Here is a 144,179-nt window from a genome sequence, read left to right on the forward strand (position 1 = left end):
AGTCCTCTGGTATCTCTTCTCATAAAGGCGCTAACTTTACTGCCTAGGGTCCTAACTTTACGATTTCATTTCACCTTAATTATTTCCTTGCTGCAAGTACAGACACATGGGGAACAGAACGTCAACACAGGAATTTGGAGAGCAGACAGCACCCTGCTCATGGCACGTGTAAGCATGCATACTGAATGTGTGTGTGCATGTGTGTGAATGGAACGATTGGAAACCTCATTCATAGCACATATATGCATGTATACCGTGTGTGTGCATGTGTGTCTGTATGGAAAGATAGGAAACCTCATTATCTAAATGCCTAGCCTTTTGGGGGAGCTACGTTTTGTTGTGTATGCATTCAATTGAGTAATTTAGCTTCTCAAAGGCTGCCTCTCTTTGTTGGGCTCTCTGCCAGGTGCTGAGGTACAAACAAAGATGTGACTGCTCCACAGCTTATTGGGAGGCTCAGATAAACACGAATAAATCTAAATGAACACACATAAATTAAGGGCTATTAAAATAAACACTTGCTGCTCCCAGAAGCAGAGCCACAGCTGTTTGATTCTACTGCTGTATCCCACAGAGCAGATACTCAAAAAGCTTTGTGGAGGCCGGGCATGGTGGCTCCTCCCTGTAATCCTAGGACTTGGGGAGGGCTGAGACTGGGGGATTGCTTGAGGCCAGGAGTTTGAGACCAGCCTGGGCAATATAGTGAGAGCCCATCTCTAAAATAAAATAACCTGGGCATGGTGGTGCAGTCCTGTGGTCCCAGCTACTCAAGAGGCTGAGGTCAGAGGATCACTTGGGCCCAGGAGTTTGAGACCAGCCTGGGTAACACAGAGAGACCCCATCTCTAAAATTATAAAATGAGCCGGACATGGTGGCACATTCCTGTGGTCCCAGATACTCGGGAGGCTGAGATGGTAGGATCTCTTGAGTCCAGGAGTTTGAGACCAGCCTGGGCAACAGAGAGAGACCTTGTCTCTACAAAAAATAAAAATAAGCAAAAATAAATAAAATATTTTTTAAAACGTGAAAAAGCTTTGTTGAATAACTGGGCATGTTGAGAAATCACCAAGAATAGAGCACTGTAGGAACCTGAGGAGAAAAAAACTGAGTTGGTGGTGCAGGAGCCAAGCAGTTAGGGGTACATGGAAGAAAATTGCGAGTGGGCTATACCCTGGCAAATGCAGCTAGACAAAAGATCTGATGCTACTCGTTCCCCAAGATCACATTCTTAAGCTCGAATGGGTGGCAGAGTTGACCTGACTCAGGGTAATGGTACAGGAATATACATGTGCATATATTTCATACTGCAAATGTATCGGTTTTGAATCTGACTCTCTAAGAATAATCTAGAGGCCGGATACGGTGGCTCCCGCCTGTAATCCCAGCACTTTGGGAAGCCGAGGAGGGTGGATCACCTGAGGTCGGGAGTTCAAGACCAGCCTGACCAACATGGAGAAACCCTGTCTCTACTAAAAATACAAAATTAGCTGGGCATGGTGGTGCATGCCTGTAATCCCAGCTACTCGGGAGGCTGAGGCAGGGCAATCACTTGAACCCGGGAAGTGGAGGTTGCGGTGAGCTGAGATCACGCCATTGCACTCCAGCCTGGGCAACAAGAGCAAAACTCTGTCTAAAAAAAAAAAAAAAAAAAAAAAAAAAAAAGCCGGGCATGGTGGCTCACACTTGTAATCCCAGCACTTTGGGAGGCCGAGGTGAGCAGATCACGAGGTCATGAGATCGAGACCACCTTGGCTAACACAGGGTGAAAACCCGTCTCTACTAAAAATACAAAAAATTAGCCGGCCGTGGTGGCAGGCACCTGTAGTCCCAGCTACTCGGGAGGCTGAGGCAGGAGAATGGTGTGAACCCAGGAGACAGAGCTTGCAGTGAACCGAGATCGCGCCACTTCTTTCCAGCCTGGGTGACAGAGTGAGACTCTGTCTCAAAAAAAAAAAAAAAAAAAAAAAAGATAATCTAGACATCAGGAGAACATCTGTTGGTCACAATTTGAGAGAACAGGGAGATAAGAATATCCAGCCACCTATCCATCTATTCATCCGTCTGTCCATCCATGCACCCACCCACCCATGTATTTATCCATCCATCCATCCATCCATCCATCCACCCACCCACCCACCCATACATACATACATCCACCGCCCCATTCATCCAACCCTTCATCTATCCACTCATTCATCCATCCATTCGTCCACCCACAATCCACTCCATCCACCCACCCACCCTCAATTCATCCACCCACACATCCATGCACACATCTACCCATCCATCCATCCACCTATCCATCCATCCATCCATCCACTCACCCATCAATTAGCCCACGCATCCTATCTGAATTATGTCTGTGAGGTTCCTCCATAGTGAAATTATTCTTTTCCTAATTTTTTAATGTCATACACTTTGGAAGAAGTGGGGATTTGTGTCCACCTCCTTGATGGTTAGAGCAGCAGTCCCCAACCTTTTTGGTACCAGGGACCAGTTTCATGCAAGACAATTTTTCCATGGGACCAAGGGTGGGAGGGATGGTTTCAGGATGATTCAAGCACATGACATTGATTGTGCACTTTATTTCCATTATTATTATTATATTGTAATGTGTAATGAAATAATTCTACAACTCACCATAATGTAGAAACAATGGGAGCTTATATGAGCCCATTCTCGCACCGCTATGAAGAGCTACCTAAGACTAGGTAATTTATGAAGGAAAGAGGTTTAATTGAGGGGGGCGGTGCAAAACCATTCATGAAGGATCTGACCCCATGATCCAGTCACCTCCCACCAGGCCCCCACCTCCAACACTGGGGATTTCAGTTTGACGAGTTGGGCAGGGACACAGAGGCAAACTGTATCACCACCAGCACAGCACCTAGCATCTTGCCACTCAGAAAGAATGCCAACATTTCTCTCTAGACATATTTTCTTTTTCTTTTATTTATTTATCTTTTGAGACAGAGTCTCTCTCTGTTACCCAGGTCGGAGTGAAGAGGCACGATCTCGGCTCACTGCAACCTCTGCCTCCCAAGTTCAAGTGATTCTCGTGCCTCAGCCTCCAGAGTAGCTGAGATTACAGGCACTCACCACCACGCCCTGTAAATTTTTTCTGTAATTTTAGTAGAGATGGTGTTTCACCATGTTGGCCAGGCTGGTCTTGAACTTCTGACCTCAGGTGATCCACCCACCTCAGCTTCCCAAAGTGCTGTGATTACAGGTGTGAACCACCGTGCCCAGTCTAGACATATTGACATATTTCCTTGTTCTCTTTCTTTCTTTTTTTTTTGAGACAGAGTCTTTTTCTGTCACCCAGGCTGGAATGTAGTGGCGTGATCTTGGCTCACTGCAACCTCCACCTCCTGGGTTCAAGTGACTCTCCTGCCTCAACCTCCCAAGTAGCTGAGATTACAGGTGTGCACCACCACACCAGGCTAATTTTGTATTTTTAATAGGGACGGGGTTTCTCCATGTTGGTCAGGCTGGTCTCAAACTTCTGACCTCAGGTGATCCGCCCGCCTCAGCCTCCCGAAGTGCTGGGATTACAGGTGTGAGCCACCGTGCCCAGTCTAGACATATTTTCTTCAAGGATGCACTTATCATTGGAAATGGTTCCTTCTGACAACCCCCTGCCCCGATGCTTTCTTTTCTGTTCCATGGAGTTCCGTGTTCTGTGCAGCGTAGTTTGATTCTCAGTCCTCCTTTGAATTCTGCAGCTGTGTATTTAGACCCATTTCCCAGACCAGTAAACAAAGCCCCGTGGGCAAGAAACCACAGATCCCCCCTAGAAAGTGGGAGAAAAAGCCAGTCTGCAATAGTGTGTGCATGTATGTGTGTGCGTGCATGCATGTGTGTGTGCATGCACGTGCATGTGTGTGCATGAGGATGGAATATAATTATAACCCACGTGTGTGTGCAGTATAAAACATATAAAACTGGTTTGGAGAGCAGGGTATGAAAAGTCCAAAGTCAGAAGAACTAATCTTTGGCCGGGGGTGGTGGCTCACACCTGTAATACCAGCACTTTGGGAGGCCGAGGCTGGTGGATCACTTGAGGTCAGGAGTTCGAAACCAGCCTGGCCAACATGGTGAAATCCCATCTCTACTAAAAATACAAAAATTAGCCAGGCATGGTGATGAGCACCTGTAGCCACAGCTACTCAGGAGACTGAGGCACAAGGAGTGCTTGAACCTGGGAGGTGGAGGTTGCAGTGAGCTGAGATCGCACCACTGCACTCCAGCCTGGACGACAGAGTGACACTTGGTCTCAATAAATAAATAAACAGAAGAAGAACTAATTCTTAAAAATTAAAGACACATGGAAGGTTTCCGCAGGAGGCCGGGAGCTACCAAGGGTTAGGTTGAAAGGTGCAGCGTGGCCACTTGGGTCCCTTGGAAATGGTCAGAACGTCGTTATTTCTTGGGGTTCCACTGGTGAAATAAATGGGAAACATGGAGACTGCCCCAGCGGTGAGTTCCCCATCCCTTCCTCAGCCTAGCTTGTGGCCTTCAAAAGATGCTTCCCATGGCACCTGGACACAATTCAGAAGACTTTTTCAATTAATTTAATTTTCGTTCTGGAGGTTACAGCCTCTTGGTGCCAGTTCCAGAGTGTCTGCAGAATATTATGGAAATTCGTATTTGGAGCCAAAGAATGGTAGCGTTAAAAAAAAAAAAAGAAAGAAAAAAGGCAAAAGGCATCTAACTAAATGAATTAGAAACAGAAGTCTTCCAAATGCTTATCTGTGTGAACGCAAAGAAAAAGCCTCAAAGCCTGGCCTTCAGAAGCTGATGTTGCGTCTTTATTATGGCTGGCAAGAGTGACCTGCGCCCTCCCTGAAAGGCAGCCAGAGTCTAGACTCTACTGGAACATAATGGACGGTCAGAGGAGGGAAGCTTCACCTGCACTGCAGTGCCGTCCAAATGTCAGAGGCTGGAGATTGTCCAGGGTAGGGCCTTTCTTTTGGAGGTAATGGGGGGGAAGCAGGAAGTTCACAGGGAGAGGGGTCTCTGGAGTATGAGACGGCAGAAAGACCCTGCTTTCTTTGCATCTCTGCTTCATCCCAAGTCGGACTTGCCTCAGGGTGCCAAAATGCCCAGGCAGCTCCAGCATCCCCTTTCTCCTCAAAAGGAGCCCCCAGGGTCCTCCTGCTTACCCTGACCTAGGGTCCACACCCTCCCTCGATCCCAGCCCAGGACTGTGGCCAGGGAAAAAGAAAGTGCTAATTGGTAGAGTCAATGCCACATGGGGAGGTCGGGGGAGAGGTGCAGGAGAAAATACCACGGAAGGAGCTCTGGTTGGGTAATTCATCCGGATTCACTCCAAGAGGTAACACTTTAAAGATGGTGTTCCCATGAAGAATGATTACATTTTCCTCATGCCTCTAAAGTGCAATTATGTTGCTGGGGTTTTGCTGGCTGAAAAGAAAACAAAAAAGAAAAGAAAAAACCTTCCGGTGTGCAAGCTCACCCTGTTACTTCTGAAGATATGCATCACTCACACCACCTGGGGCACAGGCCCAGCCCCTCTAGCCTTGCAGGTTTCTGACCTAGGGGTGCAGATGACCTAGGGAGGGGTGGGTATGGCCACAGGCAGGGGACAGCTCAAGACCATTTGACCCAGCAAGCCCATTACTGGGTATATACCCAAAGGATTATAAATCATTCTACTATAAAGACACATGCACACGTACGTTTATTGCAGCACTAGTCACAGCAGCAAAGACTTCGAACCAACCCAAGTGTCCATCAATAATAGACTGGATAAAGAAAATGTGGCACATAGACACCATGGAATACTATGCAGCCATAAAAAAGGATCAGTTAATGTCCTTTGCAGGGACATGGATGAAGCTGGAAACCATCCTTCTCAGCAAACTATCACAAGAACAGAAAACCAAACACCACATGTTCTCACTCAGAAGTGGGAAAGCACATGGACACAGGGAGGGGAGCATCACACACCGGTGCCTATTGGTGGGGGGGGGGGGGGGCTAGGGGAGGGACAGCATTAGGAGAAATACCTAATGTAGATGATGGTTGATGGGTTCAGCAAACCACCATGGCACGTGTATACCTATGGAACAAACCTGCACGTTCTGCACATGTGCCTGCCCCAGAACTTAAAGTATAACAATAATAATAATAATAATAATAATAATAATAATAAAAAGACAGTTGTTATCTCAGAGCCCCTGACTCAGCTGGCCAGGCAGCAAGTCTGCCAGCCCAGGAATGGGCCAATAGATGAGGCAGGGTTTTGTAAACCAAAAATAAAATTCTTTGGGAGGCTGAGGTGGGCGGATCACTTGAGGTCAGGAGTTCCAGACTAGCCTAGCCAACATGGTGAAACCCCGTCTCTACTAAAAATACAAAAATTAACCAGGTGTGGTAGCAGGTGCCTGTAGTCCCAGCTACTCAGGAGGCTGAGGCAGGAGAATCGCTTGAACCTGGGAGGTGGAGGTTGCAGTGAGTTGAGATGGCGCCACAGCACTCTAGCCTGGCCGACAGAGTTAGACTCCGTCTCAAAAACTCAATAAATTAATACAATAAAATAAAATCCTAAGCCCCCCACCTCCCCACCTTCAAAACATCTGAATGGACTTCCTCCTCGGCCAGAGCTTTTTAAAAATTTAACCTCAGAGACTGTTTCAGGCCGTGATGCGAAGCAGGGGTCGAACATGCCTCATGATGCCTCTCCGGGGTTAACATCCACACAGGCTTTAAGTCTGAGAAGAAACATTTTACAACCTCTTCTCTCTGACCCTAGCACCCAAAGGCTCCTGTTCAAATAAGAACTTGATTCTTCACAATTCTTTATCTTAACCCAGACATTCTTTTCTATTGATCCCAGGACTTTAAAGAAACTCAAGCAATTGCCAATCAGAAAATTCTAAAATCTACCTGTAAGCTGGAAGCCTCCTGCTTTAAGTTGTCCCGCCTTTCTGGACAAAACCAATGTGTCTTACATTTCATTGATGCCTCACGCCTCCCTAAAACGTATAAAACCAAGCTACACCCCGACCACGTTGGGCACACGTTCTCAGGACCTCCTGAGGGCTGTGTCACAGGCCATGGTCACTCATATTTGGCTCAGATTAAATCTCTTCAAGTATTTTAGAGTTGGACTCCTTTTTCTTTTCTTTTTTTTTCTTTTTCTTTTCTTTCTTTTTTTTTTTTTTTTTGAGACGGAGTCTCGCTCTGTCACCCAGGCAGGAGTGACAGAGTGCAGTGGCCTGATCTTGGCTCACTACAACCTCCACCTCCCGGGTTCAAGCGATTCTCCTGCCTCAGCCTCCTGAGTAGCTGGGACTACAGGTGCCCGCCACCACATGCGTCTAATTTTGTATTGTAGAAGACAGGGTTTCACCTTGTTGGTCAGGCTGGTCTCCAACTCGACCTCAGGTGATCTGCCTGCCTCGGTCTACCAAAGTGCTGGGATTACAGGCGTGAGCCACTACGCCGGGCCTAGTTTGACTCTTTTCGTGAACAGTTGGAAACGTGGAATGCAAGAATATTCAGGGTTATTTGTCAGGCTGCAAAGTTGTTCCACCACCCTACAGGAAAATGGATACAATTTTAGGCTTGGGTGTTAACAAAAAACATATAGTTAGTGTGGGAAGGGCGACAACTGCACTGCAGCTGTGGCCGGTGGTGCGGGAGGGTCTCTAACCTCGAAGCCCACTTCGGAAGGCGAGTCGCCCGTGACCAGGACTAGGGCCTAGGCACCCCAGATAGGAGAAGGGACCTCGTTCCCTATTGTTCCCCACTAACCCCCATGACCAGGAGTCCCCACTCCCAGCCTCGTCCTGGGGATTCTGGGGAGAAACTGCCCCAGCGCAGAGGCTCCTCCAAGGGTCGTCCTTGGTCCCGCGCAAAGGGGGCGTCCGCCACCCTCCCGGCTGCGCACCCCCAGCTCCCCAGCTCGGACGCTTTAGAAAGGACATGAGGCGGGGGTTGCCCGTGGAGCGGGGGCCACGCTTCCTGAGCAGGAAGGGGATTGCCCTTTGCTCCCCTTGGGGAACTCCCTGAGGTGAGCATCTGGGAGGGGCCCCCATAATTTTCCCAGCAGGGGAGCCGGGAGAGTTTCCTTTGCTCCCATTGCAGAGCAGGGGAGGGTCCCTGTTAGGGTCAGAGAAGGGGCGCAGGGGCGAGTAGGGAGAGTGGGGCCACACATTTCCACTAAGGGCGGCAGTTTCGTGTCGCTACAGTTAGAGGCGTGCATTTAGGAGGCTGTAGACAGGGAGCGACCCGCACTTTCCCGAGCAGGGGAGCTGCTGGGAAAGTTTATTTTGCTCCCACTGGAGACCAGGGGGTGAGGGGGTCCTTGTTAAAGGGAAGGGGAAGTGGCTGCACGGGCGAGCGGGGAAGGGGGAGCTCTGTGTTTCCAAGAAGGGCGGCAGTTTTATGCCACTACAGTTAAGAGCTGCCCTGGGGCGTGCATTCAGGGGGCTGTAATCTGGGAGGGACCCGCACTTTCCCGAGAATGTTGTAGTCCACTTTGCTCCGGGTCGGCGCCGCCCTGGCTACGGCCTTGTGGGTGGGGGAGGGGGCGTGGGCAGCTTCTCGAAAAGGGAGGGGGGTGTCCCGTGCTCCCCTCGGTGCTGCCTGGGGCCATCCCCTCCCGCCTCCCCGTTCTGTCCCCTCCCCAGGCCCGGCGTTCCCGCCCCTTCTGTGCGCGCGTGGAGGCCGGGGCGGGGCGGGGCGGGGCGGGGCGGGCGCAGCCGGGGCTGAGCTTGCAGGGCCGCTCCCCTCACCCGCCCCCTTCGAGTACTCCTCGGGCTTCGCACCACCCGGCCCGTGGGGGAGTATCCGTCCCGCCGCCTTCGCCCACGCGCTGCATTCGGGGACAGTCCCTGCGCGCTCTGGGCGCACCATGGCCCGCGGGGCTGCGCTGGCGCTGCTGCTCTTCGGCCTGCTGGGTGCTCTGGTCGCCGCCCCGGGTGAGCGAGCGGAGGGATCCGGGTGGCGGGACGCAGAGGGCGCGGACCGGGCCTGGGGATCCGCTTGGGATGCGGGGTTGCTGGGACACCCGCACCCTCCTCCCTGCCTAGCGGGACGTGCTGTGCCCGCGGGGGCCCAGGCCCGGAGGAGGCCCCCACTTTCTCCCTAACGCTTTTCCTGGAGCCATTTCACAGAGAAAAGTCAGCGTTTGTTGTCGGAGTTGTAAACTCTTAAATTTGGGGGGGCCTTGGGAGAGGTGGCATACGATTCTTCCCAATCTAGGGGACTTTCTTACGGATCTCTGCCCCTTTGGATAAGCCCCTCACCCCACCCCGTTATCTCCCCGCAGGGTTTGGGGACCTGCGTCTTTAGGCCGCGCGCGGAAGCCGCCCTGGAGTTGCCTGTCAGAGCCACGCCCTGCGTCCCGGGCCTAAATTTGGAATCGCTGGGAGCCGGAGACCCGGGTGGTGGGGGGAAGGGAAGGAAAAGTTAGAAAAACACTTTGAGCCCTGAATATGTTCCAAAATACTGTGGATGCAGGCTCTGGGCATTTCAGCGCGTGTGCGCCAGGCAACACGGGGCGCCGAAAGAAACGTGTGCTTACCAAATTGTCCATCTGTGGCGGTGGAGAATTCGGGAAACAAAAAGTATCCAGGGAAGAGCGAGCCACGGTCACCCTCCCACGCACGGCCTAAACCGGGCCTATTTCTAATTGTTACTCTAATCATGTTTTTCTGTTTCCCTCCCTTTGAAAGGGAAACGGGACCCTGCTGGATGTGGTGTGTTATCAATTCTTTTTTCCAGTGGCCAGTGCATTTTTGCTTTTAAGTAGGCAGGCTTTTAAGTAGACCGGCTTGCAGGTGGTGTAGACTTCAGGACCGGCCTTATCAGGGTTGGACATATTTAGGAAGGAGAGGCGGGAACGCCCAGCTCTGGGGAGGACAGAGGCGGCCCGGTTTGTGTTGAGGGGATCTAGCTCAGCCTGGAGCTGTGGTGACTAGACCGGGTCTGTATTTTTAGGGAGGAGTTGCTAATGGGTTTACACCCTGTTTAAAGGGGTCCCGGGTATCCTAGAAATTGTGGTTTCACTCGGTAGAGGTTAGAGATAATGAAGCCTGCTCTGTAGAGGAAAACTGGGAGGATTTTCCAGCCTGCAGGGGAGGTTCCAAGCAGAGCTTCCTGTTTCTCCCTTTTCTTCCTAAATGGCCTTCCTTCTTGCCGGCAAGCTGCCACCACGAACGGGATGGCTCTGTAGGGTTTTATCAGCTGCATTTATTCCCAAGGCACCCTTTAGATGAAAGGGTTTTTTCTTGTCTCTCTGCGAATGCATTTCTTCATCCTTCATGTGTTCCTTCCTTTCTTTGCATCTACTGTGTGCTTGGGGTCAGGGAAAAATATATCCAAGGGAGTTCTGGTGGCCTAAGAATTCAGTTTCCTGGAGAACAGAGGCATCTGAACAGGCAGATGGGAGACAGGGCGACAGGCACCATTATAGTTCCATCACAAAATAACTCCGGGGTTCCCAGTGGTCAGTCTTGGTGAGGGGCTGGGCTACGTTTTGAAGCCCTGGGGACAGTTTTGCCGGCTGGTCTGGCATTCCAGGTCATTGGAGGAGAGTGGGTGGAAAGCCTTATATTCTCTGAGCCCCAAACAAGTCGTTGCACAGTTTTTTTGTTTGTTTTTGTTTTGTTTTGTTTTTTGAGACGGAGTCTCTGTCGCCAGGCTGGAGTGCAGTGGCGCGATGTCGGCTCACTGCGTTGCACAGTTTTTAAACCCATGGCAGTGTTCATCTGGAACTCCTGATTTTGGAGGCATACTGGGCTTAGGAACTCCAAGCTGCTGATGTTTGAGTAAAGGGAAGCGTAGCTGTCTATGGGGTGGGTGGGTAGGGAAGGGCAGTGGGACAGGGGGATAACAGGGGCCAATCTGTCCTTCAATTGCAGAGGAAGGCCTGGCCGTCGGCACTGATGGATCTCCCTGAGGGACCCTTCTCACCTCGTCTTTCCAGTCTGACCCTGCTAGAGATGGAGACAGAAACAGCCTGTCCCAGTAATATTAGTACACATGTTGTTTCATTAGGAAAGTTGACTTTTGAGTTGATGATGCTCAGAACACACTTTCCTATCGAGCGATATGCATCAGGTGCACAACCCCGTTGAGCCTGGAGTAGGTTCTCACACTGGTGCTGATAGCCCTGGCCTGATCTCAGAGGGTTGGGGACGCTGTGTTCCTTGGTGTCTTCATAAATTCTCAGGGGTACAGGTGGGATGTGGCGAGGGGTGGATGGACAGTGGGAAGTGTATAGAGGAAAAGAGGAGGCTTCAGCTTTGTAGAGAGCAGGACGTCCCCACAGGGCGACGCTGGCCCGGAGGAGACACTTTGTGATGGTTGCAGACATTTTTGGTTGCCACCCTGGGGTGGGACCTCCTACCATCCTGCAATGGGTGGGGCAGCTTAGGGAAGCTGCTCAGAATCTTTCAAGGGCCAGAACGGCCCCCAGCACAAATAATTCATCTAGTCCCAAATGCCAAAAGTGTTGAAGGTGGAAAACCTTGAGGAGGGCTTGGGAGTTGTATGGATGCGCTGATTCAGGGCTGCCCCGTCCCAGACAGTAGAGCAGCTCACATCCAATGCATCCGTGCTCTCCAGCAAAGGCTGATTTCCACCCCCGGGCAAAGGCACAGCGGCCTGTGCAGTTTGAAAAACTCCAAACACCCACGGAACTGCCATCTCTTGAACAATACCAGGCCTCTTCAGGATTCCTTCACCCCAGTGGAGCAAGCGTGGGCTTCGTTTTTTTACTCTCCAGAGCTCTTGTCTCCTGCCCGTGTGGGTGTGTGTGGAAGTTATTAGGAGAATGTTTCTGGGCAGAGGAAGTGGGTTTTATCATCCCGCGAGTTTGCCTTGATTTTCCACCAGCATGTTTGGCTCTGATAAAAGTTGATTGCTTTGCATTTAACTCCCTACTAAAGGCCGGGCATGGTGATTCAGGCCTGTAATCCCAGCACTGTAGGAGGCCAAGGCCTGTGGATCACATGAAGCTAAGAGTTCGAGACCAGCCTGACCAACATGGCAAAACCCCGACTCTATTAAAAATACAAAAATTACCTGGGTGTGGTGGTGAGCTCCTATAATCCCAGCTACTCAGGAGGCTGAGGCAGGAAAATCACTTCAGCCCAGGAAGCAGAGGTTGCCATGACGTGAGCTGAAATCTTGTCGCTGCACTACAGCCTCGGTGACAGAGACTCAGTCTTAAAGAAAAAAAAAAACAAAGAAAACTTCCTGCTTTAGCTCTTTCTCCTTTCTTCTGTGTATGAGACACTGTTCAAATACAAATACATGTCTTTACACTGTGGAGATATTCAAGTAAATGATTGTTTGTCTGGAAATCACTTTTCTTCCGGAAGGTTGTGTGGTGGGTACATGCTGTCATTGAGAAAAAAATGCAGCTCATACAACACTTCTCCCAATTCAGCATTTAGGAATCATGGCGGGATTTCATGGATACTGTCTGTCTGGAATGTTTTCAGACTTAGATATCTTCCCCCAGAGAGATAGACGTCTCAGTAGCCACATGGGCCTTGTGCTGGTTTTCAGTCCTGCTGAAAATTTTCTAATTACTCTTGTTACTTTAGGGGAAAAGAATTACATGTCCTTTGTGATTTATAGACACAGTAAGAAATAAGACCCGTGTGTCTTTAGGGGTGTGAAGGAGGAAAAGTCTTTTTTTTTTTTTTTTTTTTTGAGATGGAATTTTCCTCTGTTGCCCAGGCTGGAGTACAGTGGCACGATCTCAGCTCATGGCAACCTCTCCATCTCAGGTTCAAGTGATTCTCCTGTCTCAGCCTCCCAGTTAGCTGGGACTATAGGTATGCGCCACCATGTCTGGCTAATTTTTGTATATTTAGTAGAGATGGGGTTTTGCTATGTTGACCAGGCTGAAAAGTATTTTTTTGAGGTGGGGTCTCATTCTGTTGTCCAGACTGGAGTGCGGGGGTGCAATCAGGGCTCACTGCAGCCTCTACCTCCTGGGCTCAAGCAATCTTTCCACCTCAGCCTCTGCAGTAGCTGGGACTGCAGGCACATACCACTGTGCCTGACCACTTTTAAATTTTTTTGTAGAGACAGGGTCTTGCTATGTTGCCCAGACTGAAAAAAATATATATATTTTTTTTTGGAGACAGAGTCTTGCTCTGTCACCCAGGCTGGAGTACAATGGCAGGATCTCGGCTCACTGCAGCCTCTGCCTCCCGTGCTCAGGCAATTCTCCTGTGTCAACCACCTGAATAGCTGGGAGTACAGGCACATGTCACCATACCTGGCTATTTTTTGTACTTTTAGTAGAGGCAGGGTTTCACCATGTTGGCCAGGCTGGCCTCGAACTCCTGGCCTCAAGTGATCTGCCCACCTTGGCCTCCCAAAGTGCTGGGATTACAGGCGTGAGCCACCTGAAAAATCATTTAAAAAATCAACTGTCCTGCGTTCTTACTTGGAAGGGACTCCTGTAACCAAAGACGGGAAGAACAAACCAAACTTTATTAACATGCATTTTTCATTGATACACCTAGAAATGGGTAGTTTTCAAGGAGGTGGCTTGGATTCTAGCTGCTCTAGCATCCTCAACAAAGAACAGTCCATTTTTAGAGAACTGGCAGAGAAAGACAAAAGACTTTGAGTCTTCAGGGGCAGCAACTAAATAGCAGAGAAAGGCTGGTTAGTGAAGCTTGTTCATTCCGAATCCTGTGGTTCCGAGTCCAGGCCCATGAGGATTTTCCGCTGTCTTCCGTGGTTCACCTCTGTCCTCCCAGTTGGGGAGGTGGGGTTCGGATTGCTTGTGAATGTGGTCTCATCATTGCTGGTATAGCTTCAGGCTGCAGGCTGTCCAGGGCTTGAGGATTTGCTGATACTCTTTTTTTTTTTTTTTTTTTTTTTGAGATGAAGTCTCGCTCTTGTCCCCCAGGGTGGAGTGCAATGGTGCGATCTTGGCTCACTGCAACCTTCGCCTCCTGGGTTTGAGCAATTCTCCTGCCTCAGCCTCCTGAGTAGCTGGGATTACAGGTGCCCACCACCATGCCTGGCTAATTTTTGTATTTTTAGTAGAGACGGGGTTTCACCATCTTGGCCAGGCTGGTCTCGAACTCCTGACCTCAGGTGATCCACCCACCTCGGCCTGCCAGAGTGTGTTCTTTTTTGATTTATCCCAGTCTCTTGTCTGAAACATGGTAGCTCACCAAAATTTCTACTCCCGTTTGTCCAACTGATAGTATCTTTTCACATCTCTAAGAGACCAGAACGACTTCCTCTTCTTGAATTTCCTGTTCAGTATTCTTTCTTGGCTTGGTTCCTTGGTGAGTTTTGAGGAGATGGTGCATGGGTGTGTTTTTCAGCTTTGTTTTAGTATGACTCAGGGTTGCCACCACGCCTTGTACGGTCTCCTAGTCATAGTATTAAAATTTCCCCTGAGCAGGAAACCAGAAAGTTCCTTTCTTCTCCCCCAGAGTCAGATTCAAACCAGTGTTTCTCAAGTGGGCTGTGAAAGTAGCATGCAGCCACCCGCCTGACAGAGAAGAAAATTCAACAGAGGAGAGGATAAAACGCCCACAGGGTGCATGGAAAGCCTTGCTAAAGAAGCCACATGGGCAAAGCTTTTGTTCCGCTCCCTCTGCCCTGGTGGACTGGGCTGGGCTGAGATATAATACATGTTTGTCATTGTGGACGGCATTTGGATGGGTCTGAAAGCGATTGCAAACCCCTTTAATTCGCTTTGATTTCTCAACTGAGTGGTGTCATGGGCTGGGGTGGGTCCCCTGTTTTTGAGAAGCACTCGAAAGACTCTGATTTTCTGCAGCTTTTCGGGGAGCAAAGCCGTTGCTCCAAGAGCGCTCTTTAAAAGCTGACAATAATGTATTTGGTTGAACTAACAGCCCTTCTTGAGGAGGCAGCAGACTGGCCAGAGCTGTTACATTCCAGGGGTTCTGCAGGCATTACTCATCAGAGGCACCTGAGCCTGGATAGCCTGACTCTTGTTTGTTTCTGCTTTGCCTGACCCTGCAAAATTATTGTCCCAATGCACCCTGGCAAGCATTGATCCACGAGGGGATGCTGAGCAGAAGGAGCTTTCGTTTCTGCAGGAACACGATGGACTGGAATGATGACAAGAATAAACACACTGCATTGTCTTTTAGGGCCAATGGGCTTACAATTAGGCATACAGATGTTATAACTACCGCCAGAAGCCAAATATTGCCAGTCGGCGTCTTCCTATCTTCTTCTGGGGGAAATGGGTTGGGTTCTAAATATGAATTCACATAGGGCTGTCTTCGATGAATTCAGCACAAAATAGTCTCAGCAATTGAAGGGACACACTCAGAGAGAAGTGTTAGGCACTTAATAGAATAGCAGGACAGGGAAGGGTTTGGATCTGGGCAAGCAGGAGATGGGTATGAACACCTGACTTTCGAGACCCTGCCGAGGTGGCCTTGAAGGTAGAGGCCCTCTATGTTGATATCTTTACTCAAGAGGCTGTGGTCCTTTGGTGCTAACATAGCATCCAATAGACAGACAAGATGGACAGCTATAGCCACCTATGGGAAGCGGTTTCTACTCTTAAACTACAAGCCCCTAGACACTCATCATATCATAAACATATCACTGGGCAGTGGCTTGCAATCTTTTTTCTTTTCTTTATTTTTTAGACTTGCCCAGGCCGGAGTGCAGTGGCACGATTGTAGCTCACTGTAGCCTTGACCTCCTGGGTGCAGGTGCATCTCTCACCTCAGCCTTCCGAGGAGCTGGACCACAGGCATGTGCCACCCTCAGCTCATTTTAAAAATCTTTTTGTAGAATCGGGGTCTCACTATGTTGCCCAGGCTGGTCTTGAACTCCTGGGCTCAAGCAAACCTCCTGCCTCAGCTTCCCAAAGTGCTGGGGTTACAGGTGTGAGCCACCATGCTCAGCCTGCAATCTTTTTTTTTTTTTTTTTTTTTTTGAGGCAGGCTCTCACTCTGTCGCCCAGGCTGAAGTGGTGTGATCTCAGCTCACTGCAGCCTCGAACCCCCAGGCTCAGGTGATTTGCCCACCTTAGCCTTCTGTGTAGTTGGGACTACAGGCACGTGCCACCACACTCAATTAATTTTTATCTTTTTTGTAGATACAGAGTTTCGTTCTGTTGTCCAGGCTGGTGGACATATTTTAATCCTACAGAGTCCAGGCTAAAAACACACCAGTAACTGTGATGCCCATCCCTCCTGCATTCCTGATTTCTGAGTGACGGTTTGAGACACAGACCTGCTTGACCACCCTCCAGTGGCTCTTGCTGATCTAGACCCGAGGTTCTCAGCTTTGACTCCATTGCAGGAAGCTTGGAAACGTCACTCTTGCCCAGGGTTACCTGGGTAGTCTGGTTTATAGACATGTTAGGCGTTTTAATTTTTTTAAAAATATTTTTGAGAAAAGATTTTGCTCTGTCACCCAGGCTGGAGTACAGTGGTACAATCATAGCTCACTGCAGCCTCAACTTCCTAGGTTCAAGTAGTCCTCCCACCTCAGCCTGGAAAGTAGCTGGGACCACAGGCATGCCTCACCATACCTGGCTAATCTTTTCTTTTCCTTTCTCTTTTCTTTTCCTGTCCTGTCCCTTCCTTTTCCCTTCCTTATCCCTTCCTTTTCCTTCCCCTCCCCTCCCTTCCCCTCCCCTCCTCTTCTCTCCTCCTCCTCCTCCTCCTCGTCCTCCTCATCTTGACAGAGTCTTGACAGAGTCTTGCTCTGTTGCCCAGGCTGGAGTACACTGGTGCAATCATGGCTCACTGCAACCTCCGCCTCCCTGGTTCAAGCGATTGTCTTGCCTTAGCCTCCTGAGTAGCTGGGACTACAGGCACGCACCACCACGCCCGGCTAATTTTTGTATTTTTAGTAGAGACGGGGTTTCACCATGTTGGCCAGAATGGTCTCGAACTCCTGACCTCATAGTCTGCCCGCCTCGGCTTCCCAAAGTGCTGGGATCACAGGCGTGAGCCACCCTGCCCAGCCTATTTATTTTTTATTTTTTATTTATTTTTTATTTTTTATTTTTTTTGAGACGGAGTCTAGCTCTGTTGCCCAGGCTGGAGTGCAGTGGCCGGATCTCAGCTCACTGCAAGCCCCGCCTCCCAGGTTCACGCCATTCTCCTGCCTCAGCCTCCCGAGTAGCTGGGAGTACAGGCGCCCACCACCTCGCCCGGCTAATTTTTTTTGTATTTTAGTAGAGACGGGGTTTCACCGTGTTAGCCAGGATGGTCTCGATCTCCTGACCTCGTGATCCGCCCGTCTCGGCCTCCCAAAGTGCTGGGATTACAGGCTTGAGCCACCGCGCCCGGCCTTCATTTTTTGTAGAGACAGGGTCTCCCTATGTTGCTGGTCCTGAACTCCTGGGTTCAAGCCATCCACCTGCCTTGGCCTGGCAAAGTCTTGGGTTTACAGGCAGGAGCCACTGCATCCCGCTATTAGGAATTTTTTAAAAGCCCCTCGGAGGGTCTTCATGTGTGACTGAGTTGTCAAGAATCATTGTTATTTTGCTGGATATTCTGTTTCTTCCCTCCTACACGAGATTTCCCACGACTGCTTCTCGGATGTGAACGTCTGTGCCATGGATTACATTTTTCAAAGAGCATTCAGTTTGTTATTTCATCTTCAGTGAGCCCTTAAGATATTTCTCATGGGTCTTTGGTAGATAAAGACACTGGGGTCAGAGAGTTCAGGAGCTTGCTGCTGACCACGTGGTCAGCATGGGGAAAAATGCATGTGGGCATGAGCTCTGTCGGTGGCGAGACCTGGGCACAGGGGCTGCTGGGCCTGGGACTTGGTGGCTGCGTGTGTGGGCTGAACAGAGCTCCCCAGGCACGGCCTTGTGGACCTTGAGGGATGCCTGCCTTCACCACTAGTGTGACTTGAAGGGGAGGAGAATGTCCAGTGATGGGCATTTTGATATGGAAGAGAACTCCCATGAATCCTGATGGTGAACTTGTCTCAGACCAGTCACTGAGGCCTCTCCAGCTCCTCGGGGTCTCCATGTTCTAGGTATTCATGTGTCCTTTCATCCATTTACCCATCCATTTATGTATCTATGCATCCATCCATCCATGCATCCTCCATTTATCCATCCATCCATCAACCCATCCTCCCATTCATTTACCCATTCATCCATTCATCCATGCATGCATGCATCCATCCATCCATCCATCCTCCCAGTCATTTATCCATCCATCCATCCACCCACCCATCCATCCATCCTCCCATTCATTTATCCATCCATCCATCCATCCACCCACCCACCCACCCACCCACCCATCCATCCATCAACCCATCCATCCGTCAACCCATCCTCCCATTCATTTACCCATCCATCCATCCACCCATCCTCCCATTCATCCATCCATCCATCCATCCATCCATCCATCGTCTCATTCCTTTACCCATCCATTCATGCACCTGTCCATCCATCCATCCATTCTCCATTCATCTTTCCATCCATGCATACATCCATTCATCCATCCTTTTAGTTCATCCAGCCACTCATCAATTGATACATCCACCTATCTACCATCCACTCATCTGTCCATCCATTCACCCATCCTTTCATCAATTTACCCATCCACCATCCATCCATTTATCCATTCACCCATTCATCCATCCATCCATCCATCCATCCACCCACCTATCTATTCACCCTTCCATCCATTCATCTATCCATCTATCCACCTACCCACCCACCCACCCAACCATCCATCCACCTGTCCACCCATACCTCCATCCATCCACCCACCCACTCATCCACTTAACTAGCCATCCATCCACTTATCCATCATTCATCCATCCGTCCACCCATCCACCTACCTAGTCACCCACCTAAACTCGTCCATCCACTCAACCATCCATCTGCCTATCCACCCGTACCTCCATCCATCCCCTTACTGCCCATCCTTCCACTCGTCTACCCAATTACCCATCCATCTGCCCAGCTATCCACCCAACCATCCACCCACTCATTAATTTATCCACTCACCCAGCCATGCATCCAACTATCTGTCCATCCATCCATCCATCCATCCATCCATCCATCCATCCATCCATCCATCCATCCCATCCATCCATCCATCCATCCATCCATCCATCCATCCATCCATCCATCCATCCATCCGTTCACCCACCCACCCACCCATCCATCCACTTACCTGCCCGTCCATCCACCCTCCCAGTCCATGGCTTTCTCATGCATTCCTTCAGCCAACATAGGTTGAAGTTAAATGTGCTCTTGGTGCTATTTGCTGTGGGCCCAGAGAAGACATACCTGGTCCCTGTTTTTTGTTCTCTGCCTGGGAGGTAACAACCAGAGCATCAATTTGGGCATAAAAGCGCCATTGTGGATGGAAGGCCTGGATGTGTGGAGGCACAGAGCAGGGACCATACTTGCTCAGGGGGTCAGAGAGAGTTCTCCCATGAGGGGCCCTCCCTGGACACTGAGCTTCCAAGAGTGAGCAGAGCAAGCCAGATGTAAGGAAGAGGAAGGGTGTCTCAGCCTGATAGCGAAGCAGTAAGAGTGATGATGGGGCAGCTGCAGTTCATCTCAGGCTAGAGGAGCTGCAGGGGCCAGTTGGTGGGCAGCCTCTGTTGCCATTGCTGAGGAGTGCAGATTTAGGCTCCCCTGAAGGGTTTGACGCAGAAAACTGTGCAGGGACACTTAACTTGCTGAAGGCCCCTCTTTGGATAACAGCATGGAGAACAGGTGGGAGGGGCTGGGGCTATTTTTGGCAGAGCCTGGATAAGTCAGCGGAGATAGAAGAAAAGAGACAAGCTATTTTAAGAGATATTAAGGAAGTTAAGATCTGTAACAGGTCCCTGCCTGCAGAGTTGACCACATGTTTGTATCACGTGGGTAGGCTTATAGACACCTGCATCTCACCTTGGAAAGTTTCTGATTTAATTAGCCTGGGCATGAGGACTTAGGAAAACCCCACAGATATGTGTAATTTGCTACTGGAGTTAAGAACTGGGGTCTGGAGCTGTGCTCCTTAAACTGTAATATGCTTACAAATCGCCTCTGGTAATGCTTGTGAGAAAGTGCTTCAGGTTGGCCAGGGAGAGGATCACGGAGGGCTTCCTGGAGAAGGTGACATTCTCCTAGGGCCTTGAGGGGTGAATAGAAGTTTTCCGGGTTCGGAAAGAAGGAATAGGCTTTCATGGCCAGGTAGAGGATCCAGTGAGGCAGATGGGGGGCCCAAATTCTGTGACCCCCTCCCCCCACCGCACCCCCAGGATACCCCTGTATCAGTCCCATGGTGTAACAGCCTAATTCACAAGATGCTGCAGAGGGGAAGGGATTTTAAATTTTCCGAGAAAGACAATGATATATTTTGAACTCCATGAGAAGTACTGTTACTAACTTGTTTTAACCTATGTACATGCAATCTTCATCATTCAAGGATTCTGTATTTGTGAACTTGCCTACTTGCTAAAATGTATTTGTCATCCCCACATCAACATTCCCGGCATTTAAATTTTTATTTTTATTTATTTATTTTTTTGAGACAGAGTCTCACTCTCTTGCCAGGCTGGAGTGCAGTGGCGTGATCTCGGCTCACTGCAACCTCCGCCTCCCGGGTTCAAGTGATTCCCCTGCCTCAGCCTCGCAAGTAGCTGGGATTACAGGCACGCGCCATCATGCCTGGCTAATTTTTTGTATTATAGTAGAGACGGGGTTTTACCATGTTGGCCAAGATGGGCTTTATCTCCTGACCTTGTCATCCACCCGCCGCAGCCTCCCAAAGTGCTGGGATTACAGGCGTGAGCCACTGCACCCGGCCTTTTCTAAATTTTTATTTATTTATTTTTTAACTTTCATTTTAGGTTCGGGGATACATGTGAAAGTTTGTAACTTAGGTAAACACATGTCATGAGGGTTTGTTGTACAGATTATTTCATCACTGTGGTATTTAGCCCAGGACCCAATAGTTACCTTTTATATTCCTCTCCTTATCCTTGGCGATTTTGTTCATGCACAGAACAGCAAAAAAATTGAACTTCTTTTTTCTTTCTTATTTTTTTTGAGATGGAGTCTCCCTCTGTAACCAAGGCTGGAGTGCAGTGGCATGATCTTGGTTCACTGCAACCTCTGCCTCCTGTGTTCAAGTGATTTTCCTGCCTCAGCCTCCCAAGTAGCTGGGATTACAGGCATGCACTACCATGCCTGGCTAATTTTTGTGTTTCTAGTAGAGACGGGGTTTCACCGTGTTGTCCAGGCTGGTCTTGAACTCCTGGCCTCAAGTGACCCACCCACCTTGGCTTCCTGAAGTGCTGGGATTACAGGCGTGAACCACCGCGCCCGGCCAGAATTGAGCTTCTCAGTAGCTCATGTTCTCAGTTGAGGTTCAGCAAAGCCAGACACTGCCTTCTCAGGCCAGCACATACTGTCAACAGGGTTCTTTTCAGGTCTATTCGGTGTCCTGTGTTTTGTGTTTTCGTGCTTTTTGTCAGTGATTTTGCGCTTTCAAATATCCCCAAATCAGTGCTGACATGCTACTTAGCGTCCCTAAGTACAGGAAAGTGGCACAGTCTCATGGGGAAAATACACATTTGATGAGCGTCATTTAGGCACGAGTTATAGTGAAGTTGGCTTCGAGATCAATATGAGTGACTCCACAATGTCTATTCACTACGTTGTCTTTAAACAGAAACCCACATAAAACGCACTTAGGTAGTGATTGGTTGATGACCTCTGGGAACGCAATCCTGTCTTTTCGTAGGAGCAATAGTTCACTATTCACTAATTCAGTGTTCACTGAGACTTTATAAAATGTAACTACTTTGAATAACAAAGCTGTAGTCAACAAACTGAGCTGTTAAATGTGTGTGTGTGTGTGTGTGTGTGTGTGTGTGTGTGTGTGTGTGTGTGTGTGTGTGTGTGTGTGTGTGTGTGTGTGTGTGTGTGTGTGTGTGTGTGTGTGTGTGTGTGTGTGTGTGTGTGTGTGTGTGTGTGTGTGTGTGTGTGTGTGTGTGTGTGTGTGTGTGTGTGTGTGTGTGTGTGTGTGTGTGTGTGTGTGTGTGTGTGTGTGTGTGTGTGTGTGTGTGTGTGTGTGTGTGTGTGTGTGTGTGTGTGTGTGTGTGTGTGTGTGTGTGTGTGTGTGTGTGTGTGTGTGTGTGTGTGTGTGTGTGTGTGTGTGTGTGTGTGTGTGTGTGTGTGTGTGTGTGTGTGTGTGTGTGTGTGTGTGTGTGTGTGTGTGTGTGTGTGTGTGTGTGTGTGTGTGTGTGTGTGTGTGTGTGTGTGTGTGTGTGTGTGTGTGTGTGTGTGTGTGTTGGCCTTGCGTCATTTTTTTTTTTTTTTTTTTTGAGACGGAGTCTCACTCTGTCGCCCAGGCTGGAGTGCAGTGGCCGGATCTCAGCTCACTGCAAGCTCCGCCTCCCGGGTTTACGCCATTCTCCTGCCTCAGCCTCCCGAGTAGCTGGGACTACAGGCGCCCGCCACCGCGCCCGGCTAGTTTTTTGTATTTTTAGTAGAGACGGGGTTTCACCGTGTTAGCCAGGATGGTCTCGATCTCCTGACCTCGTGATCCGCCCGCCTCGGCCTCCCAAAGTGCTGGGATTACAGGCTTGAGCCACCGCGCCCGGCCTGGCCTTGCGTCATTTTACAGAGACACACAGGGCTCCGTGAACTGCTAATAGTTGGGACCGGCGGAGGGTTTATTTCGAGCAAGCCCCGAACTGCAGGGCAGAGACCACTTTGAAAGGAGACCAGCAGTCGGGGAGTGACTGGCATGAAGTTGGAAAAAGTGCTGAGGCTGCTAAGTCAGTTTCCGGTGTTTCCACGTTAGCGTTGGGGGGTAATGACTCAGTTTCCTGTAGGAATGGGATCTGGGCTAGCATCTGCCTGCGGAAGGGGTGACTGGGACAGAGAGCAGGGAACCCCGAGCAGCCCTGCCTTGCTGTTCTCTGAGCCCCAGAACTCCTGAAGGCAGGGTCCTTCAGCATCACCCTGGAGTTTGTTAAAGATGCAGGCTCATGAGCCTCACCCCACACCACAGAATGAAGATGTCTGGGGGTGAGACCTGGGGTTCCACATCTCCCCAGGTCCCTGGCAGGGTGATTCTGAGAACTGCCGGTGTGAGGTGTGCTCAGCCCAGCCCAAACATTCACACCATTCTTTGGCCTCTTGTGAAACTTGGCATAGCTCAGGGGACATTCCCAGAATTATGGCACAAGAACAAAAGAAAGTTTCCCACTTCTTACCAGACATATTGTAAAATTACAGAAAAGAGCTTGTTCCATCACGTCTACACCCTCGTGCTGTTGTCTCAGTTAGGATGAAGCCGAGATGATACCTTGTACGTTAGGCCACCCCAGACAAGGAAGCGTGTGCAGCTTAACCACCTGCATATAATGCAGTTTAACCACCTGCATATCATTTTTTTTTCTTTTTTCTTTCTTTCTTTCTTTTTTTTTTTTTTTGAGACACAGTCTCATTCTGTCACCCAGGCTAGAGCACAGTGGTGCAATCTCGGCTCACCGCAACCTCCACCTGCCGAGTTCAAGAGATTCTCTTGTGCCTCAGCCTCCCAAGTAGCTGGGACTACAGGTGCATGCTACCACGCCCAGCGAATTTAGTAGACATGGGTTTTGCCATGTTGGCCAGGCTGGTCTCGAACCCCTGACCCCAATGATCTGCCTGCCTCGACCTCCCAAAGTGTTGGGATTATGGGAGTGAGCCACCACGCCCTGCCTATTTTTTTGAGGCAGAGTGTGTCTCTGTTGCCCAGGCTGCAGTGCCATGGTGCAGTCTCAGCTCCCTGCAATCTCAACCTCCCCCCCAGGCACAGGCCATCCTCCCACCTCAGCCTCCCAAGTAGCTGGGACCACGGGTGTGTACCACTTCACCTGTCTAATTTTTGCATTTTTTGTAGAGACGGAGTTTCATCATGTTGCCCAGGCTGCTGTTGAACTCCTGGGCTCATGCGATCCTCCCACCTTGGCCTCCCAAAGTGTTGGAATTATAGGTGTGAGCCACTGCACCCAGCCACCTATATATAATTTTCAAGCTAAGAAGACAGACGAGTTTATTGCTAGAAACACGAATCCCTTTCCTTTCCATAGTTCACCAGCAGAGAATGTTTCCAGGCACAGTGGCCACTGTCACCCACTGCGTTCATAGCTTTCCATGAGGGGAACAGATTGTGCTGGACTCAGCGGTTCAGTCGAAAGTGTAGGGTGTTCGGTGAACTTGGAGTTCCTTGCACTTGTCCATAATTCCTTGCACTTGTGTTTTCTGTACTCAGATATTTAGTCACTGGCACACATCCTGGACCCAGCACTGGAGTGTTTCTGAGACTATGACACTCCAGTGTATTCCTGAAGCAATTTATCACACTATTAAGCTCTTTTCTGTAATTTTACAATAAAGACCTCAGAGCTAGATTTTTTTAAATGATGTGTTAATTTCTTTTAATTGACAAATACTCATTGTATCTATTTATGCGGTTGCACGTGGTGTCTTGATGTATGTATCCATGGTGAAATGGATTTAAATATGCATAACCTCACAGACTTCCCAGCACTTTTTTGTGTGGTGAGAACACTTAAGAATGGGCTCCTTTAGTCGTTTTCGAATATTCAAGCCATTGTTACTAATTGCAGTCCCCATGGTGTCTCTGAGCTTTCCTCAAGTTATTTCTCCTGTCTCATGGAGACTTTGTATCCTGTGACCAATCATCTCCCCTGTGTTAAATGATACATCTTGAAAAAGAGAACAATACTTCCAGAGCAATTTGGTTTTAAGCAACAGAAAAATAAGGGTGTTTGGACCATCTGAATAAAACGGTAAAATGAAATGTATCAGCTGCCTCCTGCTGTTCCCACACAGGAGGACTTCTGGTACTCGCTCCAATGTGGAGGCATTTTCTCTTGCACCGTTCTGAGCTTTCTTTGTACTGCAGTTATCTCTAGGTTGGGGACCCTTCCTGAGGCCCCTCAAACCTAGAATGAAAGTTTTTAGGGGCAGACCATGTGACTGGTTCCACCGACCTCCAAAAAAATAAAAAAAAGAGCTGGGCACAGTGGCTCTCGCCTGTCATCCCAACACTTTGGGAGGCCGAGGCAGGCGGATCACGAGGTCAGGAGCCACCTTGGCTAACATGATGAACCCCGTCTCTACTAAAAATACAAAAAATTAGCCAGGCGTGGTAGCGGGCGCCTGTAGTCCCAGCTACTCGGGAGGCTGAGGCAGGAGAATGGCGTGAACCCAGGAGGTGGAGCTTGCAGTGAGTCGAGATCGCGCCACTGCACTCCAGCCTGGGTGACAGAGAGAGACTCCGTTTCAAAAAAAAAAAAAAAAAAAAAAAGACTCAGCAATGAGTAAAGAGCACATATGTGCCCTCTGCACCTCCTCCCCCTCCTTTTCTACAATGTCCTGAAAGTTTGTGTTTAGAGGGCTTTGGAAAAGGGCGTGGAAAAGCAGCAGGAGCAGATGAATACTGGAGTGGCCATCAGCAGGTGTGAGCACCCCGGGGTGATGGTGGGGCTGAGTGAATCGGACATTTTCCAGCAGGCATACCCAGGCCAGTGGCGGGATCTTCATCCTCCCACCCTTAATGAAGATTAACAGTATTATTGAGAACGCTGCAGGCACACACACAGCACTGCATAAATGACATCCCTGGCTGCTGCTGTTACTATGTAGTGATTGTGTTATTCTTATGAAAATCTGAAAGTTATAAGAATCTTGGAACTGCCTAATTTTTATTTTTAACTAATTAATTTATTTATTTTGAGATGGAGTCTCACTCTGTCACTCAGGCTGGAGTGCAGTGGTGTGATCTCGGTTCACTGCACCCTCCACCTCCCGGGTTCAAGCATTTCTCCTCCCTCAGCCTCCCAAGTAACTGGGACTACGGGCGTGTGCCACCACACCCAGATAACTTTTAATTTTATGTGAAACACCTGAATGGTGTGATGATGGGGGTTTAAGATATCCCAAGTGTCCGGGCGCAGTGGCTCACACCTGTAATCCCTGCACTTTGGGAGGCCAAGGCAAGCAGATCACTTGAGGCCAGGAGTTTGAGACCAGCCTGGCCTACATGGTGAAACCCCATCTCTATTAAAAACAGAAGAATTAGCTGGAAGTGGTGGCACATGCCCGTAATCCCAGCTACTTGGGAGGCTGAGGAAGGAGAATCACTTGAACCCAGGAGGTGGAAGTTGCAGTGAGTTGAGATCGTGCCACTGCACTCCAGCCTGGGCAACAGAGCAAGATTCTGCCTCAAAAAAAAAAAAAAAAAAAAAAAAAGAAAAAAAAGAAAAAGAAAAAAGAGAACCCAGGTACCGGCTCTCCTCCCGAGTTTGCCACGGTTGAGCGCATTCCTACATAGTGCAAGCCCTGGTCACATTTCGGAGGAACTCACACACCCCATGTGGCCTCAGGGACTTCACTCTAGGTTCATCCTGTTTTTCGAGTTGCCTGGCTGATGTGAAAAAGAAAACACGGTTTGAATCAGTAGAAAGTGTCTTGTCAGACTGACTCATGCCATCTGTGGTCCGTTCTGCCTTGTCCTGATGAGTCATTGCCCTGTCCCCAAAACATCTGGAGCTTTGAGAGGGCCGGGTGGAAACCGCAGTGGCAGTAGGGGGTTCTGCCGAGGGTGTGGTCTCTTTGCAATTTTGCAGAGAAGCTGAACACCGTGAACATTCAACATGGGCACCTGAGTTCTCCACCAGGCTCCTTCTCTAAGGGCATGGTTGCAGCTCCTGCTGGGTGGGTTTTGATGGTGTTTTCTTCACATTTGCAGCCCCGGAGGTCGTTTTCAGGAGCAAAAAAAGAAAGTGGGGGTGTCTGCTGTGAGCCCACAATTTCCTGCCTACCACCTGAAAGCTCAGGGAATGTGATGAATTGGGAGATGAGTCCTAGGAAATAAAGAGACCAGTGGACTGAGTTAGGAGACGACAGCTTCATTTACAGAGGTTCCTTTACTGCCTCATGATCATTGATTGGGTTTGCTTCCCCATGAGGCTTCAAGCCAGTAGCATGTGCATTTGTATACACCTGGGGGACTGCCTCCCTCACACACCTGGGGGACTGCGTCCCTCACACACCTGGGGGACTGCCTCCCTCACACACCTGGGGGACGGCCTCCCTCACACACCTGGGAGACTGCGTCCCTCACACACCTGGGGGACGGCCTCCCTCACACACCTGGGGGACTGCGTCCCTCACACACCTGGGAGACTGCGTCCCTCACACACCTGGGAGACTGCGTCCCTCACACACCTGGGAGACTGCGTCCCTCACACACCTGGGAGACTGCGTCCCTCACACACCTGGGGGACGGCCTCCCTCACACACCTGGGAGACTGCGTCCCTCACACACCTGGGGGACGGCCTCCCTCACACACCTGGGAGACTGCGTCCCTCACACACCTGGGGGACTGCGTCCCTCAGACACCTGGGAGACTGCGTCCCTCACACACCTGGGAGACGGCGTCCCTCACACACCTGGGGGACGGCCTCCCTCACACACCTGGGGGACGGCGTCCCTCACACACCTGGGGGACGGCGTCCCTCACACACCTGGGAGACTGCGTCCCTCACACACCTGGGAGACTGCGTCCCTCACACACCTGGGAGACTGCGTCCCTCACACACCTGGGGGACGGCCTCCCTCACACACCTGGGAGACTGCGTCCCTCACACACCTGGGAGACTGCCTCCCTCACACACCTGGGGGACGGCCTCCCTCACACACCTGGGGGACTGCCTCCCTCACACACCTGGGGGACGGCGTCCCTCACACACCTGGGGGACGGCCTCCCTCACACACCTGGGGGACGGCCTCCCTCACACACCTGGGGGACGGCCTCCCTCACACACCTGGGGGACGGCCTCCCTCACACACCTGGGGGACGGCCTCCCTCACACACCTGGGGGACGGCCTCCCTCACACACCTGGGGGACGGCCTCCCTCACACACCTGGGGGACGGCCTCCCTCACACACCTGGGGGACGGCCTCCCTCACACACCTGGGGGACGGCCTCCCTCACACACCTGGGGGACGGCCTCCCTCACACACCTGGGGGACTGCCTCCCTCACACACCTGGAAAATTAGCCTCAGAGGTGTCTGCAGTACCAGATTTTACCAGGGAGTGAACGCTTGATCATGGGTGATTCAGAGGCCCACCTTTGTATGAAATCAAGAGCTGGTCACCCCCCTTTCCTCCCTACTCTCTGTGGGGTGGTGTTTGGGAAGCTGTCTTAAGTGTTAGTCACCCGAGGAGAAAATGGTGAGGGTGGGACTCTGTGTCCCACACCTACACATGCACACACAAACCCACAAATGCACACACCTACACATGCGCACACACAAAGCCTGGCCAACATGGTGAAACCCTGTCTCTACAAAAAATACAAAAAATTAGCTGGGTGTGGTGGCGGGTACCTGTAATCCCAGCTACTCAGGAGGCTGAGGCAGGAGAATTGCTTGAACCCGGGAGGCGGAGGTTGCAGTGAGCCAAGATTGCACCATTGCACTCCAGCTTGGGCAACAGAGTGAGACTCTGTCTCAAAAAAAAAAAAAAAAAAAAAAAAAAGGAAGTCCTGACATTTGCACCAACATGGATGGAACTGGAGGACATGATGTTAAGTGCAGTAAGCTGGGCACAGAAAGACAAATACCGTCTGACCCAAACACACTTACGTGGAATCTAAAAACATTGAACTCATAGAAGCAGAGTGGAATGGCGTGACCAAGGGCTTGGGAGTGAGGGGTGAGGGAAACGGGGAAATGATGGGTAAAGGGTACAACATTTCCGTCAGATAGGAAGGGATAAGTTCAGGGGTCTTCTGTACTCAGGGTGACTGTGGTTAGCAAGAATGCATTGCATGCTTGAAAATGCCTAAGACAGTAGCTTTGAACTGTGTGCACCACAAATAAATACGTGAGGTAAGATGTAAATAAAGAAAAAGTAATACAACTTCAAAAAATACAGTTATAGATTTCTATGGAAACATATGAACATGAATGCATATATATATGCGTGTGTGTGTACATGCCTTATGGTTTATTCCAGATCAGTAGGATCCTCCCTTGCTACTGTCTAAAGATCTGCCGCATGCTGCAGGAGGAGCTGTAATTGCATTTGTTATGTCTGGCAAACGTCCTGTTGTAGAAAAAGCCATTTCAGGGCTCTGAGGTTGTGGAAACAACTCCACTCTGGTTGCTGGCATGGGGCCCACAGAGCTGTTCTGAGGATTTAGTCTACTTTCTACTTACTGTTGACACACACAGAAACACACCAGCAGCCATGGGTACACACACACAGACATACAAGCAGACATAGACACACCTACCTGTATGTACATACTCAATACACGCCTTCACACTATGCACACCTACCCATACGCACACGTGCACACAACTACATGTGTGCACACAGCACGTGCATACATGCACCTACGCATATGCACACATGGAAACACACCACACTACACACGCACACACAAACCCACAAATGCACACACCTACACATGCACGCACAAACCCACAAATGCACACACCTACACACGCACACACAAACCCACAAATGCACACACCTACACACGCACGCACAAACCCACAAATGCACACACCTACACACGCATGCACAAACCCACAAATGCACACACCTACACATGCACGCACAAACCCACAAATGCACACACCTACACACGCACACACAAACGCACCTACACATACACACATTGACACATGCACACACACATGCATGCAACTGCACACATGCACATGAAAAACATACACACTACATCTGCCTACACATACACACACAAACCCACATATACATGCACCTACACATATGCATACATAACACCTACACATTTGCACACAGAACCCACACATACATGCAACTATCCATAGGCACACAGAAGCAGCTACACACTACGCACACCTGCATATGCACACACAAACCTACACGAACATGCACTGACACATATGCACACAGAAAACACTGACACACTGCGTACACACACACACAGGCACAAACCCACAAAATGCACCTCCACAGTTACACAAAACACGCCCACACATATGCACATATGCAAACCCACTCATACATGCACTTGTATATATGCACACACAACACATACATACACATATACACACAGAGAACCCACCTACACACCCCATGCATGCACACAAAACCCACAAATACATACATTTGCACTGCAAATGCCCAAATATACATGCACACGCACACACACAGCCCTGTGATATATGCATGCACTCTTCATTTATACACACAGGAGCATGGCCCGGTCACTTGCACCTGCTGTGGAACTGGACACATTTCTGTTGTTCACAGGGCTCCCGCGGGTTGTTCTTGGACCCCTCAGCACCCACTGCAGGTGCTTCCTGACGGTTGAGAGGTGTTGCACCCCTTTGGTGCTGAGGAATGGGGACGCTGGATGTTGACGATTATCCTAACTCTTCCTCCAGTTAACCAAACAGTCCAAGTCGACTTTTCCAAATTTTCCTGAATTTGGCTTTTCTTCAGTGCGCCAGAGATGGCCACGTTGAACTAGCATTGAAATTCTTGTAATTAAAAACTGTAGAAACAGGATAGCCTATCAATAATTGAGCGTGACAGTTTCCTCATTCTGTGAGATTCCATGAGATTTTTTTTTTTTAATGCATAATGCATGTGTCTTTCTGGGTTGTTGAGTGTTTCCGCTATATTTTGGTTTGTAATTACAGGACAGTTGCCAATAAAAAATGGAGAATTTTGTTCCCCATGTTCTTTTCAGTACATGTTCAAAATTGTTACTCCTTTGTTTCAAAGGAACTGCCTTTTAAGAATAATACACAAAATGATCACGTTTTCCCACTATTTTAATTTCTACTAAGCTCGAAGGTCATTGTTTCTTTAAAACCTAGGCTAACATATTCTTACTTTTAGGAATGAAAGTGAATATTTAGAATGAAAAGAGAAATCACAGCACCTTGTAAATTTTTTTAAGTTGCCGTTTTAAATGTCACAAAAGTCAAAATCACCTACCATTTTTTATCTCTATAATTTTCAAATTTATTTTTATTTTTCTTGTTTGTAAGTTGACTCTTTTTTTCCCTCTTAGATGATGGTTTCGATTTATCTGATGCCCTTCCTGGTGAGTAACAACATCAATTTTTAAAATCCTGTCAATATTTTATGTTAACATAGTAAATACAGGCATATCCTAGACATTTCCGGCTCGGTTCTAGAACACCGCAGTACTGGGAGTCATAGCAATTTTTGGCTTCCCAGTACATATAAGTGTTATATTTACTCTGGACTGTAGTCTGTTAAGTATGCAATAGCATTACTTCTAAAAACAGTTTACTCTAATTGAAAATAACTTATTGCTAAACAATGCAGATACAGAGACAGGAAGTGGGGCATGTGCTGTTGGAAAAAATGATGCCGAGAGTCTGGCTTGGCGCAGAGTTGCTGCAGACCTTCTGTTTGTAAAACACATAGTATTTGCAAAGCACCTTAAGACAAAGTGCAGTGAAGGAGGTCTGCCTGTATGTGTCCACCTGCCTTATTATAAAAACTAGATTCATAGATGACAAGGAAAAGCAAGATGCCCTCGTTAAGATAAACGAACCACCCTGGTGGAATAATTCACACTCCTGTGATGGTCGAAGGCCGAGCGAAAACTTGCCAGGTGCTTGGGGAAGGGGCTAGAGGAGGTGAGCAAATGGAGGTCCCCCTGGAGAGAGGGGCGTCCAGTCCTGGCATCCTCCCTCTCAAAATCGGCACCCACTCTCTCCATGGGGCCACTCCTTCCTTTTTCTGCAGCTCTTCCTGTCTCCTGCTCCTCACCCAGAGCCCTCGGTGAAGGGCATGGGAAAAGGAATTGAAGGAATCCGTCTTATTACTCTATCTGCTTCTGGGTCTTGTCATCCCTTTGTATTTGTTTTCTGGGGCTGCCATAAAAAGGTACCACCAACTGGGGGCTTAAACCACAGGGATTTACCATCTTCCAGACCTGGACAACGGAAGTCTGAGATCAAGGTGTAGACAGACCCATGCTCCCTCTAGGGAGCTCTAGGGGAGGGTCCTTCCTGCCTTTCCCAGCTCCTGGGGACTCCAGGTGTCCCTGGGCTTGTGGCCGCATCACTCCAGTCTCTGCCTCCTTCTCCATGGGGCCGCCTCCTCTGTGTCTCTGTCTCCTTTTCTTTCTTTTACAAGGACACTTGTGATTGGGTTTAGGGCCACCATACTCCAGGATAACCTCATCTCAAGATCCTTCTCAAGCACATCTGCAAAGACCCTATTTCCAAATAAAGTCTCAATACGAGGTTCTAGGCTTAGGATGTAGATATGTCTTTTGGGGGAACCACTGCTCAATCCACTGCAGTTATATCCAGTTCTTTTTGGTGGCTCTAGGGGAGGATCCTTCCTGCCTCTCCCAGCTTTTGAGGGCTCCAGGTGTCCCTGTGCTTGTGGCCGCATCAGTCTAGGCTCTGCCTTTGTCTACACTAGTCTCTTCCCTGTGTCTCCATGTATCCAAATTTCCTTCTTATAAGGGCACCAGTCATTAGGATCTATCCTAATCTGTTCTAACTTCATCTTAAGTAATTACAACTGCAAAGACCCTGTTTCCAAATAAGAGCACCTATTGAGGTTTGGGGTGGATGTGGATTTCGGAGGAATGCTCTTCAACCCAGGACAGCCCTCTTCACTTTTTTTTTTGTTTGTTTGTTTTTGAGATGGAGTCTCTCTCTCTTGCCCAGGCTAGAGCGCAGTGGCGCGATCTTGGCTCACTGCAACCTCCACCTCCCAGGTTCAAGTGATTCTCCTACCTCCACCTCCTAAGTAGCTAGGATTATAGGCATGCACCACCATGCCTGGCTAGTTTTTGTATTTTCAGTAGAGATGGGGTTTCACCACGTTGGTCAGGCTGGTCTCGAACTCCTGACCTCGTAATCTGCCCACCTTTGCCTCCCAAAGTGCTGGGATTACAGGCATGAGCCACTGAGCCTGGCCACCCTCTTCACTTTTTTATGTTTTACTTTTTTTTTTTTTTTTTTGAGACACTGTCTCACTGTGTTGCTCAGGTTGGAGTGCAGTGTTGGGATCTTGGCTCACGGCAGCCTTGACCGTCTGGGCTCAAGCAGTTCTCCCACCTCAGCCTCCTGAGTAGCTGGGACTACAGGCATGTGCCACCTCACCTGGTACAGTAAGCAATACGGGGTCTCACTGCGTTGCTCAGGTTGGAGTGCCATGGTGGGATCTTGGCTCACTGCAGCCTTGACCACGTGAGCTCAAGCAGTCCTCGCACCTCAGCCTCCCAAAGTGCTGAGGTGTGAGAGGATTGCAGACGCGAGCCACTGCACGTGGCCAGCTTTTAATTTTATGTCCTGTGGTGCAATGCCGATGGTTTGAGAGAAACAGTGCTAATGGGGATCATCTCTTTCCTGATCACCTACCCCTTCTTAGCCCTTGGGAACAGGGGTTCACTGCAGTGGGAGGTGCCCTTAGTCTTAAAACCTCCACCTGATTTGCCTGAGACTTCCATTCCCAGAGGGGGCAGCCTAGGCAGAGGCCTGACGGAGCCAAAAGTGTGTTTCATATGAGAAATGTGAACAGCCTTTCAACCATCAATCCGGTGTCTCCTTCTCATGCATAGATCTTGGGCTCTGAAAGGGCAGTTTTTCTCCTAACTTTGCCATTCTCCTGCCTTCCTGGCTTACATCTCGGTCACAGTCCCATTTAATGTCAAGAAGTGGAAAAGGGCTGGGCGCGCGGTGGCTCACGCCTGTCATCCCAGCACTTTGGGAGGCTGAGGTGGGTGGATCACCTGAGGTCAGGAGTTCGAGACCAGCCTGGCCAAAATGGTGAAACCCCATCTCTAGTAAAAATACAAAAAATTAGCCGAAAGTGATGGCATGCGCCTGTAAACCCAGCTACTCGGGAGGCTGAGGCGGGAGAATTGCTTGAACCCAGGAGGCAGAGGTTGCGGTGAGTGGAGACCATACCATTGTACTCCAGCCTGGGTGACAGAGCAAGACTTGGTATCAAAAAAAAAAAAAAAAAAAAGTGGAGAAGGGGCCCCTGGTCTCTGTGGAAACCATGGCTGGTAGCAGCCTCTGTGCCTGTCTTCTGGGCTCAAGAGTCATCCTGTGAAGCTCAGCGCACTTGGGCTGGAGAGGAAAAACAATGCTAAAAACATTCTCCAGCTGTTTCCAAGAAAATGAAACAGCCTTCACCACAAAAGAGTTGACACTTGTTTTCCCAGCCGCAACTTTGACTGACTAAAATGTCTTCTCTCTTTAGACAAAGAAGGCAAGAAACCCACTGCAACCCCCAAGAAGCCCAGTGCTGGTGAGAAGGACTTGTTCCTAGTATGCAAAGAAAAAGAACAAATCATTTTCTGTCACAGCAGGACGGGACTTAGGCAACTAGAAAGAAGAGAGAAGTGATTGGAGTGCTCCGGGCGGAGTCTGGTTCATGCTGGAATTGTGTTAAGATGTGGACATTGCATCTGATGATTCCAGGAGAGAATGGTTGCTGATGTGAAATGTTTTGGGGTCATTGGGACAATATCTCCGGGTGCTTTTATTCTAAGGATCTGAGTTACTCTGTCTTTAGATTTTCTTCTCCCTTTTTTTTTCCGGCTAATTTTTTGTATTTTTACAAAATACAAAAGGCAGAAACAAAAGTCAGAAACAAGGGCCACATGATGGAATTGCCCAAGGGTCAACCCCACTGGTGGATAAACAGAGTAAAAATGATGCCCAAACTTACGGCATCACTGTCTTGTCTTAGCACTTCTGAGTTTTCTAATATAAAACATGAATAGCTCCACTTCATTATTGGACTTCCTGTCTAGAGTGTCAGCTCATGAGCAAAGGGACCCGTGTCCCCAGATCCTTGAACTATGCAGTCGTGCAGACAGCAGCCAATGAGTAGGTGTTGAACGTCTGGATTTGTACTATTACAGTCTCCTTGAGGAAGGGACTGGAAATTCCCATATGTGACTCAGGATGGCTCAGTACGTGCTGTTGGGTGGATGCCAGCAACCATTCCTCCATCTTAGTTGGGTATTCAAAATCATTCTTCCTACTAGAAGACAAGATCTGAGGCCATGGTGAATTGTCACGTCCATTGCAGAGCACATGTGGGTTGCCAGAGCCGCATTTTAGACACCCTCTAGCCTAAATCTAATCACAGTCATCTGTCCTCTTCTCTTGGGGTCTGCCTTTCAAAAGTTGTTAGGGACCTGGAGGAGAGGGTAATGGGATGGGGAGTCAACAGGAGAAAATCATGTGCAGGCGGAATTGGAATTTCACCTTGGTCCAGGCAACACAATTCATTTATAAATTACTTTATTTCTGTCTCTCTCTCCCCTGCCCCTCCTCTGAGAGCTTCTCTCCTAGCTCTTTGTCTCTCTGTGTCTCTTTTTGTTTTTTACTCTTTTAGTCTGAGAGAATAGTGATGTAAAAATGGTCAGGAATTCACTTTTTCTAATGAGATCCCGGTCAAGCTGATATTCAGAAAAGTATTCAGGAATGTGGGGCTGTGGTGGTTTTTCGATCTGTTCATGATCATTCCTTCCTCGTTTCTCTCTGAAATTTGGTATTAACTGCTTTTTTCCCTCTTTTAGGGGATGACTTTGACTTAGGAGATGCTGTTGTTGATGGAGGAAATGGTGAGTATTATCCTTTAATCTCTTCTGCTGCTGGCCTGCTTATTATCACCCAATTATGATCATTTCAGAGAGAATTCTCCCATTTAAATTATAAAGGGAGCCAGCTTTCACAGTGGAAACCTAGGGAATAGGTATGTTGGTTTGTTCTTGCTGTTGTCGTTGGGTTTTTCTTTACAACCAGTACATGTGCTTTTATTTTAAAACTGTTACAGCCTTTGGAAGGACATGAGACACATGTGCCTACCCTGGCCAGGGCTGGCCTCACGAGCATGTGACCTGTGCAGTGGCACGGGACCCCATGGCATGTTGGTTTGACATGGGCACCATACTGGTTTACTGTTCTGGTGCCGCCGTCTTGGAATACTTAACAGAATTTGAAAAATGGGTCCCACCTTTTTATTTTGGCCCCAGAAATTCTGCAGCTGGTGTGGATACCCGCTTTAATTTTTATTGAACATACTTGAAATTAAGAACTGTGGCTCAAAGTTGATGGGAGGAAATTGGCAGGAGACTGTGTGTATGGGTATCCCCACCAGGACAAAGGCCAAGGTCCAGTTTCTGCTGAGGGAACCGTCTGTATGTAAACTGATGTTTCATTTTCTTTACTGCAAGGCACTTATCATTGCAACTCTCATCTTTCACAAACAGACGACCCACCACCACCGAACCCACCCAAGCCGAAGCCAAATCCAAACCCCAACCAGGCTGGTTCCTCTGGTAAGAGTCTCTGACCCTGTGAGCTGTCTCCATGTGGTTCAGAATTCAGTGATATTTATGTCAGCTGAGACGAGGTGATTTCAGATGAGTGTGTGCTTACTGTTGACTGCCTGTGCAGTGTAATGCCCGTGTTCATGTAGTGGAAAATGTACCTTTCAAAAATAGATATTCAGCTTGGATTTTATTTTTAATTTGCTTTTTTTTTTTTGAGACAGAGTCTCGCTCTGTCACCCAGGCTGGAGTGCAGTGGTGCCATCTTGGCTCACTGCAACCTCCACCTACTGGGTTCAAGTGATTCTCCTGCATCAGCCTCCTGAGTAGCTGGAATTACAGGCACACACTGCCATGCCCAGCTAATTTTTGTATGTTTAGTAGAGTCAGGGTTTTGCTGTGTTGGCCAGGCTGGTCTCGAACTCCTGACCTCAAGTGATCCGCCCACCTTGGCTTCCCGAAAGTGCTGGGATTACAGATATGAGCCACTGTGCCTGGCCTAGTATCCCGGCCCACGGGATAGTCAGAGCAGGCCCTGGAGGAGGGGGTGGGAATTTGGGGAACAAGAGACATGAGAAATGGAGACAAGACAGTGCTCTGATCAAGTCTCGTTTAATGGCGGTAATGCACTGCCTTATATACACTTGGAAGGGAAGGGGTTGGGCTAAGGCGGAAATGATCTCATTGCCGAGGGCGTGGCCAGGTTAGTTTCGGTTTCTCCGGTCGGACGTCATGTTGTGCTTGCGCTATTAAGTAACAATTTTCCCGGGCGCGGGAAAAGTGAGTGAAGAAGAAGCAGGAAGAGCGCCATCTTTAACGAGGTATTAGTACAGGGGAAAAAAGGCAAAGATAGGGAGAAGGTGTGGGGTGGAAATGAATATAGCTCAGGCGTTTAATCCTCAATTATTATTCGCTATGGCCGGGGCGTGCAGCTCCGGACAGGTCCCCCTTTTTATATTTTTATGAGAAAACCCCTTGGGAACTGCGCCTGTCTTAGGTTGGGTCAACTCACCCCCACCTTCTAGGCCCGTCATGGGATAAGGCAGCAGCAAGGGCGGCCCTCCTGTCTTAGGCTCCGATGGAGATAGTGTCCTCTTACCCGTGATTGACTGTCCAGTTCAGCACACAGGGGAGGTGGTCGTATTAAGGTAAATAAGACTCACCATTTTCAGTCATCTCAAGGCGATGATAATGGACCTGTATAGATTTGGCCTGGAAGGCCTCAATTTGTTGTCTGACAAATGCCATAAGCTTATTAAGGATTATAGGCCTGAGAGTAAGGAAGAGTAGAAGAGTGAGTAAAGGACCAAGAAATGGCAGGAGATAGGGGAGAAGTCCATCGAGTCCAGTCCATAGTGGATTGGCGGCCAAGCCTTTTCTGCGCTTTTCTAGTTCTTCTTGCAAAGTTTTTATCTTATCTCTGACGATTCCGGATTTGTTGGCGTAAAGACAACACTTTTCCTGTAAGGCCAAACATATCCCTCCCTGTTCTGCCGTTAACAAATCTAGACCTCTTCTATTCTGGAGAACTACTTCAGCTAACGAGTCTACTTGGTCTTGTAAGTCTTGTATAGTACTGGATAAGGTCTGTACATCTGAAATTAATTGATTGGATAATTTAGTATATTGGGTTAGTGAGACTCCTAGGCCTGTGGCTCCTGTAGTAAAAGCAGTGGTGATTCCTAGTCCAGCCAACAAGGGAATAAATTGTATGGCTTGTTTCGGTCTATAAATAAAATGTTCAATAGCGGGGATGGGGATAGGTTCATCTCCAGGGATGATATCAATGTCGGGGAGAAGAGTGGCCAGAACACAAAGCCCTGTCCAATTTGTAGGTAGATACGTATATGCCATGTTGTTTCCACAAACGAAAACCGAGCCATTTATAGCACACAAAGGGTTGGTGGCATTGATTATGGAAGTACAGTTGCCAAACACAACATAGCCTAAATCAATTTCTTTAGTGTTATTATATGATGGTGAAAAGAGGCAAGTGGAATTAGAAAATATCATCGGTTGAACTAAGTGGGGGGGGTAATAGGACAGGAATTATTTACTAAGGATTCATTTGAGTAATTGACATAGGGCAATGAAAGGTTAGGTATGGCTAGAGGAATAGGGGGGCCCATTTTAAGACAAAGCCAACAATCGTGGGCCAGGCTTGTATTGGACATTTGAAGTAAATTGTAAGTAGCATTGAGGATATCAAAGGTTTGGGCATCGAGCCTAAAATTACCTCTAAGCTCAGGCAGGGCTAAAGGGTGATATTGAAGTTCAGGATATGAAGCTTTATGAATTTCTTCTAATTTTTTCTGGACGGTTTTAATCCTTGCAATATCTAATGGGCCTCCTCCATCAGAAATGTGAATGGGGGCGGTAGTGCTCCAACAAACAGGCTTTCCTTTTTGGCCGTTACAAGGAGATTATACAAGTTTATTAGTGGATCCTAATACTTGTACGTCATTGATGCCTCCAGTTTGTGTTTTTAGTAACGTGGCCGTATAATATGTTCTATTGCCTGATTTGCATTGTTGATAGGATGTATAACAGGAACTATGTACAGAAGATTGGAAAGAACTACAAGGGCATTCTAGGAGCGGCCCGTTAGGTGAGGTATCTCTTGGGGTAGACTTACATTTCCATAACTGGTTTGGCATTATAGGTAAGCTGTCTTGCCCGTGCAGGTCACCTGGGTGATTCTATCTGACGGAGGTTCAGATATTTGTCCCCCTCTGCAGTCACAAGGCTGGCCGTATTGTTTTCGTAATAATTCTCTTGCCTTACGAGGGTCACCAAAACCTGCATAGACTGTCACTATGTTATATAGAGCGATTATTCTCCAAAGGAATTTCATGTTAGGCTTCATTTTCTGAAAAACAAGAAGGAAAGAACTTCTCAGGGAGATTTATCTTCCCTGGACTGACAATGGTTATGATTTATTTGTCTTACCAATCTTTCAGGCAGCCATCTGGCTGCATCATTTTTTTGTGAGAAGATGCACACTGAGCCTCTTCCCCAAATTAAAACTGGATCGGGGCCATGCCATGAACTATCAAGTGGATCTTTCCATTTTACCATTGCAAACTGTTTTTGAGATTCAGGATGCCAGAAACGGTCGGCAGCCGATTTTCCATGACTGTCCAAATTTAAAAAATTAAGGATAAACAGGGCATGATTGAGTATGTTTCTGGGGGTACCCTTCACGGGGTACCAGCTCCCCCCTTTTAATTTTGTGATAATAGTTTTTAATGACAGATGAGCTCTTTCTACTATACCTTGTCCTTGGGGATTATAGGGAATGCCTGTGGTATGTTTAATTTGTAGGGTATTACAAAATTGTAAGAAGGTTTTGGCTGTATAACCGGGGCCATTGTCTGTTTTGATTTGTTTGGGTATTCCTAAAATAGAAAAGCAGTGTAATAAATGAGCTATGACATGTTTGGTGGCCTCTCCTGTTTGGAGAGTTGCACTGATGAATCCACTATAGGTGTCTATGCATACATGGATATATTTTAGTTGACCGAATTCTAAGTGGTGAGTAACGTCCATTTGCCAAATTTCGTTGGGGATGAGTCCTCGGTGGTTAACTCCTAGATGGGGAACAGGTAAATATGTTATGCAGTTGGCGCATTGTTTAACTATTTGTCGAGCTTGTTCTCTGGTAAGTTTAAACATAAGCCTTAAGGTCTGGGCGTTTAAATGATGTAAGGCATGTGCTTTTTGCGCTTGTTGCAAATTGTCTGTAGTGACTGTGGCTATGGTTTTTGTTGCCGTGTCAGCTGTTGCGTTACCTTGTGTTTGAGGTCCCGGTAATCCTGAATGTGCTCTAATATGCCCAAGAAAAAAGGGAGTAGTCCTTTTTCGGATAAGTTGTTGACATTGTAAAAATAGGTTAGCTGTGTCTGAAATATGTTTAATTTGAGACACGGTCTCTAAGAGGGGTATTGAATGAGCCAGGTAGGCGCTGTCTGTATAAATGTTAAGTGGCTGACAAGGAAAAGCTGATAGTGCTGCAATTATAGCTTGCAATTCGACCAGCTGAGCTGATGTATAAGTGGTCTGGAATTTAACGACTACATTATTGTAAGTGTAAGCGGCAAGTCCTGTGGAGGATCCATCAGTGAAAATTAGTAATGCGTCATTGAGAGGTTCTTTACTGGTAATATGGGGAAATACAAACGCATGAAGTTTGCAAAATTGAATAAGTTTGTTAGGTGGGTAATGGTTGTCAATCGTGCCAGTGTAAGAAGCGCAAGCAATTGGCCAGGCTTCCGTATTTTGTAACAGCCAATGGATGCGTGATTGAGTGTAGGGCTGTATAATGGTAGAGGGTTCTATTCCAAAGTATTTTCTACTGTTCTCTCTTCCCAAGATAATTAGATCAGCTATGGCATCATAATAAGGCAACAAAACCTTTTTAGGGGAGGAGGAAGGTGTACCCACATAATGGGATTGTTCTGCCAAAATAGGCCAGTAGGGGTTATTGTTGTGTTAAAAATAAGGAATATTAATGGCTGAGAATAATCAATACCGGTAACAAATTGTGTTGCAATGGCATGTTCTACCTGTTGGAGTGTTATTAATGCTTCTTTAGTAATGGACCTGGGGGATTTTGGATTAGAGTCTCCTTTTAATATATCAAAAAGAGGTTTTAACTCTCCTGTGGTGAGCTTTAAGTACGGTCGAAGCCAATTTATGTCTCCCAGTAATTTTTGGAAATCATTTAAAGTTTTTAAATGATCACGACGTATAACGGCCTTTTGATTAATGATTTTGGGTCCATTAATTTGGAAACCAAGATAAGTGTATGGATCTTGTAATTGTACTTTTTCTGGGGCTATTTGTAGTCCGGCTGCTGTTAACTCTTGTTTGAGTTGGGCGAAGCACTGTAAGACTTGTTCGCCAATTTCTCCTGCTATTAAAATATCATCCATATAATGTATAATATACATTTGTGCCCATGTTTTTCTGACTGGCTCTATAGCGGCAGCTACATATTTTTGACACAAGGTAGGACTATTGGCCATACCCTGAGGTAAGACTTTCCATTGATAACGCTTCATTGGTTGTTTAAAATTTGTAGATGGAAGACTAAAGGCAAATCTTTTCTGGTCAGCAGGGTGAAGGGGAATTGTAAAAAAGCAATCTTTAAGGTCAATAACAATTTTAATATATTTTTGAGGAATCGCAACCGGTGAAGGCAATCCTGGTTGTAAGGCACCCATAAGGATCATAGTGATATTTACTGCTCTTAAATCTTGTAAGAGTCTCCATTTACCAGACTTCTTTTTAATAACAAAAATAGGTGTATTCCAAGGGGAATTACTTTCCTCAATATGTCCTGCTGCTAGTTGTTCCTGCACTAACTGTTGGGCAGCACTTAGTTTATCATTGAGTAAAGGCCACTGATCAACCCAAACGGGCTCATCTGACTTCCAAGTAATGGGGTCAGCGCACCTTTGGGGTGCAGGTATGTCAGTGGCCTGAGCTAAAAATTTCCAAACCCCTTTTTATCAAGTTGTCCTGAAACCAGTATAGGCTGTGGGATACCGTTCTCTCCTTTTCCAAGACCTTTACCAGGGGTGTATCCTTGAGTCAACATTTGTGCAGTAACTATATCATTTGGACTACACATTATAATTTTCATTTGAGAGAGTAGATCTCGCCCCCAAAGGTTAACAGGTAGGTAAGGGATGACAAATGGCTTAATGAGGCCTGAATTGTTTTCTTTATCTGTCCATGTTAGGTATTTAGAACTTTGTTTAGGATTACTGCTTTGTCCAATTCCTCTCAAGTGAGTTAAAGTTTCTGTGGTAGACCAATGAGAGGGCCAATCTTCCTCTTTAATGATAGTTACGTCAGCCCCTGTGTCTATTAGTCCAGTGAATGCCTTCCCGTCTAACCATAAGGTTAGAGAGGGTTTTTGATTTGTAATTGGTTGCACCCAATATATATCTGATGATCCGAAACCTTTTATATTTCTATTAGAGTATTGGATATTATTATCTGTTTTAACCAAAGGTAGCAGGAGTAACTGAGCTATTCTAACTCCTCGAGAGACAGTAATAATACTATCAATAGCTCTGGCCATGATTTTAATTTCTCCTTCATAATCATTATCGATAACTCCAGGGAGGACTTGTAAGCCTCTCATGGTGACACTACTTCTTCCTAAAAGTAGCCCAAAAGTGTTAGGTGGTAAGGGTCCATATATTCCGGTATTTAAGGTTTGCGGTCCCATTTCAGGTGTTAGTATTGTGTGGGAGGTGGAACTGAGGTCCAATCCTGCACTTCCTGGGGTTGCTCTGCTAAGTTTTGAAATGGATTGCTGTTGCTGGCTGGAACAAAACTGACTGCCCCATATGCTTGTTTCGGGGCCTGAGGCTGGCCCCTCATCCCGTTTCCCTGCCTGGGGGGTAAAGGATTTCCTTGACTGTCAGTTTTAGATTTACATTCGTTTGCCCAGTGCCTTCCTCTTTTACACCTTGGGCAAAGGCCTGGGATTTTTGCTTCTGGACTCTTATTTTGGTTTTCACAGCAATCTTTTGCAAAGTGTCCCCTTTTACCGCATCTAAAACATCCCCCTTTATCTTTACCTTTGTTAATGAGGAAATCTCTTACTGTTTGGCCGCTAAAAGCGGCGGCCATTGCTAGGCCTTGTTGATATGAGGGCCCAATATCTGAACAAAGGCGAATGTATCCTGTTAAATCTGTTTTCTTTCGATAAGGTCTGATTGCCGCTTGGCAGGCGGGGTTAGCATTTTCATAAGCTAACTGTTTAACATAATCTACACCCGTTTCTGCATTTCCAAAGATTCTACCTGCCGTGGTCATAAGTCTATGCACAAAGTCTGAAAATGGCTCATCGGGTCCTTGTTTAACCGCTGTGAGCGAGGCCCCCTGGATCTCCTTTAACGGGAAGTTTTCTCCAGGCTTTTGTAGCAGCAGCCTGGATTTGTGAGAACAGTCCAGGGTCATATTGCATTTGGGCCTGAGTGTCCACATAATTACCTGAACCAGTTAACATATCAAAATCCCAACTGTTTCCTGCCTGTTGATTTCTTTTAGCTGTATCTCTACAATTTTCAAAGAACTCTGACTTCCAAATTAAGTGGTCTCCCCCAGAAAGAACTGCCCTGACTAAGGTATTCCAGTCTGTAGGAGTGAGCCAATTCTCAGCTACAGATTCCACTATAGCAAGAGTATATGGAGCAGTAGCCCCATACTGAGAGGCAGCAGTCTTTAACTCTTTTATAATAGTAAAATCAAATCCAGTATGATGCCTCCAAGCCTGTCCCTGTTCATCTATGGTTTCCGTGACCGGAAAAACGTCTTTGGGGGAGGAGTCTTCTCTATGTCGGCTAGCAACTAACCCCCCTCTTGGAACATGTTGTCCAGGCCGCTGAAGTGGGCACAAGGAACCCTCCATAGCGTCTGAGTTAGGTTTTTCATTTCCTGTTTTTAGCTTTTGGAGCCTAATTATCAATGATTGATGTAACTCTTCAAGTTTAATCTGTTCTTCTAGTTGAGCAATTTTTTGCTTTAATTCTTCTTTAGGATCTATTGCTGCCATAATAATGGGCGCAGAAGCCTCATTATGTGTCTTATTATATGGGGGTGGGTATGAAGTAAAGGGAGGCAAATCAGGGTTGTGATATTTAGCCGCCTCTTCCTCTAAATCATCCCAATTGATATCCAATTGATTAGGCTTATTAATTTCCTCCTCCTTTTGAAGCATCTGTAAAATTGGGTATTTTTTTTGGTTTGTTTTCGTGTGGTGTTTCTTTATCTGTTACAGAAGGAGACTTGATTTCCTCATGATCACTTTCGAGGGAAATGAGATCCTCCTCCGTATCTTGTGGAGGCTTTGCGAGGTTAGAGCGGGAGCTAACCTTTAAAATATGCTCTGTCTGAGCGACCGCAGCCATGGCTTGTGGATCGGCCTCCTTCTTATCTATTAAATCTCTAATGAGGTTCCAATAAGAGAAGGCGGTTACAGGAATTTTTTCTGGCCCAAAAGTATTATAATAGTCCTGAAGACAATCCCCTACTCTACGCCATCTTTTAATATCAATAGTTCCTTCCTGTGGGAACCAAGGGCAAGTGTCTTTTACAAAATCAAAAAATTTAACCAAATCATTACCTTTAACCTTTACTCCTCGTATCTTTAAAGCCTCTTTTAATTGTCCTACATATATTTGATGTTGGCTTAATTCTTGTCCCATTTCGGACGCGCCACTTACCTTCGATCCTGACGCGGCAGGTTCCCGCAGTGATCGGAAGAGTTTGACTCCTTTTGTCTTCGTTAGCGGTCGACCGTCCTTTGGCGTCCTTTTCCTCACGGAGTCCCTCGTTTCCAGGTCCCTGTTCGGGCGCCACGTATCCCGGCCCGCGGGATAGTCAGAGCAGGCCCTGGAGGAGGGGGTGGGAATTTGGGGAACAAGAGACACGAGAAATGGAGACAAGACAGTGCTCTGATCAAGTCTCGTTTAATGGCGGTAATGCACTGCCTTATATACACTTGGAAGGGAAGGGGTTGGGCTAAGGCGGAAATGATCTCATTGCTGAGGGCGTGGCCAGGTTAGTTTCGGTTTCTCGGGTCGGACGTCATGTTGCGCTTGCGCTATTAAGTAACAATTTTCCCGGGCGCGGGAAAAGTGAGTGAAGAAGAAGCAGGAAGAGCGCCATCTTTAACGAGGTATTAGTACAGGGGAAAAAAGGCAAAGATAGGGAGAAGGTGTGGGGTGGAAATGAATATAGCTCGGGCGTTTAATCTTCAATTATTATTCGCTATGGCCGGGGCGTGCAGCTCCGGGCAGCCTAGTTTGCTACTTTTACTTCCAAGTTCCATCTTATGGAACTTCTAAAAAATTGAATACAAGAATTTAAATATAGACTTAATAAAGAGAAAAGTATTGGCATACACATTCCTTATGGAGAAGCTAGTGTGTTTTAAATCTTTTTGCCCTTAAATATTTAAGAAAAAAGTATTTTCTGACATATTACAGCATTTTCAGTGTAATTTGAATAGCACCAGTTTTTTTTTTAGCTGAATGATTGTTGAAAGTTTATATGCTTAGGGTTTTTTTGTTTACATATTTAATTTTTAACACAGAAATATATTAATGATGTCCACATCTTGTTGACATTTTGATGGCGATTAGTGCTAGTATTTTATGTATCTTTTTTTTTTTTTTGAGACAGGGTCTCACTGTGTTGTCCAGGCTAGAGTACAGTGGTGTGATCATATTAAACATAGGAGCATACCACAGCCTCCAACTCCTGGGCTAGAGAGATCCCCCTGCCTCAGTCTTTCAAGAAGCTGGGGCTACAGGCACGCAGCACCGTGACCAGTTAGTTTTGTCATTTTTTGTAGAGATGGGGTCTCAGTATGTTGCCCAGGCTGGTCTGAAACTCCTGGCCTCAAGCAATCCTCTTGCCTCAGCGTCCCAAATCTCTTGAGATTATAGGCACGAGCCACCTCACCCAGCCTATATATTAATCTAAATGAAATAAATTTTAAGCAAAGTTCCAAGTCTTTTGTTTATACTGCATTGCAACATTACTTTTTGCTTACTGATATTCCATGAACATTTTTTCATGTCACATAATCATTTCTATCGTATGACTTTTACCGATAATCATGTACTATTACATACTACATATATAATTATATACTTCCTTTAATTCTGAAAATGTTGTGTTTCTTCTGGCATTTTAGAATTATGAATTAACAAAGCAAATCTGAGTCAACTCCATGCACTATTTTTATTCCTTCGAAGAAATTTCTAGCATTCAAGTTGTTTAGATCAATGTGTATGAGTACTTGTATAGCTTTTGACTTGGTTTTTAATTTGCTGCAGAATTTTAGCAATTTATTTTGATGCCAGGGGTGTGTGCAAATGTCCCTGTCTTCACACCATCTCCAATATTAGTTATCACCTGGGAAACCTTTGCAAATAGTGTGAAATATTCCGTCAACTTTCTCCTGGTTTCATGACTTTACTTCTAAAATTAAAAAAAAAAAAAAACCTGCATCCATTGGCCGTGGGTACTTCTTATTTTGTGTATTGTATGCTTTGCCTTTTATTCTTATATTCTGATATGACATTATTGATTTATAAACCTTCTTCATTTATTTACAGACATTAAATATTGCCAGCATGCAATATTATGCTCACGTTTTTCCACTTTATTTATGATTTTTTGTTTTGTTTTGTTTTGAGACTGAGTTTAGCTCTTGTTGCCCAGGCTGGAGTGCAGCGGTGCCATCTTGGCTCACTGCAACTTCCACCTCCAGGGTTCAAGTGATTCTCCTGCCTCATCCTCCCAAGTAGCTGGGATTACATGTGCCTGTCACCACACCCAGCTAATTTTTATATTCTTAGTAGAGATGGGGTTTCACTATGTTGATGAACAGGCTGGTTTTCCTGAGTTTTTCCTTTATTCTAAGACATGAAGACCCTTGGAGGAGTTCCAGGTTGACAGATGATGCTGTATTTTCTTTCCTAGGTAGCTTCTCAGATGCTGACCTTGCGGATGGCGTTTCAGGTGGAGAAGGTACAGTTACCTTGTTTTCTGTCTCTTTTCTCTCTCCATCCCATGATGCCCACCTGCTCTGCAGAATCACTACAGGGTCTAAACTCTCAGCCCTCTGTGAACTCACAGTGAAATGTTCAGTCATTTCTGTGGGAACTGCCCGTTTGCTGAGGCTTCAAGATTGTGGGAAGTAAAGGCTGCCCCATAGAGGATTGGTCCTGGGGGAAGAGTTCAGGGCCCAGGCAGCTGTCCCACTTTTCTGAGGGACAGGGCCTGTCGAATGGGCCCTTCTCACCACCTCCTCACCCATCCATTCGCCTGTGTATTCTTTCGAATAGCTAGTGTTGTTTCAGCTTCGTTTTATTGGGCTGTTTTCTGTAATTTAAGGAACGTGAATATTAAAGCCCTAAGAATAAAGAGAGAATGCCTGGGAGTACAGGTTCTCAGAGTACCCCTGGAGTGTAACAGGCAGCACCCCAGCTCTGTAGCTGGGTAACATGCACCCCCACAGAGTGTAACAGGCAGCATCCCAGCTATACAGCTGTGTAACATGCACCCCCACAGAGTGTAACAGGCAGCACCCCAGCTCTGTAGCTGTGTAACATGCACCCCCACAGTGTAATAGGCAGAGGCAGGACTCCAGCTCTGTAGCTGGGTAACATGTATCCCCGTAGAGTGTAAGAAACAGGACCCCAGCCTCTTCACGGTCCTGGCTGTGAATTTTTCCTTGATCCCGAATCTTCCAGATGCAGATTGTCAGCAGATGTTGCTTTTGTGTTGCAGGAAAAGGAGGCAGTGATGGTGGAGGAAGCCACAGGAAAGAAGGGGAGGAGGGTAGGTGCACCTGGCTTCTGCCATTTTTCTTCTTGTCTCTCCCATGTGGTGGTGAGAAGGGGAAGCAGAATGTCTGAGAGCTGGCGGACTACACTGGCATCGGCCTCCTGAAGCTACTGGCAGGAGACACGGGTGTTCTGTGCCCAGTGCTCCCAAGCGGTATAGCCACAGAGGTCCCCCCAGCAAACCAGCCCTGCTCCAGGTGCCCACGTGACCCAGATTTTACATTTGGTCACCTGCCCATGATGTTCTGGCTGGCGATCTGATCCCTACATCATGCTTAGCCTTGTCCTTGTGTTTACTAAAGCTCCTACACTCACCCTAACGATCAGAAGCTTGTGACGCGGCATCCTCCATTGCGCTTGGCCCTTGAGAACATCAGTGACCAGGTGGGAGGTGGGAATGTGGATTGCTCCCATCCTGGCTGTAACAGGCATTGTGTTCTCCATGAAAGTGCCGGTGATGTATCTCCTGTCTCCTTTTTCATAACCTTTTCCCTTAGATGGGACAAGAAAATAACAACAGAAAGAATTCCTTTTAAAACTGTAAAGAAAAAAAAAATGAGGTAAGAGAAAGAGAAAGTAGGGAGGAAGGAAGAAGGGAAGGAAAGAAGGAAGGAGGGATGGAGAGAGAGAAGGAAGGAAGGAGGAAAGAAGGGAAGAAGGAAGGAAGAGAGGGAAGGGAGGAAGGAAGGGAGGAGGAAGGGAGGGTGGGAGGAAGGAAGGAAGGAAAAGAGGAAGGGAGGGAGGGAGGGAGGAAGGAAGGACAAGAAAGACGGAGGGAGGGAAAAGAGGGAGGGATGAGGAAGAAGGGAGGGAGGGAAGGAAGGGAAAGAGGGGAGGAAGGAAGGGAAAGAGGGGAGGGAGGGAGGGAGGGAAAGAAGGAAGGAAAGCAGGAGAAGGGAGGAGGAAAGGAAGGAATGAAGGAGAAGGGAGGAAAGGAATGAAGAAGAAGGGAGGAAAGGAAGGAAGGAGAGAGGGAAACAGAAGAAAAGAAGGAAAAGAAGGAAAGAGGGAAGGAGAGAGGAGAGACAGAAGAGAGGGAGGGGCGAGGACAATAGCTTCGTATTTTAGTATCTCACATCTCTAAAATTCTCAGGGACTTTGCTTCTAGAAAAATGCCTGGTTTTAAGCAGCTTCTTTGGCAGAAGAGGTACTAACTTGGCCAAAGATTTTAATACCTGTTTGCCATTTTAATCGCTGATAAAATGTGAATTATTAAAATACGCAACGAATGTTTGTGGAAAAAGAAAAGTGGGTAGTCTACCCTTGTTTTAGGTAGTTATGATTTTTATGGATACAGTTCTTGAATTCTAGGCTTTCTTTGAAGAGGTAGTAATCTGTCTGTAGCCCTCACCTGGGACTACAAGGTCATTTAAAAAAAAATAGCTAAGAAAACCCATGTCTGGCATGTTTATGGCAGGCCGTTGCTCTTGGCCTTCTGAAGAGTTCATGTTTACTATGCCACTTCATCAGGGAGGGGTAGTTAAGCTCAAAAAATCTTTCCATGACATGACTGTGTCTTGCACATATTAAAGACTGGCCGAATGAACACACCACCCACAGACCATGTTTGGAGCCAGTGTTTTTGCTGAAAGTCAGACAATTCTCCTTCCCCGTCACGGAGGGCAGAGAAGATTCTATCTGGAGAAGGGTCCTCTAAAGCTCACATCTGGCATTTGGAATTAAGAATCTCTTCATCGGCTGGGCGCCATGGCTCACACCTGTCATCCCAGCACTTTGGGAGGCTAAGGCGGGAGGATTGCTTGAGACCAAGAGTTCGAAATCAGCCTGGCCAACATGGTGAAACCCCTTCTCTACAAAAAATACAAAAATTAGGCCAGGTGTGGTGGCTCACGCCTGTAATCCCAGCACTTCGGGAGGCCAAGGTGGGTGGATCACTTGAGATCAGGAGTTTTGAGACCAGCCTGGTTAACATGATGAAACCCCATCTCTACAAAAAATACAAAAATTAGTAGGGCGTGTAGCATGCACCTATAGTCCCAGCTACTCGAGAGGCACAAGAATTGCTTGAACCCGGGAGGCAGAGGCTGCAGTGAACTGAAATCGTGCCACTACACTCCGGCCTGGGTGACAAAGTAAGACTGCATTTCAAAAAAAAAAAAAAAAAAAAATGGCCGGGCACGGTGGCTCAAGCCTGTAATCCCAGCACTTTGGGAGGCCGAGACGGGCGGATCACGAGGTCAGGAGATCGAGACCATCCTGGCTAACACAATGAAACCCCGTCTCCACTAAAAATACAAAAAAATTAGCCGGGCGTGGTGGCGGCGCCTGTAGTCCCAGCTACTCAGGAGGCTGAGGCAGGAGAATGGCGGGAACCCGGGAGGCGGAGCTTGCAGTGAGCCGAGATCGCGCCACTGCACTCCAGCCTGGGCGACAGAGCAAGACTCCGCCTCAAAAAAAAAAAAAAAAAAAAATTAGCCAGTGGTGGTGGCACATATCTGTAATCCCAGCTACTTGGGAGGCTGAGGCAGGAGACTAGCTGGAACCCGGGACGCAGAGGTTGCAGTGAGCCGAGACTGCACCATTGCACTCCAGCCTGGGCAATACAGCAAGACTCTGTCTCCCAAAAACAAAAAAGAATTATTGCTGGAATGACATTTTTTTAAAAAATAGGCTGGGTGTGGTGGCTCATGCATGTAATCTCAGCATTTTGGGAGGCCTAGGCAGGCAGGTTGCTTTAGGCTGGGAGTTCGAGATCAGACTGGGCAACATAGCAAGACCCCAATTCTATAAAACCACAATAATTAACCAGACATGGTGGTGCACACCTGTAGTCCCAGCTACTCGGAAGGCTGAAGTGGGAGGATCTCATGAGCCCAGGAAGATTGCGGTGAGCTATGATTGCATCATTGCACTGCAGCCTGTTTGACAGAGTAAGAACCCATCTCAAAATAATAAACAATAATAATAATTAATTACATAGATATGGATTTAAAATATTTGCATTGAAACCCAAAGCTGTTTTCAGGGGGTGAAAAACGAACATTCTAACGATACAGAACGCTATGGCAAAGCACCAAGCATTGCAGGTCTTTGCTTCTTCATCTTCTGCCCCTACCTGGGCTCTTTCCTCCAGGTTTGATGTCCAGCTCTCTCTCTTTTTTGTTTTGTTTTGTTTTGTTTTGAGATGGTGAATTGCTCTGTCACCCAGGCTGGAGTGCAGTGGCACGATCTCGGCTCACTGCAACCTCCGCCTCCCGGGTTCAAGCGATTCTCCAGACTCAGCCTCCCGAGTAGCTGGGGTTAAAGGCGCCCGCCCCTACTCCCAGCTAAGTTTTATATTTTTCATAGAGACAGGTTTTACCATGTTGACTAGGCTGGTCTCGAACTCCTGACCTCAGGCGATCCACCCGCCTTGGCCTCCCAAAGTGCTGGGATTACAGGTGTGAGCCATTGCGCCCAGACCCAGCTCTCTCTTTCCATAGGTCTTTGTCTGTCTTTGTCTCTGCCTTGGTTCTGCTGAGCTTCTTCCTGTACCTCGCTGGCCTCTCTTCATGTCTCTTTTCTCCCTGCTCCACTCCCTCCACGGTCTGACCAGGTCTGCCCAGCATGGCTGGCGATGGGAGACTGTGCCTTGCTTTGCCTTCCTGTGTACCATTCTCGGCGTGCTCCCTTTGCAAATCGGTCAGCTCGGGTGACTGAGATGTTCTGAGGATCTTGGTGCTCTCAGACTGACTGTCTCTGCCAGCCACTGCTCCCTGGGATCTTCTCTGCACTGTGCATGTCTCAGTCATGATGCTGTGTGCTTCCTCCTGCAGCGGACGCCCCAGGTGTGATCCCCGGGATTGTGGGGGCCGTCGTGGTCGCCGTGGCCGGAGCCATCTCTAGCTTCATTGCTTACCAGAAAAAGAAGCTGTGCTTCAAAGAAAACGGTAAGGCTCGCTCTGCCAGTGCCGCTCCTTCATGCCTTGCTGATTGGAAAACTGTGCTTTCTTTAAAAGGCAGAGACCAAACTCGGGCTGGCACGAAACAGGTGCACGATGACTGGTGGTTCGTGAAACCACTAAAACTTTGGAATCAGACCTTCTGGCTTTGATTCCAGGGCTGTTCTGCCTTGTGTTTCATTGTGTGAAAGTTTACAAGTTCTCACTGCTGCAGTGCTTGGGTTTTTTATGTCTACAAAGTGGGAAATGGTTGGTACATACGCCGAGGAATTGTTGCAGGGGCTAGAGACAGTCCTGCAGGAAAGCCTCCACAAGTTTCCCTGCAGAGAGCAAAGGTGGAAGACACTTAGCTCTGATGATTCCTGCCTTGTTATTTACAATCAATGTCATCATTAGGAGGAGAGCCGTGATGAGGGGGCTGTCACGGTCCTTTCTTCACCCAGGAGAGTTAAGTTAAAACCCAGCACAAGGCCGGACACAGTGGCTCACAGCTGTAATCCCAGCACTTTGGGAAGCCAAGACGGGTGGATCATGAAGTCAGGAGATCGAGACCATCCTGGCTAACATGGTGAAACCCCATCTCTATTAAAAATACAAAAAATTAGCCGGGCGTGGTGGCGGGCGCCTGTAGTCCCAGCTACTCAGGAGGCTGAGACAGGAGAATGGCATGAACCCAGGAGGCAGAGCTTGCAGTGAGCCGAGATTGCACCACTGCGCTCCAGCCTGGGCGACAGAGCGAGACTCCGTCTCAAAAAACAAAACAAAACAAAAACCAGCACTGCGGATTCCCTTTCTGTTAGTACTGAAAACCCACACGCACCCAGGACCTGGGAAGTTTCTTGGGTCGGGACTAAAATTTACAGGGGAATTAGGAGGAGCACGTACTCACCATTGCAGTCCTCCTAGGCCAGTCAGCAGGCTCTTTGGGATCTTGTATTCAAAAGTCCCTAAATCATTTAGGATCCGCCGTGAAGTTGGGAAGTAAACCCTGCTATTTGGAACACAGCTAACGTGCATGCATCACTGGGCAGTTATGTTTAGCTCTGGCCTCCCTCTTGCATGACCAAGCAGTGTGGTTTGCAGGGATCTCATCGACCGGGAACAGCTACTCTTATTTTTCATTTTTTTTCTTGAGGCAGAGTTTTGCTTTGTTGCCCAGGCCGGAGTGCAGTGGCGCAATCTCGGCTCACTGCGTCCTCCAGCCCCCCGGGTTCAAGCAATTCTCCTGCCTCAGCCTCCTGAGTAGCTGGGATTATAGGCGCCCGCCACCACGCCCGGCTAATTTTTGTATTTTTAGTAGAGAGCGGGTCTCACCATGTTGGCCGGGCTGGTCTCCAACTCCGGACCTCAAGTGATCCACCCGCCTCAGCCTTCCAAAGTGCTGGGATTACAGGTGTGAGGCACCACACCCGGCCAACAACCACTGTTTTATGGAGGAGCCCCTGGGGTCCTTCACGCCTCTGGGTGTCTGAACATCTCACCCTACTTAGATCTTAAGTCCTGACTCATTCTTGGTCACTGATGTCATCCACCCAAAGCACTGCTTCCTGAAGATTTTAGGGAGATTCCTAGAACATTTGAATAGATGCTGGTATGGACAAAGTTAGACCGTAGGGGTGGAGTTTCCCCGTAATCTCCCATCATTCCAGCATTTGACATCCACAGACGTTATTTAGAGTGTAAAATGGAGAGTCCTAAACAGCTTTCAGGTCTCAAGACTTTAAATGAGCTGCGGGTGTTTATATTGCCATTCTTGCTGTGGGGTTTTGGGCAGTGTGTGGAAGACAGTTGCCTCCTACTTGCTGGGTGGACTAGTGGGAATGGTGTTTGGCTGTTTGTTTGTTTGTTTATTGAGATGAAGTTTCAGTCTGTCACCCAGGCTGGAATGCAATGGCTCCATCTCAGCTCACTGCAACCTCCACCTCCTGGGTTCTCCCACCTCAGCCTCCCAAGTAGCTGGGATTACAGGTGCACACCACCACGCACGGCTAATTTTTGTTTTTTTAGTAGAGGTGGAGTTTCATTATGTTGGTCAGGCTGGTCTCGAACTCCTGACCTTGGGTGATCCGCCCGCCATGACCTCCCACAGTGCTGGGATTGCAGGCATAAGCCACCGTGCCCAGCTGGCGTTTGGCTGATTGAATGGCAGTGTTGAGCGAGGCCCAAATGGACAGATTACCACCTTCAAGGAGATGCCTATAAGAGACCTACAATTAGAACCACGTTGGAAAAAAGCAAACAGCAAAACATTCTTCTCCCCTCTTGCTGCTTCTAGAAGTAGCAAAGAGGTTAAAACAGTAGGGACACAATGAAAGGGAATTTGTGTTTGCTTTTCAATGACATTTCTTTTTCTTTTCTGAAACTGTTCAACTCACAGCGTAATATTCAACCAGGAGGTATGGAAGGCTTGTTTGCCAGGACAGGATGTGTAATATTCTAGATGTTTTATTTCAAACTCTCGTTGTTTTTTTTTTTTTTTTTTTTTTTGAGACGGAGTGTCGCTCTGTCACTCCGAGTGGAGTGCAGTGGCGCCATCTCGGCTCACTGCAACCTCTGCCTCCTGGGTTCAAGCAATTCTCCTGCCTCAGCCTCCCAAGTAGCTGGAATTACAGGTGTGCATCACCACACCCGGCTAATTTTTATGTTTTTAGTAGAGACAGGGTTTCACCATGTTGAACACACTGGTCTCGAACTCCTGACCTCAGGTGATCCCCCCACCTTGGCCTCCCAAAGTGCTGGGATTATAGGCGTGAGTCAAAGCACCCGGCCTCTAGCTCTTTTTTAGAATCCCAGATAATTGTTGAACACTTTCGCATTAAACTACAAAATCTCTGATTGATGATTCTCTGAAAATCTTTGGGTCAACCCAAATTGGATTCATGAGTTGCAAAGGATGTTTATTACCTTGTGCATGCGGTCTTAGGAACTTTTGGGATCTTGTAATGCTATTTCATATTCACATCCTGTATTAGTCTGTTTTCACACTGCTATGAAGAACTGCCTAAGACTGGGTAATTCATGAAGGAAAGAGGTTTCATTGATTCACAGTTCAGCATGGGCGGGGAGGCCTCAGGAAATTTACAATCATGGCAGAAGGGGACGCAATGCACCATCCCATTATCATGAGAACAGCATGGGGGAACCTCCGCCATGATTCACTGACCCCCACCTGGTCTCTCTCTTGACACCTGGGGATTATGGGAATTACAATTCAAGATGAGATTTGGGTGGAGACACAGAGCCTCACCATACCACATCCCAAGACACACAAACTTGGGAAGGCACCCAGGAGGCTTAATAGGCTTGATTTTGTAAAAAATTTGGAAATAGAGTTGGGAAAAGGAAAAACAATATTTTCTCTGCCTTATCCGCGCCCCCACCCCTGAGTCTTGGTCTTGGGTGGGAGCATTATCTTCATTTATTGCAGGAGGTGGGGCAGGCATGAACAATGAAAGCTCTCACTGAGTAGAAACAATTTTCCTAGATTTTTCAAGAACAAAAGCAAATGTGTCCCGGCCTGGTGGCCCACACCTGTAATCCCAGCACTTTGGGAGTCCGAGGAAAGAGGATCGCGTGAGCCCAGGAGTTCAAGATCAGCTTGGGCAACATAGCAAAACCTCATCTCTGCAACAAATGTAAAAAATTAGCTGGGCGTGCTTGCATATGCCTGTGGTCCCAACTACTCTGGAGGCTGAGGCATGAGGATTGCTTGAGCCCAGGAATTGGAGGCTGCAGTAAGCCATGATTGCACCACTGCACTCTAGCCTGGACGACAGACAGAGACCCTGTCTCTAGATATAAAAATAAAAATAACTTTTTTTTTTTTTTTTGAGACGGAGTCTCTCTGTGTCACCCAGCCTGGAGTGCAATGGCGCGATCTCGGCTCACTGCAGCCTCTGCCTCCCGGGTTCAAGCGACTCTCCTGCCTCAGCCTCCCGAGCACCTGGGACTACAGGCGTGTGCCACCACGCCCAGCTAATTTTTCATATTTTTAGTAGAGACAGGGTTTCACCGTGTTAGCCAGGATGGTCTTGATCTCCTGACCTCATGATCTGCCCGCCTTGGCCTCCCAAAGTGCTGGGATTATAGGCGTGAGCCACTGCGCCCGGCCCCCAAAAGAATTTTTTTTAAAAAAGCATCCTTTCTGAAGAATTGGCTCAGGGGAGTCCAAGATTCACTTTATACTACTGAGATGCTAGGGTAATTTTCTTCTAATATTTTCCGTAAGTCTTTTATTCTGATGCCAAATTAACAGAAGGTCCAACTTTCAATTCCTGGTTTGCTTTCTAGTTGTCCAGGGATTGATTTTCTTGGCCTTTTGTAAATGCACAAATCAAAGGACCAAAAAGAAAATAAATAAAGCATAATAAGAGAAGCAAGAGATGGTGAAACCCCATCTTTACTAAAAATACAAAAATTAGCCGTGCCTGGTTGTGGGTGCCTGTAATCCCAGCTACTTGGGAGGCTGAGGCAGTGAATTGCTTGAACCTGGGAGGCGAAGGTTGCCGTGACCCAAGATTGTACCACTGTACTCCAGCCTGGACAACAGAGCGAGACTCTGTCTCAAAAAAAAAGAAAAAGAAAAAAAGAAAACGAAAACAAGGCACTATTCTATAAATGCCAAGACACTGCCTCAAAAGAGGACTTTTCCAACTGCATCCACTCACATCTTGGTTTTTATACCTGAATTATAAGAGTTTAATGTTTATCTCAGTGACACAGTTTTATTAGTAGACATGGAATTGTGATGTTGGATCGAGGTATCCGGAAGACAAAAGATGTCAGAGCCCTCAGCCTCTGTGGCAGAATTTTGCTTTATGGGTTTGGTTTCTGGGATGGTGATTTTGAGATCTTGCAATCCCATGGGTTTATGGGGAGCTTGGAGATTTCATAAGAAGGATGTGAGTATAGCATGCCCCGGTCCTTCAAGAAACCATGGGCCAGGCGCAGTGGCTCATGCCGGTAATCCCAGCACTTTGGGAGGCTGAGGCAGGCGGATCACCTGAGGTCAGGAGTTCGAGGCCATCCTGACCAACATGGTGAAACCCTGGCTTTACTAAAAATACAAAAATTAGCCAGGCATGGTGGTGCACACATGTAATCCCAGGTACTTGGGAGACTGAGGCAGGAGAATCGCTTGAACCCGGGAGGCAGAGGTTGCAGTGGGCCAAGATCAAGCCACTGCACTCCAGCCTGGGGACAAGAGCGAGACTTTATCTCCGAAAAAGAAAAGAAAAGAAACCATGCCCAGTTTTGGGGATACCGTTACAGACTCATTTTCCAGGACTGTGTCATTGCATTGAAATTTTCGGTGTTTGTTAAATTTGCATTAAAATTAGTCCCAGGCAAGTGGGTAGACATAGGTGAGTCTTCCGCATCTTTTCAACAAGGAGATGCCGTCATCAAATCCTGTAGCTTGATACAGATTTATCAAGAAGCTTTGCAGTGTTATGTTTTGGGGCTCACGGATTAGAAACTCCTTGTGGGATCAGACAGCTCTGTCGTATGTTGGTGCAAAACTAACTGCAGTTTATGCCATTAAAAGTAATAGCAACATAGCAAGACCTCGTGTCTACAAAAAATGTACAAAAAAAAAATTAGCTGAGTGTGGTGGCTCTCAGCCAATCTTTTACCTTTTTTTTTTTTTTTTTTTTTTTGTAGAGACACAGTCTTGCTATGTTGCCATTACTTTTAATGGCAAAAACCACAATTACTTTTGCACCAGCCTCCCTTCTTCCCTTCCTACAGATTTGAGTTTGTGGTGCTTGGGCTTCTCCTGGTTTTTGTCCACATGATATGAAGGGGCCTGTTTAAGCTGCTTCTCTCATGCACTCGGGTCTGTGACTTTGCATCTGGGTGTGTTGGCTTCATGGAGGACCTGGCTGAGACCACTAACCGCACGGAGCCCGACCGCTTCTCACGGAGCCCAGCTTCCGTGGTTGGCACGGGGTGTTAAGGACGCTGTCCTTTGGGTGTGGTGGCTGGTCCTAACGCTGTGTTTACTAGGGTCCTGGGCTCACAGTGGGTTTCTTGAGGCTTTGGCAAGATGGGCTATTGGCTCTCCCTGCCTCCTTCTTTCTCTTCTTCTCTGCCTTTCTTCCTTCCCTCCTCCTTTCTTTCCCCCTCCCTCCTTCTTTCCTCTCTTCCTTCCTTGCTTTTCTCTTTCTTCCTTTGCCCTCAATTCTCTTTCTTTTCATTCTTTCTTGAACTCTCTTTCTTCCTCCCTCCCTCCCTTCCATCCCTCCTTCCCTTCCATCCCTCCTTCTTTTCCTCCTTTTTTCCTTTTTCTCTCTTCCTTTTCTCTATCTCTTCCTTTCTTCCTTCGCTTTTCTTCTTATGTACCTCTTTCTTTTTTTCTCTCTCCCTTCTTTCTTTCCTTCCATCCCTCCCTCCTTCTTTCCTTTTTCTCCCTCCATCCTTCCTTTTTTCTCCCTCCATCCCTTCCTCCTTTCCTTCCTTCCTTTCTTTTTTCTTCTCTCTATTCTTCCTCTCTTCATCCATCTCTCCTTTTCTTACATGCCTCTTTCCTCCTCTCTCCTTCCTTTCCTTCCTTCCCCCCTCCTTTTCTTCCTTCCTTCCCTTCCTCCCTCCCTCATTTCCCTCCTCCCTGCTTCACTTCTTCCTCCCTCCTTTCCTCCCTCTCTCCATACCTTCCCCTTTCCTTTTTTCCAACCTCCTTCCCTCCTTGTTCCTTCCCTCTCTTTCTGCCTTCCTCCCTTCCTTTCCCCCATCCCTCCTTCCTTCCTCCCTCCTGCCCTCCCTGTTCCCTGCCTCCCTCCCTGCCTTCCTCTGTCTCTCCCTTCCTCCACTCCTTAATTTTGGTTTCCGCTTCCCACTCTCACACTTTCAGCTTCTTACCCCGTTACCTCCTTGCTCAGAGCAGCTCTTTCTAACACCTCCCTGCCGCTGGGGGCCCAGCGCACAGCAAAAGCAGACCTAGCACCAGTTTACCTTTTTTATTATTATTTTTTTGTCTCTTTCAACCTTCCATTTCAGATGAGCTGAAGACCTAGGGGTGAGCAGAGAACCCAGCCCAGGCCTGCGGAGCATCCTGACCGTAATCGTTTTATCTGCTAAGAGGCAGCCTTAAAGCAAACCCTTCCATCTGCCACTCCCCTCGCCCCGCTGGCAAATTCCCACCACAATGGGATTCTCACTCACGTGACAGATTCTCTGCCTTCAATTCCGTATGCTTTTGCCTTTCTTGATGCACAGAAGCTCATTATAGCAAACCATATTTCTGCACAAGAGCTTCAGAAAATGAAGTACAGATATGTTCTTTTAAACGTAAATGTAACAGGGCAGTGACTTCCATGTTTTAATGAGTTTTGTCCCCAAGTCTATCCCTGCCAAGGGAACAAACTGGGACCCGGGGTGGCCACCCGCTTCCCTGCAGTATCCTAGGTTAAGCTCACTCACGTCCTAAGGATTTGACTTTCCAGGTCATGCATGGATTTTTAAATCTTCAACCTTTTCAGCCCTTGACTTGCATTTCTCACTGCACTTCCTATGAGGCGGTTCTTAACTCTTTCTGTGATCAGTGTTCCAAACAGGTGCACATCTTGGTTCCTAGAAAAACAAAATTCATATGTTGAGGAATCACCCAAACATCTCCTGATCTTCACATTCTAAGGCCTGTTGGGAATTGGTGGGTGGTCAGGTCCCTATTCACATGTCTGAGCGCAGAGCCTCCCCGGGCGTCTTCTTCAGATTCTCCCATATGCCTGAAACACACAGATTGTACCTGGATTTTCCTTCCGTTTCCGAAGTCCACCAACTTGTTCTTCAGCGCAATTGATTCTAACTTTTTCTTTCTTTTACTTATTTCTTTTTTTCTTTCTTTCCATTTTTTCTTACTTCTTTTTCTTCTATTTATTTTACTTTTCTTCTTTGTTATATGTTATTTCTTTTTCTTTTTTTACTTTTCTTCTTTTTTCATTTTTCTTTTATTTATTTTTTGAGATGAAGTCTCACTCTGTTGCCCAGGCTGCAGTGCAGTGGTACAGTCGTGGCTCACTGCAACCTCCACCTCCTGGGTTCAAGCGATTCTCCTGCCTCAGCCTCCTGAGTAGCTGGGACTATAGGCACACACCACCACACCCAGCTAATTTTTGTATTTTTAGTAGAGACAGGGTTTCTCCATGTTGGCCAAGCTGGTCTCAAACTTCTGACCTCAGGTGATCTGCCTGCCTCAGCCTCCCAAAGTGCTGGGATTACAGGCATGAGCCACTGTGCCTGGCCCTTTTTCTTTTTTCTTATTCCTTTTACTTTTCTTGTTTCTTATTTCTTTTTCTTTTTCTCATTTCTTTTTCTTATTTGTTTCCCTTTTTGCTTTTTCTTTTTTTATCTTATTTTACTTATTTTTCTTTTACTTTTATTCTCCATTTTTCTTCATTCTTTTCCTCTTATTTCTTTGACTTTTCTGATTTTTTTTTCATATTTTCCTCTTTTTTCATATTCCTTTTGCTTTTTTCTTATTTTACTTTTCTTATTTGCCCTCTTGTGGAAATGAGGCACAGCCTCCCTTATGGTTTAGCGGTAGTTCTAGCTGAGCACAGATGGTTTGATCCTCCTGTGTTGGGGCACTGTATGGTGTGAGGGCACAAAACCCTGACCCACATGGGTCTGGTCACCTCACAGAGGTCACCTTTACAGCCCCCCACTCTTTGAAGGATGTGTCCCAAGGTGTCTCAAGTCTGATGCAATGAAAGCTGCCCCCCAGTGACCACAAGACTGAGTCCAGAATGTCCTGTGTGTTTCCCAAAATGTCTGTCCTAACACCATTTAAAGATTAGCCACTGCTAGACAGTGATCCGCAGGTATATGGTCTCAGGATTGGCCCCAAGTGCATGGTGTGTGTGTGTATAAATATATATTCACAAAGCATAGGGACCCATTAAAGGCATATTACTTTGCTTAATGGTTCTAATAGCTAAAAATGATTTCTAACCTGAAAGAAAAGCACCACGAATTGTTTGAAGTTGACTTGTCAGATGTGGCGTGCTTGGTCTAAGTTTTGACAGGAAGGGTTCGTGGGTGGGGGTGTACGGAGCATCTCATGAAACCAGTTCTCCTGAGAGGTCCGTGATATTGGAACTGTTGCCCCAGATGGACTTTGCCCTTGTGAGACTTTATTCTTTTCAATTGACTTTTTCCCTCTTTAAAACTTGCCAGCTTTTATGTAGTGTTTTATAAAATTACAGGAATAAAAAGAATATCTTTTATGCTTTTTAACCAATGAGGGGGGAAGGAGAAATTATTTGTCCTCTGAAATGAATGCACGTTTTCAGTTTCTAGCCAGGACAGTTGGCTGCAAAATGCACCCGTGTTGACAACTTGCCACCAGCAGAGAACAAATCACATTTGTGCTGAACATTTTCAGATCGTTTCGAATGTTCTCCTCTTTGGGGGTTTTTCCTCTCTTTCTTTTTCTTAAATCATAGAACTTTGGCCTCTTTATGTGGGAGTCATTTAGTGGTTAGGGAAGAATGGATGAAACCATGAGTTCGTGTAGTATAAACTGGCGAGGCTGCCTCTGCTGCTGTTGTTAAAAGTTATGCTGCTAGCTCGGCACGGTGGTTCACACCTGTAATCCCAGCACTTTGGGAGGCTGAGGCGGGCAGATCACGAGGTCAGGAGATTGAGACTATCCTGGCGAACACGGTGAAACCCCGTCTCTACTAAAAATACAAAAAATTAGCCGGGTGTGGTGGCGGGCGCCTGTAGTCCCAGCTACTCGGGAGGCTGAGGCAGGAGAATGGCGTGAACCCTGGAGGCGGAGGTTGCAGTGAGCTGAGATCACGCCACTGCATTCCAACCTGAGTGGCAGAGCGAGACTCTGTCTCAAAAAAAAAAAAAAAAAAAAAAAAAAGTTACATTGCTGCACCATACAAACGTGTCCCTTTATGAAGGCATTCGAACCACAGATGGGGCCGTTTTACAAATAGTACGGTCTTTGTGAGTGGGAAACGCATGGCCACAGATTCAATGAGCTGCTTCTGCTGCTTCTCTTTGTGTTGAAAACGTAGGTGTTTCTTCACACCAACACTGGAAAGAAATAAATATATATAGATCTGTGCATCTCTTACGCGTTTCCAATTCTGTTGGCTTATGCTGTGCGTCGGAAAAGAAGCGACACCGACAACATTTGGGGAGATGACCCTGTTTGCATTGTGGCATGTTTGAAACATTTTTTAATAGAAATTTGGGAATAGAGGGCCGGGCGCCATGGCTTAGGCCTGTAGTCCCAGCACTTTGGGAGGCTGAGGCGGGCGGATCACGAGGTCAGGAGATTGAGACCATCCTGGCTAAAACGGTGAAACCCCATCTCTATTAAAAATACAAAAAATTAGCTGGGCATGGTGATGCGTGCCTGTAATCCCAGCTACTCTGGAGGCTGAGGCAGGAGAATCGCTTGAACCCAGGAGGCGGAGGTTGCAATGAGCTGAGATTGCGCCACAGCACTCCAGCCTGGGCGACAGAGCGAAACTCTGTCTCAAAAAAATACTAATAATAATTTAAAAAAAAAGAAATTTGGGAATAGAAACAAGACTGGGAAAAATGCTGGAGGAGGAAGAAAACTGGGTACACAAGACCCCTTGGCTCTCTTGTCCTTTGATGGCTGGGGCGGTTCTTAGTGGTCTGAGTCCTCACTTATCTCACTCTGCATTCTCGGGGAGGTAGAAGGTGGGGTAGGAGAGCCGATTCAACCTGAGAAGGATGATCAGTGGGGGGTAGATAAAGGAAGAAAGTCCCCTTTCCCCAGGTACTGAAAAGATGCTACTCTGCTGAGATTCTCTGCATTTATTTTTATTTATTTTAATTTTTATTTTGGGACAGTCTCGCTCTGTCACCCACGCTGGAGTGCAGTGCCATGATCTTGGCTCACTGCAACCTCTGCCTCTTGGGTTCAAGTGATTCTCCTGCCTCAGCCTCCCAAATAGCTGGGACTACAGGTGCACGCCACCACGCCCAGCTAATTTTTGTATTTTTAATAGAGACAGGGTTTCACCATGTTGGCCAGGATGGTTTTGATCTCTTGACCTTGTGATCTGCCCACCTGGGCCTCCCAAAGTGCTGGCATTACAGGTGTGAGCCACTGTGCCCAGCCTCTGCATTTGTTTTTATTTATTTTTATTTTGAGACAGTCTCGCCCTGTCACCCAGGCTGGAGTGCAGTAGTGCGATCTCAGCTCACTGCAACCTCCACCTCCTGGGTTCAAACGATCCTCCTGCGTAAGTCTCCCCGAGTAGCTGGGTGTACAGGTGCACGCCACCACACCCAGCTAAATTTTGTATTTTTTAGTAGAGACGGGGTTTCACCATGTTGGCCAGGCTGGTCTCGAACTCCTGACCTCAAGTGATCCACCTGCCTCAGCTTCCCAAAGTGCTGGGATTACAGGCGTGAGCCACCGTGCCCAGCCATCTGCATTTGTTTGATGAGTTTGGGGGCAGTTATTAAGAATCTTATTTTCATAGATGCATGTACTTTTTTTTATATATGTATAGAAAGGGCTTCCATGTGCGTGTTCCTCAGTGTTTAGGGAGAAGAAAGCAACCCTTAAAATAGAGGAAAATAAAGCTGCTTGGATTACCCTGTTGAAGTTTATCTCTGCCTGTGCCATGCATGAAAAAATACTGGCAGCCGGGCGCGATGGCTCATACCTGTAATCCCAGCACTTTGGGAGGCCGAGGCGGATGGATCACAAGGTCAGGAGATCGAGACCATCCTGGCTAACATGGTGAAACCCCATCTCTACTAAAAATACAAAAAATTAGCCGGGTGTGGTGGCGGGTGCCTGTAGTCCCAGCTATTGGGGAGGCTGAGGCAGGAGAATAACGTGAACCCGGGAGGTGGAGCTTGCAGTGAGCGGAGATCGCACCACTGCGCTCCAACCTGGGTGACAGAGCAAGACTCCATCTCATACAAAAAGAAAAAGAAAAAATACTGGCAAAGTCTTCACTTAGTTGAGTGTTAGACTCCATATTCCCAGTGGGTCTTGGGGTTCAGAACTGAGTGCTCTCATCCAAGCAATAGGAGCGTCAACCTCAGGAAAGCCCAAGTATTTTGTGTGTATTTTGAGGAGAGGGTTCTCTGTCGCACTGAGCCTCTCTGTGTGTTTTCTTCTTGTTTTCAGCAGAACAAGGGGAGGTGGACATGGAGAGCCACCGGAACGCCAACGCAGAGCCAGCTGGTAAGAAGGACAGGGAACAGCGGTCCGCACATGTGGCCAGTGTTCCCATTTTATCTTCTCCATGCTCTCCCATCTTGCTATCTTGCTCACATTCTCAAATTTGGTTGCATGGCTTTGAAGGTCTTCCTTTATGTCTCGTTGCTTTTGAGGGATACTTTCAAGAGACAATGAATGTATAAACTTCCTAGGGCCTGGGCCTTCAGAGAAGACCTGTATGTGCCTAAGTCTCTGTTTAACAAAATATTAAGGAAGTTTTCCCAGGAGTTCGAGACCAGCCTGGTCAACATGGTGAAACCCCGTCTCTACTAAAAATACAAAATTAGCTGGGTGTGGTGGTGGGCGCCTGTAATCCCACCTACTTGGGAGACTAAGGCAGAAGAATCACTTGAACCCCAGAGGTAGAGGTTGCAAGTGAACCGAGATCGTGCCACTGCACTCCAGCCTGGATGACACAGTGAGACTGTTTCAAAAAAAAAAGTTCCAAGTGGCACACGATTGTTGCATCATCGGGAAGTCCACAGCTGGCTGGCATGCACTGGGAATTAAAAGTCCTCCTGAAATGTATCTCCTGAAATACAACTTGTCAAGTTTTGCTGTCAACTTTTTTTTGTTGTTAGAGATAGGGTCTCACTTTGTCGCCCAAGCTGGAGTGCAGCGGCACGATCATAGCTTACTGCAGCCTCGACCTCCTGGGCTCAAGGGATCCTCCCACCTCAGCCTCCTGATTGTCTGGAACCACAGGCGTACACCACCATGCCCGACTGATTTGTTTTTTTATTTTGTGGAGACAAGGTCTCACTAGGTTGCGCAGACAGGGTGTCACTATGTTGCCCATCCTGACCTCAAGCAGCCCTCCCACCTCAGCTTCCCAAAGTGCTGGGATTCCAGGCGTGAACGACCGCACCCAGCCTGCTATCACTTTCTACAACTCCTCTCAACCAGGTGGAAAATGGGGTTAAGAAGAGACTATTTAATTCGTGAGAGGCTTCTCAGGGTAAAAGGCATTTTGCCATTAGAAGCACTTTTGAAAATGGCAAGAAAGATTTCTGTGTGTATATATGTGCGTGTGTTTTGTCTTTCATTTGTACATAATTGGAACCTTCTCATTTGCCTGAGAGATGCAACGTTTATTTTTAATAGGAGCTGTCAAATTGAGATGTATTTTTAGTGAAATGATTTAAAGTATTTTAATTTTTTTTTCTTTTTGAGATGGAGTCTCTCTGTCGCCAGAGTGCAGTGGTGCGACCTCTGTTCACTGCAGCCCCCGCCTCCCGGGTTGAAGTGAGTCTCCTTCCTCAGCCTCCTGAGTAGCTGGAACCACAGGCACCTACCGTCATGCCCCACTAATTTTCTTTCTATTTTCAGTAGAGACCGGGCTTTCACCATGTTTTCCAGACTGGTGTCGAACTCCTGACCTCAAGTGATCTGCCCACCTTGGCCTCCCAAAGTGCTGGGATTACAGGCATGGGCCACCATGCCTGGCATTCAGTTTTAAAGATAGAGACTTCTAGAAAGTTAGTGTCTCGCCAGATGCGGTGGCTCATGCCTGTAATCCCAACACTTTGGGAGGCTGAGGCGGGCGGATCACCTGAGGTTGGGAGTTCGAGACCGAGGTTGGGAGTTCGAGACCAGCCTGACCAATATGGAGAAACCCCGTCTCTACTTTAAAAAAAAAAAAAAAAAAAAACAAAATTAGCCACGCGTGGTGGCACATGCCTGTAATTCCAGCTACTTGGAAGCCTGAGGCAGGAGAATCGCTTGAACCCGGGAGGCGGAGGTTGTGGTGAGCCAAGATCGTGCCATTGCACTCCAGCCTGGGCAACAAGAGCACAACTCTGTCTCAAAAATAATAATAATAATAATAAAAGAAAGTTAGTGTCTTGTTGAGTGCTCTTTCGAGTCAGGGAAAGATGTTTAGAACAAGCTATATCTTGAAGAGAAAAGGAAGATTTCTTCTGCCCACTAATGAAGTTGTCTGGCTTCAGTAGCCAGTACATTGGTATATATGTGTGGGGCCCTCATTACCTGAAGGGCTTGGCATTCCAGTGTTTTCTGCCAGCCTGTTTGGAAGAAAAATACCATTGTTCTTAATTCCTTCTTCCAAATCCCAGCTTCTCCCTCCAAAATAATTTTAAGACTGACATGCAGAATAAAGTTTCCAAAACTTAAATGAACGGACCAGAAAATCTCAGCCTGGCATAATTGCAAATCAATAAAAACTGCACACTCTCATTTAGAAGATTTATTCTTCCATTTGGTAAGTTATAGGCATTTGTTACTGTCTCTGTGACGTCGTTAGTGGAAATTGCCTTCTGCCGTTTTCCTTCTGCTTTTTCTGCAGTACCCTTTTTTTTTTTTTTGTATGAATGGCATCATTCAATGAAATTGATTGAGTTGATTGAGAGTTAGGGTTTTGCTTTTTCGTGATGAGTTTTGGGCCCATTTTTCTTATGCAGAAATAAAACCACCGGCTCCTGAAAGTTTTAGGAACTATGTCCACGTGAGTGCTCAGGGAACTGGGAATGACTTTCTCTTCTCTCTGTCTCACAGTTCAGCGTACTCTTTTAGAGAAATAGAAGATTGTCGGCAGAAACAGCCCAGGCTTGGCGGCAGGGTTAGAACAGCTGCCTGAGGCTCCTCCCCGAAGGACACTTGCGTGAGAGCAGAGACGGAGGCCTTCTGTTCACGGCGGATTCTTTGTTTTAATCTTGCGATGTGCTTTGCTTGTTGTTGCTGGGCGGATGATGTTTACTAATGATGAAACATCCAAAGGGGGATAGGCACTTGGACCCCCATTCTCCAAGGCCCGTGGGAGAGGGGTTTCCCATGGGATGTGAAAGGCTGGCCATTATTAAGTCCCCGTAACTCAAATGTCAACCCCACCGAGGCGCACCCCCTGTCCCCCAGAATCTCGGCTGTTTACAAATCACGTGTCCATTGAGCACGTCTGAAACTTCCCTGGTAGCCCTGACTTTTTTTTTTTTAATTAAAATAAGGTAAGCCCTTCAATTTGTTTCTTCAATATTTCTTTCATTTGTAGGGATATTTCTTTTTCATGTCAGACTAATAAAAAGAAATTAGAAACCAAGTACTTTTTTTTTTTTTTTTTTTTACTTAAGTGTTTTGCCATGGGTGCATGTTAAAGAAGGCTGTGGTAATTTACAGGATGGGTTCCAAGTTCTTTTTCTGGGGCTTTAAGGCAAATTTTCAGCCTAAGTGTTAGCTCTTTATTTCCAAAATGTCCTTGTTGGGCTCTTTTCCTTTCCCGCGTCCTGCCACATTGGGACGGGTGCTCTTCTGCACCCAGATACTCCCAGCCAGATACTCTTCTCCATCCAGATACTTTGTTTCCAGATACTCTCCCCGCAGCTAGGTACCCTGCCCCGAGTCCAGATACTCCCTGCTTCCAGATACTCCTGTATATTCAGATACTCGTCTGAATCCAGCTACTCCCTACATCCAGATACTCGCCTCCATCCAGATTTTGGTTTATAGCCAGGTGCTTCCTGCATCCAGATACTCCCTGCATTTTGGTACCCCCACTGAGTTCACATACTCCCTGCATCCAGTTGTTCCCCTGAATCCAGATACTCTATGAATCTAGGTACTTACTGCATCCAGATACTCCTCACATCCAGGTACTCTCCTCCATTGAGATACTCCCTATATCTGGATACTCCCTGCATTCAGATATTCCCTTTCATCCAAATACTGTCTTCCATCCAGATACTCCCTTTCATCCAATTACTCCCTTCCATCTAGATACTCTCCTTCATCCAAATACTCCCATCCACTCTTCTCTATCCACATACTCCCTTCCAGATACTCTCCTTCATCCAGATACTCCCTTGTATCCAGATACTCCCTGCATCCAGATGCCCCCTGCATCCAGATACTCCATCCAGGTACTCCCTTCCATTCAGTTACTCTCCTGTACCCACATACTCCCTTCCTTCTAGATACTCTCCTCCATCCAGATACTCCCTTTCATCTAGATACTTTCTTCCATCCAGTTACTCTCTTCTATTCATGTATGCTTTTCCTTCCACACACCCCCTTCCAGATATTTTCCTCCATCTGGATACTCCCTTCTATCCAGATACTCCCTCCCATCCAGTTACTCTCCTCCGTCCAGATACTCCCTTGTATCCAGGAACTCCCTGCATCCAGATGTTCCATGCATCCAGATATTCTCTGTATCCAGCTACCCCCTGTATCCAGGTACCCTCTGAGTCCAGATACTCCCTGCTTCCAGATACTTCCCTGCATCCAGGTACTTCCTGCATCCTGATACTCACCTGCACCTAGATACTTCCCCGTGTTCTCTTGAGTTTCATATGGGTTGAATATCACAAATTTACGAACAGTCTGTCCAGTGTTTACACAGTGTGGAACTACTTCGATGTGAAAGCTGGGTTTAATGTGGGGGTAACATAGCCTTGTGGCTGAGAAAACCTTCGTACCCTTTCTAACAAGTTGGGATTAACCGAAAGCCTCTTCTCTTCTCTACAATACATGACAACTTTTCCACATTAAGAATTGTTTCCCCATTAAGGCTTTCAAAATACATGTCTCTATGAAAGCTTGGAGAGGGCTCCACTTGCATTTTGTGCTAATCTCATAGAGATCTAAAGTCCTGATATTCGGAATGGGATTGACTTCATAAACTTTCCTCCACCGGAAAATGAGGATATCATCAGTATGTCCTCTGTCGCACAGGCAGGCTAACGTGAAGTTGTTAAAATAGTCATGCAGAGAAAGGCAAGGGAATGTTCATTTTGCCACTGATGATGGTGTTAAAAACTGCTGCACGTCACAAAAGCTAGGTTTCCCATGAATCTGTCTACGCAAAGGTATGGTGTTACCATACCCGTGTCAAAAATCGTCTGATTTGGGGGAAGAGGTTGGATGAAGGAGTCAGTCATAAATGCTGGGTCTTTCCCATTTCTAAGCTCAGAAACTCTGCCTTCAATTTCAGTTCTGGTTGGGGGTCATCCAAGCAGTCTCCCTGCTGTTGAGGATTCAGCACCTTTTCACCTCCCATCATTCTCAGGATATTGATGGGCACAGCCAGCTGGCTTTTTCTGGCATTGGAGTTATTTCTTCTGATTTTGATACTAGTGGTAACTTGGAGTGTGTGAAATCGGGTGAATACAGTGGCAGGAACCCCTTGGTTATTTATCTTACCCTTTCATTGCTTCCTTGAGCAAATACCTATAGGATGCCACCTGTGGTGCAGGTGTGTGGAGATGACCTTCTAGATTCTCCAGGATGTATTGACACATCACAAATGCCTCATCCTGTCCACCCTTGAGGGGGCCGACCACGGATGTGAATGTTTAATTTTTTAAGGATACTGTCAGTCCATTCCCCATAGAAGTTTCGCAAGTGCCTGGGACTTGAATGATGTCTCAGATCTGTTTCCTAAGAGCCCTACAAACTCTGATTATTGCCAATCTGTTAGTTGAAAAATGATATCAAATGGACTATCTTCATAAAATCATCTGCGTTCCATTTCTGGAAAACATTTAAATTGCCCTTTGTTTTTATACAGGTGTTGGGTCCTTTTCTTATTGATCTATAGGGGACTGTTTACATATGAAAGGTAGTGCCCTTAGTGAAGTAGGTGGTACATATTATTTTTCACTTAATCCTTAGTCTGGTGAATCTTCAAGGGCTGAAAGCTGGATTAACGAGCATGCCTGGCCGCTTTGCAGAGTGACCATCACTTGTTATAAAGTTAGAGGGTGGTGTTTCTAGTCTTCCCCAATGAATCATCAAGAATTGTCTTCGAAGTCAGATTCTTCACACCAACTAACTTTAGAATAATAAAAAGAAAAAATACATTAAATCTGTTGTCATTCTATGAATAACATTGACATTTTTGTAAGTATTATAATCATACTATCCACAGAAATGGCTCATTAAACAAGAAGCAGAATAATAAGAAAATAGTAAAAAAAAAAAAAAAAAAAAAAAAAAAAAAAAAGGGTGTTTTTTTTTTAAGATATGTCAAATTAGGGCTTATTTACAAATAAATCTATACTTCCAAGAAATGTGTCAACAAGACTTATTTTTTTGTGGAGGGTGGATGTCCATCTTTGTAGATGATTCATTTTAATTTCTCATGGACATAAAAATAAACATGATTTTATTGAGAGTGGGTTATTTGAAAACTAAAGTTTAAATTGTATGGCTTGTTGGATCATTAAATACCTGGGTAAAACAACTCTTTGTTTCATTATTTTGGAACTTCTATGTAAAGAAAGTCCAATGATTTTGGGAATGATGATTAAAAAGTTATTTAAGGGCTAGACATGGCAGCTCACATCTGTAATCCCAGCACTTTTGGAGGCCTTGGCAGGCAGATCACTTGAGGTCAGGAGTTTGAGACCAGCCTGGCCAACATGGTGAAATCCCGACTCTACTAAAAATAGAAAAATTAGCCAGGTGTGGTGATGCACACCTGTAGTCCCAGCTACTTGGGAGGCTGAGGCAGGAGAATCACTTGAACCCAGGAGGCGGAGGTTGCAGTGAGCCAAGATCGCCCCACTGTACTCCAGCCTGGGTGAAAGAGCAAGACTCTGTCTCAAAAAAAAAAAAAAAGAAAAGAAAAAGAAAAAAGAAAAAAAAAAAGAAATGATATTTAAGGACTAATAGAACATAGAATAAAATACTTTATAAATTTTTGAAATAATAGTGTTTGGAATAGTATGGTAGTTGTTGGTATGAGAGCCAATCTCTAACTTCTTAAGGAGAGAGGCTTTTCTGTGATTTATTCTGCAACTGTTTACTGAGCTTCAGTACATGCTGGGCAGTGTCAGTAAACAAAAAGACCCTTGACACATTCATTCTTTTTAACAAGGCAGAAGATCCATTGCAACCTGGGCCATAATGTATTCAACCAAACCACTTAAGCTGTGGTCAAGTCTTCAGTGTCGGGAAAATGTGGTCCATCTTGTACATCTTAGGAAGTACATGATTGTGAACTCATGTAAGTGAATTTGTTGTAATGTCAAAGGTAGCTTTCTTAGGTTAAAAAAAAATGCATGTTTAATTGTTTATGGACACTGTCAAATCACTCCCCCAGACATTGTGCAAATTCACAGGACTCGAAGGATGCTTCAGATCTGTTTCCTAGGAGCCCTGCAAACTTTCTGGTCACTGCCAATCTCTCAGTTGAAAAATGATATCAAATCAACTCTGTTAACATTGCATTTCTCTTACCTTGACTGAGGTTGAGGGTCTGTGTGTTGAGAAGCCATTTCCAGAAACCACTTGAACTGCACTTTGTTCATTTTTATGTGTTATCAGTCCATTTCTTATTGATCTATAGGAACTCTTTACATATGAAAGATAGTGCCCTTAGTGAAGTAGACAGCAAGTATGCCTTTTCCCTTTATCCTTAGCCTTTTGAATCTTTAAGTGGCATTTTATTTTTCATTCTAGTATTTACTATTTTTATGTGGTTAAATGAATGGTTTCTGGTCTTCCTGTAATATTTAGAACAGCTTTGCCCATACTCAACATTACTGAAAAAAAAAAAAAAAAAAAGAACACTCATATTCTTCTAAAACTTTTGTGGGAATTTTTTTTCTCTGTTACATTAAAATATTTGGGTTCCCAGGGATGCACTTTTTGTATAGGAAAGAGGAAGAGATTCATCTCTATCTAGTATTTCCCCCACCATGGGGTAATCTCATTATTCTCAAACCATTTACTGAATAATCCATGTTTTTCCCACTGATTTGAAATGCAGTTTACATCACGCACTAACTCCCTGTATGTCCCAGGGGTTGGTGGGGAGACTTTCTGTCCTCTCCTGTCTCTCACTGATCACTCTGCAAATGAGGTAATGCCACATGATTTTAATGACGGTAGCTTGAAATGATAGTTTTTCATGTATGACAAGGCTCACTGCCTTTCCCATTCATCTTTTCAGGATGTTCTTGGCCGTCTTTTGCTGTTTAATTTTTCATTTGTATTTTAGGATCAGCTTGCCCATTTTCTAAGAAAAACCCTGTTAATATTTTTATAAGAATTACATTAAATTTAGATTAATTTAGGAATGTTTGTAGTCTAGAGTATAAGAATAAAATACATCTTTCTCTCTCTTTTTCTTTTTTTTTTTTTGAAATGGAGTCTCACTCAGTCGCCAGGCTGGAGTGTAGTGGTGTGATCTCAGCTCACTTGCAACCTCCACCTCCCGGGTTCAAGCGATTCTCCTGCCTCAGCCTCCCAAGTAGCTGGACTACAGGTGCAGCACCATGCCCAGCAAATTGGTGTATTTTTAGTAGAAACGGGGTTTCACCATGTTGGCCAGGATGGTCTCAATCTGTTGACCTCATGATCTCCCTGCCTCAACCTCCCAAAGTGCTGGGATTACAGGCATGAGCCACTGTGCCCGGCCCGATACAGCTCTTTTTTTAGTTGACTTCTTTTGTATCTCTTCACAGCGTTTTCACATTTTTATATTGATTTGTACCTTTCATATTTTATATATTTAAACTACCTACTTATGTTAATTCTGTGCCATGCTAACTTCCTTCATTCATGATTCATACGGGCATACATACAGTCATGGATTCAACAGGCTTTCATCTATAAAATTATGAAAAAATGTGTCTATTCTCTTAACATTTTGTGGGGATACAACAGATTTTCATATATAAATCATGAAAAAAATGCATCTACGAACACTTTGTGGAGGTACAACAAGTTTTCATACATAAAGTCATGAAAAAATGTATTTATTCTTCTAACGCTTTGTGGGGATACAACAGGTTTTCATATATAAAATTATGAAAAAAATTCTTCTAACAATTTTGTGGGGATACAAAAGGCTCTCATATATAAAATCATGAAAAAGGCCGGGTGCGGTGGCTCACACTTGTAATCCCAGCACTTTGGGAGGCCGAGGTGGGTGGATGAAGAGGTCAGGAGATTGAGACCATCCTGGCCAACATGATGAAACCCCGTCTCTACAAAAAATACAAAAATTAGCTGGGCATGGTGGCATGCACCTGTAATCCCAGCTACTCGGGAGACTGAGGCAGGAGAATCGCTTGAACTCGGGAGGCGGAGGTTGCAGTGAGCCGAGATCGCGCCACTGCACTCCAGCCTGGCGACAGAGCAAGAGTCCATCTTAAAAAAAAAAAATCATGAAAAAAAAATTCTTCTAACACTTTTGTGAAGGTTACAACAGGTTTTCATCTATAAAATAATGAAAAAATGTATCTATTCCTTTCTTAAGAACATTTGTCAGGAATGGGTATGAAATTCAGTCAAGTGCTTTTTTGGGATGCAACATGATGACTGCATGGTTTTCTACTTTGACCTATTAATCTGGTGAATTAAATATAATGACATAAATTCGATCATCCTTCAATCCAATCTTATTTGGTGTTACACTTTAGTTTTGTTATTTTCTTTAGGATTATTGTGTCAACATTCAAAAGTCAAATTCATGTGTGTTATATGTTTGCACGTAATATATTTCAATATTGTACTTTCTTCATACATAGATTTTGGTGGATTTTCTTCTTTCTGTTGTGGAAAATCTGATTGGCTAAAGTTTTCTGGGCATGGGGTGTGTGTGTGTGTGTGTGTGTGTGTGTGTGTGTCTGTGTGTGTTTTAGAGGGGGCAAAGGGTTTTTGTTTCTGTCTAATGGAGAGACATTTGTATTTATTTATTTAGAGATGGAGTCTCACTGTGTCGCCCAGGCTGGAGTGCAGTGGCATGATCTTGGCTCACTGCAACCTCCACCTCCCAAGTTCAAGCGATTCTCCTGCCTCAGCCTCCCAAGTAGCTGGAATTACAGGCATACACCACCATCCCTGGCTAATTTTTGTATATTTAGTAGAGGTGGGGTTTCACCATGTTGATCAGGCAGGTCTTGAACTCCTGACTTCAAGTGATCTGCCTGCCTTGGCCTCCCAAAGTGCTGGGATTACAGGCATAAGTCTCTGTACCTGGCCAGGAAATGAATTAAAAAAAAAAAAAAAAAAACTGTCTGTATTTCTACTTCTTCATTGGAAAGTCATTCATACTTACTTAAGTTTTCAAATATCACAGTGCAGATTAGAGCAAAGTAATTGTTTATAATCCTTCCACATCCTCCAAGTGTATGGAGAAGCTCGCATTCTTCTTGTTTTGTGCTGTCATTATTTTAGTTGGTTATCTTCGTCAATTTTAGTTTTCTCAAATAATGTTTAAATTATGTGACAAATCATTTCTCAAGTTTTAGTGCATTAATTTCCTCCACCTGCTTTTCTGGGGTTTCATGTGATATCCACTCTCCCCACAGGATGACTTCTTGAGTTGAATGTTCATTCCATGTATTTTCATTCTTTCTTGCTTAATGTTGTAAGCACGTGAGATTCTAACTTTTCATCTGCGTGCTGCAAGCTCTCAGGTTCTTTCATGGAGAGCTTGTATCACGGTCATTTTCTAGTATTTAGCATTTTTGGCTTTTGTTTCCTGTCAACGCAACATTAAAAGTTTTTTTTTTTTTTTTTTGAGACGGAGTCTCGCTCTGTCGCCCAGGCTGGAGTGCAGTGGCGCGATCTCGGCTCACTGCAAGCTCCGCCTCCCGGGTTCACGCCATTCTCCTGCCTCAGCCTCCCGAGTAGCTGGGACTACAGGCGCCCACAACCGCGCCCGGCTAATTTTTTGTATTTTTAGTAGAGACGGGGTTTCACCGTGGTCTCGATCTCCTGACCTTGTGATCCGCCCGCCTCGGCCTCCCAAAGTGCTGGGATTACAGGCGTGAGCCACCGCGCCCGGCCCATTAAAAGTTTTTAAAAATATCTGGGTGATCTTGTTGCTTTGTTTGCTTTCCTGGTTTCATTATCCATTTTCAATGTTACTGCTGTGAATTTGCACAGTCTCCTTGGGGAGTGATTTGGCTGTATATTAGTCAGCGTTCTCTAGAGGTACAGAACTAATGAAATATATATATATATACACAAAGGGGAGTTTATTAAGTATTAACTCAGATGATCACAAGGTCCCACAATAGGCCGTCTGCAGGCTGAGGAGCAAGGAGAGCCAGTCCCAGTCCCGAAACTGAAAAGCTTGCAGTCGGATGTTTGGGGGCAGGAAGCATCCAGCATGGGACAGAGATGTAGGCTGGGAGGTTGGGCCAGTGTCTCTTTTCACACTTTTTTGCCTGCTTTATATTCTAGCCTCGATGGCAGCTGACTAGATTATGTCCACCCAGATTAGGGTCGGGGGGGCCTGCCTTTCCCAGCAGACTCAAACATTCATCTCCTTTGCAACGCCCTCACAGACACACCCAGGAGCAATACTTTGTGTCAATCAATCCAATCAGGTTGACAGTCAGTAAGAACCATCACAGGCAGTGTCTACAAACAATGAAACATTTACACACCTTTCTACCTAATTCCTGCGCATTCCTGACAAACGTTTCCTAAGAAAGGAATAGATTGATTTTTTCTTGATTTTATATTAGACCTGTTGTATCCATGTCTGTATGTGTGCCAGGGTGACTCACAAAGTCAGGAAGTTAGTGTGACACAGAATAAGAATATGTTTATTCTTTTATTTTTTATTACTTTTTGCTTTTGAGACAGAGTCTCACTCTGTCCCGCAGGCTGGAGTGCAGTGGCCTGATCTCAGCTCACTGCAACCTTCACCTTTCCGGTTCAAGTGATTCTCCTGCCTCAGCCTCCCAAGTAGCTGGGATTACAGGCACACGCCACCACACCCGGCTAATTTTTGTATTTTTAGTAGAAATGTGGTTTCACCATGTTGGCCAGGCTGGTCTCAAACTCCTGACCTCAGGTGATCCATCTGCCTCGGCCTCCTAAAGTGCTGGGATTGCAGGTGTGAGCCATCACGTATGGCCTAGAATATTCTTAGTCTTATTTCCAATTTTACAGCAACAGCATCTCTTCTGTCTTGTTTCTACTTAAAAAAAACAGTTTGCTAAAGCTTTCTTTGTAGTGCAATTGTGAATTTTCAGGAGCATCCCATGAACATTGAAAAGGAGGCGCATTTGCACTTTTTAACGTATCGAGGATGTGAAAATTAAAATCAGCTTTGTAAATTCTGCCGTGTCTGTGAGCTCCCGGCATTTGATCAGTTGAGGCTTCGAGCGGGGAAGTAGAGTGCTTTTCCCCTAACGTGCTCTGATCTGGAGCCTGCGTGTGTTACTGCTGGGCACACAGCCTGCCCCGACCAGCCATCTGGCTGCAGATGAGCTATGTGGCCACGTGGTCCTTGTGGTTACTTTAGTGAAGCAGAGGCGATAAAACTGTGTTTCATAGGACTCGCGCGACACACAGCTTTGATGTTGGCAAAGTAGAACCCCGGCGCCAAATCTGCCCACAGTGAGTTTTTGTACAGCTTTCAAGGTAAGAATTTTATTATTATTATTGTCGTTATTGTTGTTTTGAGATGGAGTCCCACTCTGTCACCCAGGCTGGAGTCCAGTGGTGTGATCTTGGCTCACTGCAACCTCCACCCCCTGGGTTCAAGTGATTCTCCTGCCTCAGTCACGAGCAGCTGGAACTATAGGCATGCGCCACCACGCCCGGCTACTTTTTGTATTTTTAGTAGAGACAGGGTTCACCATGTTGGCCAGGGTGGTTTCGAACTCCTGGCCTCAACGATCCGCCTGCCTCTGGCTCTCAAAGTCCTGGAATTACAGACATGAGTCACGGTGCCCAGCCAAGAATGGTTTTTACATGTCTGAATAATTTTTAAAATTCCAAAGAACAATAATATTTTGTAATGCATGAAACTTATGTGACACTCAAATTTTTATGTCCATAAAGTCCACTTGGCACACAGACATTGGTTACATATTGCGGCAGAATCGATATGGTTTGCAAAGATAAATGCCTTTACTATCTGACCTACAGAAAAGCTTATCTACTCTTGCCTTAAGAAGCATGTAAAATACAACACTGTCTGGCACATGGTAGGCATGGTGGAAATCATAGCAATTATTTTGCAATCTGAGAGGATTTCCTGAATTTAACCATTTAACCTAATTCCTCACTACCTTTTCGGAAACATTTTTTTTTTTTTAATTAAGGTGAAATTCACAAATCATAGAATTAACTGGTTTGTTTTTGTTTTTGTTTTTTGACACGGAGTCTCTGTTGCCCAGGCTGGCGTGATCTTGTCTCATTGCAACCTCTACTTCCCAGGTTCAGGCGATTCTCGTGCCTCAACCTGCCAAGTAGTTGGGATTACAGGCAGTCACCACCACATCTGGCTAATTTTTGTATTTTTAGTAGAAATGGGTTTGATCATGTTGGCCAGGCTGGTCTCTAACTCCTGACTTCAGGTGGTCTACCAGCCTCAGCCTCCGAAAGTGCTGGGATGACAGGAGAATTCACCATTTTAAAGTGAACAATTCAGGGCGCTTGCTGCTTTCACAGTGTTGTGTGGCCACCACTTCTACCTAGTTCCAAGATAATTTCACTGCCCCCAAAAGAAATCCCATTAGCAGCTGTTTTTTATATTGGCTTCCTGGGGACTGTCATAAAAACATGCTTCAAACTGGGGAGGGGGCTTGAAAAACAGACAGTTAAGCTGTCACCGTTCTGGAGCATAGAGGTCTGAAATCAAGGCGCAAACAGGTTGGGTCCCTCCCTCCCTCCCTTCCTTCCTTTCTCTTTCTTCCTTTCCTTTCCTTCCCTTTCCCCTTCCTCTTTCTTTCTTTCTTTCCTTCTTTCCTTCCTTCTTTCTTTCTTTCTTTTCTTTCTTTCTTTCTTTTCTTTCTTTCTCTCTTTCTTTTTCTCCTTCCTTCCTTCCTTCCTTCCTTCCTTCCTTCCTTCCTTCCTTCCTTCCTTCCTTCCTTCCTTCTTTCCTTCTTTCTTCTCTCTCTCTCTTGCTCTCTCTTTCTTTCTGACAGAGTCTCACTCTGTTTCTGTTGCCTAGCCTGGAGTGCAGTGGCACAATCTCAGCTCACTGCAACCTCTGCCTCCTGGTTTCAAGCGATTCTCCTGCCTCAGCTTCCCAAGTAGCTGGGATTACAGGCTCACGCCACCATGCCTAGCTAATTTTTGTATTTTTAGTAGAAATGGTGTTTCACCATGTTGGCCAGGCTGGTCTCGAACTTCTAGTCTCTACTGATCCGCCCACCTCAGCCTCCCAAAGTGCTGGCATTACAGACCTGAGCCACTGAGCCCAGCCAGCAGGGCTGATTTCTTCTGACGCTGTGAGGTAGAATGGATTCCATGCCCCTCCTGTTGCTTCCAGTGGTTTGCTGCCAATATCCCTTGGCTTATAGGTGCATCACCCCAGTCTCCCACTTCATGTTCTCAAGGCCTTCTCCCTGTGTGCATGTCGGTGTCCAGATTTCTCTCTTCTTTTAAAATACCAATCATATTGCATTGGGGCCCATCCTGTTCCAGTATGACCTCATCTTAACTAATGATTAGGTTAGTGCAAAAGTAATTGCGGTTTTCGCCTTTAAAAGTAATGGCGAGGGGCTGGGCACGCTAGCTCCTGCCTGTAATCTCAGCACTTTGAGAGGCCAAGGTGGGTGGATTATGAGGTCAGAAGTTTGAGACCAGCCTGGCCAACATGGTGAAACCTCATCTTTACTAAAAATGCAAAAATTAACAGGCTGTGGTGGTGCATGCCTGTAATTCCAGCTAGTCAGGAGGCTGAGGCAGGAGAATCACTTGAACTCAGGAGGCAGAAGTTGCAGTGAGCAGAGATCGAGCCACTGCACTCCAGCCTGGGTGACAGAGTGAGCCTCTGTCTCAAAAAAACAAACAAAAGTCATGGTGAAAATTGCAATTGCTTTTGCACCAAAGTAATACATCTGCAAAGATCTTATTTCCAAAGAAAGTCACATTCTGAAGTACTGAAGGGTAGGGTTTCAATATATGAAGTTTGGGGGGGACAAAATGCAACTCATAATATACCCATTCCCATGTCTTTGCAGCCCCTGGCAACCGGCAATGTGCTTTCACTCTCTGCAGATTTGCCTGTTCTGGACATTTCAGAGAAATGGAATCCTACACAATGCGTTCTTCTGTGTCTGTTTTCTGTAACTCAGCATCCGGTTTTTTACTTCCATCCACTTTGTAGCAGGTGTCACAGTGTCAGTCCTCTTTGAAGGAAGTATCTTTCTAAATGCATCAACTGCTTCCTGGACTCTACCATTCAGAGTTTAGAGATTGCACAAGCTAACTGCCTTAGAGCATTTCCCCCATATGCGTACACACACATGCACACACATGCGCACACATACGCGCACACACGCACATGTGCACACACACATGCACACACATGCACACGCTCACAGACACACTCTCACATACATGCACACGTGCACCTGCATGCACGTGCACACGCATGCACACACTCACATGCACACATGCACACGCACACACGTACACAAATATGCATACCCACACACATGCACACGCACGTGCACACACACGCACACACAAATGCACATACACACATACCCCTGTTTGCACAGGAACTTAATCCATCCAAGTGGCTTACCTTTATAAAGACGCTGCAGTCCAGGCACGGTGGCTGTAATCCCAGCACTTTGGGAAGCCGAGGCAGGTGGATCACTTGAGGTCAGGAGTTCAAGACCAGCCTGGGCAATGCAGGTGAAACCCTGTCTGTACTAAAAATACAGAACTTAGCCGGGCGTGGTGTCAGGTGCCCGTAATCCCAGCTACTTGGGCGGCTGAGGCAGGAGAATTGCTTGAACCTGAGAGGCGGAGTTTGTAGTGAGCCGAAATCACATCACTGTACTCCAGCCTGGGCAACAGAGTGAGACTCTGTCAAAAAAAAAAAAGAAAAGAAAAGAAAGGAAGGAAGGAAGGAAGTAAAGAAAGAAGATATTACATAGAAGACAAATCCCAAACACCAGATCAACAACATGAACAGATGTAGCACTTCCAAGTGCTCACATCTGCAGAGAGAAAAGTCCAAGGTTTATTTCTCCTTTTGGGTCTGTTTGCCATGAATCCTGCTTCTCCAGGAATTCAGAAGCTGCCCTCATAACTAAGACTGACTTTCCCCTTTCTCCTGCAGCTAATCTAGTTACCAGAGGACTTCAAAGCTGTTTGCAAATGCTAACTTTGTAAGTTCTTGCCTACTGCTTCGGGGTAGGTAGAGTGTAAGGGTTAACCTACGAGTTGTATATGGATAAATTAGACACAGTCACAGATCTGCAGGGAAAAATATAATAATAACCATTGTGAAAGCAGGATTAATCATCAAACTGAGCTATCCAGTCATATTTCTTCTCCAGGGAGATTTCAAATAGAAGATGTAAATTTTGGTAGTTAGATAAAATGTCTCAGATTTAAGTGAAAGCCACAAAAGTCACGTGTCATCTGCTTTTCCTGAACAACAGTCTCTGCTGAAATATTAGTTCTGCCACCTACAAGACAACTGAAGGCTGAGGATGATAAATCCGTCTCGGAAGTCGCTGAGTTTGTTAGGTATAAAAGCCAAGACTTCAACTGAGGTCTTTGCACTGACATGTGCGTTAGCCCCACACTGGGTATCGCTGGACGATCACGTACTGCAGGAGGAAGATACAGGCGGCCAGTGTCTTCTCTGCTTTCTGGGTTGGTGACTTTGAACTTGCTACAGCTCCCACGCCCGCAGCGAGCAGAGTTGCCAAGCAAGTGTGCCGGCTTCCAGAAGCCTGAGCTGCCCGTTGGCGCTGGGGAACCACCCCGGTGTCCCCATCCTCTGCGCTGCTGCAGATTGGTGGGGCAGCCCGGGGAGGCTGGCTCCCAGACGTGACTGCGCGTGCCTACACTGGTCCCACAGGTTTTCAGCTGTGGAGTTTGGGATCTGAGCTTGGAGCCCATTTGTTTCTGGCAGTTCGGTTCATATTTTCCACTTGAAGACATCACTTCCCTTCCTTCCAAGCTGGGAGACCAGAGGTCAACAACAGGAGGGTGGAGAGGCCAGATCTCACAATCCGCTTGGCTGGGGAGTCCGCTGAGGTTCTTGCATCCTGAAGCAAACTATGGAGAGCTGGTGGGGACTTCCTTGTCTTGCGTTCCTGTGTTTTCTAATGCACGCCCGAGGTAAGAGGCATTTTGCTTTGAGGGAGATCTGCCTGGGCGTGGATTTTTCTCTTCTTGCTTTAAGAAACTCCTTCCAAAGGAGTTGCTATGAAGTGAATGGGGATAATTTGCCCAATGGGATTAGAAAGGAGACTAAGAGGGATGGGTGGCTGGGAGGGGAGGGAGAGGACGGGCTGCTCCAATTTGGAAACTGGGAATTAGATCCAGAAGGGCAGGATGTTAGCTGATAGAATTTAGATATTCACCATATTTTCCTGTTTTGATCCGTGTGTCCCAAGCGTTTAAAACATGACCTATTTAACTCCATGATTCAAGCATGACTGGGCATGTGGGGAATGTCAATCATTTCTTTCTGATTTTAAAAATTAGTTCTGACCATTTCCATATGGTAAAAATAGAGCTGAAACTACTTCATCCCATGGGGCAGATTATTAGAGATTCATTTGCCAGAAGGGTTGCATTTGTTCAGATTTTTAAGCCTTTTCCTAAACACTGTCATTCATTCTTGCAAATTAAAACCACCTGAATAGTTTTACATCAAAAACTTCAACATGAACTTGCAGGCTGGCTGTCCCAGACTCCAAGATTAGAGTTTTTAGTTCCGTGTGAGGACCTCTTGGAGAAACTCCAATGAATTCATAAAGAATAGGATTTGAACAACAATTGAGTAAGTTTCTTTGGTCATTTTAATGTGGCAATTCCAGAGAAGGGAATACCCAGGCGAATCTTAACAGGGAGAAGTATTTCTGTTAGGAATGAAAACACATCATTCAGATGTTCCTGTGGCAGCACTTCCTGTTTATCCTGTTTAAAGACTTGGATGTCATTAAGATTGGAGTTGGCTGTTTACAGGCAGAGGCAATGCTGGGATGGATAGATCCTGGTGGACATAGTCTGGGATCTGTAGTGAGGATTTTTTATTATTCCGTGCTGTCTTCAGATCTCACCTAGTGAGTGGATGATGCGGCAATGCATTCATTAGTTTCTGTTTACAGGGAGATGTTCAACAGTAAACCCACCTCCCCAGAAAAGTACTTCCAGGAGTTTATATCATTCACAGTAAGAGCCAAAGGTTAAACATATCCCCCTGGGCGAATCAACTTCTACAAAGTGCAGTATACAGACAGTTCCCAACTTACAATGGTTTGACATGATGGTTCAATTTAAGATTTTTCAACTTTACAATGGTGCAAAATTGGTATGCATTCAGTGCAAACTAAAACTGTACTTTGAGTACCCATAAAACTGTTCTTTTTTTTTTTTTTTTTTTTTTTTGAGATGTAGTGTTGTTCTGTTGTCCAGGCTGGAGTGCAATGGCACAATCTCAGCTCATTGCAACCTCCACCTCCTGGATTCAAGCAATTCTCCTGCCTCAGCATCTCAAGTAGCTGGGATTATAGGAGCCTGCCCACCACACCCAGCTAATTTTTGTATTTGTAGTAGAGACTAGGTTTCACCATGTTGGCCAGGCTGGTCTCGAACTCCTGACCTCAGGTAATCCACCTGCCTCGGCCTCCCAAAGCGCTGGAATTAAAAGTGTGTGCCACCGTGCCTGGCCCCATACAGCCATTCTGTTTTTCACTTTCAGTGCAATATTCAATAAATTATGTGAGGTGTGCAAAACCTCATTACAAAGTCGACTTTGTGCTAGATGATTTGCCCATCCATTGGCTGATGGAAGTGTTCTGAGCACTTTCAAGGCAGGTAAGGCTAAGCTATGGCATTTGGTAGGGTAGTTGTAATAAACGCACTTATGACATAAAATGTTTTCTTTTTTTAATGTGTTTTAACTTTTTTTGAGGGAGGGGCCCACTGTGTCACCTAGACTGGAGTGCAGTGGTTCCATCATAGCTCACTGCAGCCTTCACCCCAGGGGTTCAAACAAACCTCCCACCTCAGCCTCCACAGTAGCTGGGACTACAGGCATTTGCCGCCATGCCTGACTAGTTTTTAAAACTTTTTGTAGAGATGGGATCTCACTATGTTGTCCAGGCTGGACTTGAACTTCTAAGCTCAAATGATCCTCCTGCCTTGGCCTCCCCAAATCATGAGATTACAGGCATCAGCCACCACACCGTGTCCTGTGCTAAATTCTTTGAATGACACCAGCACTTCCTATGCACTAGGCATGGATTAACTTAGTTGATTGTCCCTCAGCCCTATGACGGGAGTGTCGTGCCTGATGTCATTTTACAGATGGTGTATTAGTCAGGGTTCTCTAGAGGGACAGAGCTGATGCAATAGAAATAGATATAGAGAGAGGAGTTTATTAAGTATGAACTCACATGATCACAAGGTCCCACAACAGGCCGTCTGCAGGCTGAGGAGCAAGGAGAGCCAGTCCAGATTCCAAAACCGAAGAACTTGGAGTCTGATGTTCCAGCATCCAGCAAGGGAGAAAGATGTAGGCCGGAACACTAGGCCAGTGTCTCTTTTCACATTTTTCTGCCTGCTTATGTTCTAGCCACAGTGGCAGCTGATTAGATGGTGCCTGCCCAGATTGAGGGTGGGTCCGCCCCTTCCAGTCCACTGACTCAAATGTTAATCTCCTTTGGCAACACCCTCACAGACCCACCCAGGATCGATACTTTGTATCCTTCAATCCGATCAAGTTGACATTCAGTATTAACCCTCACAGATATGGGTAAACTGAGGCACTGAGGATTTGGACGGGGGCAGCTAGCAGCAGAATTTGAGCTGTCTTGCAGCTCTCTCTGGGAAGACTCCAATGAGCATCCTGTTGTATCCCAAGCCTTGTCTTCTGAAAATCAGAATCATCCCTTCTCGGAGTGTTACAGGAAAAAGGTCCGGATCCAGAGCCCAAGACAGGGTTCTTGGATCTCACTCAATAAAGAATTCAGGGCAAGTCTGTAAAGTGAAAACAAGTTTATTAGGAAAGTAAAGGAAGAAAGGAATGGCTACTCCACAGACAGAGCAGCCCTGAGATCTGCTGGTTGCCCATCTTTATGGTTATTTCTTGATATGCTAAAGAAGGGGTGGATTATTCCTGCCTCCCCTTTTCAGACCATGCAGAGTTCCTGACATTGCCATGGCATTTGTAACTGTCATGGTGCTGGTGGAAGTGTAACAGTGAGGACAACCAGAGGTCACTCTCGTCACCATCTGGGTTTTGGTAGGTTTTGGCCGGCTTCTTTACTACAACCTGTTTTATCAGCAAGGTCTTTATGACCTGTATCTTGTGCAGACCTTCAATCTCATCCTGTGACTCAGAATGCCTTAATCATCAGGGAATGCAGCCCAGTAGGTCTCAGCCTTCTATTGCCCAGCCCCTTTTCAAGATGGAGTCGCTCTGGTTCCAGTGCCTCTGACACAAGTAGCACCCCATAGGGACGTTACAGGAGGGACTGGAAAGAAAGTGAGGTCTGGATCAGGGCCCTTCTGTGTAAATATGATGATGTGAACTCAACAGCTGGGTATGTCCTGGGTAATTCATTAAATGCACAGATGACCCTGTTACATCCTCAGCCATCACCAGCTGGAAATGGAGCACATTCCCAAGATCCCAGAAACATTCTGCAAGGCTGGTGGGATGATTGCTATGAAGTACTTAAGAAAACAGATTATTGATCAGAATAAATAGCTAATGCATGTGGGGCTTAATGCTTACGTGACGGGTTGATAGGTGCAGCAAACCACCATGGCACATGGTTACCTATGTAACAAACCTGCACATCCTGCATCTGTATCACGGAACTTAAAATTAAATAAAGAAAACAGAGTATTGTTAATGGTTAATATACTATAAATCATTATTATTATTACTAAATTATCAACACAAAACAAGATAATAATAAGAATATGGTCATATTCCTAACAGAGGTTCACATTTTAGCAGCCCCACATTTCCACTGTATTTAATTAGTATTCGCCATCCAATCCAGAGGGACATGAAGGAACATGAGACACAATCAGGTCTTCTAACAGCTGAGAACCAGAAGTGGAAACATCAAAGGGCAGTGTATGAAATGTCATTTATTGAGGGAAAAAAAGAAAATTATAGGGTTTGATAGAAGAAATAAGCACTAGTGTTAGATAATCAGTAGCGTGACTTTAGTTTACAATAATCTATTGTAGATTTCAAAATAGAAGAGTTGGAATGGTTCTAACATGAAGAAAAGACAAATATTTAAGGTGGATGGATATCCCAAGTACACTGATTTGATCTTTACAAATTATATAAATGTATTAAATTATTATATGTACCCTGAAGCTATGTACATCTGTTATGAATCAATTAAAAATAAATTAAAAGAAAAGAAAAGGATACATGTCCAGGATATACACCAGCTAAGACAGTCTCTTCCAAGTCTATTGTACATTGTTCCCTTATCAGATTTGAAACCTGAGAGTTCCCTGACCCCCCTCACAGGATGTGCGACAGGGATGTGGTTCATCTGTTTGACCACCACACACTGAAACCTCTTATGGGAGGCAGAGCTTGCAGATAGGCAGATACAGCAGCTAGCATGAGTGTTTTTGAGCTCTGGGCTCCATGGCAGCATCTAGGGGTGGGTGCCTGTGACCCCTGAAGCCCCAGTGGGTGTGTTACGGTGCTCTTTTAGCTCTGCCATCTGCAGGTGGCTTAAGTGTTAACTATTAAGTGTTAACTAGCTCAGTGCCCTCTTGGTGCCCGGGTTCATTTTTTTTTTTTTTTTTTTGAGACGGAATCTCTCTCTGTCACCCAGGCTGGAGTGCAGTGGCGCGATCTCGACTCACTGCAAGCTCCACCTCCCGGGTTCACGCCATTCTCCTGCCTCAGCCTCCCAAGTAGCTGGGACTACAGGCGCCCGCCACCACGCCCGGCTAGTTTTTTGTATTTTTTTAGTAGAGACGGGGTTTCACCGTGTTAGCCAGGATGGTCTCAATCTCCTGACCTTGTGATCCGCCCATCTCGGCCTCCCAAAGCGCTGAGATGACAGACTTGAGCCACTGCGCCCGGCCAGTACCTGGGTTCTTGTCCAGCGTCCAGGAAGAATCAGGTCACACGAACAAACTGAAGGATGGTAAATGCAGAAATGTTTATTGCCAGATGGAGGTGACTCTCAGTGGGATGTTTGGGGAGCTGGAAAGGGGATGGAGTGGGAAGATGATCTTCCCCTGGAGTTTGGTTGTCCTGCGGCTGATCTCTTCTCCAGCCATCCCCAGCTGAACACCTCTCAGTGTCCTTCTCTTCTCTCCTTCTCTGCTGTGCTGCTCTTCAGTTCCTCTGCTTTTCTGCTCATCAGTCTGTCTGCACGTGGGGTCTGGGGTTTGGGGTTTGGTGTTTATATGGGTACAGGACAGGGGTGCATGGTGGATCAAAAGGCAACATTTGGGCACAAAAATAGGAATGCCTGTTTCCATTTAGGACGACAGGTTTCCAGGCTTGAGGGCGGGGCCTTTGCTGGGGAACTGCCCTCTTCTATCTAGTATCTTCCTGCCTCCTGTCCGTATCAACATGACTTAAAATGTGTGTGCATTTGTACAGAGCTGTGTTTCTATGTAGAGACTAAAAAAACTTATGAAAAAAACCACTCAGAGCTCTGAACAGTAGCACATCATATTTCTGAGTACTTCCTGTTGAGTAAAGATAAGTCAGATGTTGTGACAAGTACTTTTCATTACTTGCTGCATTAGGTTGTCACAGGCTGTTTAGTTGACTTCTAAAAACTGGGATATGGGGAAGTTGTGGGCCGGGCACAGTGGCTCATGTTTGTAATCCCAGCAGTTTAGGAGGCTGAGCTGGGTGGATCACTTGAGGTCAGGAGTTTGAGAACAGCCTGGCCAACATGGCAGAATGCTGTTTCTACTAAAAACACAAAAATTAGCCAGGAATGGTGGGGGGGTGTCTGTAATCCCAGCTATTCAGGAGGCTCAGGCAGGAGAATCGCTTGAACCTGGGAGGAAGAGGTTGCAATAAGCTGAGATTGTACCACTGCACTCCAGCTTGGGTGACAGAGTAAGACTCCATCTAAAAAAAAAAAAAAAAAAAAAAAAAAGTTATGATGATTGCCTAAGGTAAGAAGCCATACCATGCCAGGGTACAGAACCCCAAACCACGCCAGCCTCATCCTATGTCTCAGTTATATTTTTCTTGACTTGCTTCCATTCTGGTGCCCCCTCTCTCCCTGCCCCCTCCTTCTCTGCAAGCATCCTTTGATCTAGCAAATTTGTAGCTTGGAAAGGGAACCACAAATGGGTCATTTCCCTGCCATTGTTACCTTGGGCATTGCAGCCATTTAGTGCGGTGATTCTCTGTCTTTGATGTGCAGGTCATCACCTTGAAGGGAGGAGGTATTAAAAGCACCACCCCGGTCCCCACCCACTGAGATCTTTATTCAGTAGGCGTGGGTCGGGCATTTGGGAGCTGGGAGACCTGCATCTTAAGAAGCACTCCAGGTGATGCCCAAGCGGAGCTATGTGCTTCTTTTAAGAGATTATGACTCTGTGTGCAACCATCTGGTTACCTTTGGGTGGAGTCTCATGGATCCCTGCCACAGTGGGGAGGCAGCTCTGTGGTCTCCAATTCAGTCATGTGTCATTCAATCTATGCAGGCCCAAGGTGACACCCCCAGGTACAGATGCTGCCATCCAGCCATTCTCAACCAGGGATCATGTTTATCCACAGGGACACTTGTCAATATCTCGAGGCAGGGATGCTCCTGGCAACTAGTGGGTGGAGCCCAGGGATGCTGTTCAACACCCTGCAGTGCACAGGACGCCCCACAGAAAATAATGATCCAACCTCATATGTCAGTAGGACTGAGGTTGAGGAATCTTGCCTTAGCATGAGAGATACTGTCTGTCTGTCTGCCTATCTATAGATCTATCTATCATCTACCATTATCCATCGACCTATCTGTCTCTACTATATCCACCTATTATCTATCTGTCATTTATTGATTATCTATGTCAATGATTTTTCTACCTGTCGTTTATTATCTATCTCTGTCAATGATTTTTCTGTCATCTATCTATCTATCTATCTATCTATCTATCTATCTATCTATCATTATCCATTGATCTATCTGTCTCTATTATATCCACTTATTATCTATCTAATCTATGTGTTGATCTATCTGTCAAAAATTTTCTCATTTATTGATTCTCTATCATCTATCATTCTGCCTACTTATCTAACTATCCAACTCTCATCTCTATTATCTATCTGTCTGTCTACTTCCCTAACCAACTCTCATGTCTATCATCTATCATCTATCTGTCTATCATCTATCTACCTATCTATCTTTCTACCTACTTCTCCAACTATCCAACTCTCATCTCTATTATCTATGTATCTATGTATCTATCTATCTTTCTACCTACTTCTCCAACTATTCAACTCTCATATCTATCTATCTATCTATCTATCTATCTGATTATCTATCTATCTATCTATCTATCTATCTATCTATCTATCTATCTACTATCTATCTATCCATCCATCTATCAACCTATTTATCTAGCTGTCCATCATCTATCTATGACATTCTTCTGCTCCCCAGGGATAACTGTGTTCCTCAAGTAACACTTGGCAATGTCTGGAAACAGTTTTGGTAGTTGCACGGGGATGGGTGTTCTGGCGTCTGGTGGGTGGAGACAAGGCATGTTGTTCAACACCTTACAGTGCACAGGACAGCACCCATGACAGAGAGTTATGCAGCTCCAAGTGTCATTAGTGCTGTAGTGGAGAACCTGCTGTTAGTCATAATTTCTAACCCTGGGAAAGGGGACAGGTTGGAAATGTCATGCTCCTGTACACTATAGGAGGTATAGTTGTCTGGAGGTATAGTTGTCTGGAGGTATAGTTGTCTGGAGGTGTATAGTTGTCTGGAGGTATAGTTGTCTGGAGGTATAGTTGTCTGGAGGTATAGTTGTCTGGAGGTATAGTTGTACCGTACAATATAGGAGGAACGGTATAGTTGTCTGGGGCATTTTTAAATGGATCTGACTGTCAGAATGCACTTGTAAGGATCTTTCCCTCATACGGCATAGAGCCGTTGCACATATAACCCAGAAGCTAAGCATTCCATAGTTTCCTCGTTGGAGTAGGAAGGGGCTGTGCAGAACCAGTCTATGGCTATTTGGCACCTGAGTGTGAAGACATCTGGCAAATATTGGAGCACATAGTCCAAGAAATGTCTCCCCTTCCTTGGATAACAACTGACCCTTCCTTTGAGGTCCCCCCATTCCAGTCATTTTCTTCACTCTTATTGGCACACAGGGGATAGAAAAGTGGGGTTCTGCCTCCAGATGGAGCTCTCCCAGACGCTGCTAAGCTTCTGGGAATTCCCCCGATGGATCAGGGGCCAGAGGCACTTAAACCTGTCAGCGATGTGTCCAGCCACAGTGCTGAGGCTGGGAAACTCTGCTGTGGCCTGTGAATCCCAGCCTCTGGGAGGCTTCAGATGTTTAAAAACCCAAGAGGAGTCATCACATCCACAAAAATCTTCACATTTTTATGTGGCAAAATTAGATTTTATAAAAACTTTAAAAACGTTTGCAAATCTATCTGTCTCCCAAAAAACAGCACATGCTGAGATTGGGGTGATTTTTAAAATTTTCTTCTTCTTGATCTTTGTTAATATGTATATGAGTTAAGTTTCTCCAAAGAAATAGAACCAATAAGATATGTTTATATCTAACTCTATATATACCTATATCTCTATCTGTCTTTCATCTGTCTCAAAAGTCTACCTATCTATTTATCATCTCTATCTCTCTATTATCTATCTGTTCATCTATCTCCAATATCTATCTTCAATATCTATCTATCTATCTATCTATCTATCTATCTATCTATCTATCTATCTATCATATATCCCATCTACCTATCTATTGACCTATCTATCTAAAATACATTTGTTTTCCTTACTTGGGAGGCTGAGGCAGACAGATCCCTTGAGCTCAGGAGTTCAGGGCTGCAGTGAACTATGATTGCACCACTGCACTGCGGCCAGGGCAACAAAGCTAGACCTTGTCAGAAGAAGGAAGAGGAGGAGGAGGAGGAGGAGAGGAAGGGGAAGAGGAAGAGGAAGAGGAAGAAGAAGAAAGAAGAAGAAGAAGAGGAAGAAGAGGAAGAGGAAAGGAGGAAGGGGAAGGGGAGGAGGAAGAAGAGGAAGACAAAGAGGAACAAGCAGAAGCAGAACAAAAAGAGAAAGAAAGAAGAAAGAAAGAAAAGAAGAGAAAAGAAAAGAAAACAAAACAAAACAAAGAAAAAGAAAGAAGTGCATTTCAACCTAAGAACATTTCCTTAAACCCGAATGAATGCCTCCTGAGGTTTTTCTAAAAAATATTTTCTTATTGTATTATAATCACAATAAAACGCAATTATAGCCCCACACAGACCTGCTGATCCAGAATCTGCATGTGGCTGGATTCTGGGCTGATCTGGGCATGGAGGCATGTGTCTGTAATCCCAGCTACTCAGGAGGCTGAGGTGAGAGAATTGCTTGAACCCGGGAGGCAGAGGTGAGCTGAGATTGCGCCATTGCACTGCAGTGAGCCGAGATTGCACCGATGCACTCCAGCCTGGGTAAAGAGCAAGACTGTCTCACAAAAAAAAAAAAAAAAAAAAAAAAAATTAAGGAAGAGTGTTATTCAGGGCATGGGCCAGGCACGTGATGTTGCTGAGATGAAACTGTCTCTCCAGATTGCCAAAGCCTGGTTGTCTCCACTGAACCAGGCTGTCCAATGGCATCCCCATTGTTGTTGACCATGTCCCATGGTTTAACTCTGTTGTGAGCCAAATTGTACCCTCCTCAATTTTACAAATGGAAGTTCTAACTTGTAGGACCTCCAATTGTGACTGTGTTTGGAGATGGGGTCTTTAAAGAGGTGGTTCAGGTGGGGTGCGGTGGCTCAGGCCTGTAATCCCAGCACTTTGGGAGGCTGAGGCAGGCAGATCATGAGGTCAGGAGGTAGAGACCATCCTGGCTAACATGGTGAAACCCCATCTCTACTAAAAATACAAAAAGCACACACACACACAAAATTAGCTGGGCGTGCCTGTAGTCCCAGTTACTTGGAAGCATGAGGCAGGAGAATTGCTTGAACCTGGGGGGCAGAGGTTGCAGTGAACCGATATCATGCTACTGCACACCAGCCTGGGTGACAGAGCTAGACTCTGTCTCAAAAAAAAAAAAAAAAAAGAAGTGAGTCAGGCAAAATGAGGTCACTAGGTTGGGCCCTGATCCAACAGGACTGCAGACCTTATAAAAAGAAGAGATGAGGACACAGACATGCACAGAGGGATGACCCTCTGCCCATGCCTGGGTCTCAGACGTCCAGCCTCCAGGACTCTGGGAGAATCAATGTCTGTGGTTTACAATCCACCCAGTCTATGGTAGTCCATGATAGCAGCCTGCAATGGACTAAGACATCTCATAAGAAGAGCAGATGAGGACACAGACACACACAGAGGGAGGATCACATGGGGACACAGGGAGAAGATGGCATCTACAAGCCCAGGAGAGAGGCCTCAGGAGGAACCAGCCCTGCCCATACCCTGATCTCAGACGTCCAGCTTCCAGGACTGTGGGAGAATCAATGTCTTTTGTGTATCAGCCACCCAGTCTATGGTATTCTGTGATAGCAGCCTGAGATGGACTAAGACATCTCATAAGAAGAGGAGATGAGGACACAGACACACACAGACGGACAACCCTGTGAGGACACAGGGAGAAGACGGCATCTACAGCCCAAGGAGAGAGGCCTCAGGAGGAACCAGCCCCACCCACACCTTGATCTCAGACCTCTGGCCTCCAGCCTCCAGGACTGTGGGAGAATCAATGTCTGTTGCTTATAAGCCACCCAGTCTATGGTATGCTGTGACAGCAGCCTGAAATGGACTAGGATACCTCATAAGAAAAGGAGATGAGGACATGGACATACACAGAGGGACGACCACATGGGGACTCATGGAGAAGATGGCATCTACAAGCCCAGGAGAGAGGCCTCAGGAGGAACCGGCCCTGCCCACACCTTGATCTCAGACTTCCAGCTTCCAGGACTGTGGGGGAATCGAGGTTGTTATTTAAGCTGCCCAGTCTTTGGGATTTTATTGTAGCAACTCTGGGAAGCCATTACCAAGTCTCTGTCCTGCAAAGTGAGATCCATGGATCTGTAGCCTTGACATCCCCCGGGAGCTGATGAGAAACACTGCGCCTTGGGCCCAGCCAGACCTGCTGAAGCATAGTCTGTGTGTCACCCATGTCCTGAGGGATCCGCGTGCACGCCACTCTGGGAAGACTGGTTTACCACACACCGTTGACCAGTGCCCCATTGCATGGTCTGTGGTATTTTCCTCAAGTTTTCCTTGCTCCAAAGATGTCTTGCCTTTTGTGATGAATGATGATTCCTTCCTCTTTGAAACAAAATACTTCAACCTCTGGAGACACTGTCTGTTGTGCTACAGACATACACTGAGGCCTGAATTCTCATTGCCAATGGTTGCTCCAATAGAGCTTCAATCTGCAACTGCATAATACGGTCACTGGGAAGTCAAGAGCGGGGCCAATTGGTTGAGCTTCTGGGGAGAGGCTGGGCTGCTCGGATGCTGAGACCGTGGAAGACTCATGGGTTCTGAGGAGCAGATCATGCACCAGGGTGGCCTGCTCAGCTCCGGCGTCTACAGCCGCGGTGAGCTGGAGTGTTAGGGAGTCCCTGGATATTCACGTTGAGGTGTGCAGGAGGAGACTCCAGCTGTGTTTGATTTCCTGCCCTGCTGCAAACAAAAACTTCATAACCAATTAGAAAACAGAATGGATTTCATCTTATCCATGGGGATAAAGTGGAACTCATCCCTTGGCAAACAAGGCCCACTGGGAATAAGATTCCCCATTGGGGCAGCAGCCTTCCTTGTCACTTTCTGTTGTAACCTACAGTCCTAACCTAATCATATTATTTAATGTTTTCTATTCTGTGAATCATGCCGTCCTGGGAGACAGTGAGATGGAGCAAAGACACGCCTCTTCGGGGCCTGCCAGGCACTCTCCCTAGCATGGAAATAAAGGAAAACCTTGAGTTCCTTCAAGGGAAATGTCAAGGGAAATTCCAGGCACCTCACTGGCCTTGAGAAGTACATGGAGCAGCTTAATAAGCAAGAAGGTGATTGTAGTGTAGAACAATAGCCAAGGAAGAAAGGACCTCAAGATGTTTAGTTTCCTGTAAAGACTAAAGATAACATCCTTTTTTGAGAGGAGTCTTGCTCTGTCACCCAGATTGCAGTGCAGTGGTTCAGTCGGCTCACTGCAACCTCTGGCACCTCCTGGGTTCAAACGATTCTCATGCATCAGCCTCCCAAATAGCTGGGACTACAGGTACGCGCCACTACGCCCTAATTTTTGTATTTTTAGTAGAGACAGGGTTTCAGCATATTGGCCAGTCTGGTCTCGAACTCCTGACCTCAGGTAATCTGCCCGCCCCGGCCTCCCAAAGTGCTGGGATTCCCAGTGTGAGCCACCATGCCCAGCCAAGGTAACATCTTACTATATGGCCCTGAGTTGATCTTCAGGAACCCAGACCCCCGCCAAATAAAAAATGCCATCTGCTGGCTCGTAGTCGAGTAAGAGAAACTGAGGCCTGAATTCTTATTGCCAATGTTTGTTCTAAATTCCTTCCCTGGAGCGTCTGGTGGCGGGAGGGGTGTGGAGGGGGGTGCAGGGAGGTGCTGGAGGAAGTCACACCCATGGGCCAAAACTAGCATTCATTTTTGCTGACCCCAAATGTTCACACAAAGCTTTACCTCCTTAACCGATGACAAATCAGAGAAGCTTTGAATCCTCATTAGGCCCCTGCTTCCAGGTACCCCACCTTTTTAGGTCAAAGCAATGTATAGCCTGCATGTATTATGGCTTTGCCTGTAACCTCTGCCTCCTTGCCGTTGAAAACCCTCACCTACTGGCCACCCAGGGGGTTGAGTCTTAAGGCATCAAGGAAGTTGCCTGATGCCCTCTAAATAGCTTGGAATAAATGCCTCACTTCCTTACACTGCAATCCCGATGGCAGTGTTCGGCTTTACTGCACTGGGCTGGTGGACCTGAGTTGAGTTTGTTGGAGGTGTTCGAACCAGGGCAACCCCAGCTTGAGTAGGGGCTGGGTAAAATGAGGCCGAGAGCTGCTGGGCTACATTCCCTGATGGTCAAGGCATTCTAAAGGTACAGGATGAGATGAGAAGTTGGCACAAGATTCAGGTCATAAAGACCTTGCTGATGAAACAGCTTGCTGTAGAGAAGTTGGCCACATTTTACCAAATCCAAGATGGCGACGAGAGTGACTTCTGGTGGTCCTCACTACTGCCTTCCCACCGGCGCCATGACAGTTTACAAATGCCATGGCAGTGTCAGGAAGTTACCTTCTACGGTCTAAAAAGAGGAGCCATGAATACTCTACTCCTTGTTTAGCATATCATCAAGAAATAACCATATAAATGGGCCGCCAGCGGCCCTGGGGCTGCTCTATGGAGTAGCCATTCTTTATTCCCCTACTTTCCTAATAAACTTGCTTTCACTTTATGGACTCACCACACATTCTTTCTTGTGCAAGACCCAAGAACCCTCTGCTGGGGTCTGATTTCAGACCCTTTCCAGTAACAAGTTCAGTCACAAGAGCCATTATCATATGCTTTCTATATATTCACATATATAGTTTTTAATTGCTGAGCTGGAGTCAAAGATAAACCTTAGGATTTGCCTGAAGGAAGTTAAGATTTGTTCTTCTCGGGGTCCCTGTGCCAGGTTTGTAGAACCTCAGAACTTTTCCCTCTGTGGGCTTCCTCAAGCTGAGAAGGGTTCTATGGGTTTAAGACCCACTAAGTGGCTTCGACCGCAGCAGCTGACCCCAGAAAGATTGGTTTAAATGAACCCACACTTCAGAGAAAGCCAGTACAATCCTATGTAAAGAAAGAAAAAACAGGCGGGGGGCAGTGGCTCATGCCTGTAATTACAGCACTTTGGGAGGCCGAGGCAGGTGGACCACTTGAGGCCAGGAGTTCAAGACCATCCTGGCCAATATGGTGAAACCCCGTCTCTACTAAAAATACAAAAATTACCTGGGCGTAGTGGCACGCACCTGTAATCCCAGCTACTCGCGAGACTGAGGCAGGAGAATCGCTCGAACCAGGGAGGTAAGGGTTGTAGTGACCCAAGATTGCGCCATTGCACTGCAGCCTGGGCAACATAGTGAGATTCGATATCAAAAAAAAAAAAAAAAAAAAAAAAAAGGATAGGCGCGGTGGTTTATGCCTGTAATCCCAGCACTTTGGGAGTCCAAGGTGGGCGAATCACGAGGTCAGGAGTTCGAGACCAGCCTGGTCAACATGGTGAAACCCCATCTCTACTAAAAATAAAAAAAAAAATAGCTGAGCATAGTGGGAGGCGCCTGTAATCCCAGTTACTCTGGAGGCTGAGGCAGGAGAATCGCTTGAACCTGTGAGGTGGAGGTTGCAGTGAGCTGAGACTGCGCCATTGTACTCCAGCCTGGGCAACATAGTGAGGTTCTATATAAAAGAAGAAAAAGAAAGAAGGAGAAAGAGAGAAAGAGAGAGGGAGGGAAGGAGGGAAGGAAGGAAGGAAGGGAGGGAGGGAGGAAGGAAGGAAGGAAGGAAGGGAGGAAAGAAGAGAACAATTGCTTTAAAGAGCTTTGTTTCTCCAGGGCACGTAGATCAAAGGATATTGGATTGAATAGTGAAACAGAAGAGCCTGTCTGAATTTACTAATGTGGTTGCACGTCCTGTGATGACTCTAATTCAATTCCGTGGTGTACAGATTCTGCTGGCAATAGCGGTAATTGGGGTCAGGGATTTAGACAGTCTCTGTGTGTTCCTTTTTATTTTCTGCTCAGAGCCTGCCGGGAGCTGATTTTCTTCTTTAGATTGAGGTAAATAATTCAGTGGGAAGCAGAGGTTTTGCTGTGGGTCGATTGCTCTCCTGTGCTGCGTGGCAGCTGTGCTGGTGGCAGCTAATGTTCAGTGGGCATTGGCCTTGATATTGCATTATTATTATTTGAGCAACGGTACGTTCTTTGCTTGGCAAAATTGCTGTTTGTTATATTGACTTTCTGGGGTCGTGGCCCCTGATGTGTTACTGAAAATCATGGACACAAAGCAGATGGATTAATTGGAGAAAAGACATACAAATGTATTTAACGTGTATACAGGGGAGCATTCAGAATGAAGACCCCAAGTTACAAGGGGAGATTGTCTATTTTTATGCTTTGGTTCAACCAAGTCTGGATAGCTGTGTAGAAATAGGGTTGGACAAAAAGGGCCTGATCCAATGCTGAAGGTCTGAGCGGGGAAACCCAGCCAGGCCTGTGTATCTAGATTCTTCTGGGCCTCTCTCTCTCTCTCTCTTTTTTTTTTTTTTTGAGACGGAGTCTCACTCTGTTGCCAGGCTGGAGTGCAGTGGCGTGAAATCGGCTCACTGCAAGCTCCGCCTCCCGGGTTCACGCCTTTCTCCTGCCTCAGCCTCCCGAGTAGCTGGGACTACAGGCGCTGCCACCTCACCCGGCTAAATTTTTTGTATTTTTAGTAGAGACAGGGTTTCACGGTGTTAGCCAGGATGGTCTGGATCTCCTGACCTTGTGATCCGCCCGCCTCGGCCTCCCAAGTGCTGGGATTACAGGCGTGAGCCACCGCGCCCGGCCTGTGCCACTCTTTATACAGATAGGATAGAGGGACAGTTAGAGTCCTGTTTTTAGGTTTTATGGCTGGCTTTGAGGGAGAGGTGTTCTTGTTTCTGGGACCTGTCTTGGGAAGAGGGATTCTAGTTCCTTCGGTGCCTCAGGGGAGAATGGGACTCAGAGACCGAGGGGCTGGAGAAGTTCCGAGAGAAACGGCTGCTTCTGAGGCTGCTGCTGAGGCCTGCCCTTGGCGGTATTGTTTCCTAAGCCTGAACCACGTGTAGGTCTGAATCAACGTAAGGAATTTGGGTGGGGGGCAGGGGAACTCCAATAAGAAGCATCTTTGACTCTGGCAGAGGTGGAATTTGGGCCCAAGAGGGGTTTGGTGACTGCGGGCTACAGAAGAATGCTTCAAAGCGCTGTGTCACATGGCTGGGGTCCTGAGCACAGCTTTACTGGGGGCTCATGTGTAACGCTCGGCCCTCCCATCCACCAACAGGAGCCACTTAATCGACATCTCCAGGATGCCAGCAACCGAGGACCATTGTCACAGTCCCAGCACAAAATGAGGCTGCTTTCTTCTTGGGGGTTTAGGGATCCCAGAACACAAGGATTTGATTAAAAGCTGCTGAGTTCACTAAGTATAAGCAAAGCAAATCGGAAACAGATCTCCTGTTCCTGCCCCGTCTTATGTTCCCGGTGGAAAATAAACCCCGTGAAAGCAATAGCGTCATGTGCAACCCCGACCTTGGAGACAGTCTACCTGGGACATCTCCCAGCCCAGGGTTCTTACTCCAGGCCCATGAGGACCCCAGCCGTGACTTTGCTGTAACTTCCCTGGAGAGGAGAGAGGACAGGGGGCCCTGCCTGGGAGATAGATTTCCTGCCTGGCGTGCAGGACTGGAGACTGTCTCAGTGCCCAGGCCGCCTGATGCTGGCCAGAGTCCGCCTTGTTTATGTAACGAGGTCTGGGTGTGACCGACAACAGCCTCGTGTGTATGAGTCACGAATGCAGCAACTTCTGGCTGCAGTGCAACCCCTGAAACCAAGCAAAGCCTAAAACCCCCAGGCTCCACTTCCTCTGCGACACTCCCCACCCTCAATTCCTGTCATCCCCCAGGGTCATCCAGAGCATCTCAAAGCTGAAGGAACCTCCGCTGCAACCTGGCCTCCTGCTGCAGGATGAGACGAGCTGTCTGCAGCCCTCCCATGCCGCCTGCCTGTTTTATGCAACAGCATTTCAGAGCGGAGGGACTGGGAGGGGAGAGATAACACTGAGGCCTTTGGTTATTTAGGGCAACAGCAGGGAGTGGCCGGGTACACGGATTGGGAGGAGATTGTTAAGTAGTTGCTGAGGGGATGCCTGGAATTGCTGGGATGGGCCGAGATACAACGCAGTGAAAGATATTGGTCAACGGTGAACATGGATTGGAATGTAAATTCTCAGGGTGTGTGCATAGCCAAGACGCTTAACTCTGGGGTCCTGGACAGGTGTCTTGACTGGAACTGCTGGCAGCCTTGGAGGGGAGACGTCGCACGGATCCAAGAGGCTGAGGCGGCTCCTGTCCCTGAGCCCAGTCTGAGCAGCTTGGACCATGATGACCAAGAGAGCTGGAGGAGGCCAGGTGCAGTGGCTCACGCCTGTAATCCCAGCATTTTGGGAGGCCAAGGCAGGCGGATCACTTGAGGTCAGGAGTTCGAGACCAGTCTGGCCCAACATGGTGAAACCCTGTCTCTACTAAAAATACAAAAGTTAGCTGGGCGTGATGGCATGCACCTGTAATCCCACTTACTTAGGGGGCTGAGGCAAGAGAATCGTTTGAACCCAGGAGGTGGGGGTTGCAGTGGGCTGAGATTGTGCCACTGCACTCCAGCCTAGGCGACAGAGCGAGACTCCATCTAAAAACAAAACAAACAAAAAGAAAACAACAACAAATAGGGAGAATGCTGGAGGGAGCAAAGAAGGGCTGGGTTGTTCTTCAAGGCGAGCCTGCAGTGATCACTGGCAGCAGAGAACATCATCTGAGAGGGACGTGGGGCACCCAGAGTTTGAGAGAAATGGCTGTGTGGGATTTGACCTGCGATGGCACCACCAGCTCCCAGCCTTCAGTCTGGGCCCAGGGGCAGCTGCTGTGTGCGCCCTGGGCTCAGAGTCCCCCTTCCCTCCAAGGTTTGTGACTCTGTCCTGACTTAGGGGCTCCTGTCTGGGGATGCACCTTCTGCTCTGGAGAGGCCCTGATTACCTCCACGAGGAGCCGCAAACCTGCCTGGGTGGCATCTGGCTGGAGCCATGCCACAGGCTGTACGAATCTATGTTGGAGCCCTTGAACCTTCCCACAGAGCAAGCATCACCCAGGCAGACAGATTTTTGGGAGGGAGACAGACATCAGAGTTGGGGAGAGCCAGCACCGAGGGCTCACCTGGTTGCCCCAGGCTTAGTCTCCTCCATGGCTTAGTGTTTGAGTGAGAGGTTGTCCCCCCTGGACAATTCTGCAGGTTCTGACTCTGTTCCTGCCTTGCCCTGAACGTCCCGGAACCTCAGGTTCTTCCTTTGGGAAATATGCTTGCTGGTCATACCAACATCCTCGGGTGGGCGGATGAGATGCTTGGGTGCCTGGTATTATTGCAACAGAACTCAATGCATAGTAACTGCTGATTCAATGTGCTCCTGGCTGCATCCTCTACTTCCTGATAAATTCTCTGGTGGTGTTTTCTCTACAAGGTTAGTACTGGCAGGGGGCAAGGGAGGAATAAGAGCAAGGTGTGCATATGTGTCAGCAAGAGGGACTCTTCATTCTCACAAATTCTGCAGTGTGTTTTTAATGATGAGTCACAAAGATGTGAATGTTCTCTTCTCTCTGCTGCAGACACATTCATTAGGTTAACTGCTTTTGGATCAGGTAGGAACCTCAGCTTGTCCACAGAGGTTGCTTCCTGACCCTGTATTTGTCAGCGTAGGCTAGCTGCTGTAACAAACATCCCCCAAAGAATGAAAAGTTTGTGTCTTTTTTGTGTTGCAGCCAGGTGAGGTGGCAAAGGTGTCCTATGCTCCATATAGTCTCTCAGGGATCCAGGATCCTCACATTGTTATGCTTCACCTTCTTCTAGGGCAGCCCCTCTCAACGTAGACTCTGTGTGGGGTGGGGGGCGGGGGGCAGGAAATGCCAGTTCTAAGCTGTGAGTGGTACAGTCCAGAGTCCAGGAGAGAGGTCTATGTGCTTGGAGAGAGGCTTCCTTCAAAGTTTCCTGGCCTTGAGCAGGAATGAAGCTCTGACACAAGTTGCAACGTGAATGCAACTCAAGAGCATCATGCTCAGTGAAAGAAGCAAGGCACAAAATACCACATATTGTAGGATTCTATTTATACGAAATTCACAGAACAGACAATTCATGGAGACAGAAAGTGGATTAGTGGTTGTCAGGGGCTGGGGAGGCGGAAGGGGAAGTGACTGCTGAATGGGGACACAGGTCTTCTTTTGGGTAATGAGTATGTTCTGGGACTAGGTGGAGGTGGTGGTTGCATCTCCCACGTAGCTCATAGTCAGGTTAGTTTTAGTGCTCTGGGTGACCCTAGGCTTGCAGGAGGAGAGGAGCAGCATGAGGTGAGGAACAAGGGGGATTCTGGCTTTTCTATCATGGGGTGACTTATGCCCTGTTTGCTCCCAATAGGTCAAAGAGACTTTGACTTGGCGGACGCCCTTGATGACCCCGGTAAGTGCCGATATTTCAAGGGGAGCCTTCTCTTTTCAGCTTGGATCTAACAGCATCAGCTGTATAGTTACTTTGGGGTTGGATTGGGCCAGTGTTGCGAATTTCTTGGTGTTGAGAGCTCTGTTCTTCGTGGGAGATTACAAATGCCTCGAGACAAACATTTACACACTCTCTAAATGTCTCAGACTCATTTCTTGGTAGGTCTGTGCTTCTAAACCTGTGGTTTAGGAATATGCTAGTATTTTATTATTTTATTTTATTTTATCTTACTTTATTTTACTGAGATGGGAGTCTCGTTCTGTTGCCCAGGCTGGAGTGCAGTGTTGCAATCATAGCTTACCACATAGCCTCAACTTCCCGGCTCAAGTGATCCTCCCACCTCAGCCTCCCAAGTAGCTGGAACAACAGGTGTGTGCCCCCATGCCAAGCTTTTTCTTTTCTTTTCTTTTTTTTTGTAGAGACGGATTCTCACTACGTTGCCGAGGTTGGTCTTGAACCCCTGGGCTCAAGCAATCCTCTCAAAATGCTGGGATTACAGACGTGCACCAGCATTACCGGCCCAGTTTCTGCTTTTCTTACACTTCATTTCATGTCCCTCATTGTCCTACACCCTGGTCCCAATCCATGGCCTCCAATCTCTCCTCCCAGAGCACACTTCATTCTGTTCTCCCATCAGCTTGTCTGGTTACCTTCAATCATGGGGCTGTGAGTTTTTCTTCTCCAGGGTACTGAGGACCTGGAATCTTCCCATTCGGTGTTTTATCAGTTCAAGGTCAGCTGGAATGTTTCTGACTGACCAGAATGCTGAAAATATGCATCCTGGGCCCTGCAGAAAGTCCTGCTCGAGGCAGACAGTCTAATTGAGATTCAAACATTTATTGTGAAAGAAAAATAATCTTTTATGTACACAGAGGAAGACTCCATTGGGCTTTAGCATTGGGAACAACTGGTCGAACAGGGCAGTTACATAATGGTGTTTGCTGGAGGAAGAGAGAATGATAACCAGATCTGATCCTAAAAAGCCGACAACAAGACAATAGGAACTCATCTCTCTCCCAGTTTTCTGCGCACAGTGATGTTTTTGCTAATAATGATCCCTACAAAGCAGATACAAAATTGTTGTCAGTGCAACAGGAAAATGTAATGACCCACCCCAACATGAAGTTGCCATTTCTCCCATCAAGTTAGAAAAGATGAAGATTGAATCTTACCCTGTCAAGGCAGACTGAGGGGTGGGAGTTGGAGGCAGGTGTGTGGTTGCAACCACTTTGGAAGCATTGGGGGATTTTCTCCAAAATTCAGACCGAGTGTGTAGCACCAGCATTTGGTTTGGACAAAGAATGAGGCATAGCTGCAAGAGAACCCTGTGCAATAGTGAAGGACGGGCTGGCTGGTAGGCTCAGATACAGAACAAGACATGTTACTGATCTGGAAGATCACTGACATGTGACCCAGGAGTTCCACTCCTAGACAGGTACCCAAGAGAATTGGGAGCAGGGACTCAAACAGATATTTGTGTACCCATGTTTACAGCAGCAATCTTCACAATAAGCCAAAGGTGGAAACAACACAACTGTCCATCAGGAGATGAATGAATGAACGCAATGTGGTCCCTCCATGCAACAGAATATTATTTGGCTGTAAAAAGGAAGAGGGGTTCTGATACATGCTTCACGAGCCTTGAAAATGTGCTCCGTGAAAGAAGCCAGGCACAAAAGGCCACAGGGTGTAGGATCCCATTAATATGAAATATCCAGAACAGGCAAATTCAGAGAGACAGAAAGTGGCTTAGCGATGGTTGGGCTGGAAGAGGGGAGAAAAGGGAGGGACTGCTCGTGGTTATGGGGTCTCCTTTTGGGGGGATGAAACTGTTCTGGAACAGATAGAGGTGGTGATTGTACAGTATTGTGAAAATATGAAACACCATTGAATTGTGCACCTTAAAATGTCAAATTTTATGATATGTGAGTTTCATGTTGATTTTTTAAAAATCACAGAAATAAACTTCCTTACCACTCACCTGTTACTACCTTTTCATTGCTCACCTAGAAGACTGCCAGTGCCTGCAAACACATCTTTGAATGCATCATTTTGCTGCCAAGAGCCCCCCATGAATGGGCAGGCATGTGCCTGCTCATCCACAGCCCTTCCATATGGGAAGGAAGCCCCAGTGCACAGGAACCACAGTCACCTGTATGGCGACTGTGGGGTATTCGCTTTTCACTGTCTATACTGCTTGGGCTTTAAGAAACTCTGTGAGTGTATCACTATTTTAAAAAATCTTTATAATTTTACATTTTAAAAAGAAGATGGAGAAAGGAAGGATGGGAGAGAGGGAGGGAGGGTGGGAGGAGAAAGGAAGGGAAAAGGAAGAGAAGCAAGAAAAGAGAAAGAAACAATGAAAGGAGGGAGGAAAAGAGGGAGGGAGGGAGGAAAAAAGGATGGAAAGAAGGAGGGAAGAAAAGGGAGGAGAGAGGGAACGATGGAGGGAAGGAAGGAAGAAGAAAGGAGATGAGATAGGAAAAGAATGAGGGAAGGAAGGAAGGAGGAAGGGAAGAAAGGAAGAAAGGAGCGGGGGAAGGAAAGAAAGACAGATGGGGGAAGAAAGGAAGAAGAAGGAAAAGAAAGAAGGAAGGATGGAGGGAAGGAAGGAGAGAGGGGGAGGGGAGGGAGGAAGAAAGGAGGGTGGGGAAGAAGAAAAGAAGAAGGGGGAAAAGGAGAGAGGGAAGGAAGAAAGGAGAGAAGGAAGGAAGGAGAGGAAGAAGGAAGAAGTGAGGGCAGGAAGGGAGAGGGAGGTGGCAGGAAGGAGAAAAGGTGATGGGAAACCTTCAATTAAAATACAGGACATGCGAAATCGTATGTCCCCTTTGGAGCTTCAGACTCTCCTTTTTGCAGTCGCTGCACCCCCAGTGAATGCCCCCACCACACGTATACCCCTGTGTTCCAGCTTCCTCCTACCAAGGCAATGCGAGGCTGTTATGTCATGCTTTCAAATACACTGTTTCCTCTGTTTGGAAGAAGTCTGGCCATTGCACAGCCCTGAAGCTCCAATTTTCCCAGCCATGGCCGACTCCACCTCCTTTGACTTATCTTCCTCAAACCTCCTCCTGCCTCTGTCTGCCCACCCTCACTGCACACCCAGGTTCACTGAGCAGGGTGGTCACAGGCTGCACCCTGAGCACTCCTGACCTGATAGCCACATCCATGCAATACATATTTGCTGAATGAATAAATGAGTGAATGAAAGAAAGTGAGAAAAGCCATCATTTTAGAAGCTGAAAGTCTTTATCTTTTCTTTTGCCTCCCCCTGCCCCGCTCTCCACCGTCCAGCTCTATGGTGGCTCTACGGGCAGGTAGCTCACTTACTTGTCTTGGATGTTCTCAGCTACTTTGGCCATCCTGTGGGCATCCTCACAGCCTCAAGGGTGGATTGTTTTTGAATGGATTTTAAGGGTGTTTTCTTGCTTTTCTTCTGAATACAACATGGAATTTGTGTCCATATCATTTACTTTGTATTGCTTTGTCACTCCCTTTTCATCTTTCATCAGGGCGTTCATGGCCTTTCTTTGTGCTTCTGATGAATCTTCAATGCATATTGAATTTATTTTCTCTCTTTGTTCACAGAACCCACCAAGAAGCCAAACTCAGGTGAGTGACTCTTTGGCTGGGAAAAACTGAGGCAATGTCCTTGAACTGATGCTTATGGAGTGATGGTTGAGGATGTTTTACAGAACTGTGGGGTGTATGAAGAAGATGCAAAAACTATACCAGATAGTAGATATTGAAAGCAAAATGTGGTGATTAGGGAAATGCAGATCACAACCACAGTGAAGCACCACTTCATACTCCCTGAGATGGCTAAAATCTAAAATGGAAAATAACAAGTGTTGACAAGGATGTGACAAAACTGCAATGTTTGTACATTGCTGGTGGGAGTCTAAAATGGTACAGCCACTGTGAACAAATTCTTTGGTGGATTCTCAAAAAGTTAAATATAGAATTACTCTGTGAACCAGCAATTCCACTCCAAGGTATGTACTCAAAATAATTGAAAACAAGGGTTCTAAGAAAAATATGTACACAAATGTTCACAGCAGTACTATTCATTATAGCTAAAAGGCAGAAATAACTCATATGTTCATCAGTGGAAGGAATGGATAAACAAAATGTGGTCCATCCACACAATGGAATATTATTTAGCCTTGAAGAGGAATGAAGCACTGAAAATTGATACAAAGTGGTTGAGCCTCAAAAACATTTTACAAAGAGAAAGAAGCCAGACACAAATAATCACATAGTGTATATTTTTATGAAAATGAAATTTCAAGAATAGGCGAATCCCTAGAACCAGAAGCAGTGTCGTGACTGCCAGGGGCTGGCGGGGAAAGGGACAGTGACTGCTTGATAAAATCCAGGTTTCTTTTTGGGGGGACAAAAGTGTTCTGGAAGTACACAGAGGTGATGGCTGCACAACACGGTGAATGTTCTAAATGCCCCTGAATTGTTCATTTTTAAATGGCGAATTATATGTAAATTTTGCTACAATTTATTTATTTATTTATTTTCAATTAAAAAGGTAACCTTTGGCCAGGGGTGGTGGCTCACACTTGTAATCCCAGTGCTTTGAAAGGCTGACGTGGGCAGATCACCTGAGGTCAGGGGTTTGAGACCAACCTGGCCAACATGGTGAAACCCGGTCTCTACTAAATATAAAAAAATTAGCTGGGCATGATGGCACATGCCTGTAATCCCAGCTACTTGGGAGGCTGAGGCAGGAGAATCACTTGAACCTGGGAGGCGGAGGTTGCAGTGAGCCGAGATCACACCACTGCACTCCAACCTGGGTGACAGAGCAAGATTCCGTCTCAAAAAAAAAAAAAAGAAAAAAGAAAAAGAAATGACTCCCAGACTTCTAGCAGACGGCCTTCCTGACATGAGAGATGTCAGGAAGTCAATGGACAGGCATTTATAGGTTGTTCAGGAAATGTTCACTATCAAGCAAGAATAGAAAATGCAGCTAAATTGCTGTTGGAGAGTGATGATAGCGTAAATATTTCCAACAAGGAGCTCTGCAATTCTTGCTGAAAAATCTTCCAAATGATGCTCTGCCTTAGGAAGAAATTCACACCCTGAATAGCACAGCAGGATGCGAACAGCAATGCCAGCCAAAGACATTGGAAACAAGCCAGTAAAACTAAGTGATTGTTAGCTGTTTAACAAAATAATAACTGGTGTTAACAACAAAGTGAAACTTAATTTCTAAAGATTAGGCTACCTTCACAGAGAGGATAAGAAAGGGAAGAAGTGAGTAAAAGTAGTTAGATGTTGCTGGATTTTGACATTTTAAGGTTAAGTGTTCCTGTTAAAAATAGAAATTGAACATATAACTCCTGAACTAGTGGAGGAAAATGAAGAATGAAGAATAAAATTAAATACAAAAAAATGAAGAATAAAATTAAATACCAAAATTAGCCAAGTGTCGTGGTGAGCGCCTGTAGTCCCAGCTACTCAGGAAGCTGAGGTGGGGGGATCACTTGAGTCCTGGAGGTAGAGGTTGCAGTGAGCTGAGATTGCGCCACTGCCCTTCAGCCTGGGTGGCAGAGCCAGGCTTTGTCTCAAAAATAAAAAAAAATAATAATAAATTTAAAAACTGAATACTAAATGGAAGTTAGGAAGGAAGGAGTTAAAAAAGAAGAAAAGTAAAATAAAATAGTAGGAATAGCGTATCCTTAGTTTTGTTCGATGTTCAATGATTTAATAAATCTGTAAAAAGACAGAGATTAGATTATGCAATTTAAAATGTTTCATGCTATTTACAAGAGAAGGGTTTGCAACAAAATGCCAAACGGAAGGTGAAAATAGCTAGGAAAAAAAAATGCGCAAAGCAAATACCAATAGAAAGAAAGCCAAGTTGGGCTAGCAAAATCAGACAAAATAACCCTCGAGGTGCAAACAACTTTGAGGCCCAAATAGAGGTTCTTCACACTAAAAGAATGATTCTTTGAATGATAATGGAATCTTGACCCAGCCTGCACCTCAGGTTAAGTCAAAAGTGGAAATTTAAAGATCTAAGTGTGAGATATTAAAAAGCATTTCCCCAGAAATACCAGGATCTGTAGATGGAAATGTTATTAAGAAATAAGATGTGGAGCTGGGCGTGGTGACTCACACCTGTAATCCCAGTGCTTTGGGAGGCCGAGACTGGCGGATTTCTTGAGCCCAGGAGTTTGAGACTAGCCTAGGCAACATAGTGAGACCCCATCTTTAAAAAAAATTTAAAAAAACATTAGCTGGACATGGTGGCATGCATCTGTGGTCCCAGTTACTCCGGAGGCTGAGGTGGGAGGATCACCTGTGCCCAAGAGAGGTTGAGGCTGCAGTGAGCCATGATCACGCCACTGCACTGCAGCCTGGGTGACAGAGCGAGACCCTGTCTCAAAAGAAAAAAAAAAAGAAATGAAAACCGTAGCTCAGAGACAGAGAAACTGAGCAATGCATAGGTTCAGAAGGGTTTGAAACAGACTGACTAAATTGTGTCTTGGCATATGAGACAGGTCGCAGTTATAAAACAATGAGAGAAGAAACCAAATTCCACATAGGCAGGACTGAGACAATTGACTGTTCTTGTGGATGATATGTGATCAAATCTCAACTTCATGCAAAACTTTTTTTTTTTGGAGACGGAGTCTCGCTCTGTCACCCAGGCTACAGTGCAGTGGTGTGATCTCACCTCCCTGCAAACTTCTCCTCCAGGGTTCAAGTAATTCTTGTGCCTCAACTGGGACTACAGGCATGTGCCACCACGCCTGGCTAATTTTTGCATTTTTAGTAGAGATGCGGTTTCACCAAGTTGGCCAGGCTGCTCTCGAACTCCTGACCTCAGGTGATCTGCCCATCTCGGTCTCCCAAAGTGCTGGGATTACAAGTGTGAACCACAGCGCCCGGCCTCATTTTTGTAGTTCACTTAAAAATGAACTACAGGTGGATTACAAACCTGAATGTAAAAGAAAAAAAAATTTTTTTTTTTGAGAAATAGAGGGAAATATCTTATAACCTCAGGTTTAGGAGTTTTTCTTAGATAAAATACAAAAAGCATAACCATGCCTGTAGTCCCAGCTACTCAGGAGGCTGAGGCATAAGAATCACTTGAGCTTGAGAGGCGGAGGTTGCAGTGAGCCGAGATCCTGCCATTGCACTCCAGCTGAGGCTACAGAGTGAGACTCCGTCTCAAAAAAAAAAAAAAAAAAAAAAAAAGCATAACCTTTAAAAATGGGTTAGACTATGCCTACATTTTAAAAATAATAACCATAATAATAATAATTTCTGACTTCAGGCTCTAAAAATGTCAAAAGATGAGCTGTCAACTGGAAGAGGCTCCTTCCTGCCCGTATCACCAGGGAAAGTTTAATATGCAAAATGCAGTCATCCTTCAGAATTCATGGGGTATTAGTTTTAAGACCCCTTCTTCCCCGCAGACACCAAAATCCACAGCTGCTGAAGTTCCTGATATAAAATGGTGCAGTATTTGCATATAATGCAAGTATATGTTCCTGTATATTTTTATTTATTTATTTATTTGGAGACAGAATCTCACTCTGTTGCCCAGGCTGGAGTGCAGTGGCGTGATCTTGGCTCACTGTAACCTCCACCTCCCGGGTTCAAGAGATTCTCCTGACTCAGCCTCCCAAGTAGCTGGGATTACAGGTATGCGCCACCATTCCCAGCGAATTTTTGTATTTTTAGTAGAGACGGGTTTTAACCACGTTGTCCAGGCTGGTTTCGAACTCCTGCCCTCACGTAATCTGTCCACCTTGGCCTCCCAAAGTACTGAGATTACAGGGGTGAGCCACAGGGTCCAGCCTCTGGTATACTTTAAATTATCTCTAGGTTACTCATAACTCCTGATACGGTGTAAATGCTATGCAAATAGTTGTTATACTATATTATTATTATTATTATTTTTTTTTTTTTTTGAGACGGAGTCTCGCTCTGTCGCCCAGGCTGGAGTGCAGTGGCCGGATCTCAGCTCACTGCAAGCTCTGCCTCCCTGGTTCCCGCCATTCTCCTGCCTCAGCCTCCAGAGTAGCTGGACTACAGGCGCCCACCACCACGCCCGGCTAATTTTTTGTATTTTTTTTTTTAGTAGAGACGGGGTTTCACCGTGTTAGCCAGGATAGTCTCTATCTCCTGACCTCATGATCTGCCCGCCTCGGCCTCCCAAAGTGCTGGGATTACAGGCTTGAGCCACGGCGCCTGGCTATTATTTTTTATTTGTATTACTTTTTATTGGATTGCTATATTTTATTTTTTGAAATATTTTCTTTTTTTTTTTTCTTTTTTTCTTTTTTTTGAGACGGAGTCTTGCTCTGTCGCCCAGGCTGGGTGCAGTGGCGCGATTTCGGCTCACTGCAACCTCCGCCTCCTGGGTTCATGCCATTCCCCTGGCTCAGACTCCCAAGTAACTGGGACTACAGGCGCCCGCCACCATGCCCAGCTAATTTTTTTTTTTTTGTAGTTTTAGTAGAGACAGGTTTTCACTGTGTTAGCCAGGATGGTCTGGATCTCCTGACCTCCTGATCCGCCCGCCTCGGCCTCCCAAAGTGCTGGGATTACAGGTGTGAGCCACCTCGCCCGGTCAAAATATTTTCAATACAAGACTAGTTGGATCTATAGATGCAGAAATTCTGGTTACAGAGCACAAACTGTGTATAGATAGCTCCTACCAAAACAGACGGATAGCAAAAAAAAAAAAAAGAAAAGAAAAGAAAAGAAAAAAAATGGAGGAGAGAGACTATAAGGCGACTAAAAGAAGAGGGATATGATCATTGCATTTGCTGAAAAGAAAAATTCAAAGAATTTGACCAGCTGATGTGTGTAAGAAATGCTCAGGGTCACACATAGTCATTGAAAGTCAATTTAAGCCACTGTTTAAATTTAAATCAATTTAAACAATTGGGCTTTTATTTTCTAAAAAAAAAAAAAAAAGTCAATTAGGCTAGGCAAGGTGGCTCACGCATGTAATCTCAGCACTCTGAGAGGCCGAGGTGGGTGGATCACAATGTCAGGAGTTTGAGACCAGACTGGCCAATATGGTGAAACCGCGTCTCTACCAAAAATACAAAAGTTAGCTGGGTGTGGTGGCAGGGGCTTGTAGTCCCAGCTGCTCAGGAGGCTGAGGCAGGAGAATCGCTTGGACCCAGGAGGCGGAGGTTGCAGTGAGCCGAGATCATGTCATTGCACTCCAGCCTGAGCAACAGAGCAAAACTCCATTTCAAAAAAAAAAAAAAGGTCAATTAAAGGTGTGGCAATGGCGATTTGAGACAGCCCAAGAGCTGACCAATCGCTGGTGGGATTATAGCCCTGTCAAAGTCCTGAAGAGACCTTCAGGGACATCCGAATATGAGCATATCTCCCTTCTGATTCTGCTTGCGGTGCACACACAGCAACAGCACAACCACGTGGGCATGGGGGAAAGCTGGGAAAGCTGGTGGCCCCATTGTTCATAAGAGAAGAAAGAACATGAAATGCTCACCAGTGACATCATTGTGGGACAGGGGCGATGGTGCTGCTGATACGAATGAAGTGGGTCTCTAGCACCAATAGGAATACCTCTCAAAAATATCACAAGCAGTTTAAAAGACAGGCAGAGGAAAGGTAACCAAAGGAAGACAACACTGATGTCCATTTTAACATGCACCAAAGAAAACTATAGCTTGATTATGAACGCACACACACACATGCACTTGTGTAATAAAGTTTTTTTTCTTTTAGAGGTGGGATCTTGCTCTGTTGCGCAGGCTGGAGTGCAGTGACACGATCATGACTCACTGCAGCCTCGAACTCCTTGGCTCAAGTGATCCTCCCACCTCAGCCTCCCAAGTAGCTTGGATGATAAGCATGCATCGTCATACCCAGTTATTGCTTATTTATTTATATTTTTTGTAGAGATAAGTTCTCGCTATGTTGTGCAGGCTGGTCTCAAATTCCTGGCCTCAAGTGATCCTCATGCCTCAGCCTCCCAAAGTGCTGGGATTATAGGCATGAGCCATTATGCCCAGCCTGTAGTAAAAGTGGTTTAAAAAAATCACCTAGAGGCAGGGTGCGGTGGCTCATGCCTGTAATCCTAGCACTTTGGGAGGCTGAGGCGGGAGGATCACGAGGTCGGGAGATCGAGACCATCCTGGCTAACACGGTGAAATCCCGTCACTACTAAAAATACACAAAAAATTAGCCGGGCATGGTGGCAGGCACCTGTAGTCCCAGGCACTCAGGAGGCTGAGGCAGGAGAAAGGCATGAACCCGGGTGACAGAGGTTGCAGTGAGCCAAGATAACGCCACTGCGCTCCAGCCTGGGCGACAGAGCGAGACTCCGTCTCAAAAAAAAAAAAAAAAAAAAAAAAAAAAAGAAGTATATTGGTTCAGTCTGGATGGAACAACTTGAAGCAAAGGCAGGAAGACTGGAATCAGGGAGGGGGTTTCCAGGTCACGAACAGGTGAGAGACAAACAGTTGCCTTCTTTTGAGTTTCTGATGAGCCTTTCCAAAGGAGGCTATCAGATACGCAGTGGCCTCAGTGAGCAGAGGGGTGACTTTGAATAGAATGGGAGGCAGGTCAGCCCTAAGCAGTTCCCAGCTAGACTTTTCCCTTTAGCTTAGTGACTTGGGGGCCCCAAGATTTATGTTCCTTTCACAGTGTGTGAGTGAAAGCACTTGGAAACTGAGAAGTGGAAGTGTGGCAGGCCAGGTCTCACTAACACAGGCCCCCACAACACCTGTTTCAGTATTGACTGACTGGTTAAATATTAAAAGCCAGCGCCCTTATACAAAGGCTGGAAGGTAACAAAAGCCCACCAAGAGTTTTTCCCAGGCCTTCCAGGGACAAAATAATGAAGAAATTCTTAACAGGACCCATTTAGGATTAAACAAGTTTTACTGGGGGTCTGCAGAAACTCCCCAGACCTCCACAAACAAGCTTATTGGGGCTTTGAAGGAACGCCCCAAACCTCCGTGACTTAGCAGGAGACAAGATAAGGGTAATCACCGCAGCACCTGGACCCACTTCGATGAAGTCAATTTACTGAGGCTCCAGAGGAAGGTCCTCAGGACTCACACCTTAGTTATAGATTAAAAGAAGTTAATCACTTATGTTGTTAGATAAATGTGCACTTACACATAGACATATAGCTTAGAAGGTATATAAGCTCCGGAAAACTTTGTCATTTTGAGCGGGTCTGGAGATATTGTCTACATGACTTCTCCCTATAACCACTTACAGAAATAAAAACCCTCTTCCTCCTCAGTTCATCTGCTTCCTATTATTGGGCCACAAAAAATGCAGCCTCACCCTCAATTTGCTCAGGAAAGACAAGGAGACTTGTGAACACTCCTTACACTTCAAAGACAAGGCTCAAGGCCATTAAGAAAGACCTGTTGGGGTGCCATCCTTCCATTAAGCTTAGTTAGTTGTTAAGAAGGTTTATATATACCTCAAAAAACAGAGGGGAAAACATTAGTTGTCTAAAGGTAGTGCTCTAATGAAAATAGGAGGAAGGGTTACTTTCTTACTTGGCAACAAGGAAAACTCAAATTACATAGATTTTAGACTTCAAAAATTTTCTGGACAAATATGAAGAACACTATTAAACTCTAACAAACAGCAATCCAGAACTCTTTTTTTGTTGTTGTTTTTGCTAAACGTATTTGTAATTCTGTTAATTTCCCTACCGTAATCTACCAACTTTATGTGATCTCAGTTTAAAAATCAGCAGAATTTTCTGGTCATTTTAAAACAGCATAGAGATTTTAAGAAACATCAGCAATATTCAAATGTAAGAAAACTGATTATAACTTAGAAATTCTGAGGAAGAAAAGTAATGAAGGATAACTTGTTCCAGCAGAAAATCAGTATATTTTTATAACAACTTTAATTATTTTAACTACATACTTTCATTCTGTGGTTAAAATTTAAGTCACTAACAATTCCAAATTTTGGTGAGCATGCATAGCGATGGAAAGCTCAGACATTGCTGTGGCAGTGTGAAACAGCACAAAAACCATGGAAAATTCCTGGAAAGGTACACACAAAATTAACTGTACTGCTACCCCATGAGCTGAAAATTTCACTCGTTGGTGTTGGCCCAGGTACACTGAAAACAGATGTCCACTTAAAGACTTCAGCTCAACTGTTGACAGCAGCTTTATTAATAAAAGCCTCAAGCTCAAAACAGCCCAGAGTTCACCAACAACAGTGTACATAAACTGAGGTAATTTCATGCAAATTTCAACCTGAAAGAAAGAAGCCAGACACTCTTCAGAATACAGTTCTGTTCATATGAAGCCTTGATCTCGGCCAGGAGCAGTGGCTCACGCCTGTAATTCCAGCACTTTGGGAGGCTGAGGCGGGTGGATCATGAGGTCAGGATATTGAGACCATCCTGGCTAACATAGTGAATCCCTGTCTCTACTAAAAATACAAAAAAATTAGCTGGGTGTGGTGGCAGGCACCTGTAGTCTCAGCTATTTGGGAGGCTGAGGCAGGAGAATGGCATGAACCTGGGAGGCGGAGCTTGCAGTGAGCAGAGATTGCACCACTGCACTCCAGCCTGGGTGACAAAGCAAGACTCCATCTCAAAAAAAAAAAAAAAGTTGACCTCTCAATTGCATGATAGAAATCACACAATTGACAGAGGAATTGCAAAAAGGCACAGGCAATATTAAGGGTTGAAGGAATTATGTAAATAGCTTGTAACCTATTTGGGGTGAGAGTTACTCAGGCATATGCATTTGCCAAAGTTCATGCATCTATAAATAAAAGATCTGTGCACAATATCTCATGAAGATTTTTTATTCTTGACATTATTACATAGTCCAATATGAAATAAAATATTAATTAAATTTCTTGAAATTCTAGAATTCTGATAACTACCCTTTGTTTCTAATTTGTAGAAACAAATCTGTGTGGAACAGATTTGGAACAAATATGGAAAATTAATGTATTTCGCATCAGTAAAATTGTGACATTTCACAGTATTGGGGAAAACATTACCTAGTTCAATGCCTAATGAAATAGTATCTAATCAATTATGAATATCTACATTACTCTTTTACTAGGATATTTTTTAGATGGAGCAATTACTTTCAGGTTAATAATAGCAAATATTTAGTTAATCCTTCACTAATGCTGATGTCTGTTCTAAGTATTTATTTACTTTTTTTTTTTGAAACTGAGTCTCTCTCTGTTGCCCAGGCTGGAGTGCACTGGAACGATCTTGGCTCACTGCAAGCTCCACCTCCTGGGTTCATGCCATTTTCCTGCCTCAGCCTCCCGAGTAGCTGGGACTACAGGCGCCCACCACTAGGCCCGCTAATAGTAGAGATGGGGTTTCACCATGTTAGCCAGGATGGTCTAGATGTCCTGACCTCGTGATCCTCCTGCTTTGGCCTCCCAAAGTGCTGAGATTACTGGTGTGAGCCACTGCACCCAGCCTGTTCTAAGTATTTCTTATATAGACTCACTTATTTAATGCTTGTGTACCTTAATTCATGTCTCTTCATGAGTTGATTTTATTAATAAATAGCATCTCAACTAACAAAATTGTTATAGAATTGAGAAAACTGAGACTCAGACAGGGAAAGTAAATTATTGAAGCTCAAGCCTGTAAGTGGCACTCCAGGTAGCCAAAGCTGAAGGGTTTACCTTCTAGAGCCCATGTTCTTTGTTCAGTACCAAGTTCCCTCTTAATGTATTTTAAGTGCCGACATTTTAAAATATAGCAAACATCCTTTGGCAGCCAAAGCACACTTGATGCTTACAGTTAGAATTTGTTTATTGATGTTTGTTTAATCATCACAAAAATATAAAAATGCTTCATTTCAGTAATTCCTAAATAAACCATACATAAAGTATCAATTCCTCTCCTGGGAGTGTGCTTCACATAAATTCTTATAAATGTTCTCCATTGTACATGTATAAGAATGTATAAAAAAAGCAATATTTGTAACAGCTGAAACCAGAAAGTGTCCATTCATTTGTCCAACAAAAATAGAATAATTATGCACAGCAATTTTTTCTTAAAAATTCTTGTTTGGGCAGCACATATACTAAAATTAGAATGATATAGAGATCAGCACTGCTCCTCCTGTGCCAGGAGGGTATTCAAATATAAAGTATTTCATATTTTTGGGAGTAGAATGGTGGCTACCCTCTAGTAGGGTCAGGTGGAGAGATTAGTATTGTTATTCAAAAATTGTAGTATTTCATCTAGATAGAAGCAATTAGTTGAGATCTATTGTAGAGCATGGTGAATATAGGTAATAAGAATGTACTGAATGCTTGAAAATTGCTAACAGAGTACAATTTAAATGTTCCTAGTGCAAAAAGAAAGGGAAGTATATGGGGTAGTAGATACATTGCTTGATTTAGTCATTCCACAATGTATACATGCGTGAAGACATAATTTTTAATAATCTGAAAACTGCCAAAATTTATTAAGCAAAAGAATCTCCACATAATATTTTGTACTTATATTTATGCACATTGTTAAAGAAAAAGAGTATTCAGTGATACTTGTTCAAACTTGGTAAGGAAGACTATTCAGGACCTTCAGCACAGCAATGAGGTCTTGCACTCCGGGAGAGATTGGCCTTAGCTCCAAATACATCTGGGCAGGTGGAGATTTATAGCCAAGGAACAGGCAGTAGGGTCAATGGATGGAGAATCACTAAGAGAAGACATCACAGATAAGGCTGATTCTTGCTGAAGACAGGCTAGGCTGATCAGATGTCATCTAGAGGGTAGTGGAGGATGAGGAACCTGATCAGATATTGAGGGTGATCAAGTGTTGAGGGTGATCAGATATGGGGTGGGGGTACAGACTTGCTAACCTGGCTTAGCAGATTTCTTTCCCAAAACTGTGTTTGGCAAGGAAGTGCACAGGCAAAGTTCAGAAACCTGACTAAAGTTTGGTGAAGCAGATAATCTGTGTCAGAAGTTCAAGAAAAGGAAAATTAAGTTATGGTAATGAAGGTCAGAATGGGTGTGATTTTTGGGAAAGTGAAAAGAGTGGTTTTAAATATTACAAAGTAGTTTTGAGTCAGTGTTTAAAAGGTAACAGGCAATATACAGTTCTCATTTGGCATAAAGCTCAGATTAAGTAGTATTGTCTCTGGAATAAAGTAATTTATGAAGGTAACAGCTTTTTTTTTTTTTTTTTTTTTTTTTGAGACGGAGTCTTGCTCTGTCACCCAGGCTGGAGTGCAGTGGCTGGATCTCAGCTCACTGCAAGCTCCTCCTCTCGGGTTCACGCCATTCTCCTGCCTCAGCCTCCTGAGTAGCTGGGACTACAGGCACCCGCCGCTTCGCCTGGCTAGTTTTTTGTATTTTTTAGTAGAGACGGGGTTTCACCATGTTAGCCAGGATGGTCTTGATCTCCTGACCTCATGATCCGCCCGTCTCGGCCTCCCAAAGTGCTGGGATTACAGGTTTGAGCCACCGCGCCCGGCCTACAGCTTTTTTTAAACCCTGAACTTTGAGAAACATGATATCCATCTCTAATATACACTCTTTTAGTGTTTGAGTTTTATTATTTAAGGTAGTGTGTCTGAAAAGTTTTGGAATATTGGAAAGTTCACTTTGATACCTACCATTAATTTTAACTTTTGATTTATTTTTATTGTAGAAAAATTTCTTTGTAATTTATACTTCAAAATGTAGTTTACAGTTATTGCCAAACTTCTAGTTTTCTGTTTTAGCTTATATGCAAATTTTATGAAGTCTTAGCATTAAATTTTTATTTAAATCCTATCAAATTAAACCAGTTGGGTCACCAGACCCTGTCCTTCCATCTCCATAATCTAGGTAGTCAGTATTCTCAACATTCCATCTGTATTTTTCACTCCACAGGCTTAGAAGCTAATGGGCCATGAAAACAAGTAGATTGCCATTTTAAGGGTTTTCAGAAGAAAGGCAAAACAATGAGTTTCATAGAGATATAAAAATGACAGTGAGTTAAAGATTTTGTTTTACCAGAGACATTTTATAACTAGTTGAAAGGAAATGTCAACCGTTTGGATTTATATGGAGTAAAGGAACTGAATTGCAAGTGGAGGCAAAACTGGTGTTTCCACAGCGTGAAGGGGAGAGAAAGAAACAAGTTTGATCCTGCTTACATATCCATTCCTTAGTTACCTGCAATTTACAGAGACATGCAAAGTAACTGAAAGACCAATGTATACACAGTCTAGAAAGGACTGCCTAACACGCTGCATATAGAAGTGTGATTTCTTTTTGTACAAGTTTGAAATGTGTTTCTCATTAGAGTATTTAAAATAAACCGCAGTGTCTCTTTGTATCAAGTTAGTACTCTGTTAAATAGCCACAAACATAGGCGGGATCACTTCTGGATGTTTTATTTCTTTGCAAGTTAATCGTGTTGACACAACTTGTCTTGAAATTAAGTTTAAAATGAAATACCAGTAAAACCGAAATGAATAAGACCTTCATTAGTCAGAGAAAAGAAAACAATATTGAAACTAAACATAAGAAAGTGTAAACATAAGAAAGCTGTAAGTTACCGTAAAAACGAGCATCTACATAGGTCTTTGTAGCCAATGTTACCCGGTTGTCCTACAGCTTTGTCGAGTGGCTGTAGCGGTCCCGTTGCTGCGGTGAGCTGGCTGTGTTGATGGGCGGTAAGTGGCCTAACTGGTGCTGCATTCTTGAGTGCGTGGCTTTGGTACAGTCATCCCTGTACAACCTGTTGTTGTACACTTCTCTGCAGGGTACCGAAGAGGGATCTGCCGGAAGCAAACTGCAACTGTTTTGCAGCATCTTCGCCTTCCGACGAGGTCGATACTTATAATTCGGGTATTTCTCTCTATGCATGGCCTGTAGTTTCTGTGCCTCCTGGAAGAATGGCCATTTATCGGCTTCGGTAAGCATTTTCCACTGGTATCCCAGCTGCTTGCTGATCTCTGAGTTTCGCATTTTGGGATTCTCTAGAGCCATCTTGCGCCTCTGATCGCGAGACCACACAATGAATGCGTTCATGGGTCGCTTCACTTTATCCTGGACGCTGCCTTTACTGTTTTCTCCTGCTTCACACTGATACTTAGAGCTACAGCTTTCAGTGCAAATGAAGGAAGAGCTTCTCCGGAGAGCAGGAATATTCTGTTGCGCAGCTGGACTGTAACCATCAGTGTTAAATACGCTTAACATGGCAGAAGCATATGATTGCATTGTCAAAAACAAGGAGGCTGCGACAAAACTGAAAGGTGCCAGATTTTGAAACTTAATTTACTATCCACAACTTACTTCTACCAGATTCTTTGTTACCTTAACTTTTGTAATGAAACTTTCATTTCTCCGCCCCCAACACCCCTCTCAACTCCGCCCAACCAGGCTACCCCCTAGTGCCCTGACAATGTATTCATTCTCAAGCAAAACATGATAATTCAGTAACATTGACTACTTGCCCTGCTGATCGGCCGCCTTGAAGGCTCTACTACTCTCCTGAAAAGTGCAAATTTGACTTAATCCCCAATTTTTTCACTGACCTTTTACGCCAGTTGAGAGGACAGAAAAAGCTATATGAATTGTTTATCATTATCAATATATGTGCTTGTTACCTTTAAAAAACAAAGCTTAATGAGAACCTAATTGTGTTAACCACATACATACATACATAACTGCATATTGAATTTATAGTAATCATTATCGCTTTTTCTTCACTTCTATTTAAAGAGTATATGAAAATTCTATACACATTTTTCACAGGCATTAAGTATCAGAATATTAACATATACTTACAAGTTTTTGTTTTGTTTTGTTTTGTTTTTAGATGGAGTTTCGCTCTGTCGCCTAGGCTGGAGGGCAGTGGCAGCGATCTTGGCTCACTGCAAGCTCCGCCTCCCAGCTTCACGCCCTTCTGCTGCCTCAGCCTCCAGAGTAGCTGGGATCACAGGCAACCGCCACCACGCCAAGCTAATGTTTTGTATTTTTAGTGGCAACAGGGTTTCACCATGTTGGCCAGGATGATCTCAATCTCCTGACCTCATGATCTGCCCACCTTGGCACCCCCAAAGTGCTGGGATTACAGGTGTGAGCCACTGTGCCTGGCCACAAGTATTTTATGCCCAACTTCTAGAATGGCTAACATTTGACTTTTAAAAAAGAAATTGTTTCGTTTTGAGATTCTCCAGAGGCACAAGATGGCTCTAGAGAATCCCAAAATGCTAAGAACTCAAAACAGTTTTAAGATACACTAAAAAGAGGATACAATTCTTTTCTTTGTAGATTGTATAGTGGAATACTTTTGAAGGCATTTTCTTCACTATCACACAATTAGCAATTTAAAAAACAATCTTTTACAAGTCTAAATTAAATTTCTATTCACAACTAATAAATTACAGTCATCAGTTTATCATATTTTACATTTTAGTTCAACCTCCTTCAAAATTTAAAGATCACAGTTTACCAAACTAAAGAAGTGAATAACTCTCCTCAATAAATCTTAAAGTCTGATGAGAAATGACAAGATTTCTTTGATGAAATAAAATGGGAGGCAAGTCTCCCCACTCATCAATATATTTTAATGCCATATTTGCAAAATGGGAGTAACAACTACAGGTTCTTAAACGTGTATCTTAATAGCAAATAAAATGGTTAAATTGCAGTCACACACACAAACAGATTTTCTACAATTGGAAATCACTTAAAAATGAGGAAAAACATACCCATTCAAAATCTGACGTGAAAATAGCAAAAACTGACACAAGGCACCACATGGGTGAACCTTGAAAACGTTATACTGTGTGAAAAAGTCAGATGCAAGAGGCCAGATACAGAATGATCCCACGTGTATGAAATGTTCAGGAAAGGCAAATAAATAGAGACCAAAACCAGATTAATGGTTGCTAAGGACTGGATGAAAGAGGTTGTGGAGAGTTACTGCTGGTGGATGCATGGCTTCTTTTGAGGACTGATAAAATGTGCTCTGGAACTAGAGAGAGGTGATCCCTGCACAACATGGTGAACCAAAGAGTAACAGAAACTGAAGTCCAAATAAGGAGTGTGTTGGCAGTCTTAGGATTGGAAATCGAGAAACAGATTCCAGAAGCATCTGACATTGTGTCGTGACCGACTATTTTGAGAGACAGTTTTTAAAGGGAACAAGAGAAAGTTGGTACTCATTAGGTTACTTAAACAACCTCTTATCTTAATTGGTAGTGAAGGGTTATCTTAGCAGTTCATGGGTTTCTACGCAACAGTCCTTGAATCAGGGGTTTGGGGAAAAAGTCAGTTTTCACTATAAAATCTTTTAAGAAGTGGCAGCAATTTTTGTCTGCAGAATCTGTAAGTACATTTTGCAGTCAGGCAGTTGCAAGATGGGTTTCAAAAACAAAATGTTATTGCTATGGTTAGCTCTTGTTTCCTTCCTTCACCGGTACTACTAAATCGTCCACTTTAAGAGGGATAAAGTCTTGTCGCATAGGAGCGAGGATGGAGAGCGGCGACGAGGCGGCTATCAAGAGGTACCGCGTCCACTTGCGCCCAGCCACACTGCAGGACGCCGCCCCCGCCCCATTGCACCTGATACCCTGCGAGGTCGCGGGGGACTGCCCTCCACTGTGCGGCGCTTCTTGTCGCCAGTCATACGCCAGGGCCCCGAGGGACTCTAAATATCATTTCGGGGCTGCAGACTAAGGGGCGAGGAGGTGGCAGTGCCGCCTAGCCTTGTAGGATCCGTGATGGTGACTGAAGAGGAGGAGGTGTCGATGGGGAAGCCAGACCCCTGGCGGGGTTCCGGGAATGACGACCAAGAAAAGGAGCCCCTAGAGCGCGACCTCGACCGCTTCAGCTGAACCACTACCAGCTTCAGCCGCTTCACGCTGTGGGGCATGGAGGCCATCCCTGGCCCGGATGCCAAAGTGCCTGGGGCCTTAGCTTGGTCAAGCCTCGCGGCAACTATTCACGCTCAGGTGCCCAAGGACACAACCAGAGCTTGAAATTCAAAGCCTCAAACCCTTCACAGCAGTAAATCAGCTCTTTACTTTGGAGCCACTGGATCCGTCACCCCAATAAAGGAGCTCTTCACAGCACACACACACACACAAAACATAAAGTGGTGAATTTTATATTCTTATATACATATGTCAGACTATCTATATATTTTTAAAAGGCAAAAAAGATCTCCCAGATGCTTATATTACTTGACGGTGTGTGTAAGGAGACTCACTTGGTGGCGGGCAGTCAACGAAATTTAAATAAAGACACAAAGTTTTATTATTTTTCTGTCTACAGATCCTAGGATAATGTGTGACATGTAGTAGGTTCTCAATATACTTCTCTGATACTTTAATTAATGAAATGTGTGAAAATACCTCAGGGTTCAGAAAAAGAAACTCAATCACTTAAAAAAAAAGGAAAAAAAAAAAAAAGCATTGGTTCTCCCGTAAAGTAACAATCCTTCCATGCAAAAATAAGGGTGCAGAGGGAGATTGAGAGCATTTAATTTACATGTATAATATAATATCAACACATTTTAATATCTCAACCAGGCTAATAATTCACTCACTGTCTCTAGGGAACTGCATTAACAGTTCTTCCAATATTGGGCCTTTATATCAGCGGCTAATCATATGCTTCCTGAGCGCCTGAGTGATCCCAGTTTCTGGAACACCATTCCTTTCTCCCAAAATTCAGTAAATAAAAAGTTAAAGCGCTATATTGTTTTATATGAGTATGATCTTTAAGATTCATTGATGACTATTTTTCAACAGTTGTTAAATATTTTTACATCAGTCAGGCCCACAAGCTATTATCTTAAGTGGTAAGAAATTAGCTGGTCCTGTCAATGTTAAATCCAAACTGGCTTAACCAAGAGCAAAAGTTGCCCAACTAAGGGATTTTTTTTTTTTTTTTTTTTTTTTTAAATCTTAAGGCATGGTAAGAAAAATGTTCAAAAGACATTAGATTCAAATAATTTCACACAGATTCTGGTTCATTTTTACATCAGAATAAAAATAGATGAAAACTGAAGAATAGTAACTTAGATTGGTCCAATGCAATTAATTGCATTTGAGGTACATTAAGATATCTTATACTCATTAAATACCCTTTGTAGCCCTAATTTAATTTCTATGGTGTATGCAAACAGAGATTAACACTGCATACAGAATAAATATACAAAATTTTATATGAATTTATTTTTCTCCTCATAAGATGTGCTTCGGTATTTCTTCAAATTCAGGGATGACTGCAACAAAAATGTGAATATTACTCCACTCCTTCTCTCTAATTTTATCTCAAGATATTCCCATCAAAGTACAAATATATGTGGTCATAAACCATCCCCCACAAATTGTATGCTAGACATAGTTGACTATTTTTAAGTCCAATTATGTGTTCATTTATCCTGCAGCTTGGCTATAGACTGTTTTTTGATGCCTAATGGTTGGCAGGTCAACAAAGACATAAACAATAAAAGAAAAAGTAAATTAAATGCACAACAGCAAAATTTAAAACTTTTGTGAGATGACACTTACAAATAAAAAGGTGTAATAGAATAATGCTAAACTTAGAATTTGTAAACTGGTAATTAGTTTTGGGACTTTAGAGTCAAATGTCCTTTCAAGATGTTGGGTTTGTTTTGTTTGCTTGTTTTTTTATTTTAATCATGTTAAATTCATGGGCCATATTTTCAACATCTAATTCTCAAAGAGTTAGAATAGTCTTCTGATTTGGTAGATGGAAATTAATGCTCACTTTAATTGCTGGGTTCTACTCTTTTAAGACTTAGATAAATCATCTAGAAACTGATGCATTTAAACATGATCAATTTTGTTGACATCTTTTTTTCCCAGGGATAATCTTAATTATTTGCAGGTGGGAAGATTAAGGTGCAGTGGGAAACAGAAGGATCTCCTACCTGAGCCAAAGAACCTTACAAATGCATATCTACTACACGTAAATTAAACTATAAGTAAACAAAATAGTTTACAACTTTAAAATAATGCTGCTGTTTTTTTTTCTCTAACCTCACCTGAATGATTTTTCTTTTAATTTATTATTTTGATTTTTTCAAAATATAGGAAATTGCCTCTAAAAACAAGGTTTCAATCTTGGGAAGAAATTTCTCATAGACTGAAGCATTTTTTTTTTTTTCAAATCAGTTGTACCTAATGGTCTTAAAATCACATTGTGGCTAGCCAGGCCTGAAATAGGTAAACAGAAACAGATGGCATCCACAGTTTTCCTTTCTTCCTTGAAGCAAAGAGGTAACTTCACTCTTTTCATTTACCTTCTGATGCACAAGTATGAGCTTCTCTTTTGAGTTCTTCTAATCAGCTTAGATACTACATGTTATAGCTTGTTTCTCTCTATAAAATGAAGGTCACTTTTAATCTTTTCCAGGGTCTTCCTTCAGTTCCTTTTTGTCCAAGGCTAACTACACTCCTCTTTGTCTAGTGAGCCAGCAGCTGTTTGACCAAGAACCACTTTAGGAAACAGTTTTTAAAGATACCTCATGAAAGCATTCTGTTGTACCCTTCCATATATTATTTTTTTCTCAGTCTGTTGTATTAAGATTAGAGATTGCTTTCTTTTTGTTAATGCTTTGAAATATTTTGTTTAGTGACCAAAGCCTTGGTCAAATTATGAATAGTTCTATTTTTTTTTCTGAAAAATAATGTTCCTTTAGTGATTTATACTTAAGATATATTATTATTTAACTGTCATACATTTCACAAATACTTTCCTAATTTTGGACTTAAAATGGCATTTATCCTCTTTATTTTTTAATCTTCAAAACAATAATATAACAATGATTATTATAATTTGTGCTTCTATTTTTGCCTTGTTTGAATGATGATGGCTTAGTATCTTACTGCTAAAAAATGTTGCTAGTTTGTAAAATAGCCTTTTTGCAGAAACCTGCAGCAAGAATCCAATAACAACAACAGGAAAAATCTGGGGAATTCTGGGCTTTTCAAATTTTTGTATTACCTAGCAATTATGTGTTATTTGAAATTTGATTAGAAAGAGGCTAAAACAATTGTTTGAGTCTGGTGATTAAAAAGTGGTAAGTCTTTGATCTATGATGGTTAGTAGTTTGTATTTTGTGGTAAAAACAATACTTTCCATTTTCAAATAATTTTAATTGTTACAAATTATTATAAGTATATTGTAATTAGTTTTTACTGCCACTCTCATAGCTTTGGTTGTATCTAATTTCTCATTCCTTTTTTCTTTCTTTGTTTTGTTTTTTGAGTTAGAGTCTTGCTCTGTTGCCCAGGCTGGAGTACAGTGGCATAATCTCGGCTCACTGCAAGCTCCGCCTCCCGGGTTCATGCCATTCTCCTGCCTCAGTGTTCTCAGTAGCTGGGACTACAGGCGCCCACCCCCACACCCGGTTGATTTTTTGTATTTTTAGTAGAGACGGGGTTTCACTGTGTTAGCCAGGATGGTCTCGATCACCTGACCTTGTGATCTCCCCACCTCGGCCTCCCAAAGTGCTGGGATTACAGGTGTGTGCCACTGCACCTGACCCTAATTTCTCATTTCTAATGTCACTTACATTTGCTTTATTATATTTTTATTTAATCTAAACCAGCAAGAAGGTACTTAATATTGCAAGCTTTTAAAAGAAATAGGGCTGCTGCTTCTTTTGCTAATCCTCTCTTTGAAATTCCTTTTTGGTTTTTGGGGGAAGTTATTTCTACTCAAATCTTGTTCAGGTCAGAATGAAGCTACAGATGAAGAACATGAAAAGTTGTTGGTTAAAATAAAATTATAACTAGGCTGGTTTACGGTTAGTAATTTCTTTTCATGCTCCACTTAAATGTTTTTACCCTAAAGTAATGATGTAGAAGAAGTCTAAAGCAATGGGATTAATATACATGTCCCAGTGCAAATTTGATTCATGAAACTCTTTGTTATTTTTGGCTGCACGTACATTGTTACAATTGTGATGCAAGATGAATATTTTGCATCTTTCAAAATCTTACATCAGTAGGGAGTTGTCCCCAACCTAGGAGAAAGAAAAAGTAATATATTTTTCTCACCTGTCAACAAAGCCCATAGGTGACACACTATGATGAAAGACAGATAAACAAGAGAATAGCACTCACATTTATTTAGTAAATGTTTTACGTCACATGAGAACCTTCAAAAATGAAGACCCCAAAAAACAGAAAGCTATGTGTTTTTACTTAAGTTTGATGAAGTGGACAGGTGTGCAGAAGTACAACTGGACAAAAGAAGCCCAATCTAGTGGTAATCAATGGGGAACTTAGCAAGGCCTGTGTGTTTAGATTCTGGGCCTCTCTGTACCATCAGCTCCTTTCTTTTGGGTATAGGGAGGGCCCCTTTGGAATGCGGGTCTTAGGACCTGCTCTTCTTCAAAAAGACCATATATATGCAAAGCAACTCCTAAATGCAGAAGGAACCTAGAAACCAAAGAAGGGGGCAGACAAATCCAGTTTGCCAGTGTGGGATGACTTACTGGGGAAACTTACAGAAAAAAATGTGGCCTTGGGTACCCACTAGACAGGTGTTTATTTGCATCGCAATCTCCCATACCCATGGCTTGTATCTTGGGGAAAAAAGAATACATGCTCAGGAAGGAATGTGTAGTTGGCTGCAGGCATGACAGCCTATAATTTCTACAATAACAAGGGTTGTTTGGGAGGAAACTTAAAAATGAATAGATATTTCTACATAAAGAGTAATACAACTAGACATTTTGGAGGTATTTCTAGACTCAGTGTTAGCCAAACAGATTCACATTTTAAACTAAAGTCATTCTTGTCCCCACACTCTGTCCCACTAATTCAATGTCATGTGCTGACCTCTTCTGAGATGGTCCCTGAAACTTTAGAAGGAGGCATCCAGAGCCAGACACAGTATTAATAAATTTATTTTCTAGTTGCAAGAAAAGGCCACAATGGCAATGTAAACAATAACAAGAATTATTAACAGCTTTGCCATTGTTAGCCCCCAGAACTAAACCAAGGAGAAAGCCAGTGGGAGAAAGGGAGAGTAGGGTCAAGCATTGCAGTTATCTGGCTTTGCATGTCTTGCAGGGTTACCATTATGTTGTCAGAATTATCTGGAATATATACACAGCATTCAGTTCTAATAATCTGCTGCACAGGTTCTCTTTTGTGCAGCAGTTAAGATATCTAATGCTGTGCAATTTCGCCAAACGGTGTATACATGAGGGATATTTTAGAGTTCTTTCAAGAAATACTTTGGAAGCCTGCTGAATACTTTGAGAGCCTGCTGAATATTCTTAGTGGGAGCTTCTACATATCATTAATAGGTCATGTCTTTAATGTCTAAAGATGGTGCTAAATTATCATTCCAATGAAAAATAGCTCTTGTCTAGCTATTAATCACATGTAGGAGATTAGCAGGTCTGCCAACTAAATTTGTTCATCATCCTTGGACCTATGGAGAACCTAAAGTGTAGCATTCTAGCCATCCTTGTAGTACCCAAAGACAGAGATTAGATTCATTCACATAACTATTCAGTACCATTTGGAGCACACCAGTTTAAGCCGGATCATGAGGACTAGTCTGTAGCAAGTGAGTGCATGGCCTTCAGGATTACAATATATTGACACTGCTCCCGGAGTAAGATGGCTTACGAGTTATGGATATGGTTCCCTTGTTCTTAACATAGGGGCACCAACTGACTTAACTGCCCTGCAGTTGGTGTCACCCAAATTTGAAGAAAACTCTATTTATGGGAAGACCTATGAGATTTCATAATAAAAACTATTACTTTAGAATTTTAGAATATAGGGTAGGATAGGCTAGCTATTATACTTTTTTTTTTTTTTTTTGAGGTGGAGTCTTGCTCTGTTACCAGGCTGGGGTGCAGTGGCGTGATCTCAGCTCACTGCAACCTCCGCCTCACAAGTTCAAATGATTCTCCTGCCTCAGTCACTTCAATAGCTGGGATTATAGGCACACACCACCATGTCCAGCTAATTTTTGTATTTTTAGTGGAGACACAGTTTCACCTTGTTGGCCAGGATGATCTCGATCTGTTTACATTGTGGATCCACTTGCCTCAGCCTTTGAAAGTGCTGGGATTACAGGTGTGACCCACAGTGCCCAGCCTATTATACATTCTTACGTGGCATTTATTGAGCTGCATCTTATCAGTAGGTCAATTAATCACATCATCCCTTGACATATCAGCTAATGTGCTGTTCTAATGTTCAGCAGCTTTAATGAATGTTTAAGGGTTGTCCATCATTTCCCTCCATAGACAGTGCCCATCAAGGCAGACCAGAAGTGTTGAGAAAGGTAACAAAATGCAAACCCAGCTGGCCTCTTCTGTAGGCTGTCAGTATAATGTTGAGCCCTCTGTGGGAAGACGTTCATTTCTCCTTTCATAGGTCAGAGGAGTAAGAAGAACAGAAGATTATGGGCAGAAATAGAAGTGTTTTGTGGTACTTGGCACAACAGTTCTTTCCCATCAAACAAAATGACAGTAGAATCTTTATCTCAGGTATTATTAGAATATGGGCAGCCTGAGAATTATGGGCTGGGAGCACATACTGAGCATTTTGCCTGAGGGGTTAAGGTATCTGGTGTTGTCTGTAAGCAACATCAAAAGACCATGTTAAACAGCTCACCAAAGGTGCTGTATTCTGGTGTATTGGCATATGGAACATTTTGGCCCAGACTCCAACTGGATCAATGGAGGGCACTTTAGCTGCCCGGGGGATTCCTTACTTTCTGACAAGAAATACACTATCTAACCTGGGGGAAGTTGCCAGTCCAATCCTTATTCAATTGTCCCACCTCTTGGCTCAAGATCTTGGGGAATCCTAAATAACATTTGCCATTGACCTTTTACCAGCTCTGGTAGAAATACGTCTCCTCAGATCTTTTTCACAAGTATGGTTGATGAACTTTTTTCTGGGGTGGTCCCAAGTCATTGGTATGATGCCAGCTCTGTGTTTGTTTTGACTGAATTAAGATTTCTCAGTTAGGCACCATGGCTCACACCTGTAATCCCAGCACTTTGGGAGGCCGAGGCGAGTGGATCACCTGGTCAGGAGTTCAAGACCAGCCTGGCCAACAGGGTGAAACCCCCTCTCTAAAAATACACAAATAAGCCGGGTGTGGTGGCATGCACCTGTAATCCCAGCCCCTCAGGAGGCTGAGGCAGGAGAATTGCTTGAACCTGGGCAGTGGTTGCAGTGAGCCAAGATCATGCCATTATACTTTAGCCTGGGAGACAGAGCGAGACTCCGTCTCAAAAAAAAAAAGAAAAAAAAAAAAAGGAAACACATAAATGATTTCTCATGACCTGAGGCAAAACTATCACCTACCCATGCAAGGTATCGGATTGCATAACTGTTTGCAGTTGTATTTTCAAAATGGCATTCTTTTCTTTTCTTCTCTCTCTCTCTCTCTTTTTTTTTTTTTCCTAGTAAGACAGTGTCTCACTCTGTCACAAAGGCCGGAGTGCAGGCTCACCGCACCTTGACCTCCAGACTCAAGCAATCCTCTCATCTCAGCTTCCCAAGCAGCTGGGATCACAGGCTGTGGCCATGATGCCTGGCTAGTTTTTGTGTTTTCTATAGAGACAGCGTTTCACTATGTTGCCCAGACTAATCTTAAATTCCTGAGCTTACATGATCCTCCTGGCTTCCCAAAGTGCTGGGAACACAGATATGAGCCACCACTCCCAACTTTCTAAAGTAAAAAGAGTTACAGTGAGTTAAGATTAATTTGTTATTGATTAACAATTACATTTAGTGGCCGGGCCCAGTGACTAATGCCTATAATCAATCCCAGCACTTTGGGAGGCCGAGGCAGGCAGATCACTTGAGGTCAGGAGTTGAAGACCAGCCTGGCCAACATGGTGAAACCCTGTCTCTACTAAAAGCACAAAAATTAGCTGGGCATGCTGGCTTACACCTGTAATCCCAGCTACTTGGGAGACTGAGGCAGGAGAATCACTTGAACCTGGGAGGCAGAGGTTGCAGTTAAATGAGATGGCATCACTGCAATCCAGCCTGGGTGACAGAGCAAGACTTGTCTCAAAATAAATAAATAAACATAAAACTAGTGTAGCCTAAGGGTTTGTGAAGCATACAGTGTTATACAATAGGGTCCTGAGCCTTCACCTGCACTCACTACTCACTCACTGGCTCACCCAGAGCAACATCCAGCCCAGCAAGCACTAATCACGGCAAGTAGCCTACCTGTATAGGTGTACTACTTTTTTAATGTTTTATACTATATTTTTTACTGTATATTTTCCATGTTTACACACAAATACTCACCATTGGTTTACAACTGCCAACAGGATTTCTTGCAGTAACTTGCTCTACAGGTTTGTAGTCTAGAAGTGACAGGGTCTACCATATAGCCTAGGTGTGTAATAGGCTACACCGTCTAAGTTTCTGTAAATACACTTCATCATGAGCTTACAATGAGGAAATTACCTAATGATGTATTTCTCAGAAGGTATCCCCATCATTAAGTGATTGATGCAGGACTATAGCTTAAATGTGAATTCATTTGAAGTAGGCTGCATGATTAGCAGTTTGATAACTGGATTGTCTTTTTTTCTTGTTAAAACACACACACATGCACACACACACATACACTCCTGTTTGATAAAAGCCTTCTCGCTGGCTGAGTGTGGTGGTTCACGCCTATAATCCCAGCACTTTGGGGGACCAAGGCAGGCAATCATGAGGGCAGAAGTTCGAAACCAGCGTGGCCAACATGGTGAAACCCTGTCTCTACTAAAAATACAAAAATTAGCTAGGCGTGGGTGCACACACCTGTAATCCCAGCTACTTGGGAGGCTGAGGTAGGAGAATTGCTTGAACCTGGGAGGCAGAGGTTGCAGTGAGCCAAAATTGCACCACTGCACTCCAGTCTGGGTGACAGAGCCAGACTCATCTCAAAAAACAAACAAACAAAAACCAAAAAACTGTCTCTTTCTGTATTTTGTCTGGGTTCACCGTTTCTTATTTGAAATGCTTATAAATTCATTGTGTGATTTTGTTTTGCTCTGTTGAAGTAAGTAAAATGTGGACAGGAATCTCTGAAATAAAAATGTTTTATTTGGGAAGTAACACTTGCAGTCTGGTGCCTACACTCAGACAATATTGTCGTCAGTATGTCTGATGAACAAACACAAGCTTTAAGGTTTTATAAAAGAAAAGAGAGCGTGTGTATTGTTCCTTCAGAAAGTTCACTGGCACTATTCAGGTTTTGGGGAGGTGGCAAGTGAGCTGATGGTGGTGCATAAAACTAGTCTTAGATTTTTAGCAAGTTGTTTCAGAGCCAGGCTAGTTAAAAGGTACATTCTTGGAACAATGTTTTGTTGCTGTTGTTGTTTTGAGAGAGACTCTAGCTCTGTAGCCAGGCTGGAGTGCAGTGGCATGATCTCGGCTCACTGCAACCTCCACCTCCCAGGTATAAACGATTCTCATGACTCAGTCTCCCAAATAGCTGGGATTACAGGCAAACACCACCACACCTGGCTAATTTTTGTAATTTTGGTAGAGACAGGGTTTCACCATGTTAGCCAGGCTGGTCTCAAACTCCTGGCTTCAAGTGATCTGCCAGCCTTGTCTTCCCAAAATGCTGGGATTATAGACGTGAGCCATCAAAGCCAGTCTGGAGCAATGTTATATAACCTGACTGTTTCCTCAGCCATTATGACCCCACAAACCCCAGCCTTTCAACTCTGTTTCAGTTGGCTATCACAAGAGTGACCCAACTTGTATAATCAACTTTTACATTTTTACATTTTTACATTTTGATTAAGACCTTTCTCTGAAAGCATTGCTTATCAATCATTTTGAAGTTAGGCTTAATTATCCATTAGTATCTGGATGGACCTGTCCTGGTTGCTTCTCTGTCATGTTGAGGGGAACATTATGGAGATCATATCTGAGGCCAGAAGGGAACATTTTCTCAAGTAAATTTGTCTGGAGTCCAGCATCAAGTCTGTCTTATTAGTACATAAGCATCAGCAACTGTCTCAAAGTGTTGCATTAACTTTATCTTTTTTTTTTTCCTTTTTTTGAGATAGCGTTTCACTCTTGTTGCCTAGACTGGAGTGCAATAGCACAATCTCGGCTCACTGTAGCCTGCACCTCCCAGGTTCAAGTGATTCTCCTGCTTCAGCCTCTCAAGTAGTTGGGATTACAGGCATAAGCCACCATACCCAGCTTATTTTTTGTGTTTACTAGAAACAGTTTCACCGTGTGGTCAAGCTGGTCTCGAACTCCTGACCTCAGCTGATCTACCCTCCTTAGCCTCCCAAAGTGCTAGGATTACAAGCGTGAGCCAATGCACCCAAGAACTTTATCTTTGTAGGAGAGTTGGGTTTACAAGGATTAGACAGGCAATAAAAACAAAGTTTAAAAAATATAATATAAAAAGAATTAATAGTAATATTATAAATGTAGTTTGTTTAATGGTTTTAAACTAAGAGCCTAAGCCTAAGAGCAAAAAACCAGACAAATCAAAAGCCTGTGGGGTAAACTGGATGAGGTCTGTGGTAGTTGTTTAGTAGATCTTACGGCTAGATTGACTTAAAGCAAAGAACACCAGCTTTATAAAAAGGGACCACTAGTATAATTTGAACAAAAAGTTGTGATATTGATATTTTCAGTTGGCCACTAGGTGGACTAAAAGGATTCCTTATGCCAGGTTTTATCAAATTACCTGTAGCAGTTACTGACTGGAAAATTTTAATTACAGCACTATCCTGCCAAATGAAGAAGAAGGTAACATTAGGGGGGTGATAGTCTCATTCTGTTTTGGAGTCTTATTCTGATGTCTTAGGAAATGCTCTGTAAGGTGTGGGAAAATGTCAACTTCTTATCTTGTCTTGAATGTCTCTGCTGACGGTATTGGGTGGTTTGGTAAACTCTTGGTGCAGCTCATGCAAATTATTCCTTTTGTGATTTGCTGCCTCATATATCATGCACAAGACTTGTTTTTTTAAAAATACGTGTCTGGGCCAGGCACAGTGGTTCACACCTGTAATCCCAGCACTTTGGGAGGCCAAGGCCAGCACATCACCGGAGGTCCAGAGTTTGAGACCAGTCTGACCAACATGGAGAAACCCCACCTCTACGAAAAATACAAAATTAGCTGGACGCGGAGGCTCATGCCTGTAATCCCAGTTACTTGGGAGGCTGAGGCAGGAGAATCTCTTGAAACTGAGAGGCCAAGGTTGTGATGAGCCAAGATTGCACCATTGCACACCACACTGGGCAACAACAGCAAAACTCCATCTCAAAAAAAAAAAAAAAAAGAAATATATGTATATATATATATAATCAGCTTATAAGACTTCAGGAACACTGCAATTTCTGTTTCAGTGTTTTATGGAAGGAATGTGGATTGGAGGGCCCTAGACAATGTACACAGCTACAATCTAGTAACAGGTGCTTTTTTTCTTCTTTTTACATTTTCATATCGGACTATAAGGTTAAAAACTTATTGAGGCTAAAAACCCAAACCAAGGCAGACTTCAGATTTTGCTTACAGCTTTAGAGATCATAAACCTGACAAGAAGTGACAGTTTTTATTTACGTGTTGCAAGACTCTCAAAGTCACACATTTTATGTATACTTTTATATGGAATTGTACTCAAATGTATAACGCATGTTTTCAATTGTATTCTGCTACAAAGAGAGAGCACATTTTTATTAGACTTATGCAAATAACCATATTTCCATAAGAATATTCATAAATAGTTTTGAAATTTTGGAGAATCGAAACAGAAAAGGGAAAAGAAAATATTTTTATCTTTGTTAATGAAAGCATACTTTACCAAATTGTAAAAAGTTATGGATAGGTTAAAGTAGAAATTTCTTTAAAAAGGCAAAACATTCGAGTAAAGGATCACTGGCCCGGCGCGGTGGCTCAAGCCTGTAATCCCAGCACTTTGGGAGGCCGAGACGGGCGGATCACGAGGTCAGGAGATCGAGACCAGCCTGGCTAACACAGTGAAACCCTGTCTCTACTAAAAAATACAAAAAAATTAGCCGGGCGAGGTGGCGGGTGCCTGTAGTCCCACCTACTTGAGAGGCTGAGGCAGAAGAATGGCGCGAACCTGGGAGGTGGAGTTTGCAGTGAGCCGAGGTCAGGCCACTGCACTCCAGCCTGGGCGACTGAGTGAGACTCCATCTCAAAAAAAAAAAAAAAAAAAAAAAGAAATATTTCCCTAGACCAATGCCCTGGAGAATCTCCCCAATGTTTTCTTCTAGTAGTTTCATGGCTTGAGATCTTAGATTTAAGTCTTCAATACATTTTGATTTGATTTTTGTTTATGGTGAGAAACAGGAGCCTACTTTCATTTTTATGCATATGAATATTCAGTTTTCCCTGCACTTTTATCAAAGAGACTTTCCTTTCCCCAATGTATGTTCTTAACACCTTTGTCAAAAATGAGTTCACTGCAGACATATGGATTTGTTTCTGGTACTCTCTTCTGTTCCATTGATCTATGTGTCTGTTTTTATGCCAGTACCATGCTGTTTGGTTATTATAGCTCTGCTGAATAACTGCAAGTCAAGTAATGTGATTCCTCCAGTTTTGTTCTGTTTGCTCGGAATGGCATCGGCTGTTCTGGGTCTTTTGTGGTTTCATACAAATTTAAGAAACATTTTTGTTTTATTGTTGTTAAGAGTGTCAGTATTTTGATAGGGATTTCATTGAATCTGTGGATTCCTTCGGGTAGTATGGATATTTCAACAATTTAACAAGATGGATTCTTCTAATCCATGAACATGGAATGCCTTTCCATTTGTGTGTGTGTGTGCGCCCGTGTGTATGTGTGTATCTGTGTCTGTCTGTGTGTGTTCTTTAATTTCCTGCATCAGTATTTTATAATTCTCATTGTACAGGTGTTTTACTTCTCTGAGTAAGATTATTCCTAGGTATTTTATTTTATTTTTTATTTTTTTGAGACAGAGTCTCACTCTGTCACCCTGACAGAGTGAGTGCAGTGGTACAATCTTAGCTCAGTACAACCTCCACCTCCTGGGTTCAAGTGGTTCTCCTGACTCAGCCTCCTGAGTAGCTGGGAATATAGGCACCTGCCACTACACCTAGCTAATATTTGTATTTTTAGTAGAGATGGGGTTTCACCATGTTGGCCAGGCTGGTCTTGAGCTCCCAACCTCAGGTGATCCACCTATCTCGGCCTCCCAAAGTACTGGGATTACAGGTGTGAGCCACTGTGCCCCACCAACATTTTTAGTCTTAAAATTTTTAAAGTAAAATACTGGTTACCAGAGGCTTATTGGTGGGGAGGACTGGGGAAATGCCGATCAAAGAGCACATAATTTTTAAGTTAGGCAGGAGGAATAAGTTTAAGAGATCTATTGTACAACATGGTGACTATAGTTAATAACCAATTTCATGCTTGAAAATTGTGAAGAGAAAACCTAACTCAACAACACATTTAAAAGATTGTTCATCATGTCCAAGTGTAATTTATCTAAGGGATGCAAGGATGGTTCAATGTATGCAAATCAATCAATGTAATACATCTTACCAACAAGATGAAAAACAACCCTCTCCAAATTATACAATCTTTTCAATTGATGCTGAAAAGTATTTGATAAAATATGCCTTCTCTTTATGACAAAAATCATCAAAAAACTTGCTATGGAAGGAACATAGCTCAACACAATAAAAGCCATATATGACAGACCCACAACTAGTATCATACTGGACAGAGAAAAACTTAAAATCTTTTCTCTAAGATCTGAAACAAGATGAGATGAAAGACAAGACAAACATGCCCACTTTCATCACTGTTATTCAACATCATACTGGAGGCCCTAGCTAGCACAACCAGACAAGAGAAATAATGAAGGCCATCCAAACTGAAAAGAAAGGAGTCAATTTTTTTTTTGCAGATGATATAATGGAAAAAACTAACACCTGCATCAAAAGACTATTACAACTGATAAGCAAATTTAGTAAAGTTACAGGGTACAAAATCAACAAGCAATAATCAGTAGCATTTCTACATTCCAACAGCAAGAAATTGGAGAAAACAAAAACCAAGAAAGTGATTTTCACACCAAATTTCACTTGTGTCCATGTGAAGAGACCACCAAACAGGCTTTGTGTGAGCAACAAGGCTGTTTATTTCACCTAGGTGCAGGTAGGCTGAGTCCGAAAAGAGAGTCAGTGACGGGAGACATAGGGTGGGAGTTGGGGTGACGCGTTTTATAGGATTGGGTAGGTAGTGGAAAATTACAGTCAAAGGGGGTTGTTCTCTGGCGGGCAGAGGCAGAGGACACAAGGTGCTCAGTAGGGGAGCTTTTGAGCCAGGATGAGCCAGGATGGGCCAGGCAAAGGAATTTCACAAGGTAATGTCATCAGTTAAGACAGGAACAGGCCATTTTAGCTCGGGCTGAGAGGCCTGACAGCAATTCCATTTATGACAGTCACAAATAAAATAAAATACGTAAGACCTAGTGTGGTGGCTCATGCCTGTAATCCCAGCACTTTAGGAGGCCAAATTTGGGGATCACTTGAGGTCAGGAGTTCAAGACCAGCCTAGCCAACAGGGTAAAACCCCATCTCTACTAAAAACACAAAAATTAACCAGGTGTGGTGGCACATGCCTGTAGTCCCAGCTACTTGGGAGGCTAAGGTGGAAGGATTGCTTGAACCCAGGAGGCAAAGGTTACAGTGAGCCAGATCATGCCATTGCACTCCAGCTTGAGAGACAGAGCAAGACTCCATCTAAAAACAACAAACAAACAAACACTGAAAATATTAATGCACAAAATAATTGTATGCAAGCATGAGGTATAATGTGACATTTTTGCTGTATGTATATATGTTGAATGTATAAATCAAGCTAATTAGGTAAGCACATTTAAAGTATATTATTTTTAGCAATTTTGAAATATACATTACTCACGGTAGTCACCATATCATACAATTGATCTGTAAAACTCATCTCCACTGACTTATCAAAACTTTGGCCAACTCCTTCCCATTCTTCTTTCCACCCATCTCTCCCAGTCCCTGGTAACCATCCCTTTACTCTCCACTTCCATAAGTTCAAACTTTTCAGATTCTACATATAAGTGATAATATGTGGTATTTCTATTTCTGTGCCTTGCTTATTTCACGTAACATAAACTCCCTTTGGGTTCATACATATTGTCACAAATGGAAAGATTTCCTTCTGTTTCAAGGCTGAATAGTATTATACTGTTCATTTATACCACATTTTCTTCATTTCTTCATGTGTTGATGAGCACTTAGGATGATTCTATATCTTGGCTGTTGTGAATAATGCTGCAATGAACATGAGACTGCAGATCTTCAACATACTGATTTCATTCTTTGGAGATATATCTAGGAAGGAGCTTGCTGGATTATATTGTGGTTCTATTTTTAATTCATTGAGATATGTCTATACAGCTTTCCAAAGTGGCTATACTAATTTATATTCCCACCAAGAGTATACAAGGGTTTTCTTTCCTCAACATCATCACCAACATGTTGGTAATATCTCAGTGTAGTTTTAATTTGTGTTTCCCTGATTATCAGGATTAGTGACTTAAAGCATATTTTCAGATATGCTGGCTTTTTTTTTTTCTCTTGACATAGAGAACCTGATGTGAAGATAAAATCCAAGGCTGGTGTATGCAGCCACAGCCAAGGAATAGCAGCAAGCACAAGATGCCAAAGAGAAATGTAATGGATTCTCTCCTAGAGCCTCTGTAAGGAGCATAGTCCTGCCAACACCTTTATTTCCATCCTGAGATACTGATGTGTGAATTTTTTTATCATGTGGAACTGTGAAAAAATACATTTTATGTTGTTGTTTGCCACCAAGTTTGTGGTCACTTATTACAGCAAACACAAGAATCTATATATCCTCATAAGTATTTTCCTGTATGTAACTCCTTGTTTATTTCGCAGAAGTACCAGGCATTGATGATCCATACATAAATAAATAGGTCCTGCATGTTTCCCTGCTCCTTTATAGAAGAGCCCAACACCTAGTTTCTAAACATATGGAATAGTACCACAGTGATCCAAGTACTAAGGAATGAGAGGAGAGTTTTTGGTTTTTGTTTTGTTTTGTTTCTGTTTTTGTTTTTGAGACAGAGTCTTGCTCTGTCGTCTAGGCTGCAGTACAATAGTGTGATCTTGGCTCACTGCAACATCTGCCTCCCAGGTTCAAGCAATTCTCCAGCCTCAGCCTCCCAAGTAGCTGGGATTACAGGCATGCACCACCATGCCTGGCTAATTTTTGTATTTTTAGTAGAGATGGGGTTTCACCATCTTGGTCAGGCTGGTCTCAAACTCCTGAATTCAGATGATCTGCCTGCCTTGGCCTCCCAAAGTAATGGGATTGCAGGCATGAGCCACCATGCCTGGTCAAGTTTTTGCTTTTAAGTCAACCTTAGGGAGTTTGGGAAATGCCACTAAAAGATAATCACTAATATTTGAGCAGAGGAGGAAGTCATATTATATTCTAGGAGTGATAACAATCACATGCTTATGGTTCCCTGTGATTGAGAATCACTCTATTTCCCAGTGTAAATTTGGAGGACCCACATAATATAAGTTCTGCAAGCTTCACATTTTGTAAATAAAATATCAATTAACATTTCACACTGTATTTATTGATGGAACTTAAGCAAGAAAACAAATTATCAGAAGTAAGTTCTTCTGTGTTATTTTAACTGGCTCTTAGACAAACAAAAACCCCATCCACAGTTATGATAAGAAGTCCTACAATACACAGTTGCATTTTAGAAAGTAACAAATTTAATCTTATCTCTTTGAGTTCAAAAACCTTTAAGAGTAACCAAGTTTGTATTCCACCACTTTGTGTTAACAAGGTGAATAGACAACATTTACTTACAGTTTTGTCACATGTTGTTAATATCAGAGGTCAGTGTTATGCATATCACTCTAGTGTTTTTTTTTTTTATGGATTTATTAGGCACACCGTGAAAGTTAGAAGATAAAAGATGTCATTTTAAATTGTGACAAAGTAGCAAATGTAAGTAGCCAGGCTTGCTTATTCTGCTTGCCTGCAGAAGTTTACGAAGCCCCTCACATAGTGACAGAGTGCAGCCCTCTGGAAGAATGCCCTGAAAATGATAAGCAGGACAGGTTTCTATGTCTGTTGCATGAATCACTGTATATTTAGAAAAGATAAGTCTAATGACCCTGACCATTGCCTCTTCCTGTATATAAAGATACAGGAATTCATGATTGTATGTCTATAATCTATAACCAGATGTGCCTTTGCACCCAAACTTTTGATGATATTTTGCTCCAGTGGCAACTTTTATTAAAAAATTAGATAAAATTTCTGAGCACATGCGGATGCTCCACCACCTGGGTATGGTGGTGGCTCTTGGTTGAATTACTGTGTTGGAGTAGTCTAACAAAAACTTTCCAAAAGACTTTCCTGGGTTGTAATTCTCAGTAAAACTATGAATAACATTAACTTTAATTATTTGAAAGCTTGATTTTCTTCTTTTTAGTTAAAAGTTACCCTGCTATGTGATTCTCTCAAAACATTCATTATGTTTTGCAGGAGAAAAATAGCCTAAATATTAGGAAATGGTAAATAATAAGCATCACTTATCATATAATTTCAAAAAGTATTATAAAAGACTTATATTTTCTAGAATATTTTATATGCTAGCATTACTAGACTGGGTTTGATGGGAATGGATTTCTTTTTTTTTTTTTTTTTTTTTTTTTTTTTTTATGACGGAGTCTTGCTCTGCCGCCCAGGCTGGAGTGCGGTGTCCGGATCTCAGCTCACTGCAAGCTCCGCCTCCCGGGTTTACGCCATTCTCCTGCCTCAGCCTCCCGAGTAGCTGGGACTACAGGCGCCCGCCACCTCGCCCGGCTAGTTTTTTGTACTTTTTAGTAGAGACGGGGTTTCACCGGGTTAGCCAGGATGGTCTCGATCTCCTGACCTCGTGATCCGCCCGTCTCGGCCTCCCAAAGTGCTGGGATTACAGGCTTGAGCCACCGCGCCCGGCCGGGAATGGATTTCTTGATGATTGGACAGGTATTGGACATTAACTTTTGATTTTTGTGAATACGTTATGTTTTCAAATGAGTTTATTTTCCAGTTAATTTTTAACTTAAATAACATATGCATTTTTTTGATAACTGCAAATTATGCACAATGGAATCTTTCCTGGGGAAACAAGTAAATGTGTACAAAGATGTAATATTCTTATAGAGTTTTTTTTTTTTTTTTTTTGAGACGGAGTCTTGCTCTGTCGCCCAGGCTGGAGTGCAGTGGCCGGATCTCAGCTCACTGCAAGCTCTGCCTCCCGGGTTCCCGCCATTCTCCTGCCTCAGCCTCCTATGTAGCTGGGACTACAGGCGCCCGCCACCTCGCCCGGCTAATTTTTTGTATTTTTTTAGTAGAGACGGGGTTTCACCATGTTAACTAGGATGGTCTTGATCTTGTGACCTCGTGATCCGCCCGTCTCGACCTCCCAAAGTAGAGTTGTTCTTAATAGAAACAGGGGAAGTAAACCTAAATATCTATAAGTGGAAATGTTAATTTTATTATATCTAAATCCATATAATTTACATAAAATTTACACAAACATTAATGAAGAGACAGTTATACTACCCTACATGTAATCTGTAAATACATTTGCAGATTGATGTCTTTTCAAGTCAGGGATGTCACCATTTCACTTTAAAATGAGAAAAGAGATAAGTAAATAGAGTTTCAGACCAGCAGACTAACTTTGATATGAGAAAAAAGAAAAATGGAAGGCAGACAGGAGGGTTAGAAGTAAGGAATCATCAAATAAATAGTTATGAAAGATAGCCAGAATTAAATACGAGTTTATATATTGAGAATGGTTTCGGCCGGGCGCGGTGGCTCAAGCCTGTAATCCCAGCACTTTGGGAGGCCAAGACAGGCGGATCACGAGGTCAGGAGATCAAGACCATCCTGGCTAACACGGTGAAACCCCGTCTCTACTAAAAAATACAAAAAACTAGCCGGGCGCGGTTGTGGGCGCCTGTAGTCCCAGCTACTCGGGAGGCTGAGGCAGGAGAATGGCGTAACCCGGGAGGCGGAGCTTGCAGTGAGCCGAGATCGCGCCACTGCACTCCAGCCTGGGTGACAGAGCCAGACTCCGTTTCAAAAAAAAAAAAAAAAAAAAAAAAGAGAATGGTTTCTCTGACAAGAAATGTGGGTAGAACTGCTCCACAAAATGAGATTGTAAGCCATAACAGAGCTATTATAATGCAGGATTCTGGATTCAATTTGGAAAACAGTTGAAGTAGTTTTAACATGCATAGGATGGATGTGCAGAAGGTGTTAACTGGATTTCCTTTCAAAAGATTACATTGAAGTCCCTATGTGAGGCTATACAAAAAAATACAGTTACATGTCTGAATAGTTAGGGCTATCTGAACAAATTTCACAGAGAACTGGGCCAAAGAACAAGCCTTGACACAGGGAAAGGAAGCACACATATGCAGACACACACACACACGTATGTAATGCTATCTAGCAGTGAATACAGTTTACAGTTATAATCATGTAAAAACTGAGATTTATGTATAATCTTTTTTTTAAGGTTTTTACTGTTATTTCTTATTCTAGCTGTTTACTTTCTTGTATAATTTTGTATTTGTAATTTTTTTTAAGATGGAATCTTACTCTATTGCCCAGGCTGGAGTGCAGTGGTACAATCTAGCAATCTTAAAACATTCCTGAATAAGTAGTTGTGACTAATTCACCTCTTTAAAGGTTTGTTTTTACATTGCAGAAGGTAGATGGAACCTAAGACTGTGGAGGCATTCCAGGAGTTTTAAGCATCAGATGCCCCTTTTCTCCATGGAGACAGTTCCCAAAAAGAAACTATTTAGTTTGGAGAGTATAAAGCTTTCTTTCCTTCTCAAAAGAGATTAAATGGACAGAGTGTATGTATACATAAGTCAAGTTCAAAACTTCTGGGTTCCTCATCTACAGCAGAGACCATGGCTTGTGTAGAGTGACATGAAGCTAGCTTTCATCACTTTTCCTCAGAAAATGAGAGAATTGGAGTAAATGGGATCTGGAACAGTTACTGCAGTAAGTTGGTGATAGTTAATACATTCTCTTCTCCAGGAGTCTGCTTTCAGGATAATATGAATAAATGTAGATATTAAAAATGTATCGCTCATATTCTGGTATGTTTCAATATACTAAAGAATATATGTGCATGAACCTCAGAGCCTCAGAACTTTGGCTCTGAGGTTTGGTAATGTATGTGTACATGGAGCTAAATCCAACAAAAACACAGGGGAAGGAAACACACACATACACACACATAATGCTGTCTAGCAGTGACTACAGTTTATGCAGTCATAATCATGTAAAAACTGAGATTTACATATGTCTGTTTTTTGAAAGGTATTTTACTACTATTTCTTTTTCCAGCTGTTTACTTTCCTGTGTAATTTTGTATTTGTAATTTTTTTGAGATGGAGTCTTGCTCTGTTGCCCAGGCTGGAGTGCAGTGGCACAATCTCTGCTTACTGCAACATCCACCTCCTGGGTTCAAGCGATTCTCCTGACTCAGCCACCTGAGTAGCTGGGATTACAGGCACATGCCATCATGCCTGGATAGTTTTTGTACTTCTAGTAGAGATGGGGTTTCACCATGTTGGCCTGGCTGGTCTTGAACTCCTAGTCTCATGTGATCCACCATAGCCTCCCAAAGTGCTGCGATTACAGGAATGAGCCACTGCACCTGGCCCTGAAATTCTTGTATTTTCTCAAATAGACCCTTTGCTTGAAAAGTCATCTCTTTATATCTTATTTATGTTTTTAAAATTTATTTTATTTAAAAAACTGGATGTTCCTTTGTCACCTAGGCTGGAGTGCAATGGCAGGTCCATAGCTCACTGCAACTTGAAACTCCTGGGCTCAAGCAATCCTCTTGCCTTAGTCTTTCAAAGCACTGGGATTATAGGTATGAGCCACCATGCCCACCTATCTCTTCACATTTTCATTTCATGTTAATTTTCTGTTATCAAAGAACGTAAAATGTCTCCACAGATGAAGTCACTTTTGATCTTTCACTCTTTGTGGCTAAGACAATGCACAGGTTTTCAATGGCAGCCTCGTCAATTAGGACCACCTACTTTATGATCCTGGTTCTTACTGTCATCTTTGAGACTGAGAAGTTGCAAATGGAACAACAGCAACAATGGCAGCAGCAGCAGATACTTCTCCAGCTTTACAGCATTGTAAAGACGAATTTGTTCTGTCAGGGGCTCTACATTTACTTTCTGGAAAGACCTAGATTGTGACTGCTGTTTTTGGGTTGCCATGTGAGACAAGGGCTTTAATGCCACTCTGACATACCATCATTTTGGGTTTCCCAGCTCAGCACATCATTCGCAGATTTCTTTTTCTTTTTTTTTTTTTTTTGAGATGAAGTCTTGCTCTTGTTGCCCAGGCAGGAGTGCAGTGGCCTGATTTCGGCTCATTGCAACATCCACCTTCCAGGTTCAAGGGATTCTCCTGCCTTAGCCTCCTGAGTACCTGGGATTACAGGTGTGTGCCCCATGCCCGGCCCCTTTTTTTTATTATTATTTTTTGTATTTTTAGTAGAGACAGGGTTTCACAATGTTGGTCAGGCTGGTCTTGAACTCCTGACCTCATGATCCACCCGCTTCGGTCTCCCAAAGTGCTAGGATTATAGATGTGAGCCACCGAGCCTGGCCTGGATGCAGATTTCTTTCAGCTCTTGTCATTTCAGTTGAAGAGAGACCATGTGACATTCTAGAGATGGCTGCAGGCAAGCATTTAAAACCTTTGAGAGAACACAGCACATCAGGGAGAGTACTATCATGACTACTGGGGGGATAATACCAATAATTTGGAGTATGGTCTTTACCTAAGGTCCCCACAAACCAGACTTCTTAAGATTAAATAGATCGAAGGATAAGCTAGATAAAGCGTCTACTTACTTAACTAAGCAGTCTCTTCATTAATTCCCCTACCAGTGGATTTCTCCAATAGGCCAAGTGTACCAGCAGCTGGAGAGATACTTCTCTCTTCAGCCAATTCTGTGGGAACTCCATAAGATAATTTAAAGTTTGTTGTATCCTTTACAGTAGAATTTGCTATAGAGGCTATCATGAGGATACATTTCTTTTTTTTTTTTTTTTTTTTTTTTTTTTTGAGATGAAGTGTTGCTCTGTGGCCCAGGCTGGAGTGCAGTGGCCAGATCTCAGCTCACTGCAAGCTCCGCCTCCTGGGTTCACACCGTTCTCCTGCCTCAGCCTCCAGAGTAGCTGAGACTACAGGCGCCCGCCACCTCACCCGGCTTGTTTTTTCTATTTTTTAGTAGACACGGGGTTTCACCGTGTTCCCCAGGATGGTCTCAATCTTCTGACCTCGTGATCCACCCATTTCGGCCTCCCAAAGTGCTGGGATTACAGGCTTGAGCCACCGCGCCCAGCCCCATGAGCATACATTTCTAATCATTGCTTCTTTTATTTTAAACCATGGAAGGAAAATCTAACAAATGATGCCCTTCTAGAAGAGTGAAGATCTCCTGGTAATGTTCTCTTTAACCCATGATGTGCGTTAAGAGGATTGATCCGATATTTTGTTTCTGACTGATGTACCATTAAAGTTTCTTACTGACATTGGGCATATCTACCAAAATATAAAGTTATCCATGTATAAGGCTGGCTGTAAGCACATTCTCAAATAAAAGTATACCCCATAAGTGCACATAAGAGACCTCCTTTCCATTTCTATTGTTCACAGAGGCATAAGCAAGAGAAGATATTCAAAGGTAAGTTTCATGATAGTAGAAGTCTTAATCTGTGAACTTCAGAAAAGTTGCTTACATCAAGGACACCATGCTCTTCTGGGAGAAATCTCCCTGGTTAGTTTTACCTTAAGGATTCCAATGGATGTACAGTTCCAAGAGTGTGGAGGGACCCTTCTCAGCCATGAGATGATAACTTAAAGTTCAAGGTCCTTAAGTTTTGCTGTAGTGTGGATGGCAAGGTCAGTTTTTCTTTGATGTTCTCAGAAGATCCAAACCGTAAAAAAGCTTTCGCAGCAAGGCTGCTGTGGCCAGACTGTCTCTCTAGATTCCTCCTCTCTAGGCAGGGCGTCTCTGAAAAAAAGGCAGCAGCCCCAGTCATGGGCTTATAGACAAAATCCCCATCACCCTGGGACAGAACACCTGGGGGAAGGGGCAGTTTCAGCAGACTTAAACGTCCCTGCCTATCCGCTCTTAAGAGAGCAGTGGATCTCCCAGCGCAGTGTTTGAGCTCTGCTAAGGGTCAGACTCCCTCCTAAAGTGGTTTCCTGACCCCTGTGTATCCTGACTAGGAGACATCTCCCAGTAGGGACACCTACTGACAGGAGAGACACCTCATACAGGACAGTTCTGGTTGGTATCTGGTGGGTGTCGCCCTGGAATGAAGCTTCCAGAGGAAAGAACAGGCAGCAATCATTGCTGTTCTGCAGCCTCTGCTGGTGACACCCAGGCAAACAGGGTCTGGAGTGGACCTCCAGCAAACTCCAGCAGGCCTGAAGCAGAGAGGTTGACTGTTAGAAGGAAAACTAACAAACAGAAAGGAATAGCATGTCCATTCAGAGACCCCATCAGAAGGTCATCAACATCAACAACCAAAGGTGGATAAATCCATAAAGATGCGGAGAAACCAGCACAAAAAGGCTGAAAATTCCAAAAAGCAGAATGCCGCTGCTCCTCCAAACAATCACAAGTCCTCGTCCCCAAGGGAAGAAAAATGGGTGGAGAATGAGTTTGATGAATTGACAGAAGTAGGCTTCAGAAGGTAGGTAATAACAAACGGCTGAGAAGGGTCCCTCCACACTCTTAGAACTGTACATCCATTGGAACCCTTAAGGTAAAACTAACCAGGGAGGTTTCT

General features: G+C 44.9%; 2 protein-coding genes and 1 pseudogene across 3 annotated transcripts; 2 read left to right on the plus strand and 1 right to left on the minus strand.

Moving 5' to 3' along the window:
• Nucleotides 1-4,883: 4,883 nt before the first annotated feature.
• Nucleotides 4,884-66,924, plus strand: LOC106995376 (CD99 antigen). The gene is made up of 11 exons (XM_077989813.1): nucleotides 4,884-4,890; nucleotides 8,661-8,951; nucleotides 31,093-31,125; nucleotides 34,281-34,328; nucleotides 35,611-35,655; nucleotides 36,304-36,372; nucleotides 46,876-46,923; nucleotides 47,686-47,736; nucleotides 51,518-51,631; nucleotides 63,780-63,836; nucleotides 66,387-66,924. The coding sequence occupies exons 1-11, from the start codon at nucleotides 4,884-4,886 to the stop codon at nucleotides 66,410-66,412; spliced, it is 789 nt and encodes a 262-aa protein (XP_077845939.1). The 3' UTR covers nucleotides 66,413-66,924.
• Nucleotides 66,925-116,846: 49,922 nt separating this feature from the next.
• On the minus strand, nucleotides 116,847-117,458 carry SRY (sex determining region Y). Its single transcript, NM_001032836.1, is given in 3 exon segments — nucleotides 116,847-116,981; nucleotides 116,983-116,985; nucleotides 116,988-117,458. Coding segments are annotated over 3 exon segments (609 nt in total).
• On the plus strand, nucleotides 117,014-123,962 carry LOC106995397 (ribonuclease H2 subunit C pseudogene; annotated as a pseudogene). The gene is made up of 2 exons (XR_013413283.1): nucleotides 117,014-117,153; nucleotides 118,060-123,962. The product of XR_013413283.1 is annotated as a ribonuclease H2 subunit C pseudogene (transcript).
• Nucleotides 123,963-144,179: the final 20,217 nt, after the last annotated feature.

This window comes from Macaca mulatta, chromosome Y (genome assembly GCF_049350105.2).
Source record: "Macaca mulatta isolate MMU2019108-1 chromosome Y, T2T-MMU8v2.0, whole genome shotgun sequence".
NCBI lineage: Eukaryota > Metazoa > Chordata > Mammalia > Primates > Cercopithecidae > Macaca > Macaca mulatta.

What these genes read in the sequence shown, in the direction of transcription:
- LOC106995376 (XM_077989813.1), top strand. An exon ending in TGTTGTTGATGGAGGAAATG is followed by an intron (nt 35,656 to 36,303) that starts GTGAGTATTATC and finishes TTTCACAAACAG; the next exon opens with ACGACCCACCACCACCGAAC. An exon ending in TGGCGTTTCAGGTGGAGAAG is followed by an intron (nt 46,924 to 47,685) that starts GTACAGTTACCT and finishes TTTGTGTTGCAG; the next exon opens with GAAAAGGAGGCAGTGATGGT.